Raw genomic sequence first — 144,179 nt, forward strand, 5'->3', positions numbered from 1 at the left:
AAATATTTTAATAAAACATAAATATGTTGTGTTTTCCTATAAAATTGGAAATAAACTGTTACCAGATACTGGGAAATGATAAAAAGATGTCAGAAGCTAAGTAATGCTGATTTACTGTCTTATGGCTAATGCAGTTTCTGATGGTGGCGCCAGTTTCTGATGGTCTCCCGGTGGTGTTCCTTGGATGGTTGTGTTACTGACCTCTCAGAACCAGCACCAGATTAAACCCACTGTAGACTTTCCTTTAAGAGTATAGGGAATGTTTTGTGTATGTGGGTTATGGCCATCCTGAGAACATTAAAGGTTATAAAGTTTGAATGGCTTATTTTTGAAGAGGTAAATGGGTATGTAATGATGTATCAGCATTATTCATATTTCTGACAATAATCTCAAAGCACTGTGAATTAAGAACGTTGTCAGCGTTGTGTCCCTCAAAGTAATGGACTCACATGGTGGCCACATACTAATTATGGGGCAAGAGATGAGTAATCAGCATTCATTAAACTGTACCTAACCTTTTGCATATCCAATGGGCTATGCCAGCATTAAATGGAGCGGAAAACAGTGATGGGCTATGCAGAGTTCCTGCCTGCGCCCATTAGCTTTGCTAAAAGCTCTATATAGTACATCAGTGCAGGGGACCCTATAAAGATGTGCTGAGATTTTAGCAGATGCTGTGATAAATATGGTGTTATGGTATTTACGCCATCTATAGGATTAGTACATGTGCCCCATAATATATAGGCCCATATATATTCTAAATACAGTATAGTGTTATGGGATGACTGAATTGTGTTCTAATATATATATATATATATATATATATATATATATATATACATACATATACCAATATGAAAGCTATACATCCTACTGCACATGATTATTTCCATACCTGGTAGCTACTAAAGTCACATTTGCTAATTATTGATTGCACATTTTACATGCAATGAAAACTAAGGAATACATTATTATTCCTTATAAATACTTATTTATAAGCAACTCTAGGAACAACTGGTATTAAAAATCCATGTACAGTGGACATTTACATTAAAACTGCAATAAGGCTGTACGCCGTGGACAAGAGTACAGGCCCGAGAACACTGTGTAGAATTCATGTACGTGACACTTTTAAATAAACCTGATATTTATGGGCTCCGAGAACTATTGTAAACTAGTAATATCCCGAAGATCTGGATTTGGGGGGTTGTTTAAGTTCCACAAGAACAAGTATGACGGATCGTTTTCTTTTCAAATGGTTAGGTCTTTGTAGGCTAATGGCTGAATGACTGATGTTGCATTTTTTCAAAGAGAGGTATGAGCTCCGCTGTTAATTTGTAGGTTTAAGATTTACTAACAATCTGTGGATAAAAGGGAAACATACATATGTTAATGCTTGCAGCATGAATATTATACTATACATAGCACAAAATGGATATTAATATTAAGAAGGTTGTCCTAATTAAATAAAAACTCAGACAGCTCCTCTAAATTAACAAAAGTATCAATACTCTGCGCTTCGGTCCTCCACGTTGCTGTTTGTTCTCCTGGCTGCAGCGGTGACGCTCTGTGTACTGTTCAGGCGACTGATCGGCTGCAGCAAGGAAGTTGAAATCAGCAGAAGGGAGGAGTGGAGAGAAGTTCTGGAAGCGACAGAAGAGTGAGTATGGCTTCTTTTGTTATTTTAGATCATTTATGTGTGTTGCTCGAGTTTTTATTTAACGTGGACAGCCCCTTTAAGCTGTGGCATCCTCTTTTGCTGACCTTCTGCAACAGTAGCTCCATTTTATTCAGAAATTCTTCTGGGCTCTCTTTGGTGTAGTTAGAACATGAAGTGCACCCCTGAAATGAAATACATATTAATTATATTTGACATCTTCATTATTATGGAATAGTTAGGCTACATTTACACAAATTGGAAAAACATCAATCACAGAGCCGTTTTCAGAGTTATTAGAAGACAATGGGCCTATTCACATGGCCATTTTTTAACAGCCAGTAAATAGCAGCCATAAAAAATAGAACATGTCCTATTTTTGTCTGTTTTCACAGCCATGCGAACCCCATTAAAATCAATAGGCCTGTTTTTAACAGCTATTTAGACAGGAGTGCACCTGTCTGACATTAAAAATTAGTAAAAATTCCTTTCAGGGGTTAAAATGAAAATAAATAAATAATAATACTCACTTTATCCACTTGAACCGGAGGGAGCAGGATCGGACTCTCCCAGAGTTGTGATGTCAGTTCTTGCCCCCTCCAGTGCACAGCCAGCATCCCCTTCACGTTCAAGTGGATGTGGTGAGTACTTTTTTTGGACCCAGCAGAACAGAAGGCACTATTGGGGGCAATATTTATACTGGAGGATACTATTAGGGGGATATTTATACTGGAGGGCACTAGAGGGGGCATTTTATATACAGGGAACATTGTGGGGGGGGACCTTATATACTTGGGCCACAATGAGGGCATTATAGACACTGGGGGCACCACAGAGGGGCCATTATAGATACTGGGAGCAATAGTGTTGCTATTATTTATACTGGGGGCACTGTGGGGGTGTATAATATATTCTAAGGGCATTGTAGGGGTTCGGATATTCCAAAAAAAAGGTATGACATTCATACATTTTTAATAACCATGAAAAATGTTTTTAATGAACCTTTTTATTTGTCTAAAACTGTCTTGTGAATATGGTAAAAAGTTAGGATCTGATTGATTAATGACTGCACGAGATTTCTTTACTAATTACATATTCTTTTATGCACCATCCAACTTTTATAATATATATATTTTATGTTATTATATTTATATCATAGATAGGGAACTATGGACACTAGGGCCCGGGTGTGACTGCAACCTTTGCATTCCTGACTGTAATAAAGTCTTGCTATGTTTATATATTTTAAATTATTATTAAAGGGGTTATCCAAACATGTAACCCCCCCTCACACAATACCCGGGCCCCTCATACAGAGAATACTTACCTGGTCCCCAGCATCTGTGTCCTTTCAGATCCCTCCACGTGATGTCACACTTGACTTAAGGGGGCAGGTCACTGTTGCTATTGGCTACCTTCCGTCACCAGATGTTGTGATCTGCACGAAGAGGAGATGCAGAGACGGCCGTGGAGGGATCCGGAAGGACACAGGTGTCGGGGACCAGGTAAGTATTCTCTGTATGAGGGGCCGCGCATTGCTGGAGGGGTATTAGAGGTTTGGATAACTCCTTTAACTTATCCCTCTAAATGCTTTTATATTGAGTGAAAAAAATGGCATAGACAATTATTAAAGCAAAATTTCAATGTGCCATTGTTATCTTACTGGTTATAAAGATTTACACATTCTGTTAAGATGAAAATGTATATTTTAGTATAAGATATCCTTGTTTAAGGGTAAAGGGTATCTATCATGTCATGAAAGAGTTAGATTGATATTAATTATGGAAATATATAATCAATTGCATTGTATAGCAAATAGTGTCAACTATACAATAGACGAAATAACTCAGGAACGGGTGACTACTCGAGCCTTGCACCACTATATCTCCATTAAGACGCAAGTCATGCTCAGCACAATGCTGTAGCCCATGTTCCCTTTTTCTGAAAACTGATGTAAATCCATTGATAAATCTCCCCATTGTTTTGCATCTTAATACCAGCGGTTACAGTTCATTATAACTGAATTATACATGTATTTTGTTAGAAAAATAAACTCACCTCACGGTCATGGGGTTTACTAAACTTCACTTTTCTTATACAGCTGTCAAGCTCTGCTTGGTTTTTTCCTGTAGCTACATGTAATTTTGGAGTCTGTGATCGAAAGCACATTAATGCTGTGTCTAGGCACTCTTCCTAAAAATCAGAAGAAACAGAAGTACTTGAATTATGATATATGAGAACTAGATTCATGTACAGTATATAATGAAAGCACAGCCACAAACACAGCATGCATGCTCTCAACACAAGGTATTTATGAAGCTCACTTTTGTCATCTGAGAATAAACTGGTGTAAAGTATAACTGGCTTAGATGTCCATAGCAACCAATCAGAATCAACCTTTCATTTTCCAAAGGAGCTGACAAAAATGAAAGGTGGAATCTGATTGGTTGCCATGGGCAGCTAAGCCAGTTCTACTTTACGCCAGTTTGATAAATGACCCCATAAGATAAAGAATATTAGATGGAGGCATAGTAATTGTTATAAAGCCTGACGGCCAGCTATGCACCCAGAACAACTTCTAAAAACACAGCCACAACCTGAGGAATACAGCCATTTACTCCTACTTGTTAGCCTACTTCTTAGAAATGTTGGCTTTTGTGGTATAGAGCTTGGTTAACACCATCATACTGTTATCGGTAAGACAAAAATGCATGAGGCCTAACGGGTAGTTAGGCCTCATGCACACGGCCGTGTTCCGCGGCCGAGAGCGGACCGTGGAAACCCAGCCGGGATTCCTCCTGACAGCATGAGCGCATGGTGTCATTGGTTGCTATGACGCCGTGCGCTTCATGCAGCCGCTCCTGTACAGTAATACACTATACTAGTGTATTACTGTACAGGAGCGGCTGCATGAAGCGCACGGCGTCATAGCAACCAATGACACCGTACTAGTGTATTACTGTACAGGAGCGGCTGCATGAAGCGCACAGCGTCATAGCAACCAATGACATCGTGCGCTCATGCTGACATTGAAAGGTCTACATGCAGATGCATTTAGTGTTTTTCGGGTCAGTGGAGCTATTGTCAAAACCCAGTATACTCTAGTTGTGTTTTTTTCTATTCATTTGTTTCCATTATCTTCTCTATAAGACTTAAAAAAATACAAAATGTCACACAAACACCATTCAAGGGCAACTAAACCCATAATCAAAACACAAGAACAACCAACTAAATGTAGAATACTAAATCTACCAAGATAAATACCTCTCCTCATTCCTAAATAGTGTCATAGCTTAGGCATATTTGCCTTTTGGGGGTCTGCAAAAGTTGGGTTACCACCATGTGGCGCTGTAATACAGGCTGCAGAATACTAAATCTACCAAGATAAACCCCTCTTCACTCATAAATAGTTCCATAGCAAGGTAGATTTGCCTTTCTGGGTCCTGGGAAAGCTGGGTTGCAACTATGTGGAACTGTAACGGACTCAAGAATGCTAAATTTGCCAATATAAATTCCCCTCCTGACTTATATACATATACAAATGTAACCCAGAAAATGTTAATCAGTGTGGACCATCAGGTAAGGTTTTCATCATTTGATGGAAATGGCTCTTCCATTATTTAAATTATTCTCCTTCTATACATGTGAAACACATGTGAAGGAGCCTTAAAGAGGACCTTTCACTAGTTTAAAAACAAAAAACTAACTATATCTGTGGGCAGAGAGCGGCGTCCAGGGGTCCCCCTGCACTTACGTCTGGGACGCCGCTCCATGGGAGTCCCAGGCTATGAGCTGTGCGCTACGATTGGCCAGCGCTGCAGCAAGGGACAACCCTAATACAAAAACTCCGTCAAGTACAACAGAGGGAGCTGCAGACACCGGAGCCTATACCGGGCGAACGGAGCGGCGCCCAGACATACTAGTAAGTGCAGGGGGACCCCTGGGCGCCGCTCTCTGCCCACTGATATAGTTAGTTTTTAGTTTTTAAACTAGTGAAAGGTCCTCTTTAAAGCACTTTCCTCTAGCTAATTATAAGGGAGCCCAAATGAGGCACACATCCAACCATTTAAAAAGGTTATTGCTGTTAATAAGATGCATTTTCCTCTTAATAAATTAGGGACATCTGGTTCCAAAGCACCAGGGATCCAGAGTAGCATAGGAACTGGCAGTCTTTATAAATCTCCCCCATGGTTTCAAAGATGAGCTGGGACTGGGGAGAAGAATCACAGGGGGGGCAACTTTCCTGTTTCTTCCTCTCTGGCTATACTTAGTTGACAGGTCCCTCACTGTACTCGTATAGGAAGAGACATGTCAATCAAGCCAAGCTGGGTTACACCAACTAGTAGCTGCTCCTGTGTCTCTTCTCACTGTACATGGCTCCTTTTGAAAAGATGTCTACTTTGAAATGCACCAGTATTTCAGAATAAAACATGGTTGCTTACAACCAGGGAGGCTGTCAGTATTTCTAGCTCCCATGGTTAAAGGGGTTATCCAACCCCTATAATGACCCCCTCATATAGGTTATACTTACCCCGCTCCCCAACACCCGCGCTGCTTCTGATCCCTGCATGGCCATCTCCCCATCGCGTGGATCAAAACATCTGGCGATAGGGGGAGCAGCCAATAGCAGGCCGCGACGGAGATGAGCCTCCATAGCATCGCGGATGACGCAGTATAATCTATATGAGGAGCCAGGGCATTGGGGGGGGGGGGGGGGGTCATCATAGAGGTTGGATAACTCCTTTAAGGCAAAAAGTACTCTTGGTGAGTCTGATTCTAAAAGAGAAAAATGTTTTCTTTTGCAAATTAGCACATACCCATACACTATACTTGTTATATTACATTTACCGGTAAATTGCGTGTAGTTACCATTCCCTTTTATTGTCTATAGTAGCACATTCAGTTACATTTCTATACTTACTATATCATGTTTCTACAGCAGGTGGAACTATTTTACCGAGCATGCTGGTGAAAGCAGACAGTATACTACTAATTGAAACAGAGAACAAAAAATTCTAATAAAAAATGTTTAGTTCTAAGTAAAATGTATAATTGGAATTAGTGAAAACAAGGCCAAGCAACTCAAATATGCGCAAAAACATAGAAAATGGTGTGCGAAAAATGGCAGCATATGCTCTGGATTAAAAAATTTCAATATTTTGCTGTATCAAAGCAGTTTCTTCACTAAAGGGCTGGAGAGCAGTACAATAATGGGTGTCTGAAGACACAATGGAACCATGGTGGAGGTTCTTTGCAAGTTTGGGACTGCTTTTCAGCAAATGGAGTTGTCGGTTTGGTCAGGATTAATTGTGTCCTCAATGCTGAGAAACATAGGCAGATACTTTTCCATTACACAATACCACCAGGGAGTTGTCTGAGTGGCTCCAAATTTATTCTGCAGCTGGACAATGACCCCAAACATACAGCCAATGTCATTAAGATTAAGAACTATCTTCAGTGTAAAAAAGAACAAGCTGTCCTGGAAGTGGCCATATGGCCCCCACACAGCCCTGATCTCAACATCAGAGTCTGTCTGGGATTAAACGAAGAGACAGAAGGATTTACGGAAGCCTACATCCACAGAAGATCTGTGGTTAGTTCTCCAAGATATTTGGAGCAACCTCCCTGCTGAGTTTCTTCAAAAAATTTGCGCAAGTATACCTAGAAGGACTGATGCTGTTTTTAAAGGAAAAGGTGGTCATGCCAAATATTGATTTAATTTACTTTTCTATTTTGTTCATTCACTTAGCATTTTGTTATGTGCTAAAAAAAACAATCTATTGACTATTTTGAAAAGCATTCTTACGGTACAGTATTTTTTCCACACCTGCCTAAAACTTTTACATGGTACTGAATAGAATTGCATTCATGAAGTATCCCATTGTTGGCTATGGACTAAACATGGGTTTATATATAGAAATGTATACATGATATGCTAACACTCTCCATATGTATTTTCGGACATTTACAAAAAAACACTTTGCCCTTTAGAAAAAATTATATATATATATATATATATATATATATATATAAAATGATTATTATTTTATGTGAAAGAGTCAATGAGGGGGTGTGCCGGGACTTCCCCACAACTATAAGCTAAGGGATATACCTGACATCATGCCTCAGTTCATTCCAATGCAAAGCATTCAGATATGACATTCATTGGTTTGCTTATCAAGATTTTTTTTAATTGCTGTTCAGTCCGATGAGTTTTGTCAGCTATTGCATTTGCATTCTCTGGGGAACATTGACACTATGAAAGCTGTAAAGCCCTTGCAAACCACAAGTTCTGTTTTATGAGATTATTTTACAGTAACTGAGGTGGAAATATGTGCATCATGGCATATATTTCCACTTGAACCAGCATCTGCTTCATACCAAACAAGCAAAAAATAGCTGATGGAGGTATATGAAAGTACAATGCTGTATGTATGGGAATATTGAAAGAAAGTCAAACGCACAAAGTATCTCCTGTTGTTGACCATGGGCAGGGAAAGCAGCAAGGAAATCAAAAGTGAGCAACAAAACCACCAAATACGTGAGTCATACACATATCTGGGCTATTTATGTGCACGGCAATAGAATACCTTGCACAAATTACATTTTGTGGCCATTAAAGCAATATTTAGTGCTAGGGATTTGCCCTCTGTGCAAGCTTTGACCAGCCTAGATGCCTGACACAGGCTAGGAACAGGAAGGTCACCTTCAGTGGCATAGGAGGGGAACACCTTTTCATTTAAGTATCCCATCAGCAGACTACAGGCCGCTACACGACAACCTGTTGGCTACACATTTACAAGTTGATGGCAGGAAATTTTAGTAGTGTATCAGTGCTTGTAAATGGTGTAATCCTAAAATGAACACTACATTATCTGAGGTTTTCCCACAACTAGAATTGGTCAGTAGGATATGTCATCAATCCTGCTTGATGGTAGTTCAATCCTAAATAATCCTCTAAATGAAGGAGCTGTAGCCCTAGACAAACAATTCAGCTCTTTTAGGGTACGTCCTTATAAAATGGATATACTGTGGATTTGCCATCGGAGATTTGTGTGTACTAAGGGTGGCCATACCGAAAACCTTTTTCACACATAAAGGCCCTCTTCTCCATTTGCTGCACAGGAACCTAAAATACAACTGCAATTGTAGTGTGCCATTTCCCTATACAACTGATTTACCGAAGTGCTGCCTCTTTTTTTCCTATGTTTTCGGGATCAGCATGGGTCTTAGAGGTCAGACCCCACCTGATCATATTTCAGCATATCCTATTGATTTGCCAGCATTTTTTAAGATGGGAATGCCTTTTACCGTATTTTTCGCCGTATAAGACGCACTTTTTCTTCCCCCAAAATGGGGGGAAAATGCCCCTGCGTCTTATACGGCAAATGCAGTCAGTTTTACATCGCTGGCAGCGATGTAAAGCGAGCGGGGACTCGGGGAGGGACTGGGAGGAGGAGCTGGGGCCGGCAATAGCGGCGGGGCGGTGCAGTCACTGTACTAAAGGCCCGCCCCGCCGCTCCGGTGTACTAATAAAATATGTCATATTCAATTAATGGTTATTAAATATGCCCCTTTATGCCTAATAGTACCTTTAATCCTAAGCGCATCCGTACAATGCAGGCCGGGCGGGCGGCAGCGTAACTCCCTGATGTCACGTGCCTGCGCCGCCTACTTTATGAATGAAGCAGGCGGCGCAGGCAAGTGACGTCAGTGAGTGACGCGCCACGCCGGCTGCCCGGCCTGCCGGCATTGTACTGAAGCGCTTAGGATTTAAGGTACTATTAGGAATAAAGAGGCATATTTAATAACTATTAATTGAATAAGACATATTATATTAGTATACTGGAGCGGCGGGGGATCTGTGGATGGCACAGTTATGGGCTGGGAGGCTCTGTGGATGACACATGTATAACAGTGCCATCCACAGATCCCCCCCCTGTAACAGTGCCAGCCACAGATCCCCCCATAACAGTGTCTGTCATCCACAGTTCCCCCCATAACAGTGTCCGTCATCCACAGTTCCCCCATAACAGTGTCCGTCATCCACAGTTCCCCCCATAACAGTGTCCGTCATCCACAGTTCCCCCCATAACAGTGTCCGTCATCCACAGATCCCCCCATAACAGTGTCCGTCATCCACAGATCCCCCATAACAGTGTCAGTCATCCACAGATCCCCCCATAACAGTGTCCGTCATCCACAGATCCCCCCATAACAGTGTCCGTCATCCACAGATCCCCAGTAATAGTGCCATCCACAGACCACCTAGTTCCAAACCCACAGCACACCTTTTGGTTAAAAATATTTTTTTTCTTATTTTCCTCCCCAAAAACCTAGGTGCGTCTTATACGCCGGTGCGTCTTATACGGCGAAAAATACGGTAAATTACATTGATCAACATCTATACTTTATCTTAAAAAAAAGACTTACCACTATAAACATCAATAAGAGTAGGCCTTTCCAGATTAAAGGCTATGTGCACTTTTGCAACCATAATTTTACTGCTTAAGGTCACATAAGAGCTGTATGCACAAAAAAGTTATATATTTTTAACCAAGGCTACTTGTACAGTTTTCAACTTTTTTACATTTAATATACACTGGAGCAATACAATAACTGATGCAAAATACACATTTTCTTGAAATGTATTACAACAGTGGGGATTTTTTATGTCACCTGTATTGTTGTAAAGTATTGTCATAAAGAATTCAATAAAAATATATCCTATTTATAAAGTATTGCAACAATGACTAGAAAATGAAATAATTGAATATGTTTTTATTTATTTTATGTTCGTATAAATAAAGGGAGTTTGTCAGCAGTTTTAAACCTTGATTAAGTATTAGGTAGGTAGCTGGCTATAGATTACTTTATTGATGCTTTTATTAGTAGCAGCCTTGTGAAAAAAAAAAGTGTCCTGAAAGCTCTCATATGTCTCATATGCTGAATTGCTCAAGGCTTTCTGCAGCGAGATGCACTACAACCCCTCCCCTCTTCTCTGAAGATGGCTGTAGTGGTCTCCTGGTTGGACACTATAGCTGTCAATCGGAGCAGAGGGGAACAGGTTGTGGAGTCGCTTAGTGCAGAGAACATGAGGGATCACTTTTGGGGCAGCATGCACTACTACAGGAGTAGCGCATGCTGCTTTAAAAGTATTTTTTCACAATGATGCTGCCAGGGCTAGGGCTGTTAGCAGTTTTGACCATGCAGACTCCTTCTAACTAGCTGTGAAGAATTAATGGTTATAGTAACAATACAGAGACATATATATAGTCATGTATCTGACCATGGGTTTTATACTGTCTTGTGCATTTACATTTTAGTAGAGATTGCAGAGGTATTGTATGCAATTAAATGCCAACTGTATACCCTTTTTGGTTAATCCATTTGGCAAATTCTAGTGCTTGCATATAGTTGTATCCCTTCTTAGCAGTATAACTTTAAGAAATGTGGTGGGACCCTAGCCCAAAGGAAATAATATTAGATAACATTCCATATTTTTAGTCATATTGAGACAGTCAGTGATGGCTAACCTCTGGCACTCCAGCTGTGGTGAAACTACTACTCCCACCATGCTCCATTCATTTCTATGATGTTCTGAGAACTGCCAAGCAAATGTACATCTTGGGACTCAGAGTTTTACCACAGCTGGAGTGCCGGAGGTTAGCCATCACATCTAGACTCTAGAGTAATAGTATCCGTTCAGTCAAGAAGAACATTGCTTGATTGGAAATTCATAAAAAACAACAACATTCAATCAGGAAATTATCGTTTGGTTTATGTTTATATTTTTGGCAATGATGTCAAGGTCTCTCTCTGTCTCAGTCTTGGCATTTCTGTCTCTCTCACTCTCGGTTTCTAACTCTGTCTCTGACTTTTGGTGTCTGTCTCTTTCTCACTCTCGGTCTCAGTCTCCAACTCCCCTCTTCTCAAGTAATCAAATGGTTATTCCCTAAGGCCATCTGCACACTTCGCTCAATACACACGTATTTTCTGTGCCGATCCCCATGCGGAATGACTTCAGCGTAGTACAGTACCAGCAAAGTTTATGACACTACACAAATCTCATGTACACTTTGCATCTTTTTTCCATGCAGAAATTGACCTGCCATGTGGATTTAGAAATCCACAGCATGTCAATGTTTGCAGATCTTTTGTGTGGATTTCACAATTTTAATGCATGTACTCCACACCAAAAACCAAATCCTCATGGAAATTTGAGCAGATCAGCTGTAAGTTAACCTGTGCCCATGTGCAGGTACACTAAGGGTACGGCCACGCGGTCAAGTTTCTGCATGTAGTTTTGGAAGCTAAAATCGGGAATGGATCATAAAAAGAGAGAAAATGCAAAGTTATTCACTCCTGGTTGTGGTTTCCAGAACGTCATGCAGAAACCTGACCGTGTGCTCGAACCCTAAAAGTTTCATCAGTCTGTCTGATATTGTCATCCTGGAATGAATGCTACTGAAGTGAAATATGCATATATTACACAAATATAGACAATATTAAGTAGTTCTCTTAGGGTAAAAATCATCACAAAATGTGCAGATACTGCAGTATACTGTGTGCCTCAGCTTGTTCTCTAGGCCATGTTTTTGAAGCTCCTACTTTAAGGGGGTCTGTACATATATAGGGCCATACAGATCTATGAGTGAACTGTAGGTAACCCATCTATAGACATGGGCCAGGATCTAAACTGCATTGAGACATATAGTACAATAGAAGGTTTCTGCACTTTATGCATAGTTGATAATGTTGTAAAAAGACACAAGCCTATTAAATCCAACCTATTGATCCAGAGGAAGGCAATAACTTATTTAAGGCAAATACAATTGCCCTATAATAGGAAGGGACTCCAAATGTGGCAATCCCTGAATGACCCATCTCCAGAAACGAATGACATGTCATATGTTCTGCATCCTGATGTGTCTTGAACAAAACAAAATAAAGTTGGCCTATTTTTCCTAGCCAACCCCTATTTGACACTCCAAAAAAAATACCTACTGTATGTACATTCACAGAATCCTACATTCAAACCAACCATATCAGTTCTTATCCTGCACTGAAATAAATTAGAGCTAAGATCTAATGGGTAGCTGCACCTTCACTGTATTTTTTGTTCTATTTTTTAATCATGCAACTACAAATATTATGTGTATATTACCATAAATTATGAGTTGTAGACAGATGTTCATCTTCAGAAACCCCTCTGCACATAGCGTGTTTAGTCATGTCATATATCGCTAGAACAGGTTTATGTTTTGTGGTTAATGTGAGCATCTGACATCCTATTTGAATATCTTCTTTTTGAAAAAAAATAACTTCTTGTGCACATGGTTGGTGTTTGCGGTTTTGTTTATTGCATGTGTCTGCGAGAAAACTGTATTAGTCATTACACATGTTTCTGTTTTGTTTTTTGTGTGATCACTACAAGCAGAAACCAAACTCCACTGTTCTCTGTATGTGGCACATTGCTCTACTTTAGACTGGGGCAAAGGCTGTAACTAAATTGATATACGTATTTCCCCTGACAAGGTAAGATTTGGCACCTGTTGTCTTTGGAATACTTTTCACTTCCCCTAATAATTATAGCAATTACAGATTAAATATTTGGTTATAATCAGTCTCATATTCCTTGGCAGCTTTCTGTTATATTTCTTTTGTTCAAAATTAAATATTTCAATTCAATTGAAAGGAGTCTCAGATTAGGAAATCCTGTTAAATAAAGTTAAGCTTATTACAGTTTCTTCTATTTTATCTTAACATCTATTCTTGAAAAGCATAACTAAAGGACAAAGACCTTTTGACTCTCTTTCATCATCACCCGTCACCCTTGTAGGCGGTGACAGATTATGGTAATGACTCATAGTCTAGTATAATTCTATAAGAATTTTTAAAAAAGGTCTAAAAAATTATTTTTGCTTGAAATATAATAGAATTATATGAAAGAGTCATATTTAATATACTGCCTATATAGATGCACACCTATTTTGAAAACTTATAACTTTGGGACTTTCATATTAATTCTTGGAATGCTTTGGGAACCCAACATTGGTTGTTCTTAATAAAACATTTTTAGGGGATCTCAAAGTCTATGTGGGATCCCGAAACCTAGAACTATTAATACATTTTTAACAAATCAATATTATTTATGAATAATTCAAATTTAGATATAATTAGATGGCAACTATGACTATAATGAACTTTATAACATTCGCATTTCCACCACCACACGAAGAGATACTGCTATAAGAATATAATATCAGTGAAAATAGCAATAATACCTACAATTCAGGATCATTACATATATCTTACCTTTACATCCATAGGTGTATGAAATGAATGCGGGTACTACAGGAAGAGAAACAGTAATGTGGCATTAGATTTATACAATCACAGCATGAAAGTAGCAGTGAATGCAGTCATTTGAAGTTTATACTTACGGTTTTATTGGCAAATTGACTGATCTTTTTTGCCAATTTCTGAATTTCTCGACACCGATGAATGCTTGGTAAAGCTGCATGTAAGAGAGCAGTTAATGCCAGCAAATGCATGCAGTATAATAACACTTTCCCCATCTCTCTGAAAACTCTTCTGATGTTCACTCAAAATTGAACTCTGAATGATCACATATTGACAACATACCATTTTATCTGCTATTGACAGAACTGTCGGTCCCACCCATTTCTCGTGGAAAGCTTTGCAGAATGGATGAATGACTAATCGTTTTTCTTTTCCACTGACTATGTGTACGTCTGTTCGTATACGGGGGTGGTGGGTGGAGACAGAAATGAATGAATGGGCAGGGAAAAAGTACAGCAGCTGTGAATTCCAGCATATAATGCAGGTAGACAAATTCACCTGACTAGGTGAAAATGAGTGAACTGTCTAATAACATTTACCCTATTGTTCGCCATATAATACGCACTTTTTACCCCCAAAAGTGGGGGGAGAATTTCAGTGCATCTTATGGTGCAAATACTACTGAGCATTTCCATTATGGAAGCGCTCATTAGTACAGCAGGACTGAGGAGCGGTGAATACAGCGCTCCCTGTACAGGTCTGTACTCACCGCCGCCTGGTCTTCATCTGCCACCGCATGCTGTGCTGTGACCTGCACACAACATGAGGATGTCGGCGTGCTCTGTGACCTTACACTATGCGACATCAGGTCACAGCACGGCAGGAAGAGCACTGGATTTTAGAAGCAGCAGCGGTGTCTGGATCAGGAGATGTGGCTTTAATTATTTATTTATTTTTGGCTGATCTGAGATCTGATTCGAGGTCTTATTAACGTTGGGGTTCTGATCAGAGGTCTGTTTGGGGGTCTTATTAACATTGGACTTCTGATATGAGGTCTGATTAAGGGTTTAATTAACATTGGGAGTCTGATCTGAGGTCTGATTAATATTGGAGGTCTGACTGGGGGGGTCTGAGCTGAAGTCTGATTAACATTGGGTGTCTGAGCTGAGGTCTGTTTAAAATTGGGGATCTGATTGGGGGTCTGATGAAAAATATTTTTTTATTATTTTCCTCCTCTAAAACCTAGGTGCATCTTATGGGCAGCAGGTATGTCTTATAGGGGGGAAAATATGATATCCCTCTGAAAAAAGGAAAAAACCATAGATGCACTGCTCTCCATTCCAATTTATAAGGATTGCTGAGGCAACCAAGTATTTCACGTCTCCTATAAAACTACAATGAAGATAGCTGAATGCATCCATGGCCATTTGTCCACCTCATCTAGTCATCTACTCTTTTGGAGTGGCAGACAGGGGTTTGGAGACCCTTCCCTTGTTCTGCCAATTTAACAAAATTTTAGTTTTTATAAAGGGTCTCCCTGGCTACTAGTCTCCACTTTAAAGTGGTTTTCCAGAATTTGTTCCCTTTTTAATTAAGCCCTCTAGCATGTGGTACTGTACCTAACGGAAGAATCATACTTAACTGCTACCTGCTGCTCCAGCTTCCTGGCTCTATTCCTTGATTTTCTAGTCTTTGGCTTACTTCAGGCCATGGTATGGAAAGGGTCACATGTGCCACTGCAGCAAATGACTTGCCTGACGTGTTCCCAAGTGGTACAGACCTGCTGAGTTACGTGCTGCTACATCATTGCTGAGGCCAATCAGTTGCATTCCCCCAAATGACCCTATTCATACCACAGCCGAAAGTAAACAAGCTGGGGACTGAAACCAAGGTTCTGGACAAGAGCAGCAGTGACAGACAGGCCAGGAAATGAAAATATATTCATGCCTGCCCTGAAGTCTCACGAAAGTGCATTCGCACATGCGCAATAAAGTGATGGAGACTGGCGGAGCAGATGGGCAATCTCCATCCCTTTATTGCACTTGTGCCAAATATATTCCCACAAGACTATTACAGTGCTGGGAGCATGGCGTGGCAGACAGGGAGCGGAGCCAACTGCAATGAGGTGGAATGGCACTGTCCTCATTGCACTAGGGGGTAATTTGTATATTATAAAAAGCCTTTTTTTTCTGATTTCTGACACATATGGAGATACTGGAGATATAATCAGACTCTGCAAACAAGCACTGATCTACCGGTAAGTGATGACAGATGACCCTTAAGAATGGCTCCAGCTCATATACATTATTGAACTTTTTTATGCATTAACATTCCATTTTTTAGAATGGAGTTTGAAGCCTTAAGAGTTTAGTAGGGCATCTCAATAAAAAAGTAAATATTTCCTTCAAAAATCCTTATTATTATTATTGCTTCATTGGGCAGATTACCAATTAAATTTTATTACATTTCATTCATTTTCAAGAATATACAGAAACAGGAAAATCAATGAAAGACCCACAAATTCACAAAGAGGGAGGGCAACTCCGAGAGAGAAAGAAAAAATCAATAAATAATTATTCGCCGAATATTTCAAAAAGTTTGGTTTAGACCCGAACTAATTATGCTTGAACCAGAGTTGCTTCAATTGCCCAGAAAGTTATAATTTTACTTTTTTTCTTCTCCCCCACCCCCGCTAAGGTCCTAAATGCAATGACAGCAGTAGCAAATAATGTCCGACTGACAGTGACATACGGTACATAGCTAAGGGTAAACACGTTTGATGGGGTTAACAAGCAGCATGTTTAAAAACACACTGCACTGTCGAATATGTTATTCTTTTTTTATATTACAAAGCTTCCAAAAAATGTTCCTTATCTGGGACAGATGAAGTTTAAACACAAACAGTGTTATGGGAAAAAAAACTGTGGCTTGACGGGCGACCAAGCATCCAAAGATGAGGCCTTAATGGGGACAGATCATGTTTAAAGGTGTTATTCAACCCCTGAAATGCACCCCCATATGCCTGGGCCCCTCACACACAATGTACTTAACTCGCACCTTGCTCCCCGGCACCCACATCGCTTCTGAAGCCTGCACGGCCGCCGCTACATCTCCCTGTCACGCAGATGAAAACATCCAGTGTCCAGAGGGGCAGCCAATGGCCGGCGGTGAAGTTAACAAGCCTCCTGAGCATCGCGGCTGCTGGGGAGCAAGGTAAGTACATTGTGTGCCCTGGGCATATGGGAGGGCATTTCAGGGGAGAGATAACCCTTTTAAGCACATTCAGAATGCCTGCTCATTTGACATACACACACCAAGAGTCACACCACAACGCTTGGGTCAGAGCCCAGAAAATTTTCATTTAGGCTAAGGCACAGAAATTTGCCACATTTGCAGACCAAAGAGGGTTACACTTTGTATATAGGACCAACAAGTCAAATTTTTCACATAGGCAAAGGTGCGAAAGTGCACCACACTTGCGAATCGTCAATTCAATTTTTGCATATAGGACCGACAAGTCAAACTTTGCATATAGCAATAATGCTTGCCAGGCTATGAGTCAGTCCCACCACACCGCTTGGGCCAGAGCCCAGAAAAATGAAATTTAGGCAAAGTCACAGATATGCACCATATTTACCACAACTCAGTAGCTGAACAATTGAACCAACAGCAACGTAGCCGTATGGGAGTTCAGCTTGCACATAGTCTAATTGCTGGTCAAGAAAGGTTTTCTCCTGGGCACACATTCTCTTATGAATGTCTCACAATTGCCCAGAAGAGAAGCAGCTGATGATGATGACTAGGACAGAAGCCACAAAGAAGACCATGATAAAAAGGACAGACTTGTTCTGTTTGAGAATGCTAGCCAATTCTATTTTCCCACAGGATCTGGTGATGCCGCCTCATGTGCTGCAATAGAGCCCTGGTACCTATGTTTGTGTTTGAACACCTACGGCTTATTTTAATCCTACAGATCGTGCACACAGCTGTGGTTTTGTGTTCCGGCCATGTGGAGAAAAACTGTAACAGAGCGCTAACAGTAGCTGAGCTTGGGCTAGGTCTGGGATGTTTTGAGCCTGCGCCCACAATATCAGTAGCATCACAAGTTTACCACAGCACCCAAGCTGACCACAATAGAAGCAGACCTGGCTTTGGCCATATACTGCAACTCTGGCCACTACCCTCTTCCTCAGCACCCCAATATGGTTCCAAGGTTCTGTCAAGCACACAATCATCATTATAGTCCTCACCTTCCCTGCGAATTTTATCAGACTGTCAGATGTCATGGTGGGCTCCTTGCCCCCCTCCCGATTCCCTGCTCTGTATTTGCCCAGAGTGCCACTGTCGCTACCACTATCCCTACCACCACTACTGTGCTACAAGTGCTATCACCACTACTACCAACACAGCTTTGCATTGGGTCCCCTGCCTCTACCTGAACCTCCACCTCCTGGCAGTCCAAATGCTGACTACTCTCACACAAGTAATCAACAGGAAGACTCTCTAGACTATCTGCCATAGTTTGTGGTGGGGTTTTGTTCCATCTTCTTAGGAAAAAAAGGAGTACCACTAGGAGGGGGCAGAGACAGAGAGGATGCAAACTGAAAGGCTTTTCTGGGGCTGCAAAGAGAAGGAGCAGGAGGAATGCTGTGGCCCCTGGCTCCAAGGCACTTAGAGGTGGTCTCCACATCATCCTGCTGTGACTGAGAGGAGGAGTGATCAATCCAGTCCACATTCTCCTACTCTATGTCCTGAATAATAATGTTGTGCCTTTTGGAAGCCAGAGAGGACTGTGACCTACCACTATTAATACTGCATGGATGGCTGCTTCTGCTACTACCCACATTCTGGTTTTGGGAGGATGAGGCCTGGGTCTTTCACTTTGAACTGTTCCGTATTCCAGACATTTTATTATGAGGTCGGTCTAATGAAAACTCACAATTTTCCTAAATGAAAAGTCATAGCAAAGGTTATAGCAAAATTGCAAGTGTGTTTTCTGTCATTTAAAGACAGAGGAACAATTAAATGTCCTTCCTTACTTTGGGAATATTGCAGTATTTGCATTTGAAATGCATGTTCAAAAAAGATATTTCTTCACTATTAAGACACACGTTGCAAACTTGTAATGCGATTTTCTCCCCCAAAGCCACCAATATAATGATGCAGGAAAGGTCCCTAAGATTTCTCCCAACCCTCCCAATTTTCAGCGGCTGTCTTGCGGTCCTGAGGAATATTCCACTTTCAGCTAAATGTAATGATGCATGAAGCATGAAGCCATCAGCTCTCTTCTTCACCATTTGTGAGCTCCTGCGCTCCCCAGCAGGCAGGTGCAATGCAATGACATAATTGCACCTGCTGCGCCCAGTAGAGGAGAGCACTGGCCCGGGAGGTTTTTTTTTCTTGGAACAGCAGCACTCTTGTCCATGGGACTCATATTGCAACTCAGCCTTATTTGCTTGCTTTACTGGGGAGAGTTCCTGGTCCACAGTGGAGCTGTGGACAAAAGCAGGCCATCTCACTAAGATCTGTCAGTTACTCTGTGTTAAGTAATTCTAAATGGTATTACTATATTTACCATTAATCTTGATTTCAATGTTGCACATTCTACAACTCATTTTAGTAGTTGGTTATCACTGAGACACTCAATCCATAGGACATCTGCACAACAGAGGCTATCTACATATAGATAAAGAATTCATTCAATCATACATCAGTTATGAAAAATAATGACAATTGCATTGTGATATGTTATAGTTTAGAGGCCTGTATAGATCGCCGGTAACACTGATGGTCCACTAATGGGCTATTATGATTGTCTTGATATCTATTACATCATATTACATGACACCGGTTTTTTTTTGTCAACACCTTTTTAATTTACAGTATGTCATGTATGTTGGTTCTCATCCATAAATATACAAGCAAATGTTATTGGGCACAAGGAACATGTACAGTTGCAACGCATTTATCTCTGCTAGTGTGTTGGTCATGAGGGATTCCAGAAGATTAGTCATTAGAATTTCCCTTTAGAAATTCTTAGTTCAGACTCTGAAATTAGCTATGTCTGTACATGGGCACATGCTTTAAAACGTAAACCGCAAATATTTAGTTTTTTGAAAGGTGAGAACAGACCTTGCAAACACTATATACATAGTGTTAGGGCTCATGCACACGACTGTATGTATTATGCGGTGCGCAAAAAACAGATCCACCAAAAATACGGATGACATCTGTGTGCATTCGTATTTTGCGGAACGGAACAGCTGGCCCCTAATAAAACAGTCCTATCCTTTTTCGTAATGCAGACATTTTTTGGGGGAACAGAAAAAAGGACATATGGAAACCGAATGCACATGGAGTACCTTCCGTTTTCTTTTTTACGGACCCATTGAAATGGATGGTTCCGCATACGGTCCGCAAAAAACCCCGGAATGGACACGGAAAGAAAATAAGTTTGCGTGCATGAGCCCTTATAAAGGGAACACAATAAATAAATGTATACAGATAAACAATTGGTATGATGGCCTATATTTGACCATAGTCAACCTGCTCCCGAAGGCCTGAAATAGGTGACATAACCCATGCAAATACTGTCACAACACAAATACAGTCGCAAATGATTGTCCAGTTCAGTTTACTAAGTGGCCAATTGGGTGCTTAAATTCATGGGAATGTTCGATAAACTTTTAAACACTATTACCTATCCATAATTACATCACAGATCATAAGGGGAGTTCTATATCTATCTGTTGTTATATTAGTAGCATGTGTATTAAAAAATGAATGATCGATCATCGGAAGTAAAAATCAGAGGTATTGTAAGAGAATAAGGATCATATATCAATGCAAATACATAAGGTATGTGGTATAGTTTTAAAATTATATTAATTTTAGTAACAAGAAAAAGAAACAGGGGCGGCACAGTAACAAACACAGTCCAGCTTCAAACAGCAGGGAGCAGTATCTCGGCCACTCGGAGCCTTCACACTAACGGCGGTGCTCCGCTGCTGATAGCAGAGAGATAATCACAGATACGGTGGCGAAGAAATGAATATGCAGCGGCACTCACCAGTGTGATGCAAACCAGACGGGTCCTTTATTTCAATAGGCAGGGGGCAGACAATTCTGAACACGCATAAGGAGAGCAGCGACGGCCGTTTCGCGCTATCAAGCAATTCCTCAGGCTCTGCGTCGGCGCATATGTTGCGCGTCACCTTTTTAACTAGCGGCACCGATAGTTGTCAATACAATTGACAACAGGTGTGCCTTCCTTAAAGGTACATACAAAAGTAAAAATAAAACATGCAATGCGAAAAACAACAAATAGCAGACAATACAGTGTGGCAACACCAATAAAAGTATTTGCAACAATGTATAGTTACAAAAAGGAACTTTTTGATCGTTCCTATCATTTAAACCCAGTTCACCCAGGGCCTGGGTACGCAGGATCCACCTCGCTTCCCTCTGCAGGAGGAGACGATGTCTGTCCACCCCCCCCCTGCAGAGAGGTGGGCACAGTTTCAAGCCCCATGAAGGAAATACAATCAGTTTTACCTCCATGTACGCTCCTTACATGTTCTATGAACCTTGGGCAGCCTTTACCTGTTTTCACAGAATTAAAATGTTCTCTAACTCCAGTGCAGTTTCTAGGTAAAATTTCTCTCAGGGTGAGTGTCAAAAAAACTCCCCCCCCCCCCCCCCGGGTACGTCACGCAGTGCGTGAGGTACAGTGAGTGAGCGCCGCCGCCCGCACTGCCTGCCTGTGGGGGGACATTATTTTTAATAAGGATCACTATGGACATTATTTAGAATGGAGGCTGCTGTGGATGTCATTATAACTGTATAATGTCTGATAGGCCTAGTCCTGAGTTATATTACACTGCCCTGTATAATAATGTACCCTGATACCCCTTAGTTATATTACTCCAGCGGGGTAATATAACTAAGGGGTATCAGGGATGGGTACATTACTATACAGGGCATGGGCAGGGTAATATAACTCAGCTCAGGACTAGGCCTATCAGACATTATACAGTTATAATGAGTAATGACACCAACAGCAGCCTCCATTCTAAATATTGTCCATAGTGATCCTTATTAAACTTAATGTCCCCCACAGTGACAGTGGCCCCCATTTTCATGTCTCCCACAGTGGCCCCCCCATTGTAATTAATTCCCCCCATTGTAATTAATGCCCCCCCCCCATTGTAATAACCCCCATCCCCCCATTGTAATTAATTCCCCCCCAGACCATCACTCGCCTCACAGCAGGCATCAGCACTGCTCAGGGGCTCAGGGCGGGCGGTAACAGGCAGGCAGTGCGGCGCTCACTCACTCACTGTATGTCACGCGCCTGCGCCGCCTAGTGGGAGGATCAGGCGCGTGACGTCAGTAAGTCTGACCAGGGCCGGTGCAAGGATTTTTGCCGCCCTAGGCAAGATAAAAATTGGCACCCCCGCCCCCCCCCTTATCAGATCCGGAATTGCGGACCCGGATCCGCAATTCCGAACCTGAAAAAAAATAGTACATGTCCTATTCTTGTCCCCAATAACGGACAAGAATAGGCATATTCTCTTAGTGCCGGCAATGTGCGGTCCGCAAAATGTAGTATTAATAACTAAACAATTAAATAATACACATATTGCATTGTCTACTTACCACCAGGACAATTAGATGATCTGGTCTCTGGCTGCAGTCTGGCTCTGCGGACTCCCTTGTCACTCTCTTCTCCCCCCCTCCCTTGTCACTCTCTTCTCCCCCCCTCCCTTGTCACTCTCTTCTCCACCCCCTCCCTTGTCACTCTCTTCTCCCCCCCCTCCCTTGTCACTCTCTTCTCCCCCCCCCTCCCTTGTCACTCTTCTCTCCCCCCCCTCCCTTGTCACTCTTCTCTCCCCCCTTGTCACTCTTATTCTACTCCCCCCACCCCCCTTGTCACTCTCATTCTACTACTCCCCCCCCTCCCTTGTCACTCTCATTCTACTACTCCCCCCCTCCCTTGTCACTCTCATTCTACTACTCCCCCCCCCTCCCTTGTCACTCTCATTCTACTACTCCCCCCCTCCCTTGTCACTCTCATTCTACTACTCCCCCCCCTCCCTTGTCACTCTCATTCTACTACTCCCCCCCCCTCCCTTGTCACTCTCATTCTACTACTCCCCCCCTCCCTTGTCACTCTCATTCTACTACTCCCCCCCCCCTCTTGTCACTCTCATTCTACTACTCCCCCCCCCTCTTGTCACTCTCATTCTACTACTCCCCCCCCTCCCTTGTCACTCTCATTCTACTACTCCCCCCCCCCTCCCTTGTCACTCTCAGTCTCATTCTACTCCCCCTTGTCAATGTTGTCACCTCTAATGTAGCGTGGCCGAGCTCTGTTCGCTCCGCGGTACAGGAGCTTTTGTTTCCTGTACCCGGCTGACAGGAAGTGCTCACTTAGTGTGCACTTCCTTTCAGTCCGGCCGGGTACAAGAAACAAATGCTCCTGTACCCCGGGCCGGACCGAACAGAGCTCGGCCACGCTACACTAACAACTCAGCAGTCTGCAGCGCAGGCAGGCTGCGCAGCACTGAGCCGGCCGCTCAGGAGGCTCAGCATGAGGGGTGCCGCCGGCCGGCCGCCCGATCCTTTAACAAATTTTTTTTTTTTTTTTTTTTTACCTCAAGGGCGCCCCCTGCTTCTGACAGCGCCCCGGGTGGCCGCCCGTCCCGCCCGCCCCTAGAAACGGCCCTGTCTAACTCTTTCAAAGAGACACCTGATCGTTTTCCCAACATAGAATCGACCGCAATCACACAGCTACAGGTACACTACATAAGTGCTCCTGCAGTTAATGAAGCTTTTGACTCTATGTTGCGTACCACCAAATTCAACATATTTCTTTTGAGAATTATTTGCACACAGTGAACAGGTACCACACCGAAAGTTGCCAACAGGGATGCTATTCCTAAGCCAGTTGCTGCTCTTAACAGCCTGAAACCTACTCCTTACGAGCCTATCCTTAATTGTGTGACTTCTTCTAAAGGATATAATGGGTTTCTGTTTAGTGAGTTCAGCCAGGGTTGCATCCCTCCACAAAATGGGACTGTGTTTGAAGGAGAAAGCAAACCTCGGTTCCTCTCTAGTATCCCCCGTCTGTTTCCTTCCTCTTCTCTCTCTCCATCCACTATTCCTCAATAAATCCTCTTGGGAGAAGGACTGCTCTACCTTTTTCATATCTTTATCGAGCAAATTCTCTGGATAGCCTCTGGCTTCCACATATCCACTAGATTTGACATAGATGAATTGACTTGTCTAGAATTCCTCATGGGTAGTGAGACTGCACTAGAACCTGCTAGTGACATGCCTTTGGATCCGTTTACAGGTGGAGTTAAGTCCACCTTTTGCCACCCTATGCCCGCCGGCAGTAGCATCGATATACACTCACCTAAAGAATTATTAGGAACACCATACTAATACGGTGTTGGACCCCCTTTTGCCTTCAGAACTGCCTTAATTCTACGTGGCATTGATTCAACAAGGTGCTGATAGCATTCTTTAGAAATGTTGGCCCATATTGATAGGATAGCATCTTGCAGTTGATGGAGATTTGAGGGATGCACATCCAGGGCACGAAGCTCCCGTTCCACCACATCCCAAAGATGCTCTATTGGGTTGAGATCTGGTGACTGTGGGGGCCATTTTAGTACAGTGAACTCATTGTCATGTTCAAGAAACCAATTTGAAATGATTCGAGCTTTGCGACATGGTGCATTATCCTGCTGGAAGTAGCCATCAGAGGATGGGTACATGGTGGTCATGAAGGGATGGACATGGTCAGAAACAATGCTCAGGTAGCCCGTGGCATTTAAACTATGGCCAATTGGCAATAAAGGGGCCTAAAGTGTGCCCAGAAAACATCCCCCACACCATTACACCACCACCACCAGCCTGCACAGTGGTAACAAGGCATGATGGATACATGTTCTCATTCTGTTTACGCCAAATTCGGACTCTACCATTTGAATGTCTCAACAGAAATCGAGACTCATCAGACCAGGCAACATTTTTCCAGTCTTCAACAGTCCAATTTTGGTGAGCTTGTGCAAATTGTAGCCTTTTTTTTCCTATTTGTAGTGGAGATGAGTGGTACCCGGTGGGGTCTTCTGCTGTTGTAGCCCATCCGCCTCAAGGTTGTGCGTGTTGTGGCTTCACAAATGCTTTGCTGCATAACTTGGTTGTAACGAGTGGTTATTTCAGTCAACGTTGCTCTTCTATCAGCTTGAATCAGTCGGCCCATTCTCCTCTGACCTCTAGCATCAACAAGGCATTTTCGCCCACAGGACTGCCGCATACTGGATGTTTTTCCCTTTTCACACCATTCTTTGTAAACCCTAGAAATGGTTGTGCGTGAAAATCCCAGTAACTGAGCAGATTGTGAAATACTCAGACTGGCCCGTCTGGCACCAACAACTATGCCACGCTCAAAATTGCTTAAATCACCTTTCTTTCCCATTCTGACATTCAGTTTGGAGTTCAGGAGATTGTCTTGACCAGGACAACAACCCTACATGCATTGAAGCAACTGCCGTGTGATTGGTTGACTAGATAATCGCATTAATGAGAAATAGAACAGGTGTTCCTAATAATTCTTTAGGTGAGTGTATTCCAGCATCAAGTCATGAGAGACATCTGTTATATACTCCTCAGCACAACCTAATATTAGCCCTGAGGAGAGTAAAGCTCTGCAGTGGTTGTCCTCTAGAAGTGATGTGGTGGTAAAGCCGGCGGACAAGGGGGGTAATGTTGTTCTCATGTCCAGAGATTATTATATAGGGGAGGCCCTAAGACAATTGGGGGATTCCCATACTTATGAGAGGATACGGGGGGACCCCATACCCAGTACCCAGCAGCTGCTTAGATCCCTTGTGACTAAATATGTAGAGGTAGATTTTCTCCCTAAGAACATGTTGGATAAGCTTATTCCTCCATCTCCAGCAAAACCGTCTTGGTATTTCTTACCAAAGGTTCATAAGTCACTGAGCCATCCTCCGGGACGTCCCATTGTCGCGGGGATTGGCTCAGTGACTGAACCTTTGTCTAAATATGTTGACTGGCTTTTAAGACCAGCTCTGGTAGGTGCCCCTGCGTATCTCAGGGACACCAATGACTTCTTATTGGCCCTCAAGGATTTACACTTGCAGGAAGGGTACCAGTTGGCATCTCTCGATGTGGAAAGCCTCTACACTCGCATCCCACATGATGCGGGTGTAGAGGCAGTCCTTGACATCGTTACTAACTTTGGAAAAAGTCAGATTTTTTGTGATTTCATTGGTGAGGCACTTGAGTTTATTTTAACCAATAACGTGTTTCAGTTTGGAGATGAGTGGTATAGGCAAAAGCTGGGTATGGCTATGGGGAACGTTCGCTAATATGTAACTTGCCAGGTTGGAGGACAAATATGTATACTCTATGAGCAATCCATTTTTGTCCAAGTTGAAGGCGTATTTACGCTTTGTGGCCGATGTGTTCATAGTATGGGAGGGTACAGAAATTCAATGCGAAGATTTTGTTAGGTATCTCAATACTAATGACATGGGAATGACATTTACCCTCAATTTTGGGGAGAGGAGCCTACAATTCCTGAATGTGGCTGTCGTGGCTGAGGACGATGAGTTGGTCACGGAGGGCTTTCGTAAACCCACGGCGACCAACTCCTTGCTCCACTACGACAGTTTCCATCCATGGAATGTTAAGAAGGCCATACCTTATGGCCAATTTATTAGGCTCAGGCGTATCAACAGCAGAAACAGTGGGTACCAAAAACAGGCACTAGATTTGAGAGTCTATTGGCCAGAGGCTATCCAGAGAATTTGCTCGATAAAGATATGAAAAAGGTAGAGCAGTCCTTCTCCCAAGAGGATTTATTGAGGAATAGTGGATGGAGAGAGAGAAGAGGAAGGAAACAGACGGGGGATACTAGAGGGGAACCGAGGCAGGCTTGGACTGGCCCACAGGGGTACAGGGGAATCCCCCGGTGGGCCCCTGAGCAAGGTGGGCCCCTAGTCTCCCACCCCCTGCACAAGTGGCACATAACACATTAGATTTAGTACACTACATACGTATATTCAATGTACAGCACCTCAACCAGCTTATGTTCATATAAAAAACTTGTTAGATTATTTATTATATTTGAATGTATCCGTACGGTGGGCCCCCAAAATAAATTTTACTGGTGGTCCCTAGGTACCCCAGTCTGACACTGAACCGAGGTTTGCATTCTCCTTCAAACACAGTCCCATGGTTGAACGTATACGTACAGTGATACATAAGAATTGGGACATTTTGAGGAGGGATGCAACCCTGGCTGAACTCACTAAACAGAAACCCATTATATCCTTTAGAAGAAGTCACACAATTAAGGATAGGCTCGTAAGGAGTAGGTTTCAGGCTGTTAAGAGCAGCAACTGGCTTAGGAGTAGCATCCCTGTTGGCAACTTTCGGTGTGGTACCTGTTCACTGTGTGCAAATAATTCTCAAAAGAAATATGTTGAATTTGGTGGTACGCAACATAGAGTCAAAAGCTTCATTAACTGCAGGAGCACTTATGTAGTGTACCTGTAGCTGTGTGATTGCGGTCGATTCTATGTTGGGAAAACGATCAGGTGTCTCTTTGAAAGAGTTAGAGAACATTTTAATTCTGTGCAAACAGGTAAAGGCTGCCTTCATAGAACATGTAAGGAGCGTACATGGAGGTAAAACTGATTGTATTTCCTTCATGGGGCTTGAAACTGTGCCCACCTCTCTGCAGGGGGACACAGACATCGTCTCCTCCTGCAGAGGGAAGCGAGGTGGATCCTGTGTACCCAGACCCTGGGTGAACTGGGTTTTAATGATAGGAACGATCTAGGTTCCTTTTTGTAACTATACATTGTTGCAAATACTTTTATTGGTGTTGCCACACTGTATTGTCTGCCATTTGTTGTTTTTCGCATTGCATGTTTTATTTTTACTTTTGTGTGTACCTTTAAGGAAGGCACACCTGTTGTCAATTGTATTGACAACTATCGGTGCCGCTAGTTAAAAAGGTGACGCGCAACATATGCGCCGACGCAGAGCCTGAGGAATTGCTTGATAGCGCGAAACGGCCGTCGCTGCTCTCCTTATGCGTGTTCAGAATTGTCTGCCCCCTGCCTATTGAAATAAAGGACCCGTCTGGTTTGCATCACACTGGTGAGTGCCGCTGCATATTCATTTCTTCGCCACTGTATATATTAATTTTAGTATTATCATTATGGGGGTAATTTTTTTTGTTTTAGACACCGGTCTTAATAAGCTCCTGCACTGGCAGTGGATCCACCAAAGTTTTGTAGAGGCTCCAGCGTATCCACTGCTGCTTCTAAATGTAAGCCAGCTTCCTTGCTGTCTTACACTTAGACCATTTTTTACGCCTAAAACAGACGTTGAAAATGATGAACGAGATTGGCCTGCCAGCCCATCCGTGCCCACACCAACTTTTTTGGAACTGGCATGTCGCAGACTGCATCGCAAATAACCTTTGCACCGCAATCTGTGCCAGAAATACACGTAATATAGGCATTTTTCTGATTGTAAATGAACAGTATATGTCTCAGTTTAGAATGGACAGCATCTCAAATGAACAGTGACTGATTCATATCAATACGAATGTCCACATGGACAATTTCTTCACAGAAAGTCTCAGCATGCTCCATCTTTGTAAATTTTTCCACAAGACTCATTTATTCAAATAAATGGGTCTGTTGGAAAATGGACCACACATAAACTCCACCTATTTCTCATCTGGTAAAGGTGCCCATTCACCTTCAAAAGATATAGGATGAATGCTCATTTGGCAAACAGCCATTCTTCCTTACTCTGCTCAACTGAGCGTACATTTTTTTTCTCACTGGGGAAAGAGAACTAAACCACTTCCAGGTACCTCTGATTATCTCTCTTAAGAAACAATAAAAAGATTTGTATGTCAGGGTTAACTTTTGCTTCTACCACTAGCCATATGTTACACTGCCCTTCCAAAAAAAGTCGCCACCAAAACAAAAAGGTCACACACTCTAATATTTCGTTGGACCGCCTTTAGCTTTGATTACGGCACGCATTCGCTGTGGCATTGTTTCGATAAGCTTCTGCAATGTCACAAGATTTATTTCCATCCAGTGTTGCATTCATTTTTCACCAAGATCTTGCATTGATGATGGTAGAGTCTGATGGCTGCACAAAGCCTTCTCCAGCACATCCCAAAGATTCCCAATGGGGTTAAGGTCTGGACTCTGTGGTGGCCAATCCATGTGTGAAAATGATTTCTCATGCTCTCTGAACCACTCTTTCACAATTTAAGCCCGATGAATCCTGGCATTGTCATTCTGGAATATGCCTGTGCCATCAGGGAGGAAAAAATCTATTGATGGAATAACCTGGTCATTCAGTATGTTCAGGCAGTCAGCTGACCTCATCCTTAGAGCACATACTGTTGCTGAACCTAGACCTGACCAACTGCAGCAACCCCAGATCATAGCACTGCCCCCCCAGGCTTGTACAGTAGGCACTAGGCATGATGGGTGCATCACTTCATCTGCCTCTCTTCTTACCCTGATGCGCCCATCACTCTGGAACAGGGTAAATCTGGACTCATCAGACCACATGACCTTCTTCCATTGCTCCAGAGTCCAATCTTCATGCTCCCTAGCAAATTGAAGCCTTTTTTTTCTGCTTTGCCTCATTGATTAGTGGTTTTCTTATGGCTACACAGCTGTTCAGTCCCAATCCCTTGAGTTCCCTTCACATTGTGCATGTGGAAATGCTCTTACTTTCACTATTAAACATAGCCCTGAGTTCTACTGCTGTTTTTCTTCGATTTGATTTCACCAAACGTTTAAGTGATCGACGATCATTCAGGATTTTTTCCTCGCCACATTTCTATCTCGAATACGATGGGTCCCCACTATCCCTCCAGTTTTTAATCATGCGTTTCTGCAATCTCCTTAGATGCTTTCTCTGCTTGATGCATGCCAATGATTTGACCCTTCTCAAACAGACTAACATCTTTTCCATGACCACAAGATGTGTCTTTTTACATGGTTGCTTAAGAAATGAGAAGCAACTCATTGCACCAATTGGGGTTAAAAAACTTGTTGCCAGCTGAAAGATAATCGCCCATGCAGTAATTATCCAATAGGAGGCTCATACCTATTTGCTTAGTTATATACAGGTGGCAACTTTTTTTTATTGGTCAGGCAGTGTAGTTGTACTTGCTAATGCCACAATTGCGCACACTTGCTAAGCAACAGTCTGGAACATTATGGGGGTCTTGTATTAAAGGGGTTGTCCCATCACAGACAATGGGGGCATATCGCTAGGATACTGGGACCTGCACCTACAATGAGAACAGAGTGGGGAAATAAATGAAGGGCACACTGCACATGTGCAGCCACCCTCATTCATTTCTATGGGGCCGCCGAAAATAGCCGAGCGCTGGCTCGGCTATTTCCTTCTGCCCCATAGAAATGAATGGGAGCAGGGGCCGCGCGTGCACGGTGTGCTCCCATTCACTTCTATGGGAGCAGCGCTTGGTGGTGGACGGACCCCGGGAAATTCCCAGGGTCCTCCAGCCACAGCTCTCCCCTCTCCGTTCTCGTTGTAGGTTCAGGTCCCAGCAATGCCTCCATTGTCTGAGATGGGAATACCCCTTTAAGACCAGCATTTTAGACAACGCTTTTAATAAAGCCTTATAGCTGGCAGTGGATTGCCAAAGTTATGGGTTCTGTTTCCGTATTGCGGATCCGCATTAAACGGACACCGTTCCCCGTGCATTCTGAATCACGGATGCGCATCCATTCACTTGAATGGGTCCGCAGATCCAGAGATGCGGAGCAGTGCGGAATGGAAGCGCGGAAGGGAATCCCATGGAAGCACTATGGAGTGCTTCTGTGGGGTTCCGTTCCGTACTTTCGTCTTGCAAAAAGATAGAACATGTCCTATCTCTTTTTGCGGAACGGAGGGATGCAGACTCATTCAAGTTGAATGGGTCTGGATCCGTCCTGGAGGCCTCACAAACGTTCTCCGTGCATTGGGGACCCCAAATTGTTTCCTAGCTGTCTTACATTTAGACCTTTTTCTACACCTGAAATAGGCGTAGAAAAAGTTAAATAAGACGGGTCCACACCACGCCCACTTGTTTAGACCTGGTGTGACTGGGGAGAAGTTGCAGATTATGGCGCAACTAATTGTGCCGCAATCTGCGCCTGAAATACACCTAATTTAGGCGTATTTCAGCTTGATAAATGACCCCCTATGTGCCTATCCTAGAGTGGGCACTAAGGATATAAATAACCCCTGCATATCACAGAGGGTAAGCTCTAAAGATGTCTTTTGACTCTCTATTATACTCTGTTAGTGTTCCTTTGCTTTATATTTGTTAGCCTATTTATTCCTGTATTAAAGAATTCACATTAAAACAGGATCAGAAATTCAAAATGCTTGCTATTTCTTTCCCCTGACATCATCTATTGGGAGGAAAGTTGGGACACCCACCGAAACTGGCAGGTTAGGCTGACATCAATCTAATTTCCATGGAAACCTTAAAGAAAAAGTGTCACCAAAGTTTTTGTCTGCCAGTGAAAACCAGATAGTAGCACATCTCCTTTTTGTATCTGTTTTTATTTTCTGATTGCAGATTTTTTTATTCTATTTCCTGAACATGACTATGGGGCTGGCAATCTTACCTGAGCTGTTCTTAACAACATTTATACAGCATTAGGCCTCATGCACATGGCCGTGTTCTGCGGCCGAGAGCGGTCCATGGTAACACGGCCTGGATTCCTGTTGAGAGCAGGAGCGCACGGCGTCATTGGTTGCTATGACGCCGTGCACTTCATGCCACCGATGCACTAGAGTAATACACTCGTAAGGTGTATTACTGTAGTGCAGCGGCACCTGTGCATGAGGCCTTTGGGTACATTCACACGACCGTATTATTTTGGCGTCTGATCCGCATCCGTTCCGCATTTTGCGGAATAGAAGCGGACCCATTCATTCCTATGGGTTAATAAAATATGCGGACAACATTCAGTATGTTGTCCGCATCCGTGTGTCAGCATTTCTATTCCGCAAAAATATGAAGCATGTCCTACGATTGTCCGTACAGATTGGTCCGCAGCACCATTCAAGTCAATGGATCTGCAAATTGCGGATGACATACGGAATGGTTTCCGTATGTCATCCGTTTTTTGCAGATCCGTTTCCGTATTTTTGAAGGTCTTAATTAAAAAAATTCTCTCTCTTTTTTTTTTTTTCATTTTTTGCGGACTGTAAAAAATGGAAGACATATGGAACTCATTTGTCCGCAAAATGCGGACACATGGTTCCGTTATTTGCGGACTGCAAATCAGAAAGGATTACACACGGTCGTGTGAATGTACCCTTAAACAATTGCTTTACGGCAGCCCCAAGGTCCATAGACACAATGGTCAGTAGGGGGACCTCACTGACTTCTATGAGAGAGTTTTCTAGGCATGCTCTGTGACCTGTGCAGAGGTCATTATGCAAGGAAGGAATAGATAAGCTTTGACAATTACTTATTGTGAGTGGTTGATCCTGTCTTATCTATATACAAAGATTCTATCATTACAGGTAGGATTAGAATGAGTTAACTGCAGCAAAGTGATCTGTACAATAAAATAAATGGCCCCAATGATTAGACACAGTGGCCAGTGCGAAAGCTGCAGGATTTTGGTTTTAGTTTAACCACTTCCAGACCAGGCCATTTACCCCCTTCCTGACCGGGCCATTTACCCCCTTCCTGACCGGGCCTAATTTTGCAAATCTGACATGTGTCACTTTATATGGTAATAACTTTGGAACGCTTTTACTTATCCAAGCCATCTAGAGATTGTTTTCTCATGACACATTGGACTTCATGTTTATAGTAAATTTGAGTCAATATGTTTTACCTTTACTTATAAAAAAAAATCCAAACGTTAACAAAAATGTGAAAAAATTCACTGTTTTCTAAATTTAAATCTCTCTGCTTTTAAGACAGATAGGGATGCCTCATAAAATATTAATTAATTAACATTCCCCATATATCTACTTTATGTGGGCATAATTTTTGTAATGTCATTTTATTTTTTTTAGGACGTTGGAAGGTATAGAATTTTTGAAGCAATTTTAAGAAAATTTCCAAAGTCAACTTTTTTAAGGACCAGTTCAGTTCTGAAGTCACTTTGTGGGGCTTACGTGGTGGAAACCCCCCATAAATTTCCCCATTGTAGAAATTACACCCCTCAAGTTACTCATAACTGATTTTGCAAACTTTGTTAACCCTTTAGGTGTTCCACAAGAATTAAAGGAAAATGGAGATAACATTTCTAAATTTCAATCTTTTGGCAGATTTTCCATTTTAATCCATTTCTTTCTTTAACACATCAAGAGTTAACAGACAACCAAAACTTAATATTTATTACCCTGATTCTGCTGTTTACATAAACACTCCACATGTGGTCGTAAACTGATGTCAGGGCACACGGCAGGGCGCAGAAGAAAAGGAACGCCATATGGTTTTTGGAAGGCAGATTTTGCTGAACTGGTTTTTAGATGCCATGTCCCATTTGAAGCCCCCCCTGATGCACCCTTACAGTAGAAACTCCCAAAAAGTGAGCCCATTTTGGAAACTAGGGTATAAGGTGCCAGTTTTGGTACTAATTTGGGGTATATGTGATTTTTAATTGCTCTATATTACGTTTTTTGTGAGGCAAGGTAACCAAAAAATGGCTCTTTTGGCACTGTTTTTATTTTAAATTTTTTTACAACATTCATCTGACAGGGTAGATCATGTGCTATTTTTATAGAGCAGGTTGTTACAGACGCAATTATATCAAATGTGTCTACTTTCTTTCTTTGTTTGTTTTACATAATAAAGCATTTTTTTCTTTTTCTGAAGATCGTCTTGTGCAGGGGCTTGTTTTTTGCAGGTTGACATTTTTATTGGTACCATTTTTGGGTATACATGATTTTTGATCATTCATTATTACACTTTATGGGGCAAGGTGACCAAAAAATTGCTTTTTTTGGCACTGTTTTCCTTTTTATTTTTTTACGGTGTTCACCTGAGAGGTTAGGTCATGTGATATTTTTATAAAGCTGGTTGTTACGGATGTGGCAATACCGAATATGTATAGTAACATAGTAACATAGTAACATAAGGCCGAAAAAAGACATTTGTCCATCCAGTTCAGCCTGTTATCCCGCAAGTTGATATACTTTTTTTTTTATTTCACTTTAACACAATAATTTTTGCGGGATGAGGTGACTGTTTTACTGGTACCATTTTGTGGGACATACGCCTTTTTGATCACTTGGTGTTGCACTTTTTGTGATGTAAGGTGACAGAAATGTCCTTTTTGACACAGTTTTTATTTATTTTTTATTATGGTGTTTATCGGACGGGGTGGATCATGTGATATATTTATAGTGCTGGCCGTCACGGACGCGGAAATACCAAATATGTCTATTTTATTTTTTCTATTTTTAACATTTTTTTTATTACTTAATTGGGGAATTTTCTTTTTACATGTGAAACTTTTTTTTTGCACTCACCCGGCCCTGGCGATCACATGATCACCAGACCGGGACAGGAAGCACATAGCGATCTAGAAAGTAGGGACACCTGGGAACTGTCCATGCCTTCTCTCTTGGTTGCCCTGCTGTCACTGACAGCGGGCCCCCCGCTCTGCAGCTGCACGATTAGTATGCAGCTGCCATCTCTGAATGGATGTTCCAGAACGTCCATTCAGAGATAAACGACCGCCCATAGGATGTTTATAGTCAATGGGCAGTCGTGAAGTGGTTAAATATAAAAAGTGACATGGAAAATTAAAAATATCATCAAAAATTATTTTTAAATATGTTAAACATAAAAAGTGCTTTAAACAGCAGGTCATTTTCTGATGACATATTCCCTTTAAGTGAAAATTGCATAAAGCATACTATGCCAGCTTGCATACAACTTTTCATACATGACCCATAATCTATCCTGACTTGAGATGTATGGTTCAGTACTAGTGCAGCTATAAGATCAGTACACCAGAATGCCTGTGCAGTGCCAAAAGACTTACGGCTCATAATGCAAAGTAAGAGGTCTGTTGTATGAATAATACAACTTCCTGCCCTACAATATGCTCCTATAAATACACATTAAATGTAGCATTAAAGTGATGTAGGAATTTAATACCTATAAATTCCCACTGATGAGTGTTAGGATCACTTCTTTTACATCACTCTGAGGATTTTTTAAGGGCCTCATACTTTTCCCCCACTAATATCTTATTTGTAATCTCTGTGGTAAGAGTTACAAATTGATGAATCATCCAAACCAAAATTATTCTTTTGAAGAGCTGTTACCAACACTGTTGTTGTAAGGACATCACGTAGTGAGAACTAGAGAAATTTCAGAGGACCTGCCCTGTGGGTGGGTGACAACCACTTTATCCTCATTTGTAGTGCTATCTACAATGAAGTAATTGAGGAAGCATGATGAATGTGGATTTATCATGTGTCGTTTAACCTTTGAAATAGCAGAGGGTGCTTTCAGAAAAAAACTTTGTCATTCTTCAGAAAATTCATTCAAAAGATATGCCCCTTTTATTCTGAAACAAACATATTATTTTCTAGTATTGAAATTATATTATACAACCCCAATTCCCAAAAAGTTGGGATTCTGTATAAAATGTAAATAAAAGCAAAATGCAACGATTTGCAAATCTCATAGCTCCATATTTTATTCACAATAGATCATAGGACACATTTTAGATGTTTAAAGTGAGAAATTTTACATTTCATGAAAAAAAAAAACTTATTTATAACTTGTTGGCAGCAACGCATCTAAAAAAAAGTTGGACAGGGCCATGTCTACCATTGTGTAGCATCCCCTCTTCTTTTAAAGGGCATCTGTCAGCAGATTTGCACCTATGAAACTGTCTGACCTGTCTTTATCCCATGTTCATATGTGCCCGCATTGTTGAGAATAATGAAATTGTAATATATGCAAATGAGCCTCTAGGAGTGATCAGGCATTGCCGTTACTTCTAGAAGCTCAGCTCTCTCTGCAAATGCCACACCCTCTGCACTTAGATTGACAAGGCCAGCAATGTAAATATGATCACTCGCACGTGCAACTAGTGATGGACGAAAATCTGCCGGGATGGTTCGCGATCGCGTGAACGCGATCAAATGTTCGCTAACCACAAGTTCGCGGCGGGTCCCATTAATTTTAATGGTAGGTGAACCTGAAAAACCTTCAGCTCATATTTGCAGCCAAGAAATAATTACTAGAGGTGCACAAATAGTCCCACAACATGGACAGTGACATACCAGATGTATTATTCGAATTTGCGATCTCTATTCATTATTTTTTCCAATGCGAAATATCAGCAATATAATTTTCGCGTAAGCGCATGCGCACACCAGTTATAATTATTTTTTCCAATACCGTTTGTCACTGTGTATAGCAGAGGGAACGCAGCAAAACCACAAACAAATGCTGCTGTACCCAAATGCACTATATAGAAAGTATATTATAGGTATATAACACCCCGCTTAAATCAGTCGTTTTGGGGGGTGACTGGTATATCATACCAGTTATAATTATTTTTTCTAATTGCGTTTGTCACTCTGTGTAGCTGCAGTATCGCTGCAGAACCGCTCACCACTGCTGCACAATACAAATCCACTATAATATGCTTTCTATGTTAGAAAGTATATTATAAGTGTATTACACTCCTCTGTACTGCACACCTATCAATAGTACACCTAAACCAGTCCTTAACCTCTTAAGGACATAGAGCGTACAGGTACGCCCTGATGTCCCGGTACTTAAGGACACAGAGCGTACCTGTATGCCCTGTGTATTTCCGATCACCGCCGCTCGGCGGGCGGTGATCGGAACCCGGTGCCTGCTCAAATCATTGAGCAGGCACCTTGGCTAAATGCGTGGGGGGGAGGACCCGATGGCATGTAAGGCAGCGCGATGCCTTCCTTAGGCATCGGCGCTGCCTTCCGGTGACGAGCCTGTGAGATCCAGCCCCCTGCATCTCACAGGCCGGAAGCTGTATGAGTAATACACACAGTATTATACTCATACAGCTAGAAGTATTGGAATGCATTGTAAAAGAGATTAGACCCCCAAAAGTTGAAGTCCCAAAGTGGGACAAAAAATAAAGTTAAAAAAAATTGTAAAAATAAAGTTTTTCCCAAAAAATTTAAAGTTTCAAGTAAAAATAAACAAAAACTTCATTTTCCCCAAATAAAGTAAAAAAAATAGTTAATAAATAGGAAAAAAAAGTTGACATATTAGGTATCGCCGCGTCCGTATCGACCAGCTCTATAAACATATCACATGATATAAAACTGTGCTAAATAAACCATTTCTTTGTATCTTACATCACAAAAAGTACAACAGTAAGCGATCAAAAAGGTGTATGCCCACCAAAATAGTAACAATCTAACCGTCACCTCATCCCGCAAAAACTTAGCCCCTACCTAAGACAATCGCCCAAAAAAATAAAATAAAATATGGCTCAGAATATGGAGACACTAAAACATCATTTTGTTTTAAAAAAGCTGTTATTGTGTAAAACTTAAGTAAATTTAAAAAAGTATACATAAAGTATCGCCGCATCCGTATTGACCGGCTCTATTAAAATATCACATGACCTAACCCCTCAATATCACATGACCTAACCCCTCCAAAAAAAAAAGAAAATACGGTGTAAAAAAAGCAATTTTTTTGTCATCTTACATCACAAAAAGTGTAATAGCAAGCGATCAAAAAGTCACATGCACCCCAAAATAGTTCCATTCAAACCGTCATCTCATCCCGCAAAAAATGAGACCCTACCTAAGACAATCGCCCAAAAACTGAAAAAACTTTGGCTCTCAGACTATGGAGACACTAAAACATGATATTTGTTTGTTTCAAAAATGATATTATTGTGTTAAACTTACATAAATAAAAAAAGTATACATATTAGGTATCGTCACGTCCGTAATAACCTGCTCTATAAAAATATCACATGACCTAACCCCTCAAATGAACACCGTAAAAAAGAAAAAAAAAGCAATTTTTTGTCACCTTACATCACAAAAAGTGTAATAGCAAGCGATCAAAAAGTCATACGCACCCCAAAAATAGTGCCAATCAAACCGTCATCTCATACCGCAAAAATCATACCCATCTCAAGATAATTGCCCAAAAACTGAAAAAACTATGGCTCTCAGACTATGGAGACATTAAAACATTATTTTTTTGGTTTCAAAAATGAAATCATTGTGTAAAACTTACATTAAAAAAAAGTATACATATTAGGTATCACTGTGTCCGTATCGACTGGCTCTATAAAAATATCACATGACCTAACCCCTCAGGTGAACACCGTAAAAATAAAACGGTGTAAAAAAAAAGCTATTTTTGGTCATCTTACATCACAAAAAGTGTAATAGCAAGCGATCAAAAAGTCATATGTACCCCAAAATAGTTCCAATCAAGCCATCATCTCATCCCGCAAAAAATGAGACCCTAGCCAAGATAATCGCCCAAAAACTGAAAAAACTATGGCTCTCAGACTATGGAGACACTAAAACATGATTTTTTTTGTTTCAAAAATGAAAACATTGTGTAAAACATAAATAAAAAAAAGTATACATATTAGGTATCGCCGAGTCCAAATCAACCGGCTCTATAAAAATATCACATGACCTAACCCCTCAGGTGAACACCGTAAAAAAATTAAAATAATACAGTGTAAAAAAAGCTGTTTTTTGTCATCTTACATCACAAAAAGTGTAATAGCAAGCGATCAAAAAGTCATATGCACCCCAAAACTTACATAAATAAAAAAATTATATACATATTAGGTATCGCCGCATCCCTGATAACCTGCTCTATAAAAATACCACATGATCTAACCTGTCAGATAAATGTTGTAAATAAAAAATTAAAAAACTGTGCCAAAACAGCTATTTCTTGTTACCTTGCCTCACAAAAAGTGTAATAAAGAGCAACCAAAAATCATATGTACCCTAAACTAGTACCAACAAAACTTCCACCCTATCCCTTAGTTTCTAAAATGGGGTCACTTTTTTGGAGTTTCTACTCTAGGGGTGCATCAGGGGGGCTTCAAATGGGACATGGTGTCAAAAAAACAGTCCAGTAAAATCTGCCTTCCAAAAACCGTATGGCATTCCTTTCCTTCTGTGCCCTGCCGTGTGCCCGTACAGAAGTTTACGACCACATATGGGGTGTTTCTGTAAACTACAGAATCAGGGCCATAAATATTGATTTGGCTGTTTACCCTTGCTTTGTAACTGGAAAAAAAATATTAAAATTGAAAATCTGCCAAGAAAGTAAAATTTTAAGCCTTGTAACGTCCCCCAAAAATAATTTGTCATTCCCAAAATGATCCTAACATGAAGTAGACATATGGGGAATGTAAAGTAATAACTATTTTGGTAGGTATTACTATGTATTATAGAAGTAGAGAAATTGAAACTTGGAAATTTGCTAATTTTTGTCCCCAATTCTTGGCAAATTTTGTATTTTTTTATAAATAAAAGTGAATTTATTTGACTCCATTTTACCAGTGTCATAAAGTACAATATGTGACGAAAAAACAATCTCAGAATGGCTTGGATAAGTAAAAGCGTTTAAAAATTATCACCACTTAAAGTGACACTGGTCAGATTTGCAAAAAATGGCCTGTCCTTGAGGTGAAATAAGGCTGTGTCCTTAAGGGGTTAAAAAGACTTTTGTGGACCTATTTGATAGCGTTTTTCTCCCAAACATTCTGTCCCTGCTCCACACAGCAACCTCTCTCTACACTGACAAATAACTGAATGTAAAATGGCGGCCAGGTCTATTTATAAGGTAGGGGGTATGTCCATGTGCTGAAACTTTTCAATTGGCTGTCCTGTACCACCTGATGGATGTGTCATGGGTCAAAGTTCTTCACAATGTAAAAGAATATGGTGGGCACGAATATCGCTATATGTTCGCATGTTTGGCGAATCGCGAATGAACAAAGTTCGCCGTGAACCGACTGCCGGGCGAACCACAAGGCCATCTCTATGTGCAACAGGTCAGACAGTTTCATAGGTGCAAATCTACTGACAGATGCCCTTTAACAGCAGTTCGTTTTTGTCTTGGAAGTGAGAAGACCAATTGCTGGAATTCTGGGAGAGGAATGTTGTCCCATTCTTGTCTGATGTAGGATCTCAGCTGTCAAAAGTTCTGGGTCTGCTTTGCAGGACTTTTCATTTCATGATGTCCCAAATGTTTTCTATTGGTGAAACATCTGGACTACAGTTCTACAAAGTCATGCTGTTGTGATGGATGCAGTATGTGGTTCCCTGAAAGAGATGTTGTCTGGGAGCATATGTTGTTCTAAAACCTCTATATACTGTTCAGCATTGACAGTGCCTTTCCAGAAGTTTAAGCTGCCCACTCCATAGGCTCTAATGCAACCCCGTACCATCAGAAATGTATGCTTTTGAACTGTTTGCTGAGAACAAGCTTGATGGTCCCTCTCCTCTTGAGTCCAGAGACAACGCTGTCCGTGGCTTCCAAGAAAAATCTGACCATGGAACACTTTTTCATCTTGCCTCAGTCCATTTTAAATGTACCTTGTGCCAGAGAAGGTGACAACATTTCTGGATCGAGTTGACAAATGGCTTCTTCTTTTGCATGATACAGCTTTTACTTGCACATAGAACTGTGTTCGAAGACAATGATTTTTGGATGTACAGAATCATGCTTGTTTTTAACCCTCCACCGATTTCCGCAAACTATGTTCATTCAAGTAGAAAAGGTCAATTTTGTTTTAACCATTCGGGTCTCAGATTAAATGCAAGGAGAGCTACTAATTTATTTTTATATTCTTTACTCATTTTTAAGAAATAATTACATCCACATCAGAAAAGAAAATATAACATTTCTTTTATCCTAACCAGAACGCCCCATGCTATAACCCCCACCTCAGGTCTCCACACAAAACTAATCAACTTAAATAATCTTCCAAATTGGTTTTGCTTGTGTTTAATAAAAAACTTTCTGAATGTAGAGAGTTTATTTTTCTTCCTATAGACCAGTGATGGTGAACCTTTTAGAGACCGAGTGCCCGAACTGCAACTCAAAAAACACTTATTTATTGCAAAGTGCCAACACGGCAATTTAATCTGAATACTACAGTCCAATATAGTATATCTTCCGTGTACTTTACCATTTAGCTATAATAGCCTACCTGCATTCAATTCTAAGGCATATCGGTACACCATAGACTTTTTCCAGCGTGTGGGTGCCCCCTGTGCCATAGGTTCGCCACCACTGCTATAGACCATTTTTTTCTAAAGTATACATCTATTTGCATATTTCGCTGACATTTTTCATTTGCATATTTCTCCCACAAGTTCAAGGTTTTGGATCAATCCATTTCTTCAAGATACATTTCCTAGCAAAATACAGAAATTTAAAATGTACCTATTACCAACATATATTTACTTAGTCTTTGCATTAAGCAGATCCTGCAGGCTGTTCTGGCAGGGAACAGCCTACCAGATCGGTCACTGCCGGGCACAACCGTGCACTGCCAGAATTCCGTCCGGCCCCATTCGTTGGATCGCAGAAGTTATGAAGAGCCGCTGGCCTTTTCATAACTTCAGCGGATCCTACGCCCATTCCGAAATGTTAGACAACTTCCTAGCTGTCTTAGATTTAGACCTTTTTCTACACCTGAAACAGCCTGCTAGCCTGCGGATCTGCTTAAACGCAGATGTAAAACAGGCCTAAAACCTCCATCCATATATCCCTCGTCAGTTGTACAGTACCTGGTACAGTATCTCAGTTTCTTTAAATACATCCTCCCAAAATTTCTGTATATAGGTGCACATCTACAACATATGCAGATTGTCATCCTCCCCTCTTCTACATTTTGGGCAATCAGAATCTCCATATCTTTCCTATTTAACTAGTTTATTAGGTGAGTAACATAAGTTATATGGACTATATAGAAATGGGACATCCTAAATGCCTGGCTATAAGAAAGTTTTGAATTCCCATCAAGGACCTGAAACTACTCACTTGTAGATATTGTACCCAAATACTACTCAATATTTTTTGGAAAGTTGAGAACTCTTTTCCACCTTTCTTTTTAATAATATATTGTACAACTTAGAAATTGTTCCTTTAGCTGATATAACATTAATCACATATTCCAATACTTCAGGAACTTCTGCTATCTTAAAGCGACTCCTGTCCTCAGTTTTATATTCTTTACTTTACTCCAGGCATTCAGTATGTTACAACTCACTACCTCTCCTTCCCCAAGTATTCGATCCAAATACAGCATATAACTCTCTTTCAAACCTAAAACCTAGCATCTTCCATTCTATTCAATTCCAGTAATTATACAGTACAGACCAAAAGTTTGGACACACCTTCTCATTTAAAGAGTTTTCTTTATTTTCATGACTATGAAAATTGTAGATTCACACTGAAGGCATCACAACTATGAATTAACACATGTGGAATTCTATGCATAACAAAAAAGTGTGAAACAACTGAAAATATGTCATATTCTAGGTCCTTCAAAGTAGCCACCTTTTGCTTTGATTCCTGCTTTGCACACTCTTGGCATTCTCTTGATGAGCTTCAAGAGGTAGTCACCTGAAATGGTTTTCACTTCACAGGTGTGCCCTGTCAGGTTTAGGCCCGTAGGTCCGTGATCCGTGTCCGTTTTTTCTTCCGTGGGTCTTCCTTGATTTTTGGAGGATCAATGGACATGAAGAAAAAATCGTTTTGGTGTCCAACTGGCCGTGCGGACCCAAACGGATCCGTCCTGACTTACAATGCAAGTCAAGGGGGACGGATCCGTTTGACGTTGACACAATATGGTGCAATTGCAAACGGATCCGTCCCCATTGACTTTCAATGTAAAGTCAGGAGTCCCTATTATACCATCGGATCTGAGTTTTCTCCAATCCGATGGTATATTTTAACTTGAAGCGTCCCCATCACCATGGGAACGCCTCTATGTTAGACTATACTGTCGGATATGAGTTAGATCGTGAAACTCAGATCCGACAGTATATTCTAACACAGAGGCATTCCCATGGTGATGGGGACGCTTCAAGTTAGAATATACTAAGAACTGTGTACATGACTGTCCCCTGCTGCCTGGCAGCACCCGATCTCTTACAGGGGACTGTGATCAGCACAATTTAACCCCTCAGGTGCCGCACCTGAGGGGGGTTAATTGTGCGTATCATAGTCCCCCTGTAAGAGATCAGGGGCTGCCAGGCAGCAGGGGGCAGACCCCCCCTCCCTCACCAGTTTTAATTTCATTGGTGGCCAGTGCGGCCCCCCCAGCCCCCCTTCCCTCCCTCTATTGCATTATTTTCATTGGTGGCACAGTGTGCGGCCCCCCCAGCCCCCCTCCCTCCCTCTATTGCAGGGGTGTCAAACTCAAATTCATCGGGGGCCGCATCAGCAGTTTGGTCACCCTCAAAGGGCCGGGGGCCGGCATCTGCTTTTATAATGACAGCGGGGCCCATGCAGTGACTGTATTCTACAACACGGGCCCCGCTCACTGTATAATCGTATCTCTAATAGTTAATGGTTACCGTATGTATATAATCGCATAAGGAGCGCTGTGTATTACCGGTACTTACAACTACAATCGCTCGCCGAGAGGAGGGAGGAGGCAGGCCGGGAGGACAGGCGCTGGCAGCGTGAGTCATACGTCATGTGCCCACGCCGCCTGCTTCATTCATAAAGTGAGCGGCGCAGGCGCGTGACGTATGACTCACACACTGCCAGCGCCCGTCCTCCCAGCCTGCCTCCTCCCTCCTCTCGGCGAGCGTTTGTAGTTGTAAGTACTCCGCTCATTATGCGATTATGTACATAACTATTTACTATTAGACATACGATTATACAGTGAGCGGGGCCCGTGTAGTAGAATAGTCACTGCACGGGCCCCGCTGTCATTATAAAAGCAGACGCCGGCCCCCAGCCCCTCCTCCCTCACAGCTGATACACCCGCCGCGCGGCATCGCGGCGGGTGTATCATTGAAAATCGCAAAATAATTTGCGCAAAAAAATCGCGCAAAAATTCGCGCAAAAAATCGTGCGAAAATTCGCAAATCGCAAAATAAGCTGCATTCGCCGTATAAGACGCACTGCTATTTTCCCCCCACTTTTGGGGGGGAAAAAGTGCATCTTATACGGCGAAAAATACGGGTATGTTTTTAGGAGAACCTACTGAACCAAAATGATATATAACATTATGTATTGATAAATCGCAGTTAAGGATTATAAGTAGCCCAAAAAAAATATAAAAGACTTTAGTGGGGTGACACTGTTACAATACACTTCAAATGTTTTATATTTATACCTTTTTAGAAAAAACACTGCTGCACTGTCTGCAGGCAGGGCACAGTGGGCACTGGGCTGGGCACTACTTGGGCGCTGGAGCTGGACTGGAGAGGAGAAGAATGATTTCAATTCTCCCTCCCTGCCTCTCTCTCTGATGTCACTTCCTGTATGGACCTGACTTCCTTATCAGAGAGGAGGAGGGAGGGACTAGTCTGGGAGGAGCGAGGAGGAGCAAAGACTGGAGACCGGAGACTGAACACAGTGAGTGAGCAGCTGCGCTGCCTGGAATCATTCACTGTGTAGTGACTGTGTAGACTAGAGGAGGGGGGGAGGGGAGGGACTCGGGGAAGCTTGGGAGGAGCGCTGGCTGCGCTCAGCTGATCACCCGGCCCGGCTGCCGCAGTGAGTGACAGCAGCTAAGCTTAGGTCGGACAAACACTGTCTGCTACGCGGGCCACATGACGAGGTCTGGCGGGCCGGATTCGGCCCGCGGGCCTTGTGTTTGACACCCGTGCAATAGAGGGAGGGAGGGGGGCCGGGGGGGCCGCACACTGTGCCACCAATGATATAAATACAATAGAGGGAGGGAGGGGGGGCTGAGATGGGCCACACACTGTGCCACCAATGATATAAATACAATAGAGGGAGGGAGGGGGGCCGCACACTTTGCCACCAATGATTTTAATACAATAGGGGGGGGAGGGGGGGCCCGCACTGGCCACCAATGAAATTGAAACTGGGGAGGGAGGGGGTCTGCCCCCTGCTGCCTGGCAGCCCCGGATCTCTTACAGGGGGCTATGATACGCACAATTAACCCCTTCAGGTGCGGCACCTGAGGGGTTAATTGTATGGATCACAGCCCCCTGTAAGAGATCGGGTGCTGCCAGGCAGCAGGGGGCAGTCATGTACACAGTTCTCAGTATATTCTAACTAGAAGCATCCCCATCACCATGGGAACGCCTCTGTGTTACAAACCGGATTCCAAAAAAGTTGGGACACTATACAAATCGTGAATAAAAACTGAATGCAATGATGTGGAGGTGCCAACTTCTAATATTTTATTCAGAATAGAACATAAATCACGGAACAAAAGTTGAAACTGAGAAAATGTACCATTTTAAGGGAAAAATATGTTGAATCAGAATTTCATGGTGTCAACAAATCCCCAAAAAGTTGGGACAAGGCCATTTTCACCACTGTGTGGCATCTCCCCTTCTTCTTACAACACTCAACAGACGTCTGGGGACCGAGGAGACCAGTTTCTCAAGTTTAGAAATAGGAATGCTCTCCCATTCTTGTCTAATACAGGCCTCTAACTGTTCAATCATCTTGGGCCTTCTTTGTTGCACCTTCCTCTTTATGATGCGCCAAATGTTCTCTATAGGTGAAAGATCTGGACTGCAGACTGGCCATTTCAGTACCCGGATCCTTCTCCTACGCAGCCATGATGGTGTGATTGATGCAGAATGTGGTCTGGCATTATCTTGTTGAAAAATGCAGGGTCTTCCCTGAAAGAGATGACGTCTGGATGGGAGCATATGTTGTTCTAGAACCTGAATATATTTTTCTGCATTGATGGTGCCTTTCCAGACATGCAAGCTGCCCATGCCACACGCACTCTTGCAACCCCATATCATCAGAGATGCAGGCTTCTGAACTGAGCGTTGATAACAACTTGGGTTGTCCTTGTCCTCTTTGGTCCGGATGACATGGCGTCCCAGATTTCCTAAAAGAACTTCGAATCGTGACTCGTCTGACCACAGAACAGTCTTCCATTTTGCCACACTCCATTTTAAATGATCCCTGGCCCAGTGAAAACGCCTGAGCTTGTGGATCTTGCTTAGAAATGGCTTCTTCTTTGCACTGTAGAGTTTCAGCTGGCAACGGCGGATGGCACGGTGGATTGTGTTCACTGACAATGGTTTCTGGAAGTATTCCTGAGCCCATTCTGTGATTTCCTTTACAGTAGCATTCCTGTTTGTGGTGCAGTGTCGTTTAAGGGCCCGGAGATCACGGGCATCCAGTATGGTTTTACGGCCTTGACCCTTACGCACAGAGATTGTTCCAGATTCTCTGAATCTTCGGATGATGTTATGCACAGTTGATGATGATAGATGCAAAGTCTTTGCAATTTTTCGCTGGGTAACACCTTTCTGATATTGCTCCACTATCTTTCTGCGCAACATTGTGGGAATTGGTGATCCTCTACCCATCTTGGCTTCTGAGAGACACTGCCACTCTGAGAAGCTCTTTTTATACCCAATCATGTTGCCAATTGACCTAAGTAGTGTTAATTGGTCTTCCAGCTCTTCGTTATGCTCAAATTTACCTTTTCCAGCCTCTTATTGCTACTTGTCCCAACTTTTTTGGGATTTGTTGACACCGTGAAAATTTGAATCAACGTATTTTTCCTTTAAAATGATACATTCACTCGGATTAAACGTTTGATCTGTCATCTACGTTCTATTACAAATAAAATATTGACATTTGCCATCTCCACATCATTGCATTCAGTTTTTATTCACAATTTGTTTAGTGTCCCAACTTTTTTGGAATCCGGTTTGTAGAATATACTGTCGGATCTGAGTTTTCACGAAGTGAAAAACTCACCTCTGAAAAAGCTTTTATGCAGACGGAACTTCGGATCCGTCTGTATGAAAGTAACCTACGGCCACGGATCACGGACACCGATGCCAATCTTGTGTGCATCCGTGTTTTTTCACGGACCCATTGAATTGAATGGGTCCGTGAACTGTTGTTCGTCAAAAAAATAGGACGGACAGGATACACGGATCACGGAGGCGGATGACAAACGGTGCATTTTCCGAGTTTTTAACGGGCCCATTGAAAGTCAATGGATCCGCAGAAAGTCAGAAAACAGAACAACGGCCACGGGTGCACACAACGGTCGTGTGCATGAGGCCTAAAGAAGAATATTTGAATTCAACACACTTGTACTGGGTGGTCTTAATGCAGAGTTAGAATTGTTCGGTTTCTTGTAGTGATCAAGTTAAGACGCCTCTTGCTGATGGGAAATCGGAGCCAGGCTGTTTTTCCAGCACCCCAATCTCCCCTTGGCGGGAGGCCTCTTTCATACTACAATCACTACTTTTTTTACTACTTTTTACTCTTTTACTGCAATCAACATCTTTTTACCGCAATTAATATTCGATTCTACAAAAAAAAAATTCATTGTTATTTTATTATTTAGGGTAACTAATTGCAATAATGTATAGGTAGATGCATTGTTTTGTCAAGAAATACATGAAAATTGTATTAGAAACGCATGTGCGGTTTAGAGTAAAGTTGCAGAGTCCCAGGGTGTATATAGTCTATATGTGACGTAGACAAGACGAATTGCCAGTATACTATGTCTTAGTTTATTCAAAAAGTCTTCAATTTAACATTTTTCACGGATATGATACATATGTTTATGAATATAGTATCTTTCTACAAGAAAACACACCTTTTGCCAAAAAACGCATCAAAACCGCATTTGAAACGCACCAGAGTTTTTTTGGGAGAAGGTATAGATGCTTATATTGTAAACAATCTATATATTGGATTTTTGATAATAGAGTGAAAAACGCTTTAAAAGTAATGCTGGTGAAATGATATACTTACTTATACAGTATGGGTTTTAAAGATGACCATGGTTCCAGATTTTCCAAATGACCATCACTCTGGATGACAATATAAAAAGGGAGATAAAGAACTAGCAGGTAGCTAATGATGAAGGAGTAGGGTTATACTCCGAAATGCGTCTGGCGTTGATACCTGCAAATTTGTACTATTTCCACCTAATATCCATGGATAAATAATATGAGCTAGCTGCAGGAAGTCTATACATTGGAACCGCTCCGAAACCTATAATCCCTCTCCCAGTGCCTCACTGATGGCAGGATCGCGGGAGAAGAAGCGCTGAAACACGTGACAGCTTGACCTCCGAACTGTTTGGTGACTTGAGACGCCGTGTGCGAATCTTTAGGAACGACTCAGCCGGAGGAAACGGCAGGGGGCAGAGAGGGCATTTCTACCATGAAGGGGGCAGAGAGGGCATTTCTACCATGGATGGGTGCACAGAGGGCATTTCTAGAATGGAGGGGGCACAGAAGGTAATATTACTTCAAAGGGGACACAGAGGGCATTACTACTACAAAGGGGGCACAGAGACAATACTACTACAAAGGAGGCACAGAGGGCATTGCTACTACAAAAGGGGGCCCTGAACCAGTTGGGGAAGGTAATTATCTGTTTCCTTTATGAGATATACAGGTTTCAGTTTCCCAGTCTTTATCTGGGTATTTGAAGTCCCCCATAATAACCACCTCCTCGTCTATCTCGTTTAGTAGTAGATTTTTCTATTAATAATTTATTATTGTTTTTGCCTCCATGTATTTCTACCCACAGTGACTCCACATGTTCATATCCCTCACTTATATCTTCTCGGACTGTGGGCTTTAGACAGGAAAGGCAGACCCCTCCACCCCTTCGGTTTTGCCGATCTTTTCTAAACAGACTGTAACATGTACTTTAACTGCCCAGTCATAGTTATAATCCAGGCCATGTCTCAGTTATTCCCACTATGTCATAGTCCTCCTCACACATCACTAATTCCAGTTCCCCAGTTTTATTAGTCAGGCTTCTGGCATTAGTATACATACATTTAAGAGGTTTACGTATATTTTTTACACTGCACTTTTCCTTCTGATCTGTTCTAGTCTCTCCTTCCATCCCCCCCCCCCTTTTTACGTTTACAAGTAAAGTTCCTTTTTGGTTCAACTACTGCCTCTCTCATTATTCCACTTCATCTCCTAATTGCACCTCACGGTGCTGGCGTCACGAACACAGGGACCCAGCCACCAAAGCACCCTAAGCGTACCCCTTACCATCAAGGGCACCTCAACTTCCATCTGGCTGGTGTTCCTTGCAATAGAGAGTGTCCCGGAGGATTTTGTGCTGTCTTCCTCATCAATGCACGCCGACCCAGGGAGGCTCTTCTAACCGTGAGTAGATGAACTGCTACCCTCATTGGCCCACTGTGCCTCACAAGTTGCCCCTGCGGTCCGGTCCGCTGCATTTAATTTTGGCGTCACGAACAGGATGTGAAAAGTATATCACACGCCTCTGTGCCTAAATGAACTGTACCCCGTGTATTGATGACATCAGTTGCATATTGAAAGTGAGAGAAACTTTAGGTGTCTTTAATTAACTGGAGAATAGCGTGTGTAAATTGTAAAGTACATGTGGATATTATACAAGACCTTTCTTAACAAATCACATGGTCAAAAGTTGGAAAACTGAAGATTTTCGTGTTAGTAACAGTGTTTGCTGTCGCTGAATGGACTTTTCAATGTACCCAAAATGGCTGCTGACAGCCTTCTTGTTCGCCATTAGTGCTCTGAGAATCATCCCAACGGCAGGAAAATAATAATTGCTGCGCCACCATATACCCAACATGAATACCCATATACCCAACGTAAAAAACACGGACGCGAGCGGTCCGTGGTATCCCGGCCTGGTATCCTGCTGACAGCAGGAGAGCACAGCTTCATTGGTTGCTCTGACGCCATGCGCTTCATGCCACCGCTGCACTACAGTAATACACTTGTATGATCTATACGAGTGTATTACTGTAGTGTACCAGCGGCATGAAGCGCACGGCGTCATAGCAACCAATGACGCCATGCGCTCCTGCTGTCAGCAGGATGCCAGGCCGGGATACCACGGACCGCTCATGTCCATGTTCTACGGCCGTGTGCATTCGGCCTTAGGCTTATGCACATGAACATTTTTTTTTTCTGTGTAATCTCTTAATTATTTTTTTTATGCTGCCCACATGTGGAAACATTGACTTCAATGGGAATATTGATGAGCATTTTGGTTGGAGATGGGCTCCAGGCGGTTACACAAATGTCCTATGGTAATTTGCAAATGTTTATGAGAAACTACAATAGAGAAACTACATTAAAAAAACTATCACAGTTCTCTTTGGCTCATCTTCTGTACATTACAGTTTAAGGGAACTTGTCACCGAAACACGTGACTCATTGGAGAAGGCAACCCTTTGCCAAACAATGGAGGTCCAATTCTGATACTCCTGTGAAAATTGGGGCCTACTGATGCAACTTCCATTGCAGAGGAGCAGTGTTCTTCAGAGCCTCGTAAACAGTATAGTTCGTTGAACAGGTAGCCCCCTGGTTTATTTTGGCGGTGAGCTGCTCCTCTGTAGCGTGTCAGGCGCCCTTACGCACCTACATAATCGACGTTCACCTCCAATGGCATGTGGTGCTTCGCAGTTTCCATGTCACTTATTTGCAATGGTGTCCACTCACAATACACTTTCACCACATCAGCACACAAACAGTTCACAAACTGCGCAATTTTACAAATACTGCCATCTTTGACTCAAAAGCCAATAATCATCCCTTTTTTCACTTCAGCCCTAGGAGACCATAGAGTGTCATGCACATTGTTTCAGGGCAATTGGGGCACTTTTGTTTCAGGTCAAATTTATTCAGACCTAATTGAATTTTAAGGCAGAATCAATAGAATCAGAACTGAAAAAAAATTCAGGAAATTCATTAATCTCTATTGGCTCCCCTTCTGGTAAGAGCCACAGTGAGGGAGCCTCATTCTCAACTGTCCTACCCTGTGTTTGCTGTGAGGATGGTGTGAGAATCTTGGGGTTAATAGTATTACTTGTGGGGGATTCATTGGTGGAAGGATCTGTTGCTATCTGGCTGGCATGTGGGTCTTTCTCACAGTGGTACCCATGCGATCATTTGGTGGTTAACCCCTTAAGGACTCGGCCCTATTTCACCTTGCGGACTTGGCCATTTTTTGCAAATCTGACCAGTGTCACATTAAATGCTGATAACTTTAAAACGCTTTGACTTATCCAGGCCATTCTGAGATATTGTACTTCATGACACTGGTAAAATGAAGTAAAAAAAATAATTTTTTATTTATAAAAAAAATACCAAATCTACCAAAAATTTGTAGAAAAAAAGTTTCAATTTCTCTACTTCTATAATACATAGTAATACCTGCAAAAATAGTTATTACTTTACATTCCCCATATGCCTACTTCATGCTTGTATCATTTTGGGAATTATATTTAATTTTTGGGGGATGTTACAAGGCTTAGAAGTTTAGAAGCAAATCTTGAAATTTTTCAGAAATTTTCAAAAACCCAATTTTTAGGGACCAGTTCAGGTCTGAGGTCACTTTGCGAGGTTTACATAATAGAAACCACCCAAAAATGACCCCATTCTATAAACTACACCCCTCAAGGTATTCAAAACTGATTTTATAAACTTTGTTAACCCTTTAGGTGTTCCACAAGAATAAATGCAAAATAGAGATACAATTTCAAAACTGTACCGGCACACTGCAGGGCGCAGAAGGAAAGGAATGCCATACGGTTTTTGGAAGGGAGATTTTGCTAGACAGTTTTTTGTGACACCATGTCCCATTTGAAGCCCCCCTGATGCACCCCTAGAGTAGAAACTCCATAAAATTGACCCCATCTAAGAAACTACACCCCTCAAGGTATTCTAAACAGATTTTACAAACGTCGTTAACCCTTTAGGTGTTCCACAAGTTATTGGCAAATGGAGATGAAATTTCAAAATTAAAATTTTGGGGCAAATTTTCCATTTTAATCCATTTTTCCCAGTAACAAAGCAAGGGTTAACAGCCAAACAAAACTGAATATTTATGGCCCTGATTCTGTAGTTTACAGAAACACCCCATATGTGGTCGTAAACAGCTGTACGGGCACACGGCAGGGCGCAGAAGGAAAGGAATGCCATACAGTTTTTGGAAGGCAGATTTTGCTGGACTGTTTTTTTTGACACCATGCCCATTTGAAGCCCCCCTGATGCACCCCTAGAGTAGAAACTCCACAAAAATTGCCCCATTTTAGAAACTACGGGATAGGGTGGCAGTATTGTTGGTTCTAGTTTAAGGTACATATGATTTTTGGTTGCTCTATATTACACTTTTTTTGTGAGGCAAGATAACAAGAAATAGCTGTTTTGGCACCGTTTTTATTTTTTGTTATTTCCAACATTCATCTGACAGGTTAGATCATGTGATATTTTTATAGACCAGGTTGTCTCGGATGAGGCGATACCTAATATGTATACTTTTTTTTTTATTTATGTAAGTTTTACACAATGATTTCTTTTTTGAAGCAGAAAAAATCATGTTTTAGTGTTTCCATAGTCTGAGAGCCATAATTTTTTCAGTTTTGGGGCGATTACCTTGGGTAGGGTATTATTTTTGCGGGATGAGATGACGGTTTTATTGGCACTATTTTGGGGTGCGTGTGACTTTTTGATCGCTTGCTATTACACTTTTTGTGATGTAAGGTGACAAAAAATTGTTTATTTAGCACAGTTTTTATTTAAATTTTTTTACGGTGTTCATCTGAGGGTTTAGGTCATGTGATATTTTCTATAGAGCCGGTCGATACGGACGCGGCAATATCTAATATGTATACTTTTTTTTATTTATGTAAGTTTTACACAATGATTTCATTTTTGAAGCAAAAAAAAAATCATGTTTTAGTGTTTCCATAGTCTGAGAGAGATAATTTTTTCAGTTTTTGGGCGATTACCTTGGGTAGGGTATGATTTTTGCAGGATGAGATGATGGTTTGATTGGCACTATTTTGGGGTGCATATGACTTTTTGATCGCTTGCTAGTACACTTTTTGTGATGTAAGGTGACAAAAAATGGTTTATTTAGCACAGTTTTTATTTTTTACGGTGTTCATCTGAGGGGTTAGGTCATGTGATCTTTTTATAGAGTTGGTCAATACGAATGCGGCGATACCAAGATATGTATACTTTTTTTTTTATTTATGTAAGTTTTACACAATAACAGCTTTTTTAAAACAAAAAAAAATGATGTTTTAGTGTCTCCATATTCTGAGCCATAGTTTTTTTATTTTTGGGCGATTGTCTCAGGTAGGGGCTCATTTTTTGTGGGATGAGGTGACGGTTAGATTGGTACTATTTTGGTGGGCAAGCGCCTTTTTGATCGCTTGCTGTTGTACTTTTTGTGATGTAAGGTGACAAAAAAATGGTTTATTTAGCACAGTTTTTATTTTTTATTTTTGATGATTGGAACTATAGATGACGTACCGGTATGTCAAGGGTCCCTAAGGGGTTAAACATGGCATCTGCAAGTGCTAGTGGTGATTTTAAGTCGCATACATGAATAGGGGTAAAATGACCGCCAGATATTTGTAGCTCCGAGGGTTTCCCCCTGATGTTTTGTCAGTAGATGTCTTCCCTTGTTCGTTTTGTCATGTGTGTTTTGATGACATCATGAAGAATGAGTTATTTTTAGTATTGTTGGTTTGTATCTATGGTTAACATTTTTGCATTGAGCATGCATGTTTACATGTATATATTCAATTTTGTTACCAAAACAGCTGTTGTGGCCATATAATACAAAGAAGGTGTACGCTTGGTTAGTCTAAATTTTCTTATTCAAGAGTTTTATTCGTTTTATGAATAAAACAAGCAAAAGAACATATAAACTGCAAAAACCTAGACATGCAGTATTGTGCAAGTATACAGGGCTATAACACTTGTAAAGTCAGGTGGGCATTATCTGCTTTGCAGCTTCACTTCTCATTTCGCTCCTGCGCTCTCTCACTGGTGTTGTACTGTTGATGGTGGCTTAAAGGAGTTGTGATTAAAAGGTCATTAATATCCAAACAGGGTGAGTCCAACTGCTGCACCCCTGCTGATCAGTTTCACCCTGCAGCCTCCAGCTCCGGAACTAGCTGTTGAATTGTGCAGGAAACACAGATCTGCTCACAGTGTAGTGGCTATGCCGAGTTACTGCAACTCAACTCCCACGCCTGTCCTAATCACACAGCACGACAAGGTACTTCACAACACTAAACTAAAGAGCTGCCTCATCCTCCTCTCTGCTTGTCAGGTATTATGATCCTGAATATAGTTTAATATGATCTTCAGCTGAATCTCTGTAGGAATGGAGTCCATGAGGAGACATGAAGTGCAGAGAGATGGGTGGGGTTTGAGTAATGTGACTAATGAGCAGCAGCAGTGTCCATTACCACAGCCCCACATTACCACAGGCTGTCCTGTCAGTCCTCTCTGTAATTTACCATATTTTGTATTGGAAAAAACTTTGTGGGTTGAAATGGAAAAATAACCACAATTCCACCAGGGTTTGTGCGGTTTTGATATTACAGCGTATTACATGTGCAAAAACTGACATGACTTCCTTTTTCTGTTTTTAATAAGATTACGGTGATACTAGTGACGATCGAGTATGCTTGGCCGAACATCAGTTCGACTCGAGCATCGCGATGCTCGGCACATCACGTGTTCGGCCGTATACTGCGTGTGCTCGAGCGCCATGCTTGAGTCTCCTCCCTGCACGTTTGTTGGCTGCTAAGCAGCCAATAAACACACGGATAAGTACTGCCACCCACTGTAATGCCGTAGCCATGTTGGTTACTGGCATTACAGTGATTAAAGCACCCGATGACACATGGTTTGGCCAGTCTTAGTCAGGGAGAGCTGTACTGTAGAAGGGACAGATAGTGTTGGGAATTTAATAGAATTTTTTGTTTAGACAAGGTTGGTGTTAGAGACCCAAAAGTCCTTTTAAGGACTATTGTTGTGTCTGACAGCAATATATATTTTTAGCGCAACCTGCACTAAATTGCGTGCGATTAGAGACCCAAAAGTCCTTTTAAGGACTATATTTGTATCTGGCAGCAATATATATTATTAGTGCACCCTGCGCTAAGTTTCGTGCAATTGTTAGAGACCGAAAAGTCTTTTTAAGAACTATTGTTGTATCTGGCAGAAATATATATTTTTAGCGCAACCGGCGCTAAATAGCTTGCAATTGTTTGGTCGCTGCAGACAGCGACATTGTCTGCACTACATCTCCTGTGTAACGTTTGCGCAGTCTAAAAATATCTGTGACATCCAGTGTACTTTTTCCGTAGACGGTGTCCGCTGCGGACAGTTTCATTACCTGCGCTACATCTCCTGTATAACGTTTGCATATCCTAAAAATATTTGTGACATCCAGTGTACTTTTTCCGTAGATGCTGCGGACAGTAACATTACCTGCCATACATCTTCTGTATAACGGGTGCGCATCCTAAAAATATCTAATACAATAAATTCCCAGCTGCCTTACTTGCTTCAATGTTGTATCTTTATTTGTCAAACAACAAAAGTCCTCAAACGGACGCGTTTCGGCACATATTGCCTTCCTCAGCCACATTTACAAGTGACAATACATTTAATTTTATAGGTATTCACTCACATCACATGTTTATGACATCATTGAACAACCAATCAATTAAACAAGTAAAACCTGGTTTAGAACATCACATGACCAAGACATTTCACCTGCATTCTGATTGTATACGAAAACATTGTTCTAATATCGCAGAGTAGCGGCCTGTGAAAAAAAAGATATCTCTAAATATTTATTGAATCGATAAAGAAACTTTAAAATGCCATTGCTTCGTAATCCCTATTTAGACCTCTGGGTTGCAGTGTGTCTAAAGTATGGATCCAAAAAGCTTCCCTTCTTAATAGGAGCTTTTTTTATGTTACCTCCTATTCTTGGGGACAAACCTGCTCTATGACCTGGTACTTAAGCTGTGAGATAGAGTCTTTACAATTCTCAAAGTGAAAAGGTATGGGCAGCAACAAATTTTTCTTACAAATTGTTGACTTGTGCTTGCAAATCCTGTTTCTAATGGTCTGCATGGTCTCTCCTATGTACAAGAAGCCACAAGGGCACTTAATTAAATATACCACATTAGACATGTCCCAAGTATAATAGTCCCTGATCTTGTAAGATTTTCCTGTGTGTGGGTGGTAAAAATATGAGCCTTTTGTCACATTGGAACACTGCATACAATGCAGACATGGGAATGTGCCAGTTTTCTGTTGTGTCTGAACCTGACTTCCTTTCATACTTCCTATGTCTGCATGTATCAACTGGTCTCTCAAATTAGAGTTTCGGTTATTACAAATGAGTGGTGGATTCTGAAACTCCTTTACCCCGGGATATGCCCTAGCCAATACATGCCAGTGTTTACGTACTATATTGTCTATACGGTGGTTAAAGGAATTATATTTATGTATAAATGCTATACTCTCAACTTTTTCCTTTTTTGTCTGTTGTTGTATCGCTAAATCCCTCGCCTTAGACAATAGCTCTGGAGGATAGCTCCTCTCTAAGAATCTAGATGTCATTTCCTCCAATCTACCCTGTTGGATTAAAGTGTCTGTCACTATCTTTTTCACTCTCATGTATTGGGACTTGGTTATGGCCTTTTTTATAGCTGGTGGATGTGCACTCTGATAATGCAAGATGCTGTTCCTATCAGTTGCTTTCCTATAGAGATACGTAGTTAAATTGCCATCTTTATTTTTTATTACCACCGTGTCTAAAAAAGAGACACTTTCTTGATTATATGTCATGGTAAATCAAAGCTCCTCCCAGATCCCATTCAGATGTTCAAAAATATCTATGACATCCAGTGTACTTTTTCCGTAGACGCTGCGGACAGTGACATTACCTGCGCTACATCTCCTGTATAACGTGTGCGCATCCTAAAAATAGCTGTGACATCCAGTGTACTTTTTCCGTAGACGGTGTCTGCTCCGGACAGTTACATTACCTGCGCTACATCTCCTGTATAACGTTTGCGCATCATAAAAATATCTGTGACATCCAGTGTACTTTTTCCGTAGACGCTGCGGACAGCGACATTTTCTGCGCTACATTTCCTGTTTAACGTGTATGCATACTAAAAATATCTGTGACATCCAGTGTACTTTTTCTGTAGATGCTGCGGACAGCGATATTATCTGCGCTACATCTCCTGTTTAACGTGTGGGCATACTAAAAATATCTGTGACATCCAGTGTACTTTTTACATAGACGGTGTCCGCTGTGGACAGTTACATTACCTGTGCTACATCTCCTGTATAATGTTTGGGCCTCTCGCCAAGCCTGCTTGAAGAGGGACATGAGGAGATCGTGTGCACTGATGCCCAAACTTTTGGGCATCCACAGTCACAAGAAGATGACGGTGGGGAACCGCAATTAGTGTTTCACGAGGTGGATCATGATGATGAGACACAGTTGCCAATAAGTCAACGGCAATTAGTGTCTCAAGAGGTTGATGATGAGGATGACACACAATTGTCAATAAGTGAGGTTGTTGTTAGGTCAACAAGTCAGGAGAATGACCAGAGTGAGGAAGTGGTGGACGATGTAATCACTGACCCAATCTAGGAGGGTGGCAAGCCGAGCGAGGACAGCAGTACAGAAGTGGAGGGATCCGAAGCACCTCAACAGGCTAGAAGAGGCAGTGGGGTGGCAAAAGTGAGAAGGCGGGCTACACCAAACAGGCCCGCAACTGTTCCCCGGAGCGCCCCCTTGCGGCAATCTCCCTTGACAAGGGGTAGGTGTTCCGCAGTCTGGGAAAGCTTTTTTGAGGAAAGTGCGGATGATAAAAGAATTTTCATTTGAAACCTGTGCCGTACTAAAATGAGCAGGGGCGTGAACACTAGCAACCTCACTACCACCAGCATGATCCGCCACATGGCATCAAAGCATCCGAACGCCTGAGTCCACAATGTGTCTGCGGGTCACACCACTGCCTCCTCTTCCCCTGTGTTACGTGCTGGCCAATCCCCTGTCCAAGACGCAGGCCCGGATGCCTCCTGCCTTGCACCTGGACCTTCGCAAGCACCATCAGCTAGCACATCCACTTCTGTGTACCAGCGCAGCATGCAGATGTCCATACCCCAGGCCTTTGAACGAAAGCGCAAATACCCAGCCACCCACCCACAGGCCATAGCACTAAATGCGCACCTTTCCGAATTTGCTGGCCCTGGAAATGTTGTCATTAAGGCTTGTGGACACTGAGGCTTTCTGCAGCCTGATGGCGGAGGCGGTCCCTCGTTACTCAGTCCCCAGCCGCCTCTCTTTTTCCCGGTGTGCCGTCCCAGCCTTACACCAGAATGTGTCCCGTAACATCACCCGTGCCCTGACCAACGCAGTTATTGGGAAGGTCCACTTAACGACTGACACATGGACAAGTGCTTGTTGCCAGGGACGATACATTTCCCTGACGGCACACTGGGTGAACATGGTGGAGGCCAGGAGCGAGTCATACCCTGGGATGGCACAGGTGCTACCAACGCCAAGGATTGTGGGCCCTACTTCCATCAGGATTTCCGCCCCCACCTACATTAGTGGCTGCAACGCCCCCTCCTTTTCCTCCTCCACTTCCACCTCTGAATTATCATCTTGCAGCACCAGTCAGCAGCTGGAAGCAGTGTAGCACTGCAGTGGGGAAGCAGCAACAGGCCGTGCTTAAACTAATATGTTCAGGTGACAAACAGCACACCGCCGCAAAGCTGTGGCAGGGTATAAGGGAATAGACTGAGCTGTGGCTCTCGCCACTGAACCTACAAACAAGCATGGTTATGTCTGATAATTGCTGTAACTTGTTGGCAGCTTTGGAGCTCGGCGAGCTCACACACATACCATGCCTAGCCTACGTGTTCAACTTAGTGGTTCAGCGGTTTCTCAAAACCTACCCCAATTTGCCTGAGCTACTGGTGAAGGTGCGCCACGTGTGTGTTCATTTCCGAAAGTCATTTACAGCTGCCGCCGGTCTGGCAACGTTGCAGCAGCGCTTGCTATTGCCAGCTCACCGACTGTTGTGCAACGTAAGCACTCTGCGTTCCACACGTTGGCCAGGCTTTGTGAGCAGCAGAGGGCAGTAGTGGAATACCAGCTGCAACATGGTCGTCGCCTTTCCAGTCAGCTTCCGCTATTCACAAGCAACAATTGGGCATGTATGTCTGACCTCTGGGAAGTTTTACGCAACTTTGAGGAATCAACACAGATGGTGAGCGGCGATGCCGCTATTATCAGCGTAACCATCCCACTTCTGTGTCTACTGAAACGCTACTCACAATCAAGGAGGACACTTTGCATTTGGAAGATTTGGAAATGGGGGAAGACAGTACACAGGGTGATAGCCAGACCACCCTCTGTCTTCTCAGTGCGAATTGGATGATGATGATGATGAGGAGACGGTTGCCTCAGCTACAGACGGTAGTACCCACAGCAGGTTTATTCCATCTGTTCAGCATGGATAGGCCGAAGAGGAGGAAGAGGATTAGGAGATTGAGAGTCATCCTCCTGATGAGGACAGCGAAGTCTTGTCTGTTGGGACTCTGGCACACATGGCTGACTTTATGTTATGCTGCCTTTCCCGTGACCCTCGTGTTATATGCATTTTGGCCAACACCGATTACTGGTAATTCACCCTTCTTGACCCCTGCTACAAAGAGAACTTCTAATCTCTCAATCCTGTGGTGGAGAGGACTAGCAAAATGGTGCAATACTAGAAGGTCCTTGTGGAAAAATTGCTCCAAAAATTTCCAGCTGACAACACTGGCAGCAGAGTACGTAGTTTCTTTGGCAACTGAGGAGGGGAGACGAGGGGAACACACAACAGTTCCAACAGAGACAAGGCAACACTCTCCAAGGCCTGGGACAGTTTCATGACACCCCGCCAGCAACCTCACCCTGATGCACGGCCTAGTGTCACAAAGAGAGAAAAGTTTTGGAAGATGGTGAAGAAGTACGTAGCAGACCGTGTCAACATCCTCAATGATCCCTCTGTGCCTTACAACTATTGGGTGTCCAAGCTGTACACATAGCACGAACTGGCGCTCTGCGCATTGGAGGTGCTGGCCCTCCCTGCCGCCAGTGTTTTATCAGAGCGGGTATTTAGTGCTGCTTTGGGCATAATAACTGATAAGCGCATCGGACTGTCAACTAAAAATGTTGACAGGTTGACTCTTATTAAAATGAACAAAGCCTGGATTGCCCATGACTTCTCTACTCCACCAGAGGAAAGAACATAAAGGCACTTTAAATGTGGCTTTTATGGTGTATTGAATAAACTGTATTCCCATGTACTCCTTCCACCACAAAAAAGGGTATACAGGGAGTGCAGAATTATTAGGCAAATGAGTATTTTGACCACATCATCCTCTTTATGCATGTTGTCTTACTCCAAGCTGTATAGGCTCGAAAGCCTACTACCAATTAAGCATATTAGGTGATGTGCATCTCTGTAATGAGAAGGGGTGTGGTCTAATGACATCAACACCCTATATCAGGTGTGCATAATTATTAGGCAACTTCCTTTCCTTTGGCAAAATGGGTCAAAAGAAGGACTTGACAGGCTCAGAAAAGTCAAAAATAGTGAGATATCTTGTAGAGGGATGCAGCACTCTTAAAATTGCAAAGCTTCTGAAGCGTGATCATCGAACAATCAAGCGTTTCATTCAAAATAGTCAACAGGGTCGCAAGAAGCGTGTGGAAAAACCAAGGCGCAAAATAACTGCCCATGAACTGAGAAAAGTCAAGCGTGCAGCTGCCAAGATGCCACTTGCCACCAGTTTGGCCATATTTCAGAGCTGCAACATCACTGGAGTGCCCAAAAGCACAAGGTGTGCAATACTCAGAGACATAGCCAAGGTAAGAAAGGCTGAAAGACGACCACCACTGAACAAGACACACAAGCTGAAACGTCAAGACTGGGCCAAGAAATATCTCAAGACTGATTTTTCTAAGGTTTTATGGACTGATGAAATGAGAGTGAGTCTTGATGGGCCAGATGGATGAGCCCGTGGCTGGATTGGTAAAGGGCAGAGAGCTCCAGTCCGACTCAGACGCCAGCAAGGTGGAGGTGGAGTACTGGTTTGGGCTGCTATCATCAAAGATGAGCTTGTGGGGCCTTTTCGGGTTGAGGATGGAGTCAAGCTCAACTCCCAGTCCTACTGCCAGTTTTTGGAAGACACCTTCTTCAAGCAGTGGTACAGGAAGAAGTCTGCATCCTTCAAGAAAAACATGATTTTCATGCAGGACAATGCTCCATCACACGCGTCCAAGTACTCCACAGCGTGGCTGGCAAGAAAGGGTATAAAAGAAGAAAATCTAATGACATGGCCTCCTTGTTCACCTGATCTGAACCCCATTGAGAACCTGTGGTCCATCATCAAATGTGAGATTTACAAGGAGGGAAAACAGTACACCTCTCTGAACAGTGTCTGGGAGGCTGTGGTTGCTGCTGCACGCAATGTTGATGGTGAACAGATCAAAACACTGACAGAATCCATGGATGGCAGGCTTTTGAGTGTCCTTGCAAAGAAAGGTGGCTATATTGGTCACTAATTTGTTTTTGTTTTGTTTTTGAATGTCAGAAATGTATATTTGTGAATGTTGAGATGTTATATTGGTTTCACTGGTAAAAATAAATAATTGAAATGGGTATATATTTGTTTTTTGTTAAGTTGCCTAATAATTATGCACAGTAATAGTCACCTGCACACACAGATATCCCCCTAAAATAGCTAAAACTAAAAACAAACTAAAAACTACTTCCAAAAATATTCAGCTTTGATATTAATGAGTTTTTTGGGTTCATTGAGAACATGGTTGTTGTTCAATAATAAAATGAATCCTCAAAAATACAACTTGCCTAATAATTCTGCACTCCCTGTATGGTTCAATCTTCCTTTTCTCGTCCTCCTTCTCCTCCATCATATCAACATGCTTATTAGGCTTCCCTCGCGCATAATGTTTTAGAGGGACAGCTCAGCAGCAGGTCCTCAACCATAATTTTTTTCGATGGTCAGCTCTGCAGCAGGCCCTCAAACATAATTTTTTCAATGGTCAGCTCAGCAGCAGACCCTCACTCCTAATGTTTTAGATAGTCAGCTCGGCAGCAGGCCCTCGCCCATAATGTTTTAGATGGTCAGCTCAGCAGCAGGCCCTCGCCCATAATTTTTCCATGGTCAGATCAGCAGCAGGCCCTTGCCCCTAATGTTTTAGAGAGTCAGCTCACCAGCAGACCCTCAACCATAATTCTTTCAATGGTCAGCTCAGCAGCAGGCCCTCACCCCTAATGCTTTAGAGGCTCAGCTCAGCAACAGGCCCTCACCCCTAATTTTTTAGATGGTCATATCAGCAGCAGGCCCTTGCCCCTAATGTTTTAGAGGGTCACCAGCCTGCCCTTGCTCCTAATGTTTTTGAGGGTCACCAGCAGGCCAGCAATCATAGTTTTTCAAGGGTGTGTATGATGCCCTCCTTTATGTGACTAAAATAATAGATGGAGGAGGTGCAGTAGACATCGCTTATCTAGACTTTAGTAAGGCTTTTGATACTGTCCCACATAGAAGGCTTATCAATAAAGTGCAGTCATTGGGCTTGGACTCCCATATTGTTGAATGGATTAGGCAGTGGCTGAGGGACAGGCAACAGAGGGTTGTAGTCAATGGAGTATATTCAGACCAAGGTCTTGTTACCAGTGGGGTACCTCAGGGATCTGTTCTGGGACCCATATTGTTTAATATCTTTATCAGCGAAATTGCAGAAGGCCTCGATGGTAAGGTGTGTCTTTTTGCTGATGACACAAAGATTTGTAACAGGGTTGATGTTCCTGGAGGAATACACCAAATGGAAAAGGACTTAGGAAAACTAGAGGAATGGTCAAAAATCTGGCAACTAAAATTGAATGTTGATAAGTGCAAGATAATGCACCTGGGACGTAAAAACCCAAGAGCAGAATATAAAATCAGTGAGACAGTCCTAACCTCAGTATCTGAGGAAAGGGATTTAGGGATCATTATTTCAGAAGACTTAAAGGTAGGCAAACAATGTCACAGAGCAGCAGTAGAAAGAGGGAGGTGCTCATGCCGCTCTACAGAGCACTAGTGAGACCTCATTTGGAGTATTGTGCTCAGTACTGGAGAACATATCTCCAAAAGGATATTGATACTTTGGAGAGAATTCAGAGAAGAGCTACTAAACTGGTACATGGATTGCAGGATAAAACTTACCAGGAAAGATTAAAGAACCTTAACATGTATAGCTTGGAAGAAAGACGAGACAGAGGGGATATGATAGAAACTTTTAAATACATAAAGGGAATCAACAAGGTAAAAGAGGAAAGAATATTTAAAAGAAGAAAAACTGCTACAAGAGGACATAGTTTTAAATTAGAGGGGCAAAGATTTAAAAGTAATATCAGGAAGTATTACTTTACTGAGAGAGTAGTGGATGCATGGAATAGCCTTCCTGCAGAAGTGGTAGCTGCAAATACAGTGGAGGAGTTTAAGCATGCATGGGATAGGCATAAGGCCATCCTTCATATAAGATAGGGCCAGGGGCTATCCATAGTATTTAGTATATTGGGCAGACTAGATGGGCCAAATGGTTCTTATCTGCCGACACATTCTATGTTTCTATGTTTCTATGTGTAATAAAGGGTGTATTTGAGTGCCGGTTCCTTGTAATTTTTGGCAGTCCTTTCACTTAGTGCATAGGCTTTATGAGTGTAGGAGTCCCGCTACCTGAACAATTGTACCACAGTGTGAATGAGGCACTCCATTATGTCCTATACAGATTGTATCGGAGTGCCTCTTCCTTGTAATTTTTGGCAGCACTTGCACTTTATATACAAGTAAATATACAGGAAAGAATGTTTCCTAACAATTTTTCCTCTAAAATCGATTTTATATTCGGTTTTGTGCGTATTATTGTCAGTCTGTAAAATTGGCCCCCTGGAAGAAGCAGTAAGGCGAAACGCGCGTCGGGATAACGGTAGTGGTTCTGTGGCACTGCGGTCTGTATCTTTGTGAATTGTCTTCTTTGCTGTGGCTTATCTCCTTGACTTATGTAAGACTTTGATATACCGGCCATCTAATTATTGCATGGGTTGTTTATATATACAGGACTGACTTCTGTCTACCTGTTTACTTAGTGGTGTGTGTGTATGTGGTGTTCTATCTTTAGATCTCCCACTACCTTTGTTGCCTGCTTATTTGATGGCATGTATAATGGAGATGTGATACTGCAGGGAGGGACTGATGCTTACTTTGTATTTGTATTTATCTAAACTTTCCCTTACTGTCATTTTTTATTTTTATTTTTTACTATGACCTGTAGTGCGATTGGTCCACCGCCCACTGCCACATTTGGGATCCGTTTTTATTGAGGATTTGCATTATGTATTGTAATTTTTTACAGATGCATTTGAAATAAAGATGTTACTTGATATGTAAGAGTGGTGTGGTGTCGTGGTATTGTATTTGATTAGGACCACACATTTGTTGTGTTATATTGGATATATTGTTTGGTGTACAACTAATGAAATGACTGGCACAGGGTGGAGGCATCAGAGGAGTGGTAAAACAGATAGATGAGCCTGGCTGCTGCATCCAGGGGAGAGTCTGGTGAGATAGAGACCAATTAATAATGAGTTACCCTAATCGAGACAGGAATGGATTAGGGCAACAATGAGAGTTTTTGTTGTTTCCACAGCATGAAAGCGTGTTTTCTTTTTTTTCTGTTCTCTACACAGGAATTATATTTTTATATTTTAATAGTCCAGACATGGCAACACCTGTTATGTTTAGTTTTTATTTTATATGTTAAAATTAGGAAAGGGGGGTGGACTGTCATGGTAACTATTTCAAGCCCTGTGATTTCACTACAGAGGCTCCGATCGGAGAGCAGAGGAAACCACATCCCTTTGCTTCTGGAAGGTTGCAGATGGGGAGGGCACATGCCTCCCTGTCATGATGCGCCTTCATCATGTTCACGTGGAAGGCTTTACGCCTTGCCCGGGCGTGGTCCAGGGTGACCAGGTACGTCATGGCGTTGAGGCGCTGATGCGGCCACCTGAAGCTTGTCCTGAGGTACGGGGACCAGTACCCATGCCTTTTGACCCACCTGGTAGGTCCTCTCACAAGCGTTCTGGTCGTACCATTGCTTCTGGTCGGCCTGGGCCCGCTCCATATTATCGTGCACCAGCTGCGACAAGGCCTGCATCTTGTTTCGGAAGCGCATGACATACTCGATGACGACACTCCAGGGGTGGCTACATCCAGGCCTCTTTCACCAGAACCAGGGCCCCCTGCACACATCGCCCATACAGGAGCTTGAAGGGGGAGAACCCTGTTGAGGCCTGTGGGACCTCTCGGTAGGCAAACAGCAGATGTGGGAGGTACCACTCCCAGTCATGCCCGTGGGAGTTGACCAACATCTTAAGCATCTGCTTTAAGGTGCCATTAAACCGTTCGTACAGGCCGTTGGTCCCTGATGTTGCACCTGTGTTTGCCTGCAGAGGGACTCCATCAATTGCGACATGAACTGGGTCCCCAGGTCGGTGAGCATTTCCTGGGGAAAGCCCACTCTGGAGAAAATCTCTAGCAAGGCGGTGGCCACCTTGTCGGCCCGAATGGATGACAAGGCTACCTACCGCCTCTGGGTACCGGCTGGCGTAGTCTACTACCGTGAATATGAAACGTTTCCCGGAGATCAGATCCACAGCCACCCTCCTGAAAGGCTCTTCAATTATGGGCAGCGTTACCAGTGGGGCTTTGGGGCGCCTCCCCGCCTTCCCCACCCGCTCTTGAGAAAGGGATTTATTCCCGAAACGCGTCGAGCTGAACCAATAAAAGGAAGCCATTGCTAGATCTTGTGAAGCTATCTAGGCGGGGGAGGTTGAGGTATACGGTAGGTGTCTTGAGCTTCATCCTATGCCCTCCTCCCCGGTAAAGTAAGCGCAACCTTTTGCCAAGATAATAGTGCAATCCACTATAACTTTATAGGTAACTCTGGAGTCTATGTGGTGCCCCCTGGGTATTATCAAGATTCCTGAGATACTCGGCCAACCAATGATTATATTCTCACCTCAGTCCACTAGTGGGTACTGAATTCTTCAATTTTTTGGGGTCTGAGGAGCTGTCTATTATTCTCCATTATTCTCTAGCAGTTGTCATTTTCTTCCTTCCACACAATCCTGTGGTTATCCCCTGGCACCGAATTCTTCCCATTTCTCTCCACCTTCCCTGTACACCCGTGCAGATTACTCCATCTCCTTTTTTCTCTTCACATATCCTACACGCTGGCAGGTGTCACATGAACAGCAGAAGGCAACCACATCGGCCCCCATCTTTGGCCAGTAGAAATGTTGGGCTAATCTGGCCTTTGTAATAGCGACCCCTAGGTGTCCAGCCATCATAATCTCATGCGCAAACCGCAACAACTCTGTCTTGAACTGATAGGGTACCACTAGCTGTCGGTCCCTAGGCCACACCTCTGGTGAGCCCTGCTACACCGTGACCCGTTACAGCCGTCCTTGGTCCTAGACAATTCGCTCGAGGTCTGAGGGGGGCTGTTCCACTTGCTCCTTGAGAGCGTTCAGGCTGGCGTCAGCCACTAACGCGTCCTGAAACTCCTGACTGGACGTGGCCAGAATAGACGAAACTGCCATGTCCTCTGTCAGGTCCCCGGGACCTGTCTCCTGGCCTCCATCTGACTCAGCAGCCACTTGGTCGGAAGGGGAAAAGCCATCAGACCTCTGAGGGGACCCTAGAGCCCCAGCACTCCCACTGCGAGTGACAGCAGCTATGGCCGCTGGTAGTGCCTGCTTCCCCTCGGCTTCCGACCAAGTCGCCAGTCCAGACGGACTAACCTGGCCCTCTGACATCCCAGTGGTGGAGGAACCCAGCACTGAAACTTCACCTGGCAGACCTACTTCTCCTGGGACAGCCCTGACCTAATTTGCATCCTCCTCCCCCGCAGCTGTCTGCCCCCTGCTTGTCCCCTCATTCACCACACCTGAGGACAACAGGTTCCAGCAGGCTTGCTGGCCACACCCTGGGGCTTCAGCACAGCTGGCAGGAATGACCCCCTCCCCACTGAGGGGAGAGGTACACCTTACATCCACCACCCCCACATCCCCATCAACAGGCATGTTAGGTACATTCACAGTTTCATCAGGGGGGGACATTACATCACATTCTGGGAAATCGGACCTCGGGGTGTCAGCGGCCACATACTTAGACACAAGCCGCCCCAGGTCCGTCTCCAGCAAAACACTGTCGGGGATATTGGCGGATACCCCCACCTCCCTTACTCCTCGACCGGCGCCCCAGTCCAAATAGACCTTGGCGACGGGCAGCGACGGTTCTACTCATCCAATCCCGCATGGGGTGCCACCAGTTGAGGCCGTACTAGTCTCATCTCAGCGCCAGTGTCTCTAAGTCCCTTGGCCACGGCCTTGCCCACGGGGACCGGTTGAACATTGTCAAAGGACCTCCCACAACCCCCACCTACACACAACACAGTGGACGGTTTCCGGGTCGATGACTGGGACGGGTCCCTCGGGCGCTGTGGACACGTGGCCTTGAAGTGTCCTGGCTGTTTACACAGGTGGCAAAGTCGGTGTTCCCCCACCAATGTGGAAAGTGAAGCCAGGGCCGGTACTCACTTCGGCCTTGGGGCAGGGGCAGGGGCAGAGTGTGTCTTACCCCCTCTCCAGACGACAGGTTTCCGGGCCTCTGCAGTCCTGTTGTTGGTGTATTCATCGGCCAGGGCTGCTGCTGCGGAGGCCCCCTTTGGCTTCCGCTCATGGAGGTACTGCTGGAGATCCTCCGGGCAATTCCACAAGAACTGTTCTGTGGCGACGAGCTCTTTCAGCTGCTGGACGGTGGTGAGTTCCAATCCAAGGTCCATTGGTCGACCACTCTCAGCAAGGCCCGCATGTGATCGGCCCAGATCTGGGTAGAACCCCGCTGAGGTTTTTCCGGTACGACTCAGGGGTTAAGTTATACTGCCTGACCAGATCCTGTTTGATAGCCTCATACCTCAGGATGGTCTCGTTGGGCAGGAACCCGAAGATTTCAAGGGCTTTTCCCCTGAGATGTGGCATGAGGAATCTGACCCACTGGTCCTCCGGCAGCTGGTACTGATGGCAGGCCGTCTCAAATGCCAACAAGAAAGTGTCCAAGTCCCCATCTTTGCCCAGCAGGGGAAAGTCTTTCGCAGTTTGGGAATCCGGATCTCTGGACACTCACATTGGGCTGGAGAGGGCTGCTGGAATTGAAGCTTCAGCTAGAGAATTTGTAGCTGGTGCTCAAGCTCTGCATGCTCATGAAGTTCCCGTTCTGCAGCCTCTGTTCATTTGCGATGTTCTGCAGCTGCCATAAAGGATCTCATAGGAAACCTTGTCTCTAGTCTGGAGTCGGTCTAGGGAAGCCTGTAGGAGAGCAGCTGAGCCTGGCTGGGGGGATGGGCAGGTGGAGCGAGGCCCACCGCGGACCTCACCTCCGGCAACTGGTTCCTTGGGAAGCTTTTGCTGTGCTACCCCTCGCCTTGAAGAAAATCGTCTTCCACCTCCTCTCTGCCCCCTATCTGGACTGCGTCTTCCCGGCCACAATTCATAGCCTCGGCCATCTCCTTAGCCTTGCTTCTTGTGTAACTGGCCATCATTGCTACGGATGGTCACTGACACAGACTGCAACCTGATGCACACACACCTTATTGTATTTGCACTCAGATTGTCTAGTGTTGAGCTGATCTTAAGACTCCAGCGGCAAAAGCTACTGCTGGTCGTCTTTAGTGTCAGGGAATATGGGTCTCACACTCACACACACTAGTATCTCGATCCGACTTTGCTGCCACCAATATGTGACGAATACCACACCTCGTGCCCGCTTGACGTTACCTACATCGAGCTCAAAAGACGCAGTATGGTCATGGGTTACCAAAGAGTGACGTTACGCCCTCCAGAGGAGCAGGTAAGGTCAGCTTGGTACAGTTTACACAGACACCTCCTGTCCACGCGGGCACAGAGAGGCTGCAAGCTGAGAGAGCTTTTTCACTGGCGCAGTGAAAACAGCTCCTCCTCAGCCCGGGTATACTGCCACCAGATTCTCGTTTGATATAATCCCAGTCCGCTAACGGGATTATATAGGGTGAGAAACCAACCCGCGGTAGCTTATAACTAGCCAAACTTGGCCAAAACACAGACATGGGGATTCGTGCTCGAGATACAAGATAGCACAATAAATAAATTATATATTTAATCGCCTTAAGGGCACAATATACACAAAGAATATATACAGTGGACTGAGGTTACAAAATTTATACAGTGGACTGGCAACTAAAATTTTATGTGAATAAGTGCAAAATAATGCACCTGGGGCGTCAAAACCCAAGAGCAGAATATAAAATCAGTGATACAGTCCTAACCTCAGTATCTGAGGAAAGGGATTTAGGGGTCATTATTTCCGAAGACTTAAAGGTAGGCAGACAATGTCATAGAGCAGCAGGAAATGCTAGCAGAATGCTTGGGTGTATAGGGAGAGGCATTACTAGTAGAAAGAGGGAGGTGCTCATGCCGCTCTACAGAGCACTAGTGAGACCTCATTTGGAGTATTGTGCTCAGTACTGGAGACCATATCTCCAAAAGGATATTGATACTTTGGAGAGAGTTCAGAGAAGAGCTACTAAACTGGTACATGGATTGCAGGATAAAACTTACCAGGAAAGATTAAAGGACCTTAACATGTATAGCTTGGAAGAAAGACGAGACAGAGGGGATATGATAGAAACTTTTAAATACATAAAGGGAATCAACAAGGTAAAAGAGGAGAGAATATTTAAAAGAAGAAAAACTGCTACAAGAGGACATAGTTTTAAATTAGCGGGGCAAAGGTTTAAAAGTAATATCAGGAAGTATTACTTTACTGAGAGAGTAGTGGATGCATGGAATAGCCTTCCTGCAGAAGTGGTAGCTGCAAATACAGTGAAGGAGTTTAAGCATGCATGGGATAGGCATAAGGCCATCCTTCATATAAGATAGGGCCAGGGGCTATCCATAGTACTTAGTATATTGGGCAGACTAGATGGGCCAAATGGTTCTTATCTGCCGACACATTCTATGTTTCTATGTGATATAGGTGCAACAGGGTTAAGCAGAACAATAAGTCAGTTTACCAGATATATGAGTCATTTGGGTAGTGGGGGGTTCTTAGCTGTATTCACATTGGAGGCAGTGATGTCAGTCGGTTGCAGGTCCCTCCAAACGCATTGAACAATGTGACCCCCTTGCAGAGAAAAGACACGCCCTCTTGTTGGCACAAGCCTTTTAACCTGTAGCTGGCCCCTCCCCTCCTGGCCTTTGGGAGGGGTCCACCCCCCCCCCTGCTGGACTGGCTGCAAATGACCTACAAAACACTTTAGGGTTTATAGCTCCATTCCAGAAGGTCACAGGGAGATGGTTTTGGGACCAACGGATCCACCTGGGTTCTGACTACAACTAGAGTCCAAACATGGTGCCGCTATTGGGTTTCTGTGGTGAGATTTGGATATCTCCCTTCCCTGGCATCCCACCCTCAAGCAAAGACCATGGGCATGTTCATCGTAGCCACCGGGACACAAATATGTATATGGTTTGCACCTGCGATGGCCGGGGGCGATTTATAATTCCTTATGAAATGTAGGTGCCAACATGTCTGGGAGGTATCATTGATCCTGGCAAGAGCTGATACCTCCTGCTGGGGGTTTTCCTGCAGGATCCGTGCTGTCTGACTGGCGGTGTGAAATGTAACCAAATGTGGCCTGCTAGGAGTTTTCTGCTATCTGGCTGCGACTTTGAAGCAGGGCCCCCCTGTGGAGCTTGATTTCCTCTGCCATTTTTCAGCAAATGGTGGGTGTGAGGACATGGCTGACTGTAAATATTAATCCATATTCCTCACATTATATGTACCCGAAATTTGTACCAATAAAAACTACAGCCCATCCCACAAAAAACAGCACTCACATAGCTGCCTCGATGGAAAATTAAAAATATTATGGCCGTTACTATATGGTGATTAACAACATAATTTTAAAAAGTGATTTTATGATGCAAAAGTAGTAAAACATCAAAAATTTAGGCTACTCTTACATCTGCATTGTGCTGCACAACGCTTCAGTTTTGTCCCCATTCATTGTCAATGGGGACAAAACTGAACAATCCAGAACGGAGTGCACCAGAGTAAATCCGTTCTGAATGGTTGCAGCTGGTTGAATTACAATAACAGAAGCCTTTTGTTGTGGTATTGAGATCCCATGCCAGATCTGAAAAACGAAGATCAAAAAACGAAAATCAAAGATGTGAAAGTAGCCTAAGTTTGGTATAAAAATAATTGTATCATTATGCAGAATTTTGTCATTATTTAATTTATGCCTCACAGTAAACCCTATAAAAGCTAAAAAATAAACACAGATAGAATTGCAATCTTTGCCCACCACAGCTGCCTTTAAAAAAGCGATCAAAAAGCCAAATGTACCCCATGTCACCAAACAGCAGTTTATGACCACATTTGGGGTATTTAGTTTGTAATTTGCATAGAAAATTATGTGGAAATTTTTCTCCTTTTAACTCTTGCAAAAATGAAAAATTTGGGACTAAAGCAGTGTACTGTTTGAAATAAAAATGTCATCCTCATGGCCCAATGTTAATAAATTCTAAGAAACATCTGCTGGGTCCAAACCATCATAACACCCCTAGATGAATTCCTTGGGGATGTTGGCGCTCTTTCCTTTCTGAGCCTTACAGAAAAATACTGAGCCCATACAGAAAAATACACCCACTTTAAGGCTGGGTTCACACTTGAGCGTTTTACAGCGCGTTCAAACGCGCTGTAAAATGCTCAACACATGAAAACCAATGCTTCCCTATGGCCCTGGTTCACACTTGAGCGTTTTACAGCGCGTTTGAACGCGCTGAAAAACGCCTACGCTCAAAAAAGTTCTTGAGCTTCTTTGGGGCGTTTTGTCGCGCGTTTGCGGCCATAGGATTGCATAGGAGCATGCAAATATGTTATTTTGCGTGTTTGTGACCAGAAAAACGCGCATCCGAACGCGCGTTTGGCACATAGCAACAGGCAATAAAAGGCCACACCCTAGTGATCGGCAAGTGTCTAGCCTGACCAAGATGGAGGAAGCAGGCTGTGATAGTGAGACACTGATCAGGCTTGTGCAGGCAAAACGCTGCCTGTATGACATCCAAGATGCCAAATGCAAAAACAGGAGAAGCAGGCAGCAGGCATGGGAGGACATTGGACAAAACATCTGGCCACAGTGGAAGCGATTATCCAAAACAGTGCAAGGAGGTATTGACATGTGTGTTCTGAGTGTAAAAAAAACAAACTCCTTGTGTGCACTGGTGTAAAAACTATATGTAATAGTCCAGCCCAGCTCTACCTGCGGCCCTCCAGCTGTTGTCCAACTACAACTCCCAATATGCTGTGCTGTATTTTACTTGCTGTAGCCTGTCCAGGCATGCATGGAGTTGGAGTTTTGCTACAGCTGGAGGGCCGCAGCTTCACCATCCCTGTTCTAGTATATGGCCAGTCAATGGTTCCCCGTCACCCACATTCTGGCACAATGTAGTGGGCCAGTATGCTCAATTTGCACTTGTTCCAATCTGGAAATGTATTTTAAATTCAAATGTTGGCCTACATTTGTGGTGCGGATTTGTGTTATAAAGTTGATATGGATATTGTCTACGTTGAAACATTATTGTGCTTGTGGGCTATTGCAGCACTGGCACATTATAGGTGATTGTATGTCTACAGTACCAGTATTGGGCACATAAATGGGACCCCTAATTCCGCCCACATTGTTTTCCCTTGTTAATGGACGAGTATTGGGCACATAAATGGGACCCCTAATTCCGCCCACATTGTTTTCCCTTGTTAATGGACGAGTATTGGTGGGCACTATTGGGGCTTCTACAAGGGGCACGATATAGGTGAAAAAACGGCATTGCACAAATTCACTCTTCAAATCTTTTAATTCAGCCATTACAATAAACAAAGAAAATTGAATATTAAAAGTTAAAGAAACAATCTTTGCAGCTGCAAAAGACTAAATAATATAAATTTATATGGCTTGCATTTGCCAAGGTAACTTCTCCTGTGGTGACATAAAATAAGCAGTGAAGTGGTCCCGAATGGCGGCACCATGTGTGGTCCCACGAACACCGCTGCGAATCTGACTCTCCATGGAATGGCTCAACGAATCCTCAAAATTGAAGCCATCCCTTTCTCGGACAAAATTGTGAAGAACACATGCTCCCTTCTCAGCCGAGATGGCGGTCTCCAATTTGAGATTTATGGGTGAGTGCAGAACTCGCCATTTGTTGGCTAATATGGCAAATGCGCATTCCACCACCCTGCGTGCTCTTGTCAGGTGATAATTAAAAACACGTCGCGCAATGGAGAGACTATGGCTGGAGTATGGCCTCATTAGATGCTCACCTAGAGCAAATGCCTCGTCACCAACAAAAACAAATGGCATAGATGGATAAGTGGTGCCAGGCAGTGTGGTGTTCCCGGGAAGGTCAAGGGCATTAGTACTGAGCATTTGACCAAAGTCAGAATGCCCAAAAACAGCAGAGTCAGAGCTGCTGCCATAGGAACCCACATCGATAAAACGGAAAAAATAGTTAGCATCACATACCGCAAAAAGAACAACAGAAAAGTATTTTTTATAATTATAGAACTGACTGCCACTCCTCATTGGCTTCAGAACGCGGATGTGTTTTCCGTCAATTGCTACTACACAGTTCGGGAAATTGCAATTTTCAGCCACTCCTCCTTGTTTGGTTGGGCCTTTACAACAGCATGAAGGACCTTCCAAATGGCACTGCAGGTTTCCTTCACGATCACACTGGCTGTGGATTTCCCGATCTGGAAGGTGTAGTGAAGACTGATCAAAGATTGGCCTGTAGCTAAATAGCTGAAAAAAATGTGAGAAAATAATGGATGTTTTTTTTTTTTTATTATAGTAAACTTACTAAAAAGCAAGTGGAAGAGCCTCAAAGATGCCTTCATTCGTCATCGGCGCAAAGAGAAGGAACAGAGGAGCGGAGCTTCGCCAAGTGCACGATCCAGCTATGTCCATGCGGAGGAAATGGCCTTTCTAATACCATGCACTGGAATGGGTAGGTGAGTCTAGGGCATACACATGCGGGAGAGGGTGTGGTATGACATGCATTCACTTTCATATCTTGCACATACTTATGTATATTTTCATGTTCACAGCACCGATAGTATGTGGTCGAAAAGTCAACAGCAGGAGGAGGAAGAGGAGGAGGTCACCAGGGACAGTGAGACCTGTGCGTCTATGGGGCCACTAAGTCCTCCTCCACCCGATCCCACCCCTCCATTCCAAACCCCCACACAGCCTGCCCCACCTGTCGTGGAAACCGAAAACATTCGGACTCACCGTCCAAAAAGGAAAAGAACAGATCGCCAGGAGGACCGGCTAATTGCATGCCTGGATGCACTTGCCCATCCAGCACCCAAACTCACTAGTGATGCCCTTTTCTTACTAAGTTTGGAGGAAAAAATGCTGCAAGTTCCCAGAAGTCGCATAACTGAAGCGAGGGATACCATAACAAGGACCCTAGACAGCTTCATTCTACATTATGACATCACACAGCCCAACAATGCACCACAACATCCACCACAACATCCACCACCACATCCATCACAACATCCACCAACCACTCACACATACACATCACAAACATACCCACAAACTAACATACCACACCCTCACGACACATGGCACACACAACCACAATCATCATACAGCTATCCCTCCACCAGCATGGGCAACAACACCTCCACTCAAATGCAACCCGGCCAGCAATCAGGCGGAATGAGAGAGGCCATGCGGGATACCGAGCCACATTTTGCATTCCCACAATACCAAAACCTTTGAGAAATATCATACATAATTTGGTGCATCAGGGGTGTTTGACCTTCATTGTTAATATCTGAAAATTACCTAATAATTTAAAGTTAAAAAGTACGATACTTATGTTGATTGTGTTAAACACAGTTTGCGCATTTTTGGAGGAACTGTAAGATGTTATTACTTTTCAAAAATAAAAACATTTGCAAACTTTTTGGGACTCTTATTTCGAAGAGAGTGTTTCCGTAGGGAAAAATGTGGGTAAACTATGTATGTATGGTATCTATATGCCAAATTTAAAAAGCATACACATCCAATACCCCCCCTCAAAAACACTTGAAACGTCACAACCACCAGTAGAAAATAACAAAGGCCACACTAATATCCAGTCACCACACAATGTAAATGCTTTATAAGGCCACAATTACAGTCTACTTACCGCAAAGTCAGTCTTTCCGCTGGTGGTATACTCTCCCGCATGAAGGTGTCCTGATGTTGTAAACGGGTGTCCAACAACCCCAGGAGCCCATCAAAGCTGTTGAAAACGAAAATAGTGAGGGTTAACAATATCAAAAAACTACAACTGGTACCTTCACAATTGGAACCCCACTACTATAACTATTGTATATGTACAAACCTGGTGATGGACATCCGCGTGTAGGAAAAAAAATTGTCATCATGGGCCCGGAGGGTCTCGTACAGTGCCCAGAACTGTCCCCTTTCCTGTCGATTGGCAATGACAGGATGGACCCAGAAGTGTCGCCTGCTCTCTCAACTTCGCCGCAAACGTCGGAGAAGGATTGCTGCCACAATTGCCGCAATTGGTCGCCTTCTGGAGAATTCCATGACTGCAAACAATCCACTCTCCCAACACACATGAAATTTCTCACCTCCATTTCTCTCTCATTAGACACCTTTCATATAGACAGAGCTGTATTTTCATTGGACAACACTGCTGTTAATCACACAAACGCACGTTTTCCGCGCGTTGACTATGGACAAAAATGCGCAACAAAAACGTGCATAAAACGCGCGTTTTGTCGCGCATGAAACACGCATATCAAATACGCTCAGGTCTGAACCCAGCCTTAGGGTATTGCCGCACATAACCATTTTGGGATTCTTTTTTTTCCTGTTCACCCTTGTAAATATTAAAACTTTGAGACAAAATTACTTATTATTGTTAACATGTAATTTTGGATTTTCATGCCTCAAATGTAAAAAAATTCTATGAAACACCTGTAGGGTCAAAATGCTCACTACACCTCTATATTAATTAAAGTTTGGTATAATTTTCAAAATGGGGCCTTTTCTTGTGTCTTGGCACCTCAAGACCTTTGCAAATCTGAAATGGTACCTGAAAAACTCCACAAGGTGCTCCTTCAGTTCTGAGGACGGTGTTTAGTCAAGTAGCGCTCTAGGGCCACATATACAATATTTCTAAAAAAACTGAAGAACCAAGGTAATAAATCTGAGGTTTTAATTCTATTTTATCATCTGCTGTGTTCCAAAAATGGATTGAAAATATGCAACAAAAAAAAAAATGAAATTCCACCTCTATTTTGCATTCATTCCTGTGAAACACCTGAAGGGTTAACAAACTTCCTAAATGCCATTTTGAATACTTTGAAGGTGCCATTTTTAAAATGGGGTGATTTATGGAGGGTATTAATATATAGGCCCCTAAAAGCCACTGCAGAACTAAACTGATTCCTAAAAAAAGGATTTGGAATTTTTTTTCAATTTTTTTTGAAATTGCTGCTAAACATATAAATAAAAGTATAACTGAACAATGATGTCAAGATAAAGTGGTCATCGAATTTTGCACTGCTCATTTCCATGGTTATGACTACCCTGCAGTCCATCAGTGGTGGTCGTGCTTGCACACTATAGGAAAAAGCATCAGCATTTCTGGTGGCCGGGATCATGAGAGTACACATAGCTTGGTGTTTTTTCCTATAGTGTGCAAGCACGTCCAATGCTGCTGGATTGCAGGGTGGTTGTAACCATGGAAACAAGCAGTTTATAATGTGATGGAAAACGGAATCCAGCCAGCAAAGGAAGCAATATGGGCAATCACAATATATTAGTAAGTACCTTGTATTAACTTTCTCTACATAATAAATGTCACTTGCAGAAGTGAGACAACCCCTTTAACTCCCTTAACTAAAGGAATTTTTCACTAGCATTGTTTTATATACAGTATATGTATGATTGGTGGGGATCTGAGCTTGGGTCCCTCACAGGTCCAGTTTGGAGGTCTCAGTCCTCATTCTTGGTGATTTGGTTATTGCATTCTCACAGCAACACTCGATGGAAAAGAAGAATGGCAACAGTGGATTATCTACAGTTAGAGCCACTATGAAGACGATAAAAGAGAGTTCTATCATTTCTTGATTTTACATAGTGTAAGAAAAATCATTCTTAGAGTTCTGTTAGTTTTTAAAATTTGTTTGGAATTTTTGCAGGTATTGGTTTTGCACAGTATCATACACAATGCCCTTCATGACATTAACTGTAGGTTTTTCAAGCATCGTCCTTTGATACTAAGGAAAATAATGCAAATTAGCATAGCGAAGAGTGAGAAAAAGACAGCCTGCATCTTTTAAGTGGTCATGTTGAAAATGTTTGATGTAATAATTTTGCACATTATGTATGTTTCTAATAAAATAATACATTAACCCCTTAAGGACCCAGCCATTTTTCACCTTAAGGACCAGGCCATTTTTAGCAAATGTGACATGGGTCACTTTATGTGGTAATACAGACGTGGACAAAATTGTTGGTACCCTTTGGTCAATGAAAGAAAAAGTCACAATGGTCACAGAAATAACTTTAATCTGACAAAAGTAATAATAAATTAAAATTCTATAAATGTTAACCAATGAAAGTCAGACATTGTTTTTCAACCATGCTTCAACAGAATTATGTAAAAAAATAAACTCATGAAACAGGCATGGACAAAAATGATGGTACCCCTAACTTAATATTTTGTTGCGCAACCTTTTGAGGCAATCACTGCAATCAAACGCTTCCTGTAACTGTCAATGAGACATCTGCACCTCTCAGCAGGTATTTTGGCCCACTCCTCATGAGCAAACTGCTCCAGTTGTGTCCGGTTTGAAGGGTGCCTTTTCCAGACTGCATGTTTCAGCTCCTTCCAAAGATGCTCAATAGGATTGAGGTCAGGGCTCATAGAAGGCCACTTTAGAATAGTCCAATTTTTTCCTCTTAGCCATTCTTGGGTGTTTTTAGCGGTGTGTTTTGGGTCATTGTCCTGTTGCAAGACCCATGACCTGCGACTGAGACCAAGCTTTCTGACACTGGCTAGTACATTTCTCTCTAGAATTCCTTGATAGTCTTGAGATTTCATTGTACCCTGCACAGATTCAAGACACCCTGTGCCAGACGCAGCAAAGCAGCCCCAGAACATAACAGAGCCTCCTCCATGTTTCACAGTAGGGACAGTGTTCTTTTCTTGATATGCTTCATTTTTTCGTCTGTGAACATACAGCTGATGTGCCTTGGCAAAAACTTCGATTTTTGTCTCATCTGTCCACAGGACATTCTCCCAGAAGCTTTGTGGCTTGTCAACATGTAGTTTGGCATATTCCAGTCTTGCTTTTTTATGATTCGTTTTCAACAATGGTGTCCTCCTTGGTCGTCTCCCATGTAGTCCACTTTGGCTCAAACAACGACGGATGGTGCGATCTGACACTGATGTTCCTTGAGCATGAAGTTCACCTTGAATCTCTTTAGAAGTCTTTCTAGGCTCTTTTGTTACCATTCGGATTATCCGTCTCTTAGATTTGTCATCAATTTTCCTCCTGCGGCCACGTCCAGGGAGGTTGGCTACAGTCCCATGGATCTTAAACTTATGAATAATATGTGCAACTGTACTCACAGGAACATCTAGTTGCTTGGAGATGGTCTTATAGCCTTTACCTTTAACATGCTTGTCTATAATTTTCTTTCTGATCTCTTGAGACAGCTCTTTCCTTTGCTTCCTCTGGTCCATGTCGAGTGTGGTACACACCATATCACCAAACAACACAGTGATTACCTGGAGCCATATATATAGGCCCAATGGCTGATTACAAGGTTGTAGACACCTGTGATGCTAATTAGTGGACACACCTTGAATTAACATGTCCCTTTGGTCACATTATGTTCTGTGTTTTCTAGGGGTACCATCATTTTTGTCCATGCCTGTTTCATGAGTTTATTTTTTTACATAATTCTGTTGAAGCATGGTTGAAAAACAATGTCTGACTTTCATTGGTTAACATTTATAGAATTTTAATTTATTATTACTTTTGTCAGATTAAAGTTATTTCTGTGACCATTGTGACTTTTTCTTTCATTGACCAAAGGGTACCAACAATTTTGTCCACGTCTGTAACTTTAAAACGCTTTTACTTATCCAGGCCATTCTGAGATTGTTTTCTCGTCACATATTGTACTTTTTTTTACGGTGTTCACCTTAGGGGTTAGGTCATGTGGTATTTTTATAGAGCAGATCGTTACGGATGCGACGATACCTAATATGTCAACTTTTTTTTTTTTTTACATTTAACACAATATAAGCATTTTTTAAACAAAAAAATCACGTTTTAGTGTCTCCATAGTCTGAGAGCAATAGTTTTTTAATTTTTTGTGGCGATTGTCTTAGGTAGGGGCTGATTTTTTGAGGGATGAGGTGACGGTTAGATTGGTACTATTTTGGGTGGCATACGCCTTTTTGATCGCTTGGTGTTGCACTTTTAGTGACAGTTTTTATTTTATTTTTTTGACGGTATTCACCTGAGGGGTTAGGTCATGTGATCGTTTTATAGAGCCGGTTGATACGGATGCGGCGATACCTAATATGTAAACTTTTCTTTTTTTCCCAATTTTTTACTTTATTTTGGGAAAAGAGCTTTTTTTTTTTTTTACTTGAAACTTTTAATTTTTGGGTAAAACTTTCTTTTTTTTACTTCTTTTTTCACTTTATTTTTTGTCTCACTGTGGGAATTCAAGATTTCAGGGTATGATCCCTGTTTCGATACAGCACAATTCATCTGTATTGTGCTGTATTGAACTGTCAGTGACTGTAAGACGCTAACAGTTGCCTAGAAGACCCAGCCATGGGGCTGGATATCTTGGGCTTCCGTAGCTGGCAGTCCTGATGCCTGTTCAAGGCATTGGGGCTGCCATAGCAATCATCGGGTCCCCGTCACCGCAAACCCCTTGTATGCGGAACGCGGCATACAGGGGGTTAATCCGCCGGCAGCTGTGTTTTCACCGATGCTGGCAGATACAGCAGGGGCTCGGCTCTCAGTATCAGTTGGGCCCCTGCTGCTGATCGCGGCAGCATGTGTGGGGCAGCGAGTTAACCCTAGGACAGGAACGCTCGTTGTAGTGCGTTAAGTACCTGAAAGTTAGGACGAGCATTCTTGTCCAAGGCCCTTAACGTGTTTATAAGGTAATAGGTGTTGATGGGCATATATTTATAAAATAGTTATAGTTATGAAGGAGGGCACTGTATAGCAATAATTATTGAATGGACACTGTTGGATACCAGAATTTTCAGGTCAACTATTTGTTTCTGCAATATAATATTTTTGGGCATTGAGGAGCACAGTATTATGGGTAACCACAGGGGCACCAAGATGGCGAGTTTGTGTTCAGATTGTGAGGAGGATGACAGAAAAGTGAGTAACTCTGAGGAGATAACAATTGACTAGAAGAAGTCATCATGGTGGTCTGAGTTGAATAGGAGAAGATAATGAAAGAGTACGTCTACAATCAATATGTAATGCTGTATTCTCCTGTATGTTGGGTAGCGCATAATGTGATTTAAAAAGTAATAGCCATCCATTCAAATGTGTTGTCTGTCATTTTGACAGAAATTAGTGCTAAGCGGAAGCCATTAATGTGATCTAGACAGAGCCTAAAAGGCATAAACACTAGGTGATCCATAGCCTGCTCTCTGTCTTTATTACATTTCATTATTCCAAAAGGAGTACTGCGAACAAAGCAACTTACACAAGAATAGAAAGAAATACGTCAATAATAAAATATGATTCTGATCATGTATTACCTCTGAAAACTTCCTGTGTTCTAAATATGACATTTTCATTTCCCTGAGTGATGTCATGGGTTTGCAAACGGTTTAATGGTTTGAATATTTATCTGTTAGGAAATCTTGAAGACGCAAGGATTCTTAACACTGCTTGTGTTTCATTCTTATTGTGCTAACGCCATTCCACGTAGATGGAAAACTGTGAAGGCGGACGAGTATAAGCAAAATGATACAGAGACTTCCTATATACCTAACCAGTTGTGTAATGGCAAGCACTGTGAACCTTCACAGAAAAATGTGAATAGCTTTGAGATATTATGTGCTTCCTTACCACAGGTTTTTAGAAAGGTATTGCAGTTTTTCATGTTGCGGTTTCAAGCAAATAACAGTTATCCTTTGTGTAATGAAACATATTACATTTCCCAATATACTTTCTATATCAACTCTTCACAGTTTCCAACATCTAAAGCTACTTTCACACTCGCGTTTGGTGCGGATCAGTCTTGTATCTGCACAGACGGATCCGCACTGATAATGCAAACGCTTGTATCTGTTCATAACGTATCCGTTTGCATTATTCATAAAAAAATAAAAGTCTAAGTCAAAACGGATCCGTCTTGACTTACATTGAAAGTCAATGGGGGACGGATCAGTTTTCAATTGCACCATATTGTGTCAGTGAAAACTGATACGTCCCCATTAACTTATATTGTAATCAGGACGGATCCGTTTGGCTCCGCATTGTCAGACGGACACCAAAACGCTATAAGCTGCGGAGACCAAACGCAGCCAAATTGATGCATTCTGAACGGATCCTTATCCATTCAGAATGCATTGGGGCTGAACTGATCCGTTTTGGGCCGCTTGTGAGAGCCCTGAAACGGATCTCACAAGCGGACCCAGAAACGCCAGTGTGAAAGTAGCCTAAGCTTGCTATGCTATCCATTATACTTGTACTGTAACTAGAGAATTGAAGAAACAGCTTTGCAAATAGTTCACAATTAGCGCTGCTGCACCAGCAGAGTCAGGTCAAAACTCCAACACCAAATAAAAAAAAGAATGCTGCACGCTGTAAATTAACCCTTTCCAGATGCAGTAATTTTCCATTTCTGTTTTTCGCTCCCTGCCTTCCTGAAGCCATAAACTTTTTTTATTTTTCAGTGTTCACTGTGGTAAAAATTACTTGTGCTCTTCATTATCCAGGTCAGTACGAATACAGCAAAACCACACTACAGTTTTTCTTGCGTTTTAATACTGAAAAAAATGTAAAGACTTTTGAAACATTTTATTTTTTCTTTTCATCGCCATATTATGACCACCATTGTTTTTTTTATTGTTATGTCAAAGGAGAAGGTTGAGGGCTAATTTTTTGCAGGATGATCTGTAGCTTTTGTTAATGCCATTTTGGAGTGTGTATGACTTTTGGATCGCTTTTTATAAAAAAAAATTAGGAGGTAAAGTGATGAAAAAACGGAAATTAGACTTTTTTTTTTTTCTTTCCATTACGCCATTCATCAAATGGGATATGTTTTTATATATGTTTTCATAGTGCAGGCTTTTATGCTTTATGATACCCATGATGGTATTAAATTGTTTATTTAGTTTTATTTTGATCTTGGAGAAAGGGTGGTGATTAGAATTTTTATTTGAATTTTTTTATATATATATATATATATATATATATATATATATAGATATATAGATTTTTAGATTTTTTTAAACTTTTTTTTTAGGTCTCCAAGTTACCACAACATGCAATCATCAGATTGCAATTTGTGAAGAGTAATAGAATTTTCTCTATTATCCTATACAGAAATTGCCATATTACAATTCAGTGCTGCCACCTGCTGGCCTGAATAGTACAGGCTTAGGCCTAATAGAGGCTCAGGCTCATTACTTACATGGAACACCTTCCCCGATCTGTGCCTGGGGGAGGTGTTCCTGCCTGTGATGTGCATGCTTCCGGCCTTTCAGATGCCCTGCTTACATTTGACCATGGCATCTGAGAGGTTAGATGCTCGTGATAGTCATTACTGCCGATCTCAGACATTAGCTGCAGGTGTCTAGATCCGCTCCGGAGCAGGTGCCATCTTTAAAGACCTGACATCCGCTGTACAGATGTCGGGAAGGGGTTAAACACTCATAATAAAATAAGGTTAGGATAGGTCTCGCTTGCAGGAATGCAGAGTCCACAATTCTGTTATATCATTATTCCTCACTTTTTCACACGTTGCTTGAATCTACCAGGTCAAACTGTTCCTCCTAAATAAGGAAACACAGGACCATGGCCCACATGGTGAAATAATGGAGCAATTTATTATACTCACAGAGGAGACTGATAAAATCATATGCAAAATATCAAAAACTGTCCCTCCTTAAGGCTACATTCACACGTCAGTATTTTTCTATAATCCGAATTTCGGTCCGTTTTTTGCGGATCCGTTGTTCCTGAAAATGTTTCCGTATGTCATCCGTTTTTTGCGGATCCGCAAAAAACGGAAACATGTATACATTTCAATAATCAAATAAAGTTGTTTGGATTTCTTTGAAAAAAAAAAAATATATATATTTTTTTAAAATTTGCTATGTGTTTCCAGGAACGGATTCCGCAAAAAACGGAAGACATACGGAATGACATCCGAATGTCTTCCGTTTTTTTGCGGAACCATTGACTTTGCATTGTACCAGGATCCGATTTTTCAGGAACATAATAGGACATGTTTTATATTTAAACGGACATGCGGAACGGAACAACGGAAACGGACAGCACACATTGTGCTGTCCGATTTTTTCCAGGACCCATTGAAAATGAATGGGTCCAGATCTGGTCCTGATCTGTTCCGCAAAAAAAGGAACAGATCAGGAAAGAAAAAATGGACGTGTGAATGGACCCTAAATGTCCATATGCAAGGAGCTTTTTTTCTATAGTCATATTAGGTTAGAGCCACACGGTCAGGTTTCTGCATGCAGTTTTGGAAGCCAAAATTAGGAGAGGATCATAAAAAAGTTAAGGGAAAGTATAAAGGACAGATATGATTTCTCATCTTTTTTAATTCCTGGTTTTGGCTTCCAAAATGCATGCAGAAACCTGACTGTGTGGCCATCCCTATATAAATAAATCATCCAGCGAATTAGGATATATATATATATATATATAAGGTGGGTTATGTATTCAAAAGTAATAAAGTCCAGCTAATAAGTAACCCTAACAGGATAAATATTTATACATTTTAATTACTATATAAACAAAAAATGTCCCAATATGTCCAGGCGTACACCAGGCCAGCCAAATGATTAGGCCAGAGTGTATGTCTTGGAAAGCCCTAAGCTATGATCCTGAATCTTGGCCCTAAGCCCAGGGGCGGCCCCTAATGGTGGAGACCCCCTGTCCTCGAACCTATCTATACACTCCTACTTGTACCCTAGTACATTAGGTTAGTTAGTGGCCTAGATTTAAATGTGGTGGGCTGGTGTAGGCGTGGACACAGAGGATCAGTGAAAAAAGCGCACAGTGTATACAACCCTGCCCATGCGGAGATGAGCAGGTACACGGTGCGACACGTTAAATCTAGAGACACCAACAAAAAAGGATGGTATATAATTTCACAGACTAAATCTGTATAAACCCCAATGCGTTTCCCCCACTGTGTGGGATCAACGCGTTTCCCCCACTGTGTGGGATCATAGATGAGAAAAACAAAAGAAAGTAGCTCTGACAAACGGAAGGAAGTCCAAACAATGTTGGCATATCCAGGATATATCCGTATGGCAGGTGGTGTCACAATAAAGACATACAACGTTAAAAGATTGGACAAATGAAGTTCCCGGGAGGATTTAGAGGGAAAGGGAGTATTAGTACCGGACGTCTTGATCTATCAGATTTGTGTATGTCACAACATAAACATGGATATCTGTAAAGAAAAAGAGAGAAGGTACATGCTATATAGTGCGTCCAAATGTACTCAAATATATAAGCACCCGGTAATGTGAGACACCTCCACCAGCGTATATCAAGTAACAGGAGGTAACTCACTGAGTCAAGACAAGATATAGAGCACAATGGTGGCCAGGATTGATACCAAGAGGCACACCCCACAGTCTTCGATGTACTGGTACTCAAAGTCTTAATTTTGAATGTCCGGAATCAGCGTGACGATACACTAAAAGGTAATACAATGCCACATAACGGTAAAATCAAACGGCAAATAGGTCAGTGGCCAGATGTAATAGAAGCGAAAGTTACCTTAAGATGTTCATTAGATAGCGTGACCCGACCTCTCAGGTTATGGCCATCTACTGGTTAAAATCCACTAAGTGGCAAGAAAGTGCATGTCACATATAGGAACAAAAAGTCAGCTCATGTCTAGGCACCATATAATAAGTATTACTCACTGTTGGTGGTGAATCCCTCAAGTAAAGTGGATGTCCTTGCCTCCCAGGGTCCAATAATTAATCACTAGAAAGAGACCATATTTATACTGGACGCCTAATTGGTAAATGGCGTTACCTGTCTTAGGGCGGTCCCTCCGATGTGTATACTAATAATCCCGCCATGGATATGATCTGTGCCGCAGTGAAAAGCGGCGTGCGTTCCACCGTGGAACGCCTGCCGCCGAACATCCGGTTCCACCAACCGGATGTAACGTCAGGGAGCCATGCGTTCCACTCTGGAACGCAGGCCGATCCCAGACCAGCGCGGCGCAGGAACAGGCGGTCAGGTGTGGCATCATCAGAATAGGCCCTGCGTTCCAAGCTGGAGCGCATAGGGCCAGGAGAATATAGAAAAATTAACAAGGATTAAGCCTAACCGATATATAGTTATAAGACAACAAAGGCTGAATCACTCATGAGTGATGACACATTATGAATCCCTGCCAGTCAGGAAATATCAGAGATAGATTAGGCAGCAGAAAAGGATACACTAAGTAGATCGATGATAAAGAATTTATATAAGTGAATATAGACGGAGGGATATGAAGACACCCTAAAAGACCTCTCCAGTGTTTAAATCAATAAATGGCCTTTATAAGGACAAGACGTTTTTACAATAGTAGATATACAACAAAAGATAGGGAGATAATTAAGCCAGTGAAACAGTTCATATTCACTGTTCATGATACTATAGTTAGTAGGTACTTCACGCACCCGGCCCAGTTTCCATGGACAAAACGGTCAACCCGAGCTCATATATAGCCGGGATAGAGGACGGGGGTAGGGAAAAAGGGGAGGGGTAGGGTTAGGGAAGAAAAGAGATAGGGACATGGCAGGCAGAGGCCACCGGGTCTAGAGGAAAAGTGGCCTACAGAAAACATGAGAAAGTCAGTCTTTCATTCAGGCCGAGGGGGGATTGGGACCGGAGTCTATGGATCCATTCACTTTCCTTTTGTAGGATCCTCCTGTCCCAATCCCCTCCTCGTGGTGATGGATGTATTATTTCAAGTACCGTGAACCGAAGGCATGCGGGATCGCCCCCATGATGATCGTTCACATGTGTCGCGACCGGAGTGATCTCTTTGTTTTTAACATCATTAACGTGTTCTAGGATACGTCTTCTCAGTTCTCTAATGGTCTTACCGACGTAGTCAAGGGGGCAAGTGCACTGACATAGGTATACAAGTCCCCTAGATCTACAATTAATGAAGTCGCGTATCTGAAAAGTCTGACCCAGCGTGGATCCTGTAATAGTTTTGGCTGTGTTCAAAAATGCACAGGCCTTACAACCTCCGCATTTATATATACCAACCGGTCTACGGTCCAACCAGGTACCCGCTCTGACCGGTGTAGTGAAGTGACTGGCCACCAGACGATCTTTGAGGCTTCTGCCCCGACGATAAGACACAGCGGGTCGTTCGGTCACGACCTGATGGAGATCCGGGTCCATCCTCAAGATAGGCCAGTATTTATTTAAGATTTTTCTAATCTCCGGATTAGCGGTATCAAAGTTTGAGATGATTCTCAATGGTTGGGGACTATCTGTTGTCCTTATTTTAGGACTGAGTAAATCCTTACGCTCTCTGGTCCGTGCATGCTTGAAGGCTTCCCTCAGGATCGGTTGTGGGTAGCCCCTGGCTGTGAATCGATCTTCAAGAACCCTAGCCTCCCTGAAAAATGCTTCATCACTGGAGCAGTTCCTCCGTACCCGGAGATACTGTCCCCTGGGAATACCCCGTTTAAGGGAAGGAGGGTGGTGACTGCTCCAGTGAAGAAGAGAATTAGTGGCAGTTGTTTTCCTATGTATATTGGTTGATAATCGATCCCCCATTATTGTTACCTTGACGTTGAGAAAGGTAATGGTCGACGCATCGTATTCAGAGGTAAAGTGGAGACCAATATCGTTCATGTTCAGGTCCGAGACAAATCGTTTAAATTCACAGGAGTCGCCCTTCCAGACGACGAAGACGTCGTCTATATAGCGGGTCCATAGCTGGATATTCTTGGACCACCAGACGTCGTGGTCTGGGAAGACGTGAGTATCCTCCCACCAGCCCAGGAAGAGGTTTGCGTAAGTGGGGGCACAGGGACTGCCCATAGCCGTCCCCCTGAGCTGGTGGTAGAATTTAGAGTTAAAGAGAAAGAAGTTGTGAGTAAGGGTATACTCAAGTAACCTAATGATAAACGCATTATGTGAGTTAAACTGGATGCCCCTAGCGCATAAAAAATACTCAATAGCCCTAAGGCCATGTTGATGCGGAATTGAGCTGTATAATGACTCAACGTCAATGCTGCATAGCATGCATTCAGGGTCAAGGACTAGGGCATCAGTTTTGTTGAGGAAGTCCATTGTGTCCCTCGTATATGCTGGGAGGGACACAACGAACTCCCTCAACACCTTGTCCAGATATACCCCACAGTTCTGGGTAAGTGAATCAACGCCTGACACAATAGGACGACCCTTAAGCGGGCTCGTCCCCTTGTGGATCTTCGGGAGCCCATAAAAGGTCGCAATAAGGGGTTTATTCGGTAGGAGAAATTCAAATTCTGATGGTCCAATCACTTGGTTCTGCAAGCCGAGCGATAAGATTTGTTTAAGTTCGGCTAAAAATATCTGGGTCGGGTTGGAGGGTAAAATTCTGTAACCCTCCTTATCCTTCAACAGTTCCAAACACATATGCATATAGGTCTCGTGAAAGGGCCTGAGCCAGTGATTCGAGTGTGGTCCCTGTTGAGATCAGTGAGGGTTTGAAGGTCATCAAAGTCCTCTTCTTGGAGACCAAGTCTACTACATGTGTCTCTGTTCGAGACCCTGAAAAATTTCTGCCATTTCAGTCTCCTGCAGAAGAGGTGGAGGTCCTTAGTCCAAGAGAAAAGACTAAAATTAGATGTAGGCACAAATGACAGGCCTCTCTTAAGGACCTCCACCTCAACCGGAGTGAGACTTCGTTTGGACAGGTTAATTATTTGAAGGTCTGTCACTGTCCCTTGTCCAGTCGGCCGCGTAATGGATATGGCATCACATCTTTCTCTAAAAAAGAAGATGAAGAGGGTTGAGGGTTGGTCTGAGTATGGTTCTGAGTATTGGAGTACCCAGACGGAGGTGAGGAAGAGGAGGTATTCATATATCCTGAACCTCGTGTCCCCCGTCCCCTTCCCCTGTAGCCACCTCCCTTCTGCCATCCCCGGCCTCCACGTCTCCTCGTGCCCTGACGGCCTGTGTTGGAAGAGCTATCGTAAGATTTTGAATATGAGTCGGTATCTGAAGAGTCGAACTCAGAGGAGGAGGGTACAACAGGCAATGTAGGTCCCTGTACAATACTGTAAGCCCTGTTTTCTTTAAATTCACTGAGGTCCCTGACGAACTGTCTATGCTTTCTGTCTTTAATCAGGCCCTGAAAGCGTTCGACAGATGATTGAAGTGAAACCTCCCGTCTAGAAAACTCTGGGTCCTCCTTTAGTTTTAGGGCAACCTCTATTTGTTCTTGCAATTTCTTTGAGGATTGCTCAAAAGTTGATCTCTCCTCCTCGAGCAATAAGGTCATCAGATTTAGTGAGCTTTGTGTTAATAGCTCCTCCCACTTGGATAAAAGGGATGGTGAAGATATTCTGTCTGCCGGTTTTACTCGCAGACGTAACCCCCTAGGTACGATTTTATTACCTATGTAACTTTCCAGGGATTTGATTTCCCACCAAGATTTAATGTTTGCTTTATAACCGTTGTATAGATCATTGAAGACCTGTTTACTAGTCGCCTGCTGGCCTACACCTGGCACATCCCTATCGGAAAATATATCCCTAGCTTCTATGACTAGAGCCTCGGTGAATAGAGTCCCTGAAAGAAAACTGGCCATATTTAGTAGAAGAAATCATCCAGCGAATTAGGATATATATATATATATAAGGTGGGTTATGTATTCAAAAGTAATAAAGTCCATCCCTATATAAATGCCTGATGAATAGTAATATGTGTTTGCTTGTGGTGAATGAAAGTGCTATTTTCACTGCATACTGTACACTGACACCTACATAGCAATTTGCTACACAGTCATCAGACTTACCGGTAGTCACAGAAAAGTAAGATTCCCCCCAGACACTCAGGGTTTGTTCACAAAAAATTACAGCTGAAAATTTTTCAGTATTATTACTATTCTATATATACAGTATATACAGTGTCGGACTGGGGTACCTAGGGCCCACCAGTGTAACTGATTCTGGGGGCCCACCTTAAGGCCTCTTTCAACATTGCGTTGTCCAGATCCGACGTGTACTCCACTTGCCGGAATTACACGCCGGATCCAGAAAAACGCAAGTGTACTGAAAGAATTTGAAGACGGATTCGTCTTCAAAATGCTTTCAGTGTTACTATGGCAGTCAGGACGCTATTAAAGTCCTGGTTGCCATAGTAGTAGTGGGGAGCGGGGGAGCAGTATACTTACAGTCCGTGAGGCTCCCGGGGCACTCCAGAATGACGTCAGAGCGCCCCATGCGCATGGATGACGTGCCATGCGATCACGTCATCCATGCGCGTGGGGCGCCCTGACGTCACTCTGAAGCGCCCCAGGAGCCGCACGGACGGTAAGTATGCTGCTCCCCCGCTCCTCACTACACTTTACCATGGCTGCCAGGACTTTAGCGTCCCGGCAGCCATGGTAACCATTCAGAAAAAGCTAAACGTCGGATCCGGCAATGCGCCGAAACGACGTTTAGCTTAAGGCCGGATCCGGATCAATGCCTTTCAATGGCCATTAATTCCGGATCCGGCCTTGCGGCAAGTCTTCAGGATTTTTGGCCGGAGCAAAAAGCGCAGCATGCTGCGGTATTTTCTCCGGCCAAAAAACGTTCCGTTCCGGAACTGAAGACATCCTGATGCATCCTGAACGGATTTCTCTCCATTCAGAATGCATTAGGATAAAACTGATCAGGATTCTTCCGGCATAGAGCCCCGACGACGGAACTCTATGCCGGAAGAAAAGAACGCAGGTGTGAAAGAGCCCTAAGGGTACTTTCACACTAGCGTTTTTCTTTTCCGGCATAGAATTCCGTCACAGGGGCTCTATACCGGAAAAGAACTGATCAGTTTTATCCCCATGCATTCTGAATGGAGAGTAAGCCGCTCAGTTTGCATCAGAATGTCTTCAGTTCAGTCGTTTTGACTGATCAGGCAAAAGAGAAAACCGCAGCATGCTACGGTTTTATCTCCGGTGAAAAAAACTGATGACTTGCCTGAATGCCGGATCCGGCATTTTTTTCCATAGGAATGTATTAGTGCCGGATCCGTCCTTCCGGTCTGCACATGCGCAGACTGAAAAAAAAGTGAAAAAAAATAAATGCCGGATCCATTTTGCCAGGTGACACCGGAAAGACGGATCCGGCATTTCAATGCATTTTTTCGACTGATCAGGCATTTTTAAGACTGATCAGTCTTACTAATTCCATCAGTTAGCATACATTTTGCCTGATACTGCAGGCAGTTCCGGCGACGGAACTGCTTGCCGGATCTCTCTGCCGTAAGTGTGAAAGTAGCCTTAGCTCCTGCACACAAACTTTTTTTTTTTCTTCTGTGTCCGTACCATATTTTTTTTTTGTGTGGCCTGTATGTGAAACCAATAACTTCAATGGGGCCGCAAAAAAAAATAAACGCAAATGACTCCATGTGCATTCCGTGTCTGTATGTCCGCATGGCCGTTATGCAAAATTATAGAACATGTCCTATTATTGTCGGCATTACAGACAAGGATAGGACTGTTCTATTAGGGGCCAGCTGTTCTGTTCCGCATAATGTGGAATGCACACACCCAGTATCCATGTTTTGCAGATCCGCAATTTGCGGACTGCAAAACATCCAACAATCGTGTTCATGAGCACTTACAGTGATAACAGAAATATTAAAGATGAAGTATGATGGTAGACACTCACAGCAAAATGCTCTGCTATTTGCTATAGCTACTAAACCGATTGCGGATATGATTAGACAGGATCCGGAAATTGTGGGGTTCAGATATCGCACCCATTAGGAAAAAATTGCCTTACACGCAGATAATATCATGTTATTTGTGGGTTCACACAGATCACTAAATAGGATATTTCAGGTATTCGAGCAATTTGGTAAACATGCGGGACTTAGGATAAACTGGTCCAAATCGGCGTGTATCCCGATTGACCCGTTGAATGAGTTCAGACCGGGAGAGCTGGAAATTAAGAAGATTGACGAACCCGTTAAATATCTGGGAATCCAGATTACTCCGCAACCCAAGATTATGTTAGACTAAATGTGATCCCGAAAATTCAGGAAATCAGGAAGAAAATATGTATGGAAAAAACTGTACATGTCGATGGCAGGACGTATTTCACTGGTTAAGATTGCGTATTACCCACTTTGAATTACATCCTGTGGAATACACCAGTGATAATCCCCAAAAGAGACTTTAAAAAAATAGCCAGTCTATTAACTGATCTAATATGGTGAGGAAAAAAAACTAGGATAAAGGCACAGATATTGAGTATCCAGGAGAGGGAGGGTGGACTATCCGTACCAGATTTGGAACTCTATTTTAGTGCAGGGATTATAAAAAACATGATAACATGGAGTAACACACAAAGCTATAAAAATTTAATAGCAGGGATAAATAAAAGATTGGAGAAATGTAATATCTTCCAAGTTATGGAAACAGGTACTCTGGCCCAACAGGGATGTAAAAATAGACCTTTGATTCTGTTGATGGCCAAGAGTTGGGAGACGGTAAAAGAACTATGGTCCCAAACTGGGCTCTATGCAGACACCATACTGGCCCAACAGTATAGCGTTCTTTAATACAGAATGCTTAGTAGGTGGTCAATTGAGGGTTAAAAAATATAAAATAATTAACTCACCTTCTCCTCTTGATCGCGTAGCTGCTGGTCTCTTCTTACTTCTTTAATCATGAGCTGCCGGCTAAAGGACCTGTGGTGATGTCAGATCACATGGTCAAATCACATGGTCCATCACCGTGGTGATGGACCATGGGATCTGACATCACCACAGGTCCTTTAGCCGGCAGCTCATGATTAAAGAAGTAAGAAGAGACCGGCAGCTACGCGATCAAGAGGAGAAGGTGAGTTAATTATTTTATATTTTTTAACCCTCAATTGACCACCCACTAAGCATTCTGTATTAAAGAATGCTATTATTTTCCCTTATAACCATGTTATAAGGGAAAATAATACAGTGAATAGACTGCAACCGTGCGTGAAAATCGCACCGCATCCGTACTTGATTGCGGATGCTTGCGATTTTCACTCAGCCCCATTCACTTCTATGGGGCCTGCGTTGTGTGAAAAATGCACAATATAGAGCATGCTGCGATTTTCACACAACGCATAAGTGATGTGTGAAAATCACCGCTCATGTGCACAGCACCATAGAAGTGAATGGGTCCGGATTTAGTGCGGGTGCAATGCGTTCACCTCACGCATTGCACCCGCGCGGAAATCTCACCCGTGTGAACTCAGCCTAACCCTATTAAGTGTAGCACACTTTATGGGGCTGCCTCACTTCAACAAATGGCATTTATTATGTAGAGAAAGTTAATACAAGGCACTTACTAATATATTCTGATTCTCCATATTGGCTCTTTTCCATCACATTATACACTGCTCGTATCCATGGTTTTGACCACTCTGCAACCCAGCAGTGGTGGCCGTGCTTGCACACTATAGGTAAAGGTGTTGGCCTATGCGCACTTTCAGCCTTTACCTATAGTGTGTAAGCACGGCCACGCCTGCTGGATACGTGCTGTGTATAATGTAATAGAAAGGAGGCAATATGGATAATAACAATATATTAGTAAGTGCTTTAGTATTAACTTCCTCTACATGATAAATGCCATTTACTGAAGTGAGACAACCTCTTTAACCCCTTAAAGCATAAATGTCTGGCATGAAATTTATCAAATCTTAACCTCCTCAGATTGCACATAATCTACAGTATATTTAAAAGAATTGTCCTATCATAATGACCTATCGCCTATCTACAGGATAGGTGATAAATATCAGATTACTGGGGGGTCTGACTGCTGGAACCAGTTGCGGATTATAATAGGGACGTTCGGGTCAGCAGCCCCGGGCCCCAGCACCGCTGGGGGGCCCAACGCCGACCTGAACGCCCACATACTGTGGCGGGGCTCGGGAGCTCATAGCTCCCTGTCCCGTCGCCGATCACCGCCATAGGCCTCCTGATGACCTAAATCATTTTTTTTGCACGATTTGACAAAGACAATGAGCTGCCTATCATCAAATTAGCCCAGCAAGAGGCTCCATCATTTTCCCTGATGCTGAGAGCATGAGGTAGAATGGGCCTTAAATCACATTAATCCCTACAAAGCAGCTGGCCCTGATGAAGTTCCTGGAAAAGTCCTAAAAAAACTAAACAGTGTTTACCAGTATGTTTAACAGCTCACTAGAGCAGGCCATTGTCCCCACTTGCCTAAAGTCCTCCACAATTGTCCCAATTCCAAAACAGGCCGGGGTGAAGACCTTAGGTGATTATCGCCCGGTGGCTCTCACTCCTATTGCTATGAAGTGTTTTGAACAACTTGTCCTGAGGCACATGTGTAGTGTACGGGAGAGTAATACCCCGTCACTACAGAAGGGTCACTTGGGTACTGTCGTTCCCCCTGTATTTATGGGGAGGTTGGTATAAAACATCTTGTTAATGTAATGCTATGTACTTCCTGTTACTGTGAAATGTGCATGTGCAGGCCGGCTAGGGTGTCATTCCAGCTCTGAGTCACTAGAGGGAGCTAGGGAACCCTAGTTTATATAAGGCCCAGTCAGGAAGTAGTAAGCAGGCAGACAGTGGGAAAAGGAGTCAGAGATGATCCTGTGTCTGAGTCAAGGCCAGGCTATGGGCCTGTGAGAGTAGAGCAGGCCTGAAGCCTGCCGACTAGGAGAGGGTAGTAAAGGCCCTGTAACCGGGTTCCGGATCCAAGGAAAAGGTTCCCCTCCTGAGTCATCATCCGTATTAGCTGAAACATCATAAGCAACCAGCCGGGACACAGAATACCACAGAGGCCGATCAGATAAAGCAAGAGGTACTCAAGATAACAGAGGAGGTACTAGATAAAGACAGCTTCAAGGATACGCCAGCTATAGGGCATTAGACCTTGGAGAATAAGTCACATGTTTCAGGACCAGTCAGGAATAGTGTGCAAGCCGCCTGTACTGCATCTCCTGTAATTAACACTCTGTAAAGAACATTGCTAAAACCGGCCAGTCTGTACTTCTAAGAACCAACTGTATTCAAATAGAAACCAACTGTCTTCTATGGAACTGCGCTTCCAACTGCGTCCATGTATGATTATCACTGACATTCAGTAAAGTTCCAGTTTTGGTTGGCTATCCCGTGGTTGCTTCATTCTTCTACATTACTTTACACAGCGTGTCACCGTTTAATTGACACTGGCGTCACGAACATTAAATACCTGCCTGTTCCAGTATTTGCCCCGATTGAAGACGACAGTGGATCCCAGGTTAGTGGGTTAATCTGCACTACAAAGCCCAGCATACACTACTGACCCCCTGGGACACTGCACATGAAGAGCAAGATCTGCACCTCCATGGACCAATACCAGTTTGCTTACAGAGCACATACAGTAGGTCAACTGAGGATGCTGTCTCACTTACCCTTCACACTGCGCTGTCACACCTGGAGCAGAGAGACCGCTATGTGCGGATGTTGTTCATTGATTACAGCTCGGCCTTTAACACCATCCCTCCCAACAAGTTGGCAACGAAACTGAACAACTTGGGTCTCAGCTCACACCTGTGCAACTGGATACTGGATTTTCTTACAAAAAGACCACAAATCGTACGCATGGCCAAGCACTTTTCTTCATCCTTAACACTAAACACTTGGGTACCGCAAGGCTGTGTGTTGAGCCCTCTCCTTTACTCCCTCTTCACAAATGACTGTAAACCTTATTCACAATACCAATACCATATAAAATTTGCAGATGACACGACCGTGATAGGCCTAATCTCCAACAATGATGAAACAGCCTATAGGATAGAGGTTGAGAACCTAGAGAGATGGAGTAAGAACAACAACCTCATACTCAATACCAAGAAAACAAAGGAGCTAATTCTGGATTTTAGGAAGAAGAAACGAAATGGACACCATCCCATTAGCATTAATGGTGGAAACGTGGAGATAGTTAAAGTTTCAGATTCTTGGGAGTTCATATTAGTCAGGACCTGTCATGGATAAAAAACACAACAGAAATTACCAGGAGTCTGAAGAAAGCCCAACTCCCAAAACAGCTGCTTGTCAATTTTTACAGGTGCACCATAGAATCTGTTATCACATACTGCATTACAGTGTGGTACTCCGGCTGCTCTTCTGAGGACAAGAAGACCCTCAAGCGCATCATCAGAATGGCTGGCAGAATCACTGGTACTCAGTTACCATCACTGGATGACATCTTCACTGTTCGCTGCAGCAACAGGGCAAAAATTATCTGTGGGGATCCAACTCACCCCGGCCACAGCCTTTTCACTCCCCTACCCTCTGGTAGGCGTCTTAGAGCCCTACATGCCCGCACCACTAGGCTGAAGAACAGCTTTTACCCCAAAGCAGTCAGTCTCCTAAATGCTCAGAGATTATTGCCCCTTCCTAGGATAGAAACTACCACAGACTGAAAGTGACTGCTGCATTCATGAACCCATGATGATCTCCTGTCTGCAGTGGTGTCTGAATCAGTGTGTATATACTCATAAGCACTTCCTACTTTGCTCTTGCTATATATATGCTGTGAACTGTAAACTGTGAATAGTAATGCTTTCTAGTGCAATGTTTAGTTTTTTTCTAGTGTAATGCTTTAGTTTAAATGTCAGTTCTTGATCCTCTGTCCATGGCATCTAGGATTGCTCCAAACAACATTTCATTGTATTGTACATTGTATTGTATTGTACAGTGAAAATAAAGGCATCTTATCTTATCTTAGGCTTCAGGCCTAGTAGGCCTGAGGCCTATGCGGTAGTGAAATCCCGCCTTCCTCTGCGAGCAAGCGTCTGGCCCTGGACAAAGGTGAGTATTTAGCTTTTCATTTTTTAATTTTTTATTTCATGTGCCTACTTTGGGGGACATGTGGGGGGGGGGGGACACACAGGAGGACATATTAGGGAAGAGACATTGAGAACACGGGGGGGAATGTGGGGGCTGTGTGGGGCCAAATTATTATGGGAGGGAATACTATGTGGGGACAAATTACTATGTGGGGGCAAATTATTATGGGAAGGACTACTATGTGGGGCAAATTTGGCATGACAAAAAAGATGTGTGCCTATTGAGTACTGTTAATAATACCTCGACACACGAAAGCTGGAAATGAAGTCATGAAGCCACAAGTAGTGATAGACTACAATAAAACCATGGGAGGTGTCGACAGAGCGGACCAAGCAATTACATTCTACCCAGCAATGCGGAACAAGCAAAAGAAATACTACAAGAAGATCTTCAGGCATCTTCTTTAGCAATGCTTGTGGAATGCCTACATTCTTCACAGAGAAAAGAGTGACAAGCCTCTGGTTCATTCTGACTTCATTTGGAAAGTTGCTGAACGGATCTTTGTGAACCACCAAACACCATCAATGGCTGTGAATAGACCTGGACGTCATGCTGTTGATGTTGTCAACCCGGAACACCTGACTGGTCGTCACTTCATGGACTACATCCCACAAACCGAAAAAAAAGTCAGCACCTACAAGGATGTGAGTGGTCTATTGCTCAAAGCGAGATGATAATGGATAGATAATCCGAAAGGAAACCAGGTTCCATTGTCCTGATTGTGACGTCGGACTTTGTGCAGTCCCATGTTTCAAACTTTTTCACACCCTGGAGGTTTATTGAACCAATTTGCAGTGTCTATTATTACAGGGACTATTGATGTTGCACCCTTGTTAGACAAATGGCAGTGTTTTTTATTTGATTACATTATTGAATAAAATTATATTATTTTTTTAAATTATTTATTGTATTATAATTTATAATTTTGTGTTTCAAACTTTATCATACCTGGACTGTCTACTAGACTTTTGTTTAGACAGATTTAAGTGATTAATTCCTAAGCATACATAAAGCATAAAGCAACAAATTTCCATGCAAAACAATGTACCGCTTTGGGTAAAAAATTACTGACATAATCAGACCGCCAGGGAGGTTAAAGGTGTTGTCTCACTTCAGTAAGTGGCATTTATCATGTAGAGAAAGTTAATACGAGCAACTTACTAATATACTGTTATTATCCATATTGCTTCCCTTGCTGGCTGGATTCATTTTTCCATCACATTATACACTGCTCGTTTCCATGGTTACAGACCACCCTGCAATCCAGCAGTGGTGGTTATGCTTGCACACTATAGGCAAAAGCGTCAGCCTCTCTAGTGGCCAGAACCATGAGAGCGTACATAGGCTAGTGCTTTATCCTATAGTGTGCAAGCATGACCACAACTCATGGATTGCAGAGTGGTCGTAATCATGGAAACTAGCAGTGTATAATGTGATGGAAAATTGAATCCAGCCAACAAAGGAAGCAATATGGATAATAAGAATATATTAGTAAGTGACTTGTATTAACTTTCTCTACATGATAAATCCAACTTACTGAAGAAAGACAACCCCTTTAAGACCACGTTCCCTTGATCATGGGGGTCCCAGCAGTCAGATCCCCACAAATCAGACACTTATCACCTGTCTTGTCATAGCTGTTTCACCTTTTCACATTCCCCTATCCTTAAAGGTTTTCTTTGGGTGTAAAATAAAAACTTTAAAATCTGGCCCAAAATATGTGTCAAACTAAAATAGAAATGTTCGCCTATTAAAGGGCCTGTGTCCACTTTTCTTGTTATCCTCTATTCACAGGATCAGGGATAACTAAATGATCCGTGGGGGTCTGAACACTGGAGCCCCCCCTGATCCCCCTTCTTGAGTGGCAGTTCGAGCATATGCCCTGCCTCTCCATCCATTCTCTATGGGGTCGCCGGAGATGGCGAAGTACAGTGCTGGCTAATTCCAGTGGTCCCAGAGAACAAATGGAGCAGCAGGGAGTATGTGTAGCCTGTCACACCATAAAAAGTGGGAGCAGGACCCGTTCCTGGAATCAGTGGGGGTTGCAGAATCGGACCCCACTAATCATATAGTTAGGCCCTATGAAAACCTGCACAACCCCTTTATATCCTCCACCACTCCACCACCAGTATCTCTTTACATTGCAGCAGTGATGCCTGTAAATACAGAATATCATCACTGCCGCCATGTAAACCATACGTGTTAATACTGGAGAATATGACGCACTGTGCAGAATTTTTAGGGCTTAAGTCCAACCCCCTTTCCAGGTCACATTCTTTAAAAAAGCCCAAGCAAAGGTGCTAGAAGAGCAACGTAAGCAAAGGGCACAAACAGAGGGTCATAACTGAAGCAGAGACATTAGCGTCACCTGAGGCAGGGTAATAGTGGGGATCCTGGAGCAGATGCAGGGTTATTAGGGGGGCAACTGGAGAAGATTCAATATTAGGGGTGCTTTTAGAGGGGGGCATCTGGAGCTGGGGCACTTATGGGGGTGCACCTAAAGCAGAGGCAATGCGGGGGAACCTACGGCAGAGTCTCCCCAATGCCACTCTGAACTCTGCAGAGAGCAGTACACATTCATAGATCTGTGTCTGTGATAAACAAATCCCCTATTTCAGACTTACAGTCTCCAACAGCTCACTATTGTCACACACCTGAGAAATCAGCCCAGCACCGCAGAGAAGTCCTTCTCTCCAGCAGCAACAGTTTCCTGACAGCAGGGAGGGCAGGAGGTGGCAGACACCTTCTCTCCTCCTTTACAGCCAGCAGCCCCAAAAGTCTAGAAGATACTGCGGGGCCTCCTGTACAATGTACACCAGTAGGAGGCTGCAATCATTATCTCTCCTGAGAAAGGAAAAATAATTACTCCTCCATCTTATCTAGGTTGCAGGAGACTGGGGGCCCACCAAGGAATCCCCCGCCTCCCCGGTGGGCCAGTCCGAGCCTGAGTATATAATAGTATCAATAATAGTATAATATTGATTGCATTGTGTTCAATCACAAAATGGAAACCAATACAACTCAACGCAACAACTTCTCCTTTACTGCAGTACATGTAAGTTTCTAATTCACGATGTTGCCTTGCTAGGTAGAGTTTGCAAACCCCTTTTGCTGAAATGATGTGTACAACAAATACATTTCATATAGGCAGACATGTTATGCACTTACAAGAGACAGGGTGGAATAGACCGGTCAAGTGCAGTGTTCAAAATGTTTTAAATAAATGGAGTTATTGCTAAATCAATTTGTTACATCACATGTAGATACTGGTTGAATGAAGATCAATATTGATATGTCCACATATATGTCCTTCATATGACTATTCAAGTCACAATGTTGATGGCCTGGTCAGTCACAGAGAGTGATTAGATAATTAGCTGCTGCATCCTTTAGGTAGAAATAAGGCCCCTGATTGTGACAATCACAGATCACATATCCTCATTGGTAATGTGGTGATAAACAAAAGTATCACACCCCTTACATCATCAGACGACTGTGCAGTGGCGTGCCTAGGGTGCTTGGTCCTTTTTCTAGCACCCCCCCCCCCCCTCCCAATACTTGACCACATACCTCTTACATCCAGGGACATCTCCTGTCATGTAGACCTTCTCTTTCCTCTTCTCTTCCGTTAGACCGCCATGAGAAATTCTTTCAGCCGCATCTCGTCTCAATTTTTCCATCAACCTTCCCATCCTGGTGTCCCCACAGTGTCATCCTGCTGCCACCCCCAATAATGTGCCCATTGTGTCCCCCAATGCCCCAGGTACTATACTTCTGAAAAAATAGTGACCCCAGTAGACATAATTGGGGTCATTTATCAAACTGGTGTAAAGTAGAACTGGATTTCCAAAAGAGCTGTCAAAAATGAAAGGTGGAATCTGATTGGCTGCTATGGGTGACTAAGCCAGTTCTGCTTTACACCAGTTTGATAAATTGCCCCAAATGTCCCTATAGTGTGCACAGCAGCTATAATGTCCCCTAGAGTGCCCCCCCCCCCCCCCAGCAATAATAACACCCTATGTTGTGCTCCAGGCAATAATCCCTGCATAGTGTCACCAGAAATAATAGAATTGCCCCTACAGTGCCTCCCACACTGCCCCATATAGTAATTTCCCCCACACTGCCCCATACAGTAATTTCCCCACCCTGCCCCTACATAGTAATTTCCCCCACACTGCCCCCATATAGTAATTTCCCCCACACTGCCCCCATATAGTAATTTCCCCCCACACTGCCCCCATATAGTAATTTCCCCCACACTGCCCCATATAGTAATTTCCCCCACACTGCCTCATATAGTAATTTCCCCCACTGCCCCATATAGTAATTTCCCCCACACTGCCCCATATAGTAATTTCCCCCACACTGCCCCATAGAGTATTTTACCCCACACTGCCCCATATAGTAATTCCCCACACAGTAATTACCCCCACACTGCCCCATACAGTAGTGTCCCCTACACTGCCCCCACATATTAGTGTCCCCCACACAGTAATTTCCCCCCCACTGCCCCATACAGTAGTGTCCCCCACACTGCCCCCACTTCCCCCATATAGTAATTTGCCCCACACAGTAGTTTCCCCCACACTGCCCCATATAGTAATTTGCCCCCCACATAGTAATCCCTCCCATAATTATTGTCCCCACATAGTAATCCCTCCCATAATAATTTGCCCCACACACAGTATCCCACCATCATTTTTTTCCCCCACCTATTCTCCTGTGTCTCCCAAAGTTGGCACATAAAATAAAAAATAAATAAAAAAAACTAAAAGCTAAATACTCACCTATGTCCAGGCGCTCACTGTGCTGCTGCGTCCCGGCACAGGCACGCACGATGGCGTCATCCTGCACGCCTGCATCGGGATTTCACTACCGCATAGGTCTAAGGCCTGCTAGACCTTAAGCCTATAGCGGTGATCGGTGGCAGGGCAGGCAGGGAAATATTTCCCCCACACTGCCCCTACATAGTAATTTCCCCCACACTGCCCCATACAGTAATTTCCCCCCACACTGCCCCCATACAGTAATTTCCCCCACGCTGCCCCCATACAGTAATTTCCCCCACACTGCCCCATAGAGTAATTTCCCACACACTGCCCCATAGAGTAATTTCCCCCACAATGCCCCTATATAGTAATTTCCCCCACACTGCCCCATATAGTAGTTTGCCCCCCAGAATTATTGTCCCCACATAGTAATCCCTCCCATAATAATTTGCCCCCACACAGTATCCCACCATAATTTTTTCCCCCACATATTCTCCTGTGTCTCTCAAACTTGGCACATAAAATAAAAAAAATAAAAAAATAAAATAAAAGCTAAATACTCACCTATGTTCAGGCGCTTCATTGTGCTGCTGTGTCCCGGCACAGGCACACGTGATGACGTCATCGTGCACTCCTGCGTCGGTATTTCACTACCGCATAGGTCTAAGGCCTGCTAGGCCTTAAGCCTATGGCGGTGATCGGCGGTGGGGCAGGCAGGGAAATATACGCTCCCATGCCCCGCCGCAGTATTCTGGGCCGGCACCCGGGGCGGCCACTGCAGAAATGTATGGATAGTCCATGAAAATAGGCAAGTTTTTTCCTGTGCCCATGAAAAGAAATGTGTCCGTGATTTTTTTTGAGGCTAGTGATTCTTGACTAGATTATTTTGGTGGTAATTCTCATCATTTTTCAGTTCATATTAATTCTTATCAGTATATTGAGCTATAAACATGAACTACTTATAATTAGAGTTGAGCGAACACCTGGATGTTCGGGTTCGAGAAGTTCGGCCGAACATCCCGGAAATGTTCGGGTTCGGGATCCGAACCCGATCCGAACTTCGTCCCGAACCCGAACCCCATTGAAGTCAATGGGGACCCGAACTTTTCGGCACTAAAAAGGCTGTAAAACAGCCCAGGAAAGAGCTAGAGGGCTGCAAAAGGCAGCAACATGTAGGTAAATCCCCTGCAAACAAATGTGGATAGGGAAATGAATTAAAATAAAAATTAAATAAATAAAAATTAACCAAAATCAATTGGAGAGAGGTTCCATAGCAGAGAATCTGGCTTCCCGTCACCCACCACTGGAACAGTCCATTCTCAGATATTTAGGCCCCGGCACCCAGGCAGAGGAGAGAGGTCCCGTAACAGAGAATCTGTCTTCATGTCAGCAGAGAATTAGTCTGCATGTCATAGCAGAGAATGAGGCTTCACGTCAGCCACCACTGCAACAGTCCATTGGCATATATTTAGGCCCAGCACACACACAGGCAGAGGAGAGAGGTCCCGTAACAGACAATCTGGCTTCATGTCAGCAGAGAATCAGTCTGCATGTCATAGCAGAGAATCAGGCTTCACGTCAGCCACCACTGCAACAGTCCATTGGCATATATTTAGGCCCAGCACACACACAGGCAGAGGAGAGAGGTCCCGTAACAGAGAATCTGGCTTCATGTCAGCAGAGAATCAGTCTGCATGTCATAGCAGAGAATGAGGCTTCACGTCACCCACCACTGCAACAGTCCATTGGCATATATTTAGGCCTAGCACACAGGCAGAGCAGAGAGGTCCCGTAACAGACAATCTGGCTTCATGTCAGCAGAGAATCAGTCTGCATGTCATAGCAGAGAATGAGGCTTCACGTCAGCCACCACTGCAACAGTCCATTGGCATATATTTAGGCCTAGCACACAGGCAGAGCAGAGAGGTCCCGTAACAGACAATCTGGCTTCATGTCAGCAGAGAATCAGTCTGCATGTCATAGCAGAGAATCAGGCTTCACGTCAGCCACCACTGCAACAGTCCATTGTCATAAATTTAGGCCCAGCACCCAGGCAGAGGAGAGAGGTCCCGTAACAGACAATCTGGCTTCATGTCAGCAGAGAATTAGTCTGCATGTCATAGCAGAGAATCAGGCTTCATGTCAGCCACCACTGCAACAGTCCATTGGCATATATTTAGGCCCAGCACCCAGGCAGAGGAGGGAGGTCCCGTAACAGAGAATCTGTCTTCATGTCAGCAGAGAATCAGTCTGCATGTCATAGCAGAGAATGAGGCTTCACGTCACCCACCACTGCAACAGTCCATTGGCATATATTTAGGCCTAGCACACAGGCAGAGCAGAGAGGTCCCGTAACAGACAATCTGGCTTCATGTCAGCAGAGAATCAGTCTGCATGTCATAGCAGAGAATGAGGCTTCACGTCAGCCACCACTGCAACAGTCCATTGGCATATATTTAGGCCTAGCACACAGGCAGAGCAGAGAGGTCCCGTAACAGACAATCTGGCTTCATGTCAGCAGAGAATCAGTCTGCATGTCATAGCAGAGAATCAGGCTTCACGTCAGCCACCACTGCAACAGTCCATTGTCATAAATTTAGGCCCAGCACCCAGGCAGAGGAGAGAGGTCCCGTAACAGACAATCTGGCTTCATGTCAGCAGAGAATTAGTCTGCATGTCATAGCAGAGAATCAGGCTTCATGTCAGCCACCACTGCAACAGTCCATTGGCATATATTTAGGCCCAGCACCCAGGCAGAGGAGGGAGGTCCCGTAACAGAGAATCTGTCTTCATGTCAGCAGAGAATCAGTCTGCATGTCATAGCAGAGAATGAGGCTTCACGTCACCCACCACTGCAACAGTCCATTGGCATATATTTAGGCCTAGCACACAGGCAGAGCAGAGAGGTCCCGTAACAGACAATCTGGCTTCATGTCAGCAGAGAATCAGTCTGCATGTCATAGCAGAGAATCAGGCTTCACGTCAGCCACCACTGCAACAGTCCATTGGCATATATTTAGGCCTAGCACACAGGCAGAGCAGAGAGGTCCCGTAACAGACAATCTGGCTTCATGTCAGCAGAGAATCAGTCTGCATGTCATAGCAGAGAATGAGGCTTCACGTCAGCCACCACTGCAACAGTCCATTGGCATATATTTAGGCCTAGCACACAGGCAGAGCAGAGAGGTCCCGTAACAGAGAATCTGTCTTCATGTCAGCAGAGAATCAGTCTGCATGTCATAGCAGAGAATGAGGCTTCACGTCAGCCACCACTGCAACAGTCCATTGGCATATATTTAGGCCTAGCACACAGGCAGAGGAGAGGTTCATTCAACTTTGGGTAGCCTCGCAATATAATGGTAAAATGAAAATAAAAATAGGATTGAATGAGGAAGTGCCCTGGAGTCCAATAATATATGGTTATGGGGAGGTAGTTAATGTCTAATCTGGACAAGGGACGGACAGGTCCTGTGGGATCCATGCCTGGTTCATTTTTATGAACGTCAGCTTGTCCACATTGGCTGTAGACAGGCGGCTGCGTTTGTCTGTAATGACGCCCCCTGCCGTGCTGAATACACGTTCAGACAAAACGCTGGCTGCCGGGCAGGCCAGCACCTCCAAGGCATAAAAGGCTAGCTCTGGCCACGTGGACAATTTAGAGACCCAGAAGTTGAATGGGGCCGAACCATCAGTCAGTACGTGGAGGGGTGTGCACACGTACTGTTCCACCATGTTAGTGAAATGTTGCCTCCTGCTAACACGTTGCGTATCAGGTGGTGGTGCAGTTAGCTGTGGCGTGTTGACAAAAGTTTTCCACATCTCTGCCATGCTAACCCTGCCCTCAGAGGAGCTGGCCGTGACACAGCTGCCTTGGCGACCTCTTGCTCCTCCTCTGCCTTGGCCTTGGGCTTCCACTTGTTCCCCTGTGACATTTGGGAATGCTCTCAGTAGCGCGTCTACCAACGTGCGCTTGTACTCGCGCATCTTCCTATCACGCTCCAGTGCAGGAAGTAAGGTGGGCACATTGTCTTTGTAGCGTGGATCCAGCAGGGTGGCAACCCAGTAGTCCGCACAGGTTAAAATGTGGGCAACTCTGCTGTCGTTGCGCAGGCACTGCAGCATGTAGTCGCTCATGTGTGCCAGGCTGCCCAGGGGTAAGGACAAGCTGTCCTCTGTGGGAGGCGTATCGTCATCGTCCTGCCTTTCCCCCCAGCCACGCACCAGTGATGGACCCGAGCTGCGTTGGGTGCCACCCCGCTGTGACCATGCTTCATCCTCATCCTCCTCCACCTCCTCCTCATCCTCGTCCTCCTCGTCCTCCAGTAGTGGGCCCTGGCTGGCCACATTTGTACCTGGCCTCTGCTGTTGCCAAAAACCTCCCTCTGAGTCACTTCGAAGAGACTGGCCTGAAAGTGCTAAAAATGACCCCTCTTCCTCCTCCTCCTCCTCCTCCTCCTGGGCCACCTCCTCTTCCATCATCGCCCTAAGTGTTTTCTCAAGGAGACATAGAAGTGGTATTGTAACGCTGATAACGGTGTCATCGCCACTGGCCATGTTGGTGGAGTACTCGAAACAGCGCAACAGGGCACACAGGTCTCGCATGGAGGCCCAGTCATTGGTGGTGAAGTGGTGCTGTTCTGTAGTGCGACTGACCCGTGCGTGCTGCAGCTGAAACTCCACTATGGCCTGCTGCTGCTCGCACAGTCTGTCCAGCATGTGCAAGGTGGAGTTCCACCTGGTGGGCACGTCGCATATGAGGCGGTGAGCGGGAAGGCCGAAGTTACGCTGTAGCGCAGACAGGCGAGCAGCAGCAGGATGTGAACGCCGGAAGCGCGAACAGACGGCCCGCACTTTATGCAGCAGCTCTGACATGTCGGGGTAGTTGTGAATGAACTTCTGCACCACCAAATTCAGCACATGCGCCAAGCAAGGGATGTGCGTCAAATTGGCTAGTCCCAGAGCTGCAACGAGATTTCGCCCATTATCACACACCACCAGGCCGGGCTTGAGGCTCACCGGCAGCAACCACTCGTCGGTCTGTTGTTCTATACCCCGCCACAACTCCTGTGCGGTGTGGGGCCTGTCCCCCAAACATATGAGTTTCAGAATGGCCTGCTGACGTTTACCCCGGGCTGTGCTGAAGTTGGTGGTGAAGGTGTGTGGCTGACTGGATGAGCAGGTGGAAGAAGAGGAGGAGGAAGCCGAGAAGGAGGAGGTGGCAACAGGAGGCAAAGAATGTTGCCCTGCGATCCTTGGCGGCGGAAGGACGTGCGCCAAACAGCTCTCCGCCTGGGGCCCAGCTGCCACTACATTTACCCAGTGTGCAGTTAGGGAGATATAGCGTCCCTGGCCGTGCTTACTGGTCCACGTATCTGTGGTTAGGTGGACCTTGCTACAGATGGCGTTGCGCAGTGCACACTTGATTTTATCGGATACTTGGTTGTGCAGGGAAGGCACGGCTCTCTTGGAGAAGTAGTGCCGGCTGGGAACAACATACTGTGGGACAGCAAGCGACATGAGCTGTTTGAAGCTGTCTGTGTCCACCAGCCTAAATGACAGCATTTCATAGGCCAGTAGTTTAGAAATGCTGGCATTCAGGGCCAGGGATCGAGGGTGGCTAGGTGGGAATTTACGCTTTCTATCAAATGTTTGTGAGATGGAGAGCTGAACGCTGGCGTGTGACATGGTTGAGACGCTTGGTGACGGAGGTGGTGGTGGTGGTGTTGGTGGTACATCCCCTGTTTGCTGGGCGGCAGGTGCCAACGTTCCTCCAGAGGCGGAGGAAGAGGCCGAGGCGGCAGCAGCAGAATAGGCCGAGGCGGCAGCAGCAGAAGAGGTAGCAGGGGGAGCCTGAGTGACTTCCTTGGTTTTAAGGTGTTTACTCCACTGCAGTTCATGCTTTGCATGCAGGTGCCTGGTCATGCAGGTTGTGCTCAGGTTCAGAACGTTAATGCCTCGCTTCAGGCTCTGATGGCACAGCGTGCAAACCACTCGGGTCTTGTCGTCAGCACATTGTTTGAAGAAGTGCCATGCCAGGGAACTCCTTGAAGCTGCCTTTGGGGTGCTCGGTCCCAGATGGCGGCGGTCAGTAGCAGGCGGAGTCTCTTGGCGGCGGGTGTTCTGCTTTTGCCCACTGCTCCCTCTTTTGCTACGCTGTTGGCTCGGTCTCACCACTGCCTCTTCCTCCGAACTGTGAAAGTCAGTGGCACGACCTTCATTCCATGTGGGGTCTAGGACCTCATCGTCCCCTGCATCGTCTTCCACCCAGTCTTGATCCCTGACCTCCTGTTCAGTCTGCACACTGCAGAAAGACGCAGCAGTTGGCACCTGTGTTTCGTCATCATCAGAGACATGCTGAGGTGGTATTCCCATGTCCTCATCATCAGGAAACATAAGTGGTTGTGCGTCAGTGCATTCTATGTCTTTCACCGCTGGGGAAGGGCTAGGTGGATGCCCTTGGGAAACCCTGCCAGCGGAGTCTTCAAACAGCATAAGAGACTGCTGCATAACTTGAGGCTGAGACAGTTTCCCTGGTATGCATGGGGGTGATGTGACAGACTGATGGGGTTGGTTTTCAGGCGCCATCTGTGCGCTTTCTGCAGAAGACTGGGTGGGAGATAATGTGAACGTGCTGGATCCACTGTCGGCCACCCAATTGACTAATGCCTGTACCTGCTCAGGCCTTACCATCCTTAGAACGGCATTGGGCCCCACCATATATCGCTGTAAATTCTGGCGGCTACTGGGACCTGAGGTAGTTGGTACACTAGGACGTGTGGATGTGGCAGAACGGCCACGTCCTCTCCCAGCACCAGAGGGTCCACTAACACCACCACGACCATGTCCACGTCCGCGTCCCTTACTAGATGTTTTTCTCATTGTTATGGTTCACCACAACAACAAATATATTATTTGGCCCAATGTATTGTATTCAAATTCAGCGGGATATAAATTTGAGGCCTAGTATTTAGGCGCTGGGTGACCGGTATGGATTTAGTGACAGAATTAGACTTGGAAATGCACAGAAGCGTGTGTGTGAAGTTATTCTGAATGACCCTATGTGCACCTTCAATATGATCTACCCTTTTAGGGATAGATTTCAAATAGCTCTGATATAGCAGAAACGACTAAATTATGAAATTGCTAAATTGGGAATTGTATTTCAACCCAGAACAAAAAATGTGCTTTGACGGACACTAAATAACTTTCCCAGCCACAACAGGACAGCGGTAACGAGAGATTTAGCGGGATATAAATTTGAGGCCTAGTATTTAGGCGCTGGGTGACAGGTATGGGTTTAGTGACAGAATTAGATTTGGAAATGCACAGTAGCGGGTGTGTGAAGTTATTCTGAATGACCCTATGTGCACCTTGAATATTATATACCCTTTTAGGGATAGATTTCAAATAGCTCTGATATAGCAGAAACCACTAAATTATGAAATTGCTAAATTGGGAATTGTATTTCAACCCAGAACAAGAAATGTGCTTGAACGGACACTAAATAACTCGCCCAGCTACAGCACTAGGGACAGATTTAGCGGGATATAAATTTGAGGCCTAGTATTTAGGCGCTGGGTGACAGGTATGGGTTTAGTGCCAGAATTAGACTTGGAAATACACAGTAGCGGGTGTGTGTGAAGTTATTCTGAATGACCCAATGTGCACCTTGAATATTATATACCCTTTTAGGGATAGATTTCAAATAGCTCTGATATAGCAGAAACCACTAAATTATGAAATTGCTAAATTGGGAATTGTATTTCAACCCAGAACAAGAAATGTGCTTGAACGGACACTAAATAACTCGCCCAGCTACAGCACTAAGGACAGATTTAGCGGGATATAAATTTGAGGCCTAGTATTTAGGCGCTGGGTGACAGGTATGGGTTTAGTGCCAGAATTAGACTTGGAAATACACAGTAGCGGGTGTGTGTGAAGTTATTCTGAATGACCCAATGTGCACCTTGAATATTATATACCCTTTTAGGGATAGATTTCAAATAGCTCTGATATAGCAGAAACCACTAAATTATGAAATTGCTAAATTGGGAATTGTATTTCAACCCAGAACAAGAAATGTGCTTGAACGGACACTAAATAACTCGCCCAGCTACAGCACTAAGGACAGATTTAGCGGGATATAAATTTGAGGCCTAGTATTTAGGCGCTGGGTGACAGGTATGGGTTTAGTGCCAGAATTAGACTTGGAAATACACAGTAGCGGGTGTGTGTGAAGTTATTCTGAATGACCCAATGTGCACCTTGAATATTATATACCCTTTTAGGGATAGATTTCAAATAGCTCTGATATAGCAGAAACCACTAAATTATGAAATTGCTAAATTGGGAATTGTATTTCAACCCAGAACAAGAAATGTGCTTGAACGGACACTAAATAACTCGCCCAGCTACAGCACTAAGGACAGATTTAGCGGGATATAAATTTGAGGCCTAGTATTTAGGCGCTGGGTGACAGGTATGGGTTTAGTGCCAGAATTAGACTTGGAAATACACAGTAGCGGGTGTGTGTGAAGTTATTCTGAATGACCCAATGTGCACCTTGAATATTATATACCCTTTTAGGGATAGATTTCAAATAGCTCTGATATAGCAGAAACCACTAAATTATGAAATTGCTAAATTGGGAATTGTATTTCAACCCAGAACAAGAAATGTGCTTGAACGGACACTAAATAACTCGCCCAGCTACAGCACTAAGGACAGATTTAGCGGGATATAAATTTGAGGCCTAGTATTTAGGCGCTGGGTGACAGGTATGGGTTTAGTGCCAGAATTAGACTTGGAAATACACAGTAGCGGGTGTGTGTGAAGTTATTCTGAATGACCCAATGTGCACCTTGAATATTATATACCCTTTTAGGGATAGATTTCAAATAGCTCTGATATAGCAGAAACCACTAAATTATGAAATTGCTAAATTGGGAATTGTATTTCAACCCAGAACAAGAAATGTGCTTGAACGGACACTAAATAACTCGCCCAGCTACAGCACTAAGGACAGATTTAGCGGGATATAAATTTGAGGCCTAGTATTTAGGCGCTGGGTGACAGGTATGGGTTTAGTGCCAGAATTAGACTTGGAAATACACAGTAGCGGGTGTGTGTGAAGTTATTCTGAATGACCCAATGTGCACCTTGAATATTATATACCCTTTTAGGGATAGATTTCAAATAGCTCTGATATAGCAGAAACCACTAAATTATGAAATTGCTAAATTGGGAATTGTATTTCAACCCAGAACAAGAAATGTGCTTGAACGGACACTAAATAACTCGCCCAGCTACAGCACTAAGGACAGATTTAGCGGGATATAAATTTGAGGCCTAGTATTTAGGCGCTGGGTGACAGGTATGGGTTTAGTGCCAGAATTAGACTTGGAAATACACAGTAGCGGGTGTGTGTGAAGTTATTCTGAATGACCCAATGTGCACCTTGAATATTATATACCCTTTTAGGGATAGATTTCAAATAGCTCTGATATAGCAGAAACCACTAAATTATGAAATTGCTAAATTGGGAATTGTATTTCAACCCAGAACAAGAAATGTGCTTGAACGGACACTAAATAACTCGCCCAGCTACAGCACTAAGGACAGATTTAGCGGGATATAAATTTGAGGCCTAGTATTTAGGCGCTGGGTGACAGGTATGGGTTTAGTGCCAGAATTAGACTTGGAAATACACAGTAGCGGGTGTGTGTGAAGTTATTCTGAATGACCCAATGTGCACCTTGAATATTATATACCCTTTTAGGGATAGATTTCAAATAGCTCTGATATAGCAGAAACCACTAAATTATGAAATTGCTAAATTGGGAATTGTATTTCAACCCAGAACAAGAAATGTGCTTGAACGGACACTAAATAACTCGCCCAGCTACAGCACTAAGGACAGATTTAGCGGGATATAAATTTGAGGCCTAGTATTTAGGCGCTGGGTGACAGGTATGGGTTTAGTGCCAGAATTAGACTTGGAAATACACAGTAGCGGGTGTGTGTGAAGTTATTCTGAATGACCCAATGTGCACCTTGAATATTATATACCCTTTTAGGGATAGATTTCAAATAGCTCTGATATAGCAGAAACCACTAAATTATGAAATTGCTAAATTGGGAATTGTATTTCAACCCAGAACAAGAAATGTGCTTGAACGGACACTAAATAACTCGCCCAGCTACAGCACTAGGGACAGATTTAGCGGGATATAAATTTGAGGCCTAGTATTTAGGCGCTGGGTGACAGGTATGGGTTTAGTGCCAGAATTAGACTTGGAAATACACAGTAGCGGGTGTGTGTGAAGTTATTCTGAATGACCCAATGTGCACCTTGAATATTATATACCCTTTTAGGGATAGATTTCAAATAGCTCTGATATAGCAGAAACCACTAAATTATGAAATTGCTAAATTGGGAATTGTATTTCAACCCAGAACAAGAAATGTGCTTGAACGGACACTAAATAACTCGCCCAGCTACAGCACTAAGGACAGATTTAGCGGGATATAAATTTGAGGCCTAGTATTTAGGCGCTGGGTGACCGGTATGGATTTAGTGACAGAATTAGACTGGGATATGGCCAAAAAATAAACAGACTATTGCTGGTTAAATGCACTTGGTGTGACAGCTTCACCCTGATGTAGGCTTTAGCCAAAAAACAACCACACCATTGAGGGTTAAATGCACTTGGTGACAGGCGCAGCTTGCCCCTGATTTAGTATATGGCCAAAAAATGAACAGACTATTGCTGGTTAAATGCACTTGGTGTGACAGCTTCACCCTGATGTAGGCTTTAGCCAAAAAACAACCACACCATTGAGGGTTAAATGCACTTGGTGACAGGCGCAGCTTGCCCCTGATTTTGTATATGGCCAAAAAATGAACAGACTATTGCTGGTTAAATGCACTTGGTGTGACAGCTTCACCCTGATGTAGGCTTTAGCCAAAAAACAACCACACCATTGAGGGTTAAATGCACTTGGTCGCAGCTTGTGCTGGCGCACCACAAGACACAAAATGGCCGCCGATCACCCCAGAAAAATGTGACTGACAAACGGTCTGGGCAGCCTAAAAACAGTGAGCAATTGAGGATCAGCAGCTCAATGATCCACAGCTGCAGATCGATCAGTTAATCAAGTCCTTTGGAGGAGTTAATCTGCCTAATCTCGCCCTACTGTCGCAGCCGCAACCTCTCCCTACGCTAATCAGAGCAGAGTGACGGGCGGCGCTATGTGACTCCAGCTTAAATAGAGGCTGGGTCACATGGTGCTCTGGCCAATCACAGCCATGCCAATAGTAGGCATGGCTGTGATGGCCTCTTGGGGCAAGTAGTATGACGCTTGTTGATTGGCTGCTTTGCAGCCTTTCAAAAAGCGCCAAGAAAGCGTCACAAAAGCGCGAAGAAAGCGACGAACACCGAACCCGAACCCGGACTTTTACGAAAATGTCCGGGTTCGGGTCCGTGTCACGGACACCCCAAAATTCGGTACGAACCCGAACTATACAGTTCGAGTTCGCTCATCCCTACTTATAATCCTTATGATTTACTATGGTTTTCCATTTTGTCTGTGATTTTGGGATAAGTTTTCCAGAAAAAAGAAAAATTCTGGTTGGTACCCCTGAAGAGGAAATAACAGTTGGGGTACAACCACACAGTCAAGTTTTTGCATGCAGTTTTGAAAGCATAAATCAGGAGTGGATGGATCTTAATTCCCAGAGAACCCCTTTAAGAAAATGAAAATATTTACATATTACTTTATGATAAATATATTCCCAAATACCTTTCATTAGTTATGGTTCATTTTGTCTAGGGAGCAATCATCAGGGGAAACTAAATGGCTGCCATCCGATAAGTACACGCAAAGTCTGTCCTAATCACACAGGAGTTACTTCACATTACTTCACAGCACTGAGCTAAACATCTGCCTCATCCTCCTCTCTGCTCTACTTTTCAGAGATTATGATGCTCAATACAGGTGAATCTCTGGGAATGGAGATGATGAGGAGACATGAGAGGATTGTGGGGTGTGGCTAATGAGCAGCAGCATTTGTATGCAGTCTCCATTACCACAGACACAGTCTGCCCTGTCCATCCTCTCTGTACTAAATTCCCCAGAGATTTGGCTAAAGATCTTATCCGCTGTATTCAGGATCATAATCCCTGACCAGTAGGGCAGAGAGGAGGATGAGGCAGCTCTTTACTAGTGTTGATCGCGAATATTCTAATCGCGAATTGTTATCGCCAATATCGGCACTTCGAGAATTTGCGAAGATATACAATATAGTGCTATATATTGGTAATGGCGAATATTCTAGATTTTTTTTCATCAGTACCCTCCCTTCTTGCTTGTGGGCCAATGAGAAGGCTGCAATATCTTTGTCATAGCTTAGCAACATCCCTAGCAACCAATAGGAAAGTTGCCTACCCCTTACTATATAAGAAACTCCCCAGCAGCCATTTTCTGCAATTTTTTGCAGTTCTGAGAGAGAGAGGAGTGTCATTGCTGTGCTCTGTGCTTTGCTGAGTCATCTGGATCTTTATTCAATTACATTATATAGTTAGTTAGCTCATATATATAATACAGATAGTGGGAGATAGTCAGTGTTGGTTAGATAGTGATATAGTGTAGCTGTTAGGTAGTGTGATAGGAATTACTGTGCTGTGATAGGGATTAGTGTATTTGTCTTTTGCTACAGACATAGTGCTGTGATGTCATAACAATATTTAATGCACCAATCAGTAATATCTACTCAGACCTGATAAAATCAGAAGTTGTATATATTGCGCCAAAAAATATGCGCATCATTAGTGCTGATTTGCGCAATCGCAAATATATTGGAGCACTCTATCTGCATATAGAGCTATTGTATTGTCATGCATGCAAAATGTAATCAAAAACAGTGCTGTAATGTAAAATAACTTACAGTGATCAGGAGTTCTTCCTCACAGTCACCAAAGTTGCTGCCAACTATTTTCTCCAGTCTCGGGAAACTGTAGAAAATGTAAAGGACCGATATCATGTCTCCTTTTTTTTCTAATTCACTTCCAGTTTTGGCTTCCCAAACTGCATGCACAAACCTGACCTTGTGACTGTACTCTAACAGGTTGTGCTCACTCTTCCTCGGAGCAACTCCCTCCCATCCCTTCCCGTACAAAGACACAGCACCATGAAATAAAATGTTAATTCTGCTTCCCAAATAGTGAGCTACAGTTTAGCAAGCCTTGTGTGATGAAATGATACCAACCATTCTAGCCCTTATAATCTATTCACTGTCATGGTCATGACTTCTTATATATGGCAGTGAAAGTGAAAGGGTTAATCGCGCATTTATGCATGTACAGGGGTTAGACCATACAGACTGATTCTTTTTTTTTTTTTTTTTGTACATGGTTTCACACTCTAGGATGGAGGAAGGAATCAGGCAGACATTGCTTTAACATAAATGGGACCTTTCACCTGGAAAAACATTGTGAACTAAGTATCATGACATATACAGCGACGCCCAGGGATCTCATTGCACTTACTATTATTCCTGGGCGCCGCTCCGTTCTCCCGTTATGTCCTCCGGTATGTTCGGGGACTTGGTTATAATAGGCGGAGTCTGCCCTTGTTCATCTGGGCGTCTCCTCCTCCTAGGCTGTAGCACTGGCCAATCGCAGCGCAGAGCTCACAGCCTGGGAGTTTTTTTTCTCCCAGGCTGTGAGCTCTGCGCTGCAATTGGCCAGCGCTACAGCCTAGGAGGAGGAGACGCCCAGATGAACAAGGGCAGACTCCGCCTATTATAACCAAGTCCCCTAAGTCTCTGCCTACTATAACCAAGTGAGGGAGATACCAGAGGACATAACAGGAGAATGGAGCGGCGCCCAGGGATAATAGTAAGCGCAGTGAGATCCCTGGGCGCCGCTGTATATGTCATAATACTTAGTTCACAATGTTTTTCCAGGTGAAAGGTCCTCTTTAAAGAGGTTTACTAATCTCATGTAGACCAGCAAACGTATTCCAGTTTTTATTTTGTTAATGTATTTGTTTATCTAATAGAAAATCAACAGTTTTTACCCCTATATGCAGTAAAATTGTATAGGCCATGTATCAGTCCTGTACAATGTATCCATGGCCGAACTGAAACACGGCATCAGTCATGTGACACTCTTTAGATCATATAATCAATGAAATTCAATAAGCAGCAGCGTTACATGGCATACATGTGCTGGGTCAGCACACAAGACACATTCATGTGTGGTGGACTAGTGGTGGAATCATGATTTTTATTGTGGTGATTGCAGTAACATTAAATATTGCAGCTACATTACTGTGTGCTGGTGATGTTATAAAATGGCTGCCTTTCTCTAGGTGATGTTGTCATGTTATTAATAAAGTTTACTGTTAAAAATAACAAACACACACATATAGTAGATCTGCTTCTACACAGACACTGACAGACATGATGAGCTGATTCAGGTAGTAATACTGTATGCACTGTATATGTTTTGCTTCTTAATACACCATTATTCACCTGTTACACCTGGACAGTTATCTGAAGGCTTGGTTACATGATACTTGTTAAGATCATATGGCGGGTCACACTGATGACATGTTTAGTCCTATCCAGCTCGCCTATGAATGCATTTTGCAGGACTAAAATGGGCTGTAACATTTCATTTTTTTGGGGGGGAGAAACTACTGGGGTTTAGGCTATTTGGTAAGGGGTGAGGCTTAAATACATAGGGGGTCATTTATTAAACTGGTGTAAAGTAAAACTGGCTTATTTTCCCATAGCAACCAATCAGATTCCACTTTTAATTTTTCACAGCTCATTTTTGGAAAATAAAAGGTGGAATCTGATTGGTTGCTATGGGCAACTAAGCCAGTTCTACTTTACACCAGTTTGATAAATCTCCCCCAGAGTGTTTTTTATGTCAGCACTCTAATGAAGCTAACAATCAAGGAACACACTGGTCAAATATATATTTTTCACTGGATATGGCAGAAAAATGTTTCACTTGTGCATCTATTGGACTACTAAGTCTGCAAGTGGTGATTTGAATGTGAGTTGAACTTCAGTAATCCGGCATGGCCACTGGTGATGAGCGGCATAGGCAATATTCAAATTTCGAGAATTTGTGATCTCCAGTCATTATTTACTTGATTGCGAAAATCGGCAATGTAATATATTCGCGATAAAATTTGCAATTAGAATATTTGCGATCAACACTAAGGGGTAGGCAACTCTCCTATTAATTGCTAGAGATGTTGCGAAGTGACATATTCGCAATAAATTAGCGATTAGAATTTATATATATATATATATATATATATAGCACTATATTCAAAATATTCACAAATTCTCGAAGTGGCGATATTCGCGATTAAAATTCGCGATTCGAATATTCACGCTCAACACTAATGGCCACTACTACACAGTGGACGGAGCTTTCTGCTTTTAGCACCATCCTCTGTGACATTCCCAGCGCAGTGGTACAGCTGATTGGTGGGGGTGCCACATGTCAGATCTCCCCTAATCTGATATTGATGACTTATCCTGAGGATAGCTAATAATTATCAAGACCCAGCACCACCCCATTAAAAGGAAAATGCCACCTTGAAAATACAGTGTAATCTGCAGGAACCCTGTTATGGAGCAGGAAGCAGAGCTGAGCAGATTGATATATATCGTTTTATAGAGAAAGGTTCAGTATAACTTTTATTTTATTGATTTAAATTCTTGCTCATTTTGGGCTTTGAAGACAAAGAGACGGTCCTATCAATGACTTCCTTCTATGTCTATGTATACAGAGATTGCTTTATTTTCTTTAAATTGTGACTACTTTATTGTCTCGCCCCCTTCCTAGCTTTGTTCAGTTCCTTCCAAGATTAAAAAAATGTCAGAGAGAAGAGGGCTGTATGATAAAGAATAAAAAACCCTTATTCACTATAACGTCTGATATGGCAGGTAACAGACATACGGCGCACAGGGGAGGGAAGAGGAGTACCCTTCCACTAGGGAGAGGGAGAAGTGGGGACCCCTAGCTCATCTGGCTGTCCTGACATCACTGGATGGGCTGCTAACCCGTATGCCGATCATGTGCCTCGTCCCTGGCTTACCCTGAAATAAGCCCTAGGTAGTGAATGTGGTGGTGGGAGCACTAGTCCTCACCACTGACACCTAGGGTAACATCAGGGAAAGGACAAACAACACAAACACAATAAACAATCCCCGGAGGGAGACAACAACAGGAGAGAATCAGAGATCTGACAGCACCAGTTCCAACAGCTCCACAGCAACAATTGTCCTAACTCCACCTGAGGTCAGAATAGAAGATCTGGAAAGAAGGTCTATATCTGGCAATAAGGAAAGCAGAATGGGAGAATATATAGTAGCTGGGAGTGGCTGACAGAGAACAGCTGAAAGGAAAAGCTACAGGTTCCTAAATGTGACAAAAAGGATCACACGCCTAAGCCGGAAAACCTGGAACGGAATTTATTCTCACCACTCAGTCATGGAGCGATCTCTTGAGAAACCGAGCAAGTAGCCACCCACTGCAACCTTCTGACCCCAGAGACAACAGGGTCAGCGATAATTTGTGACACCCTCGTGACACTCACCTTTTAAATGTCCCAACCCTCCTGTTCCAGTCCCCACTGAACCTGCAGCGGTCACTTGCCATTCACATGGCCACTGTAGCCAATCACTGGCCGCAGTAGACTCATGTGTATGAACAGCACATGACCGCTGAAGCCAGTGAGCTTTGAATGGCACATGTCGACTGCAGGCCCAGCAGCGATCGACATGGCAGTGCAGGACATTTAAAAGGTGATTGAGAGTTATTTCTCTGCAGCAATTTTTAGAAAATCTTGGAAAACCCTTTAGACACCAAGGTTACAATGGTTCATAGATTCTACAGAATTTTTTTTCATAAATGTGACACTTTGCTAAAAAATCTAAAACAGGGACATTAGAGAAAAGTTCCACATTAGGTGTAAGCTCATCAATGTCAATGATTTAGGGTTGATGATTCATAGAAGAAAGTCTCAATGAGGTTTTCACATACAAGAGTTGAATAAGTGTCAGCCACATTCTTACATCCAGCCTAGGTTTTGTAGCATTCTAATAGAATATGGTTTAACAGCAGAATGTACTGATGTGGGAGTTCTTGTTGTAGTTAACCGTTTCTTAAGTCATTTTCCAAAAGTAGCGTTGCCTTAAAATATGTCCACCAGACAATGGAGTATGCTAAAAATCAGTGTCACAATAAAAAACTTTAAACTCTGCAGCTATACAAAAATTTATATTTGAACAGGTATTTTACTAGGTCACAAACTGAAAGCTAAAATATTACTAAGGTCCCAGCAGTGGAATACCCTTTGTTCAGTTTTTCCTTCTAATTAAAAGGACCATCCAAAGCAGACAACTGTTTCCTGCAGAACAACGCAACTTTAAAGGAAATGTATCACCCAAAATTTTATCTGACAGTTATAACCAGATAGAAACACATTTCCTTTTTTTCTAATCTGTTTTTATTTTGTGATTGCAAGTTTTTTTTTATTCTATTTCCTGAACATGATTATGGGGGCTGCCATCCTGCTTGAGCTGTTCTTAACAGCCTTTAGAAAGCATTAACAAAAAAAAAATTGCTTTGTGGCAGACACATGGGGCATAGACACAATTGTCTGGGGAAGTTGACTTCTATAGGAAAGTTTTCTAAGCATGCTCTGTGATCTGTGCAGAGCTCATTGTACAAGGAAAGAATAGATTAGCTTTGCCAATCACCCATTTTCAATGGCAGATCCTGTCTTATCTATACACAGAATGATAGAATTACAGGCAGGATTAGAATGACAGATAAGCAGATAATGCGTATTATTTGGCTTAGTGGCCACTGCCATATTTTATGTTTGTTGTTAAGATATAGATACTGACATGGAAAATTAAAAATAACGCCATAAAAAAATCTTTAAAAATATGTTAAACATAAAAATGTCAATTAAACAATAGGTAATTTCGCTCTTAAACACAGATTATAAAATGTTTGCAAAAATTTTGGCTAATCACTTGAAGAGGGTCATAGCCTCTCTAGTACATCCCAACCAGACGGGAATTATTCCAGGCCGGCAAATACAGATGAGTCTTTATAGGGTGTTTCTGAATCTCTCTGTTGGGGGTAGTAAAGACCACTCTGTCCTGTCTCTAGACGCCGCTAAGGCGTTTGACAGGATGGAGTGGTCTTTTCTGTGGTCCACTATGTCGCATTTCGGTTTGGGGAATGCATTCATAGAAATGACCCAAGTGCTAAATGAACAGCCGCCAACTTGTATCAACATTAATAATGGCATTAGTTCTTCTCCTGTTACGATGCGGCGAGGGATGAGACAGGGATGCCCCCTTTCTCCCCTCCTTTTTGCCTTATTTATTGAACCGTTGGCCTGAAGGATTCGATCAGATAACCGCATAGACGGCTTTGGGGTGGCAGGAGTGAGCGATAAAATAAGCCTCTATGACGATGATGTTATTCTGTTTCTGGATCAGGGATGGAAGATCCTTCCCTATGTGATGGAAGCAATAGAGGATTTCGGTAAATTATCGGGCTATTTGATTAATTGGACCAAGTCATCGCTCCTCCCGCTGAACCTTGGATTACCTGGGGGTTAAGATTGGGGTTTCCATAAATAGGTTCTATGACCTTAATTTGGTCCCAGTTTTGAATAAAGTTAAGTCCAAAATAGGCGTTTGGCGGAAATTGATGCTGGTGATGTACCCGATGTGTGCTTCCCTGGTTTGGATTGATGATATCTTTTTCCATAGATTGGAGACTCTTATTAACGATCTAATATGGGGAAGGAAGAGGGTGTATAAAACAAAGATATCTATGGCTGTCGGAATCGGAGGGCGGGTTATCACTTTCTTTTTTTCAAGGATACTATTTACAGTCAGGCCCATAAATATTGGGACATCGACACAATTCTAACATTTTGGACTCTATACACCACCACAATGGATTTGAAATGAAACTAACAAGATGTGCTATAACTGCAGACTGCCGGCTTTAATTTGAGGGTATTTACATCCAAATCAGGTGAACGGTGTAGGAATTACAACAGTTTGCATATGTGCCTCCCACTTGTTAAGGGACCAAAAGTAATGGGACAATTGGCTTCTCAGCTGTTCTATGGCCAGGTGTGTGTTATTCCCTCATTATCCCAATTACTACGAGCAGATAAAAGGTCCAGAGTTAATTTCAAGTATGCTATTTGCATTTGGAATCTGTTGCTGTCAACTCTCAAGATGAGATCCGAAGAGCTATCAGTGAAGCAAGCGATCATTAGGCTGAAAAAACAAAACAAACCCATCACAGAGATAGCAAAAACATTAGGCATGGCCAAAACAACTGTTTGGAACATTCTAAAAAAGAAGAAACGCACTGGTGAGCTCAGCAACACCAAAAGACCCATAAGACCACAGAAAACAACTGTGGTGGATGACCGAAGAATTCTTTCCCTGACGAAGAAATCACCCTTCACAACAGTTGGCCAGATCAAGAACACTCTCCCGGAGGTAGGTGTGTGTGTGTCAAAGTCAACAATGAAGAGAAGACTTCACCAGAGTTAATACAGAGGGTTCACCACAAGATCTAAACCATTGGTGAGCCTCAAAAACAGGAAGGCCAGATTAGAGTTTGCCAAACGACATCTAAAAAAGCCTTCACAGTTCTGGAACAACATCCTATGGACAGATGAGACCAATCTCAACTTGTACCAGAGTGATGGGAAGAGAAGAGTATGGAGAAGGAAAGGACCTGCTCATGATCCTAAGCATACCACCTCATCAGTGAAGCTTGGTGGTGGTAGTGTCATGGCGTGGGCATGTGTGGCTGCCAATGGAACTGGTTCTCTTGTATTTATTGATGATGTGACTGCTAACAAAAGCAGCAGGATGAATTCGGGCAATATTATCTGCTCATATTCAGCCAAATGCTTCAGAACTCATTGGACGGCGCTTCACAGTGCAGATGGACAATGACCCAAAGCATACTGCAAAAGCAACCAAAGAGTTTTTTAAGGGAAAGAAGTGGAATGTTATGCAATGGCCAAGTCAATCACCTGACCTGAATCAGATTGAGCATGCATTTCACTTGCTGAATATAAAACTGAAGGGAAAATGCCCCAAGAACAAGCAGGAACTGAAGACAGTTGCAGTAGAGGCCTGGCAGAGTATCACCAGGGATGAAACCCAGCGTCTGGTGATGTCTATGCGTTCCAGACTTCAGGCTGTAATTGATTGCAAATGATTTACAACCAAGTATTAAAAAGTGAAAGTTTGATTTATGATTATTATTATGTCCTATTAATTGTGGTCCCTTAACAAGTGGGACGCACATATGCAAACTGTTGTCATTCCTACACCGTTCACCTGATTTGGATGTAAATACCCTCAAATTAAAGCTGACAGTCTGCAGTTAAAGCACATCTTCTTCGTTTCATTTCAAATCCATTGTGGAGGTGTATAGAGCCAAAAATGTTAGAATTGTGTTGATGTCCCAATATTTATTGGCCTGACTGTGCACCAGATTAGAAGGTCAAATAGTCAAGTCAAATAGCGCAAAAACAGTGAATCAAAAAATATACATATTTGGTATCTCCACATTTTTAACCCCTTCCTGCATCCTCACGTACATGTACGTGAGCGAATGCGGCTCCTTGCCGCATCCTCACGTGCATGTACGTGATGGGATCGGGCGGGTGCAGGAGCTGCACCCGCCTGATCCGCAGCACGGGCCCGGCTGTTACTGATAGCCGGGCTCCTACTGCATCCACCAGCATCGCTGCACGTGCGGGGTATACAGAGGGAGGGGGCTCCCTCTGACTCCATAGCCCCCTCCGAGCTGCGCTGGCAGGGGGTCGATGGTTACCATGGCAGCCCCGATGCCTTACACAGGCATCGGAGCTGCCAGCCTACTATGGCTCTCAGAATATGGAGACACTAAAACATGTTTTTTTTTGTTTCAAAAATGCTGTTATTGTGCTAAACTTTAATAAATAAATAAAAGTATACATATTAGGGTACTTTCACACTTGCGTTGTTTGATTCCGGCAGGCAGTTCCGTTGCCTGAACTGACTGCCTAATCAGGCAAACTGTATGCAAACGGATGTCATTTTTTCTGACTGATCAGGCATTTTTCAGACTGATCAGGATCCTGATCAGTCAGAAAAATGCATTGCAATACCGGATCCGTTTTTCCGGTGTCATCAGGCGTTTTCATTTTTAAAGGTCTGCGCATGCGCAGACCGGAAGGACGGATCCGGCACTAATACATTCCTATGGAAAAAAATGCCGGATCCGGCATTCAGGCAAGTCTTCAGTTTTTTTCGCCGGAGATAAAACCGTAGCATGCTACGGTTTTCTCTTTTGCCTGATCAGTCAAAACGACTGAACTGAAGACATCCTGATGCAAACTGAACGGATTACTCTCCATTCAGAATGCATGGGGATATGCCTGATCAGTTATTTTCCGGTATAGAGCCCCTGTGACGGAACTCTATGCCGGAAAAGAAAAACGCAAGTGTGAAAGTACCCTTAGTTAGATTTAACCCCTAAGGTGAACACCGTAAAAAATAAATAAATAAAAAACTGTGTCAAAAAAGCTATTTTTTGCCCCCTGACATCACAAAACGTGTAATACCAAGCGATCAAAAAGTCATACACACTCCAAAATTGTACCAATACAACCATCATCTCATCACGCAAAAAATAAGACCCTACATAAGACAGCCACCCGAAAATAAAAAAAAACTATGGCTTTCTGAATATGGAGACACTAAAAAATATTTTTTTTCAAAAATGCTTTATTATGTAAAACTGAAACAAACAATCAAAACAAGTAGTCATATTTGGTATTGTCGCATCCGTAACAACCTGCTCTATAAACATAGCTCATTATCTAACCTGTCAGATGAACATTGTAAATAACAAAAAATAAAAATGGTCCAAAAACAGCTATTTTTTGTTACCTTGCCTCACAAAAAGTGTAATATAGAGCAACCAAAAATCATATGTACCCTAAAATAGTACAAAAACTGCCACCTTATCCCGTAGTTTCCAAAATGGGGTCTTTTTTTGGAGTTTCTACTCTAGGGGTGCAATAGGGGGTCTTCAAATGTGACATGGCCCTCCAAAAACCATATGGAATTCCTTTCCTTCTGAGCCCTGCCGTGTGCCTGTAAAGCAGTTTACAATCACAAATGGGGTGTTTCTGTAATCTATAGAATCAGGGTAATAAATATTGAGTTTTGTTTGGCTGTTTACGCTTGCTTTGTAACTGGAAAAAATGGATTAAAATGGAAAATCTGCCAAAAAAGTGAAATTCTGAAATTCCATCTCCATTTCCCATTAATTCTTGTGAAACACCTAAAGGGTTATCAACATTTGTAAAATCATTTTTTACTACCTTGAGGGGTGTAGTTTCTAAAATGGGGTCATTTTTGGGTGGTTTCTATTATGTAAGGCTCACAAAGTGATTTTAGACCTGAACTGGTCCTTAACCTGTCACGGCCATGGTTATGACCGTGACTCTCTAACCGCATGCGGTTGCCTGCGGTTTCGTGTGGGTTTAAACCACAGGTGAGGGCCGCTGGCGTGTGGCCTAACTTGTGGTTGCAGCGGGCAACTGTTTGTCTCATGTGTATGTGCAGCAGCAGCCTGAGCGTGGCTAGGCAGCTTGCTGCAGTTGCATGCGGTTGCACCTAACAACCTTTCTGTTAGGTGCGTGTGTATGTGTGCACTTGGGTAGTATGTGTGGTGTGCACTGACACCTTTCCCCTCACTGTGGTTGTCCGTGGCAACGTTTGGCGGTATTGTGTACATGTGGTGGCACTGTCCCGGCCTTCGGGCTGACTCCCAGGACAGGGTTGCCATCCATGTCTTTGCCAGCGGCAACAGCCACAGTGTGTGATGTTTGTTGGACACTTCCCCTGTATGTTTGTGAGTTTCCCTTCTGTGGTGTTGGAAGGGTTAACTCCCTTCCCAGTGTGTGTGATGTCACTGGGTGTGTCCTTCCATTGGGTGTGGCTTCTTGGCCTATATAGCCTGGGCCTTTTGCATGGCTCAGTAGGTTGCTTCAGCCTTGCTAGCTGGAGCAGCCTCCTGTGTTGCTATCTGCCAGTGAGAGCCACCACTGTGGTCATAGGTCTAAGTTTATGTTTAAGTTTGCCTGTGTGTTTATGTTGTATGTTATATTCTGTTGGGACTTTCCTTTGTATTTGGTGCAGCATACGGTTCTGGATTCCAGTCTTCTTAGGGATCCAGTCAGCAAGGCTGTGGCAGGTTGGTGGAACTTCTTGTTCGCCTGCCATTCCCATATAGCTGTTTATGAGTTCCTCTTTTCCCAACAGCTTGGCCGTTGAGACTCCTGCTCCTCCGTGCCTCGGAGGAGTAGGTAGTCTTACCCAGCTCCTAGCGCAGGGATCTGCGGAGGGTAAGGCAGGGCTCCGAGGTTCCTGCGCATGGGTCCTCCTATCTTTAAGGTCGGCCCATGCAGGTTAGGAGTTAGGGTCAGGGTAGGGACGCTGTAGGAGGTGACCTGCTCCCTATCCTGTTCGCATGGCCGAGTAGCCTTTACAACACCTGGCATCTCACGGCTGAGGGTTTCCCCCATCCTCAGCCGTGACATAACCACGGCTGTGCGCTTCCTGTTCCGGCCCGGCGGTCATGTGACCGCCGGGACCGGAGAGTGCAGGAGCTGTGTGAGGTCTTTCAGAGACCTCGATCAGCCCTGCTCTGAGGCTGTACAGCGCAGAATCATGCTGTACAGCCTCTCTGGGGGGTGCATTTCTTCTGTAACTGGGGCTACTATGTCAGCCCCAGTTACAGGAGAAATCAACAGTGAAAAAAAAAAAGAAAAAGCGTCTTGTATGACCTTATGGGGGACGAAAAGTGTAAAATAAAATAAAGGGTTGAAAAAATAAAATAAAAAAAGTTTCACATGTAAAAATATAAAAAGTCCCCAAGTAAGGAATAAATATTTTTTTTTTAAATAGAAAAAATAAAATAAAATAGACATATTTGGTATTGCCGCGTCTGTAAAAACCAGCTCTATAAAAATATCACATGACCTAACCCCTCGGGTGAACACCGTAAAAAAAAAAAAACTGTGTCAAAACAAGCAATTTTTGTCACCTTGCATCACAAAAGGTGCAACACCAAGTGATCAAAAACGCGTATGTCCCACAAAATGGTACCAATAAAACCATCACCTCATCTCGCAAAAAATGAGCCCCTACTAGGGATGAGCGAACTCGAACTGTATAGTTCGGGTTCGTACCGAATTTTGGGGTGTCCGTGACACGGACCCGAACCCGGACATTTTCGTAAAAGTCCGGGTTCGGGTTCGGTGTTCGTCGCTTTCTTCGCGCTTTTGTGACGCTTTCTTGGCGCTTTTTGAAAGGCTGCAAAGCAGCCAATCAACAAGCGTCATACTACTTGCCCCAAGAGGCCATCACAGCCATGCCTACTATTGGCATGGCTGTGATTGGCCAGAGCACCATGTGACCCAGCCTCTATTTAAGCTGGAGTCACATAGCGCCGCCCGTCACTCTGCTCTGATTAGCGTAGGGAGAGGTTGCGGCTGCGACAGTAGGGCGAGATTAGGCAGATTAACTCCTCCAAAGGACTTGATTAACTGATCGATCTGCAGCTGTGGATCATTGAGCTGCTGATCCTCAATTGCTCACTGTTTTTAGGCTGCACAGACCGTTTGTCAGTCACATTTTTCTGGGGTGATCGGCGGCCATTTTGTGTCTTGTGGTGCGCCAGCACAAGCTGCGACCAAGTGCATTTAACCCTCAATGGTGTGGTTGTTTTTTGGCTAAAGCCTACATCAGGGTGAAGCTGTCACACCAAGTGCATTTAACCAGCAATAGTCTGTTCATTTTTTGGCCATATACAAAATCAGGGGCAAGCTGCGCCTGTCACCAAGTGCATTTAACCCTCAATGGTGTGGTTGTTTTTTGGCTAAAGCCTACATCAGGGTGAAGCTGTCACACCAAGTGCATTTAACCAGCAATAGTCTGTTCATTTTTTGGCCATATACTAAATCAGGGGCAAGCTGCGCCTGTCACCAAGTGCATTTAACCCTCAATGGTGTGGTTGTTTTTTGGCTAAAGCCTACATCAGGGTGAAGCTGTCACACCAAGTGCATTTAACCAGCAATAGTCTGTTTATTTTTTGGCCATATCCCAGTCTAATTCTGTCACTAAATCCATACCGGTCACCCAGCGCCTAAATACTAGGCCTCAAATTTATATCCAGCTAAATCTGTCCCTAGTGCTGTAGCTGGGCGAGTTATTTAGTGTCCGTTCAAGCACATTTCTTGTTCTGGGTTGAAATACAATTCCCAATTTAGCAATTTCATAATTTAGTGGTTTCTGCTATATCAGAGCTATTTGAAATCTATCCCTAAAAGGGTATATAATATTCAAGGTGCACATTGGGTCATTCAGAATAACTTCACACACACCCGCTACTGTGTATTTCCAAGTCTAATTCTGGCACTAAACCCATACCTGTCACGCAGCGCCTAAATACTAGGCCTCAAATTTATATCCAGCTAAATCTGTCCCTAGTGCTGTAGCTGGGCGAGTTATTTAGTGTCCGTTCAAGCACATTTCTTGTTCTGGGTTGAAATACAATTCCCAATTTAGCAATTTCATAATTTAGTGGTTTCTGCTATATCAGAGCTATTTGAAATCTATCCCTAAAAGGGTATATAATATTCAAGGTGCACATTGGGTCATTCAGAATAACTTCACACACACCCGCTACTGTGTATTTCCAAGTCTAATTCTGGCACTAAACCCATACCTGTCACCCAGCGCCTAAATACTAGGCCTCAAATTTATATCCCGCTAAATCTGTCCTTAGTGCTGTAGCTGGGCGAGTTATTTAGTGTCCGTTCAAGCACATTTCTTGTTCTGGGTTGAAATACAATTCCCAATTTAGCAATTTCATAATTTAGTGGTTTCTGCTATATCAGAGCTATTTGAAATCTATCCCTAAAAGGGTATATAATATTCAAGGTGCACATTGGGTCATTCAGAATAACTTCACACACACCCGCTACTGTGTATTTCCAAGTCTAATTCTGGCACTAAACCCATACCTGTCACCCAGCGCCTAAATACTAGGCCTCAAATTTATATCCCGCTAAATCTGTCCTTAGTGCTGTAGCTGGGCGAGTTATTTAGTGTCCGTTCAAGCACATTTCTTGTTCTGGGTTGAAATACAATTCCCAATTTAGCAATTTCATAATTTAGTGGTTTCTGCTATATCAGAGCTATTTGAAATCTATCCCTAAAAGGGTATATAATATTCAAGGTGCACATAGGGTCATTCAGAATAACTTCACACACCCGCTACTGTGCATTTCCAAGTCTAATTCTGTCACTAAACCCATACCTGTCACCCAGCGCCTAAATACTAGGCCTCAAATTTATATCCCGCTAAATCTCTCGTTACCGCTGTCCTGTTGTGGCTGGGAAAGTTATTTAGTGTCCGTCAAAGCACATTTTTTGTTCTGGGTTGAAATACAATTCCCAATTTAGCAATTTCATAATTTAGTCGTTTCTGCTATATCAGAGCTATTTGAAATCTATCCCTAAAAGGGTAGATCATATTGAAGGTGCACATAGGGTCATTCAGAATAACTTCACACACACGCTTCTGTGCATTTCCAAGTCTAATTCTGTCACTAAATCCATACCGGTCACCCAGCGCCTAAATACTAGGCCTCAAATTTATATCCCGCTGAATTTGAATACAATACATTGGGCCAAATAATATATTTGTTGTTGTGGTGAACCATAACAATGAGAAAAACATCTAGTAAGGGACGCGGACGTGGACATGGTCGTGGTGGTGTTAGTGGACCCTCTGGTGCTGGGAGAGGACGTGGCCGTTCTGCCACATCCACACGTCCTAGTGTACCAACTACCTCAGGTCCCAGTAGCCGCCAGAATTTACAGCGATATATGGTGGGGCCCAATGCCGTTCTAAGGATGGTAAGGCCTGAGCAGGTACAGGCATTAGTCAATTGGGTGGCCGACAGTGGATCCAGCACGTTCACATTATCTCCCACCCAGTCTTCTGCAGAAAGCGCACAGATGGCGCCTGAAAACCAACCCCATCAGTCTGTCACATCACCCCCATGCATACCAGGGAAACTGTCTCAGCCTCAAGTTATGCAGCAGTCTCTTATGCTGTTTGAAGACTCCGCTGGCAGGGTTTCCCAAGGGCATCCACCTAGCCCTTCCCCAGCGGTGAAAGACATAGAATGCACTGACGCACAACCACTTATGTTTCCTGATGATGAGGACATGGGAATACCACCTCAGCATGTCTCTGATGATGACGAAACACAGGTGCCAACTGCTGCGTCTTTCTGCAGTGTGCAGACTGAACAGGAGGTCAGGGATCAAGACTGGGTGGAAGACGATGCAGGGGACGATGAGGTCCTAGACCCCACATGGAATGAAGGTCGTGCCACTGACTTTCACAGTTCGGAGGAAGAGGCAGTGGTGAGACCGAGCCAACAGCGTAGCAAAAGAGGGAGCAGTGGGCAAAAGCAGAACACCCGCCGCCAAGAGACTCCGCCTGCTACTGACCGCCGCCATCTGGGACCGAGCACCCCAAAGGCAGCTTCAAGGAGTTCCCTGGCATGGCACTTCTTCAAACAATGTGCTGACGACAAGACCCGAGTGGTTTGCACGCTGTGCCATCAGAGCCTGAAGCGAGGCATTAACGTTCTGAACCTGAGCACAACCTGCATGACCAGGCACCTGCATGCAAAGCATGAACTGCAGTGGAGTAAACACCTTAAAACCAAGGAAGTCACTCAGGCTCCCCCTGCTACCTCTTCTGCTGCTGCCGCCTCGGCCTATTCTGCTGCTGCCGCCTCGGCCTCTTCCTCCGCCTCTGGAGGAACGTTGGCACCTGCCGCCCAGCAAACAGGGGATGTACCACCAACACCACCACCACCACCTCCGTCACCAAGCGTCTCAACCATGTCACACGCCAGCGTTCAGCTCTCCATCTCACAAACATTTGATAGAAAGCGTAAATTCCCACCTAGCCACCCTCGATCCCTGGCCCTGAATGCCAGCATTTCTAAACTACTGGCCTATGAAATGCTGTCATTTAGGCTGGTGGACACAGACAGCTTCAAACAGCTCATGTCGCTTGCTGTCCCACAGTATGTTGTTCCCAGCCGGCACTACTTCTCCAAGAGAGCCGTGCCTTCCCTGCACAACCAAGTATCCGATAAAATCAAGTGTGCACTGCGCAACGCCATCTGTGGCAAGGTCCACCTAACCACAGATACGTGGACCAGTAAGCACGGCCAGGGACGCTATATCTCCCTAACTGCACACTGGGTAAATGTAGTGGCAGCTGGGCCCCAGGCGGAGAGCTGTTTGGCGCACGTCCTTCCGCCGCCAAGGATCGCAGGGCAACATTCTTTGCCTCCTGTTGCCACCTCCTCCTTCTCGGCTTCCTCCTCCTCTTCTTCCACCTGCTCATCCAGTCAGCCACACACCTTCACCACCAACTTCAGCACAGCCCGGGGTAAACGTCAGCAGGCCATTCTGAAACTCATATGTTTGGGGGACAGGCCCCACACCGCACAGGAGTTGTGGCGGGGTATAGAACAACAGACCGACGAGTGGTTGCTGCCGGTGAGCCTCAAGCCCGGCCTGGTGGTGTGTGATAATGGGCGAAATCTCGTTGCAGCTCTGGGACTAGCCAATTTGACGCACATCCCTTGCTTGGCGCATGTGCTGAATTTGGTGGTGCAGAAGTTCATTCACAACTACCCCGACATGTCAGAGCTGCTGCATAAAGTGCGGGCCGTCTGTTCGCGCTTCCGGCGTTCACATCCTGCTGCTGCTCGCCTGTCTGCGCTACAGCGTAACTTCGGCCTTCCCGCTCACCGCCTCATATGCGACGTGCCCACCAGGTGGAACTCCACCTTGCACATGCTGGACAGACTGTGCGAGCAGCAGCAGGCCATAGTGGAGTTTCAGCTGCAGCACGCACGGGTCAGTCGCACTACAGAACAGCACCACTTCACCACCAATGACTGGGCCTCCATGCGAGACCTGTGTGCCCTGTTGCGCTGTTTCGAGTACTCCACCAACATGGCCAGTGGCGATGACACCGTTATCAGCGTTACAATACCACTTCTATGTCTCCTTGAGAAAACACTTAGGGCGATGATGGAAGAGGAGGTGGCCCAGGAGGAGGAGGAGGAGGAGGAGGAAGAGGGGTCATTTTTAGCACTTTCAGGCCAGTCTCTTCGAAGTGACTCAGAGGGAGGTTTTTGGCAACAGCAGAGGCCAGGTACAAATGTGGCCAGCCAGGGCCCACTACTGGAGGACGAGGAGGACGAGGATGAGGAGGAGGTGGAGGAGGATGAGGATGAAGCATGGTCACAGCGGGGTGGCACCCAACGCAGCTCGGGTCCATCACTGGTGCGTGGCTGGGGGGAAAGGCAGGACGATGACGATACGCCTCCCACAGAGGACAGCTTGTCCTTATCCCTGGGCAGCCTGGCACACATGAGCGACTACATGCTGCAGTGCCTGCGCAACGACAGCAGAGTTGCCCACATTTTAACCTGTGCGGACTACTGGGTTGCCACCCTGCTGGATCCACGCTACAAAGACAATGTGCCCACCTTACTTCCTGCACTGGAGCGTGATAGGAAGATGCGCGAGTACAAGCGCACGTTGGTAGACGCGCTACTGAGAGCATTCCCAAATGTCACAGGGGAACAAGTGGAAGCCCAAGGCCAAGGCAGAGGAGGAGCAAGAGGTCGCCAAGGCAGCTGTGTCACGGCCAGCTCCTCTGAGGGCAGGGTTAGCATGGCAGAGATGTGGAAAACTTTTGTCAACACGCCACAGCTAACTGCACCACCACCTGATACGCAACGTGTTAGCAGGAGGCAACATTTCACTAACATGGTGGAACAGTACGTGTGCACACCCCTCCACGTACTGACTGATGGTTCGGCCCCATTCAACTTCTGGGTCTCTAAATTGTCCACGTGGCCAGAGCTAGCCTTTTATGCCTTGGAGGTGCTGGCCTGCCCGGCAGCCAGCGTTTTGTCTGAACGTGTATTCAGCACGGCAGGGGGCGTCATTACAGACAAACGCAGCCGCCTGTCTACAGCCAATGTGGACAAGCTGACGTTCATAAAAATGAACCAGGCATGGATCCCACAGGACCTGTCCGTCCCTTGTCCAGATTAGACATTAACTACCTCCCCATAACCATATATTATTGGACTCCAGGGCACTTCCTCATTCAATCCTATTTTTATTTTCATTTTACCATTATATTGCGAGGCTACCCAAAGTTGAATGAACCTCTCCTCTGCCTGTGTGCTAGGCCTAAATATATGCCAATGGACTGTTGCAGTGGTGGGTGACGTGAAGCCTCATTCTCTGCTATGACATGCAGACTGATTCTCTGCTGACATGAAGCCAGATTCTCTGTTACGGGACCTCTCTCCTCTGCCTGTGTGCTAGGCCTAAATATATGCCAATGGACTGTTGCAGTGGTGGCTGACGTGAAGCCTCATTCTCTGCTATGACATGCAGACTAATTCTCTGCTGACATGAAGCCAGATTGTCTGTTACGGGACCTCTCTCCTCTGCCTGTGTGTGTGCTGGGCCTAAATATATGCCAATGGACTGTTGCAGTGGTGGCTGACGTGAAGCCTCATTCTCTGCTATGACATGCAGACTAATTCTCTGCTGACATGAAGACAGATTCTCTGTTACGGGACCTCCCTCCTCTGCCTGGGTGCTGGGCCTAAATATATGCCAATGGACTGTTGCAGTGGTGGGTGACGTGAAGCCTCATTCTCTGCTATGACATGCAGACTAATTCTCTGCTGACATGAAGACAGATTCTCTGTTACGGGACCTCTCTCCTCTGCCTGTGTGTGCTGGGCCTAAATATATGCCAATGGACTGTTGCAGTGGTGGCTGACGTGAAGCCTCATTCTCTGCTATGACATGCAGACTAATTCTCTGCTGACATGAAGACAGATTCTCTGTTACGGGACCTCCCTCCTCTGCCTGGGTGCTGGGCCTAAATATATGCCAATGGACTGTTGCAGTGGTGGCTGACGTGAAGCCTCATTCTCTGCTATGACATGCAGACTGATTCTCTGCTGACATGAAGCCAGATCGTCTGTTACGGGACCTCTCTGCTCTGCCTGTGTGCTAGGCCTAAATATATGCCAATGGACTGTTGCAGTGGTGGGTGACGTGAAGCCTCATTCTCTGCTATGACATGCAGACTGATTCTCTGCTGTCATGAAGCCAGATTGTCTGTTACGGGACCTCTCTGCTCTGCCTGTGTGCTAGGCCTAAATATATGCCAATGGACTGTTGCAGTGGTGGGTAACGTGAAGCCTCATTCTCTGCTATGACATGCAGACTAATTCTCTGCTGACATGAAGACAGATTCTCTGTTACGGGACCTCCCTCCTCTGCCTGGGTGCTGGGCCTAAATATATGCCAATGGACTGTTGCAGTGGTGGGTGACGTGAAGCCTCATTCTCTGCTATGACATGCAGACTAATTCTCTGCTGACATGAAGCCAGATTGTCTGTTACGGGACCTCTCTCCTCTGCCTGTGTGTGTGCTGGGCCTAAATATATGCCAATGGACTGTTGCAGTGGTGGCTGACGTGAAGCCTCATTCTCTGCTATGACATGCAGACTAATTCTCTGCTGACATGAAGACAGATTCTCTGTTACGGGACCTCTCTCCTCTGCCTGTGTGTGTGCTGGGCCTAAATATATGCCAATGGACTGTTGCAGTGGTGGCTGACGTGAAGCCTCATTCTCTGCTATGACATGCAGACTAATTCTCTGCTGACATGAAGACAGATTCTCTGTTACGGGACCTCCCTCCTCTGCCTGGGTGCTGGGCCTAAATATATGCCAATGGACTGTTGCAGTGGTGGGTGACGTGAAGCCTGATTCTCTGCTATGACATGCAGACTAATTCTCTGCTGACATGAAGACAGATTCTCTGTTACGGGACCTCTCTCCTCTGCCTGTGTGTGTGCTGGGCCTAAATATATGCCAATGGACTGTTGCAGTGGTGGCTGACGTGAAGCCTCATTCTCTGCTATGACATGCAGACTAATTCTCTGCTGACATGAAGACAGATTCTCTGTTACGGGACCTCTCTCCTCTGCCTGGGTGCCGGGGCCTAAATATCTGAGAATGGACTGTTCCAGTGGTGGGTGACGGGAAGCCAGATTCTCTGCTATGGAACCTCTCTCCAATTGATTTTGGTTAATTTTTATTTATTTAATTTTTAATTTAATTCATTTCCCTATCCACATTTGTTTGCAGGGGATTTACCTACATGTTGCTGCCTTTTGCAGCCCTCTAGCTCTTTCCTGGGCTGTTTTACAGCCTTTTTAGTGCCGAAAAGTTCGGGTCCCCATTGACTTCAATGGGGTTCGGGTTCGGGACGAAGTTCGGATCGGGTTCGGATCCCGAACCCGAACATTTCCGGGATGTTCGGCCGAACTTCTCGAACCCGAACATCCAGGTGTTCGCTCAACTCTAGCCCCTACATAAGAAAATCTCTCAAAAAATAAAAAAAACTATAGCTCTTAGAACATGGAGACACTAAAACATCATTTTTTGGGTTTCAAAAATGCTATTATTGTGTTAAAGTGAAACAAATAAAAGAAAAGTATACATATTAGGTATTGCCGCGTCCGTAAAAACCAGCTCTATAAAAATATCACATGAGCTAACCCCTCAGATGAACTAGGTAAACAAAAAAAACAAAAAACTGTCAAAACAAGCAATTTTTGTCACCTTGCATCACAAAAGGTGCAACACCAAGTGATCAAAAAACGCGAATGTCCCACAAAATGGTACCAATAAAACCGTCACCTCATCCCGCAAAAAATTAGCCCCTACATAAGAAAATCTCTCAAAAAATAAAAAAAACTATAGCTCTCAGAACATGGACACATTAAAACATAATTTTTTTGTTTCAAAAATGCTATTATTGTGTAAAACTTTAATAAATGAGAAAAAGTATACATATTAGGTATCGCCACGTTCGTAACAATCTGCTTTATAAAAATTTCACTTGACTGAACCCCTCAGGTGAACGCTGTAAAAATAAATAAATAGAAACTGTGCTAAAACAAACAATTTTTTGGTCACCTTGCCCCATACAGTGTTATAATGAATGATCAAAAAATCATATGTACCCAAAAATAGTACTAATAAAACTGGCACCTTATCCCCTAGTTTCCAAAATGGGGTCACTTCTTGGGAGTTTCTACTGTAAGGGTGCATCAGGGGGCTTCAAATGGGACATGGCATCTAAAAACCATGTGGAGTTCCTTTTCTTCTGTGCCCTGCCATGTGCCCATACAGCAGTTTATGATCACATGTGGGGTATTTCTGTAAACCGCAGAATCTGGGTAATAAATATTGAGTTTTGTTTGGCTGTTAACCATCGATGTGTTAAAGAAAAAATTGGATTAAAATGGAAAATCTGCCAAAAAAGTGAAATTTAAAAATTTGATCTCCATTTTCCTTTAATTCTTGTGGAACGCATAAAGGGTTAAGTTTGTAAAATCGGGTTTGAATACCTTGAGGGGTGTAGTTTCTACAATGAGGTCATTTATGGGGGTATCCACTATGTAGGCCCCACAAAGTGACTTCAGACCTGAACTGGTCCTTATAAAGTGGGTTTTGGCAATTTTCTTAAAAATTTTAAGAATTGCTTCTAAACTTCTAAGCCTTCTAACGTCCTAAAAAAATAAAATGACATTTCCAAAATGATGCCAACATAAAGTAGACATATGGGGAATGTTAAGTAATAAATATTTTATGAGGTATCACTTTCTGTTTTAAAAGCAGAGAAATTGAAATTTAGAAAATTGCGAATTTTTCAAATTTTTGGGTAAATTTGGGATTTTTTCATAAATAAAGGTGAAATATTTTGACTCAAATTTATGACTATCATGAAGTACAATGTGTCACGAGAAAACAATCTCTGAATGACTTGGATAAATAAAGGCGTTTCAAAGTTATTACCACATAAAGTGAGATATGTCAGTTTTGCAAAATTAGGCCTGGTCAGGAAGGGGGCAAATGGCCCAGATGGGAAGTGGTTAAAAAGTCGGTTTTGGAAATTTTCAAAAAAAATTCAAGATTTGCTTCTAAACTCTAAGCCTGGTCCTGAAGGTAAAAACTAGCTTGGTCTTGAAGGGGTTAAAAACATAAATTATATTAATACTACTTGTGAACACTGTAAAAAACATAATTCCAAAAACCATTTCTGGGACCAGATAGGTCATCAGTTATAAAATCTTGAAAAACTCTTTAAAGGCCCAAAATAAGCCAAGTCCTTAAATTTGTTTTCTGGGATTACTTGTTTTTTAACAGATATGTTGAAGTACTTGCTTTCCTCATATAATAATAATAATTTTTATTTATATAGAGCCAACATATTCTGCAGCACTTTACAATCAGGAGTTCAAGTAGAAACATTGTTATAAATTACATAGATGCAAGCAGGTCAATAATTAAAACAAGAGGAATAAGAGCCCTGTTCACAAGATCTTACAATCTATGTACATCTTCCTCATGTTTTTGTAATTGGAATCTTCTGACCCATTTTTACCATGTAAGCAAATCACTCTGGTTTAGTATGTAGCACTTCCTGTTTCTGTCCAACCAAACCCATTATGCACTGCTCCTTTCTCTGCCACAGGTCCAGCACTGCCCCTAACAATGCCTAGCTAGTTTATAACTCCTCCCCCACTACTTAAATAGACACTCCCCAATCCCTGCCCCTGTTGCTGCTTTGACACACCTATGGACATAACATCACAGGAAATAAGAAAGAGCTGCATGGACATGGTCATGTAACCACAGCCCAGGAACAGAAGATAGGAGCAATAAAGGCAAAATAAATAAATAAATGACAAAATTACAGGTACCGTCATAAATTATTATTTTAAAGGATATTGTTGCAAACCAGAAAACCACATTAAAGGGTTAAATATATGCAGTTATCCTTGCTGTATCCAGGGAAAAGTAAAGAAAAATGACTGCCATAAAAGACACATATGTATCCACATATGTATTGTGAGACATCTTATTCATTCATTCTATTAACTTATAATGGGGTCCACAAAGTTCAACTGAGGTGTCTGTTGCATTACCTAAAGTAAGTTTTTATGCTGCAGTGTAAAAAGCATTTACAATATTAGATGACGATAACAAAACTGCATGTTTCCAGTCAGCAATATAATAGCAGACAACATGGGCTCAAATAACCAGTGCATTACAAGGAAAGAACAACAAAAATCTATATGGGGAGAGTGAGGTACAGGGCTGGTTCTAAGTTTGTTAGAAAGAGATTGCCATGTAATATATGATGTCTGATTTTCATTTTTTACATAAATCATGGGATAACGTCTTTAAATGGTCTCTAACTTTTCACATAACTTTTCATAAATCAATAGTAAAAGTGACCACAAGAAACATTGTAATATAAACAAAATATAAATGTACTTATCCTGTATGATGAATGATGTAACAGAAAAAAATAAGCCCTCACACAGCTCTGAATATGTAAATATAAAAATGTGATAAAATAATTATTTTCCATTTTTACCCCATTTGGAATTTTTTTCCAGCTTCCTACTACATTGTATGCAATATTAAATGAGAAAGTACAACTTGTCCAGTAAAAAACATGCTTTATCAGTGAGAAATGTCTAGTACTTCTATCAGCTGTTTACTAGCCAGCTTATAGTTCTCCTGTCACGGACATTCCCATGACAGGTGGCAGGAGATCGGTGAGACTGGCAACACATGGTTTGATCTAATATGTTTTCCATTTGGATCAAATGACATCTGTATTGTTTCTGGTGCTTGCCACACCTTCTTTCCCCCAGGTGTGGCTATTGTGGTCATTTAACCATCTCTATTTATTGTTGTTTCTCCCACTATGTTAAGTGTTTTCTTTCCCTTTTGTATTTTGTTTGGGTTATTTTGTGTGTTGCATTTCCCTGTCATTTGTATTAAGGCCTGAGGGAGACTCCTGTTCATCCTTCCTTTTGGAGGAACAGATTGTCTCAGTCCTGACAGTAGTACCAGGGTCCTATAGGGTGAGTTAAGACATTAGGTATTCCTGTGTATGAACTCACCTACCCCTGGGGTTTGTTCATACTGGTAGTTAGTCAGGACTTTGATTATGGTATTACTAGGAGGTGTCCATCTCCTTTCCCTAGTTTCAAGGCCTTATTCCCTCACCCGTTTCCCTCCTATGTTTGGTGTGGTGTTTCCCTCCCACACCTGAACGTGACATATCCTCTACTTCCTGTGTGCAGTGGATGGCAGATAGTCTCCACCTACCAAGTCTGAGAGAACTGCTAACCAGATACTCAGCAGGCTGAGAGGAAAACTGCTAAAAAACATGCCAGATACAAGTGATATAAAGGTGAGAAAAAGTGTTATTCCTCATGTACACACATAATATTTGTTAAGGCCAAGTTTGTTGGAAGCTCAATCTCTAGGTGAAAGGTGCCTGAGCTTTAGGTATTCTAGCTTACTAGACCTAGCGAAGGTTTGCTTTTATGTTTGTCTGCCTGTGTACCGACTCTGATCCTCCACTACCGCCCTGACTAGGTAGTGGCCTGTTGGCTCTCCTGCAGCAAAGATCAGATCCCTGTATAGGGTTTAAAGGGTGAAAACCAGGGGACCACCAGGATAACCCCCTTAGGTCTAGCTCTAAGTCAAACCAGTTAGTTGCCACAGTGGTTCCAAACCCACTCTCCATTACAAGGCTTTGCCGCTATGCTGGTTCTTAGGTCTGTCAGTGATTGATGTCACCATAGGGACTGTTTCCACATAACTGAGAATCCTATAAAAATGCAAATAGAGGTAAAAGAAAATGCCCATGCCAACTAAAACTATTGCCATAGCCACCCTGTTCATTCTAGACTATACATATTATATATCGAAATGACAAAACAAACTAGGGTATCCATTTATTTAACTTAATTTGATGTCAATTTGCAAATTTAAAGAATAAAGTAATTTTTTTAATGTTTGCATAGGTTTCCCTAAGGTGTTTTCATAAACAGTCTTAAATAGTCACAAAAATAATTGTCATACCCTAAAAAAAAAAAATGTTAAACCACGATGTGTGCTAAATAAAAAATAAATAAATTAAGAGGTTAATCTGAGGAAGAGGTTAATCTGAGGATGTGCCCAGAAACCTTCTAAAGCTGGCAATACACATTTAATAGATGTTGACTGACAGCTGTCTCTCCCGACTCCCTTCCAACTCCCCTAAACACATACATGATTGGTTCGACTGAACCTATGTGTTGTCACTTGGTAGAGAGGATAAAGCCACTGACACTTCTAGCGGTGGCTTATCTCCTCAAAAAACAAAAGGATTGGGCAAACATTTTTCCAATCCTCCTCTCCCTCAACATCATCTGTGTGTGTGTGGGGGAGTTTAGAGCTACCTATACAAGTTGCATTGTTGGCCAAACTCTACACTCTAGGGAAGCTTGACAACTATACACTAATGTTGGCCTTCACAGGGTCTTCGGAGATATTTTTATTGATGACCTATCCTCAGAATAGGTCATCAATATCAGATTTGGCGGGGTCTGACACCCGGCACCCCCACCGACGAGCTGGTCGAAAAGAAAGCTGTGCGCCATGTCAGCGCAGTCTTCCCTTTATTTTTTACGCGCTCGCCATCGACATTGCAGCGGTAAGCAGGTGTAATTACATTCACTTCAATGGTACAGCTCGTTCCTATAAACTACTTCCTATCTTCCTATACACTTAGCAAAATAGAAAATACTTTTGTCTTTCAATCAGTTCATAAGCAGAAAAATGATAACTGTGAACTAAGGTTCATTTAGTTAGGCTTTAAAAAAATGGAGTGCAAGTGGAAAGAGGAAGTACGTACATTACACTGAGCTCTAGGGTCCCTTTACACAGGACGACACAGCAGCAGATTGTTGTGAGTTAAACGTTATTTCACGACAATCAACTGCTCTATGTTGGAGGAGACCGCTGCATTTACATACAGCAATTTCCTCCACAGTATGGGGAGGAGCGCTCTGTAATGCCATTGCTTGTCCCCATACTGACTAGTTATATGCCGGCAGCAGATGCTGTTTACACAGCCCGATCTGCTGCGGGCAAACAATACATTTTTGACCGCATAAATGATCTATTGCCCAATAAATTATCTGCGGGATTATCTGCAGGAATCTGGGTAATGGATGCTGTACTCTTGGCCTCTTGTTTGCCCAAATATACCTGCTGAACAAGTGGTCAAGTTCTTTAAACCACTTCTGAGGGAAGGAAAATGAAATGCATCACAACAAATGTACAACCTTCGGAAAAAAATAAAATTTTTGACTAAGTGAATTCTTGCTACTCATGACACCTTGCAGATTCCCCCTATTAACCTAATAACAGTGTTATGTCCACGGCATCCCCCCTATTAAAACGGTGCTTACTGTTTGTTCATTGCAATCATCGTTCTGCAGAAAAACACTTTTAATCCACATGCAAATGAGGCTGTGAAGGTGCCCAGGGGCGGCGTTACAACGGCCAGTGCCCAGGCCCCTGGGTCATTTTCATACGAAGCCACTCCCTGCATCTGCCCGCCCTTAGTCTCTGCTCTAACTTCCCTCCTCCCGTGCATGCGCCGATGAATGCGATATCGGCGCGTGCGCATTGAATAAGCACAGTCGGGCCGGGGCATCACAGTTTACCGTGCGCATGCACCTTCACAGCCTCATTTGCATGTGGATTAAAAGTGTTTTTCTGCAGAACGATGATAGCAAGGAACAAACGGTAAGCACAGTTTTAATAGGGGGGATGCCGTGGACATAAAATTGTTATTAGGTTAATAGGGTGAATCTGCGTGAAAGACTCCCTTTAAGTTGCCTAGTTGCCTAGCCCTTACACTGACCTAGATTCTATAAATGCAGAGTAATGTTAAAGGGGTTCTCCAGGAATTAAGAAAATTAAAATACTTAAATATTACTTTATAATAAATATATTCTCAAATACCTTTCATGATTTCTAATGTCTTGTTTTGTCTAGGGAGCAATCAGGAGAAACAAAATGGCTGCCATCCCATTAGTTCACACAAAACCTGTCCTAATCACACAGCAGGACAAGTTCCTTCACAACACTGAGGTAAAGAGCTGCCTCATCCTCCTTTCTGCTCTAATTGTCAGAGATTATTATCTTGAATACAGATGATAAGAACTTTATCTGAATCTCTGGGGAATTTAGTTCATGAGGAGACATGAAGTACAGAGAGGATGAACAGGACAGACTGTGGTAATGTAGGGCTGTGGTAATGGAGACTGCATTCAAGTGCTGCTGCTTATTAGCCACACCTCACCCTCCTCCCATGTCTCATCATCATCTCCATTCTCACAGATATTCACCTGTATTCAGGATCATAACCCCTGACAAGCAGAGCAGAGAGCATGAAGGACAGGTTTTGTGTGTACTAATAGGACGGCGGCCATTTTATTTCTCCTAATGATTGCTTCCTAGACAAAACAAGCCATTATAATTCATGAAAGGTATTTGTGAATATATTTATTATAAAATAATATTTAAGTATTTCCATTTACTTAATTCGCGGAGAACTCCTTTAAAGAGGTTTTCCAGTTACACAAAAAAAAACAAAAAAACACCATTCCACCTTACTGCATTGTATAAGTGAAATTATGACATTTTTAGTGAACTTTGACTCCTTCAGGGTAATTGTGATCTCTGGCCCGCACCATGTGTTTACATCCCAGCGCAAGGCTTATGGGGTCTGTCTATAACATCAGGTCTCTGCCTCTCCATCCCCTCCAAGCTTAAACATCACAGATCTAAGCCAAAAAAGCAAGGATGAATGGAAGTACTTTTATATATGGAATAAACACACCCCAAAAGTGGTTGTATCAGGCCGCAAATTCACCTCAAAAGCAAGGATGAATAAAATTAATTTAATATATAAAATTTTGAGTGAACTTCAGGGTAATTGTGATCTATGGCCGACACCCAGCGCAAGGCTCATGAGGGCTGTCTATAGTATCAGGTCTCTGCCTCTCCATCCCCTCCAAGTTGAAACATCACAGATATAAGCCTCCGTAAAGACCTGTTGTGGAAATTTTATTATGCAGACATTTTATCTTAGGATGTGTGTGTGGTTTTATAGATTGTCATCTGTCTCCCTGTGTCGGATTTAGCCAAAGAACGCTCTAGCAGAAGGTACTTGGGTTGAATCGGGACCAGTGGTAAAACCGTCAGTATGAAAACCTTCTCACGGACTTGGAGATGTGTTCTCAGTGTGTAGGGGGGCGTTTGCCGGTTTGTGAGCACCAAGTGCAATGCACTGGGCTTCTTCCCTTCAAATGTCTATACACATTAGAGGATCGAAGTCTGCATAATGAGAGATACATATTATACCTCTGCTGCGGCTTCGCTATACCTTTCTGGATACATATCTGCTTTTAAGACATGCATATCTGCCTTGTCGGTATACTCGTACCGTATACTGACAATAGTCGTAGCAATGTCTCGCAGATAATCTCAAACCTATAAGAACCAGTAGAATGATCTTCATTAGATACTGGTCACTTTTGAGCAGTATTAAATGAGGTCCATGCTGACAGTGATGGGGGGGTGGGCGGCCACCTGGCTGGTCAGACAATGGACATGACTCATTCTTCCTTATACAGGGATGGGGTGTGTGCATTGTCTGTCCAGCCACATTGATTGCCCTTCCCTGTCCTTTGACATGTCATCACTTCCTGTATGTCATCACTTCCTGTATCCTTGTCTTGGGCCAGCCCCTTTTACACCTTTTGTGAGTAAATAAAAGGAACAGACTGGGAGGAGGAGGAGTTGCTCAGAATTCAATCAAGATGGTAACACCTGGGTCTGGCTCTGACTGTGGTTGAGGGAAGAAAGATTTACCTATTTCTTTACACAAAGTTTGATGCGAGCAGATTACAACTATTAATATTTCTACAACAGTTTGGTGAGCGAGGTAGGAGGGATTCAACAGATTTTTTTTCTCTGCACAGCAGGTAAAAGGGAGGGGATAGTAAACTGTAGTCTTGTCTGCTGCGTCAGAGAAAATTTCTGACAAAGAGGAGGGACTGTTGTGGAAATTTTATTAGGATTTGTTTCTAATATATTGTGTATTGTCATCATGTCTCTCAGTGTCAGGGTAAACCATTGGAGTGGATATCTTCCCGTGTATGTCCTGTCACAGCTGCTGGGCGCAGAGGTCTCCGTCGGCGAATGGTCCATGTGCTAAGCACTGGGCTGTGGGCCGGGGGAGACTGATGTGTTCAGCAGAGCAGTGTTTGTTGGCTGATGTATGGACGCCGACTAGGGCCCCCGTGCAAGATGCGGATTTATTGGTTTGGCGTGGATGCATTTGTTAAGAGAACAATATATAAAAGGAACGTGCGTTTGTTGTCTCTAGTGCGCCTGATCAGCCGCTGGAGAGAATAGCGTTGTCCGGTAAATAAACATGCATGAGGCTCATAGTAATTTTATCTGGCATTGATCACTGAGCAAGGCTGGATAAAATTAGCTCCAGTGGTAATGGTAGGTTATAGTATACATGTGTTTGTTAGCTGGCTAGGTTATTCTAAATGATGGTGTCTTGTCTTCCTATGTCATCAGTCCTGTCTTCAGCGGCAAGATCATTGATAATGTTCTGTTGAAAGGGCAGAGCCTTACAAGCCTTGCTGTGCCTCAGAATTCAATGTGAGCATCAAGGTAGGGAATCAACACAGCAAAAAATGTCACCGCGATATAGTCAATTGATTTTGAAAATTGTAAAAACTGAATACTTTCAAGTCCTAGATAAGTGAATCTTTTCTCTGCCCACATAAAATCAAAGCTAATGCTATCCTTGAGCCCTTTATAGTGTTTTGGTATTAGATAAACTGATACTGATTTTATACAGTGATAGGCCGAGTACACACTAAAGTGTGTGACTCGTGCCCGTGCTGCGGCCCGCAATGCACGATCGCCGGCCATGGGTCAGCCACATTGGATCGCGGACCCATTCACTTTAATGGGTCCGCGATCCGCCCGTTCCGCAAAAAGATAGGACCTGTTCTATCTTTTTGCGGAACGGAAGTACGGGACGCAAACCCCACAGAAGCACTCCGTAGTGCTTCCGAGGGGTCCCATTCCGTGTGGCCATTCCGCAATTCCGGATTTGCGGACCCAATACAGCCACGGATCACACACGTTCATGTGAACTCGGCCATACTTCTTTTGGCGCTTCCATTATGCTTGTTAGAGGAAAAATAAAGGCTAAGTGTCGAAAACCACACTTTGTTGCCAACTGGAATCTTACATCAATCTTGTCTTCTTCAGTCTGCATGTTCAGGAACCTGTGTGATTTCATACTTGAGACAGTTGTAATCCTGAAAACAATTATAAAATTCTGCCAAAGGAAAAACCAAAAGCCATTTATGATAAAAGGAAGAAAAACATTCAAGCATTTGATTAATTCCCTCAGCCTGTCCATTGTTTTGAGGGTGAAATGCAGGGGATCAACAAAGTTCAATCTCTAGAGTTTGGGGTGGTAAACAGTAGAACTGGGCTGTAAC

The 144,179-nt window shown here is 43.4% G+C and overlaps 2 protein-coding genes across 4 annotated transcripts; one reads left to right on the plus strand and one right to left on the minus strand.

The window, feature by feature from the left end:
* Positions 1–802: 802 nt before the first annotated feature.
* On the minus strand, positions 803–14,339 carry LOC122922935 (interleukin-21-like). Of its 2 annotated transcripts, XM_044273808.1 has the most exons (6): positions 14,306–14,339; positions 14,104–14,177; positions 13,976–14,011; positions 3,716–3,850; positions 1,765–1,842; positions 803–1,361 (listed from the first exon to the last, which is right to left on the minus strand). In XM_044273808.1, exons 3-6 carry the CDS (start codon positions 13,985–13,987, stop codon positions 1,344–1,346), a joined length of 243 nt encoding a protein of 80 aa, XP_044129743.1. In that variant the 5' UTR covers positions 13,988–14,011; positions 14,104–14,177; positions 14,306–14,339; the 3' UTR covers positions 803–1,343. The 2 variants fall into 2 exon arrangements, with proteins under 2 accessions (XP_044129743.1, XP_044129678.1); XM_044273743.1 differs by lacking the exon at positions 14,306–14,339 and having other exon boundaries at positions 14,104–14,227.
* On the plus strand, positions 13,091–75,266 carry LOC122922795 (cyclic AMP-responsive element-binding protein 5-like). 2 transcript variants are annotated; one of them, XM_044273568.1, is made up of 3 exons: positions 13,091–13,195; positions 74,140–74,299; positions 74,396–75,266. In XM_044273568.1, the coding sequence occupies exons 2-3, from the start codon at positions 74,265–74,267 to the stop codon at positions 75,078–75,080; spliced, it is 720 nt and encodes a 239-aa protein (XP_044129503.1). In that variant the 5' UTR covers positions 13,091–13,195; positions 74,140–74,264; the 3' UTR covers positions 75,081–75,266. The 2 variants fall into 2 exon arrangements, with proteins under 2 accessions (XP_044129503.1, XP_044129565.1); XM_044273630.1 differs by having other exon boundaries at positions 74,140–74,295.
* Positions 75,267–144,179: the final 68,913 nt, after the last annotated feature.

The sequence above is a fragment of the Bufo gargarizans genome, chromosome 1, assembly GCF_014858855.1.
Source record: "Bufo gargarizans isolate SCDJY-AF-19 chromosome 1, ASM1485885v1, whole genome shotgun sequence".
NCBI lineage: Eukaryota > Metazoa > Chordata > Amphibia > Anura > Bufonidae > Bufo > Bufo gargarizans.

What these genes read in the sequence shown, in the direction of transcription:
- LOC122922935 (XM_044273743.1), bottom strand. Translation starts at nt 14,214, where the DNA reads ATGCATTTGCTGGCATTAACTGCTCTCTTACATGCAGCTTTACCAAGC. An exon ending in GTCAATTTGCCAATAAAACC is followed by an intron (nt 14,012 to 14,103) that starts GTAAGTATAAAC and finishes CTCTTCCTGTAG; the next exon opens with TACCCGCATTCATTTCATAC. An exon ending in ATACACCTATGGATGTAAAG is followed by an intron (nt 3,851 to 13,975) that starts GTAAGATATATG and finishes TCTGATTTTTAG; the next exon opens with GAAGAGTGCCTAGACACAGC.
- LOC122922795 (XM_044273568.1), top strand. Translation starts at nt 74,265, where the DNA reads ATGGCCTTTCTAATACCATGCACTGGAATGGGTAG. An exon ending in CCATGCACTGGAATGGGTAG is followed by an intron (nt 74,300 to 74,395) that starts GTGAGTCTAGGG and finishes TCATGTTCACAG; the next exon opens with CACCGATAGTATGTGGTCGA.